General features: G+C 58.3%; 3 protein-coding genes across 19 annotated transcripts; 2 read left to right on the top strand and 1 right to left on the bottom strand.

Moving 5' to 3' along the window:
* The first annotated feature begins 27,880 nt into the window (after positions 1–27,880).
* KIF1A (kinesin family member 1A) lies at positions 27,881–97,943 on the top strand. Of its 17 annotated transcripts, none has more exons than XM_080799613.1 (48): positions 27,881–28,047; positions 35,552–35,628; positions 36,193–36,372; positions 37,048–37,113; positions 37,691–37,869; positions 38,821–38,932; positions 40,350–40,427; positions 41,143–41,208; positions 41,739–41,756; positions 47,188–47,263; positions 48,739–48,817; positions 49,577–49,719; positions 50,149–50,175; positions 51,347–51,558; positions 52,496–52,575; positions 52,887–52,962; positions 54,848–54,927; positions 55,228–55,334; positions 56,151–56,234; positions 56,740–56,920; positions 57,000–57,072; positions 57,245–57,338; positions 58,313–58,461; positions 58,763–58,941; positions 60,500–60,637; positions 61,207–61,476; positions 67,910–68,028; positions 70,199–70,284; positions 71,097–71,235; positions 71,425–71,596; positions 71,678–71,768; positions 73,099–73,217; positions 74,179–74,234; positions 74,368–74,476; positions 74,708–74,774; positions 74,867–74,951; positions 77,271–77,376; positions 86,818–86,932; positions 87,864–87,997; positions 89,022–89,083; positions 89,406–89,551; positions 89,817–90,017; positions 90,487–90,564; positions 91,286–91,410; positions 92,251–92,403; positions 92,968–93,160; positions 94,039–94,157; positions 94,462–97,943. In XM_080799613.1, exons 1-48 carry the CDS (start codon positions 27,942–27,944, stop codon positions 94,502–94,504), a joined length of 5,448 nt encoding a protein of 1,815 aa, XP_080655739.1. In that variant the 5' UTR covers positions 27,881–27,941; the 3' UTR covers positions 94,505–97,943. The 17 variants fall into 17 exon arrangements, with proteins under 17 accessions (XP_080655739.1, XP_080655752.1, XP_080655753.1 ...); XM_080799626.1 differs by lacking the exon at positions 61,207–61,476 and adding an exon at positions 79,831–79,857; XM_080799627.1 differs by lacking the exon at positions 61,207–61,476 and adding an exon at positions 85,524–85,547.
* Positions 97,944–105,080: 7,137 nt separating this feature from the next.
* Positions 105,081–111,262, top strand: LOC308340039 (aquaporin-12-like). Its single transcript, XM_080799192.1, has 3 exons — positions 105,081–105,759; positions 107,721–107,837; positions 110,943–111,262. The coding sequence occupies exons 1-3, from the start codon at positions 105,153–105,155 to the stop codon at positions 111,143–111,145; spliced, it is 927 nt and encodes a 308-aa protein (XP_080655318.1). The 5' UTR covers positions 105,081–105,152; the 3' UTR covers positions 111,146–111,262.
* Positions 111,263–129,285: 18,023 nt separating this feature from the next.
* GPR35 (G protein-coupled receptor 35) lies at positions 129,286–130,203 on the bottom strand (the record flags this gene model as incomplete). Its single annotated transcript, XM_080799418.1, has 1 exon — positions 129,286–130,203. The coding sequence occupies one exon, from the start codon at positions 130,201–130,203 to the stop codon at positions 129,286–129,288; it is 918 nt and encodes a 305-aa protein (XP_080655544.1).
* Between the last annotated feature and the right edge of the window lie 8,027 nt (positions 130,204–138,230).

The following is a 138,230-nucleotide window of genomic DNA, read 5'->3' on the forward strand; positions in this document are numbered from 1 at the left end:
GGGCCCCACATTAAAAAGGACAGGAGGACTTTAAATGGGGAACCATTTTGACAAACTGCCCTGCCGGAAAATAGTGCCTCTGTCCCTGGCCACTGCCATATTGTGGAGGGGCGCTTTTCCCCACAGCCTGGTTTCACTGGATCTCGCCTGGCATTTACATTTTGCACGGTCTGATAGGTCAACAAAAAAATCTCACTATTTCAATCTGCATTCCTTTAAAGGTGATGACCTTTGCTTGGTGAGCCATTGTTTCTCTGTAAAGTGTCCCTTCATAGTATGTGGCCATTTCTTTGGTGGTTACTTACATTTTTTGCTACTAGTTTGCATAGGCTTTTTATAGTTCTAGAAATTTCCCTCCACCTTCCTATGTTCTGAAATATTTTTTCTGTATGAGGTTGGTGTTTCAATCTTGCTTAGGATGTTTGGGCCATACAGATGCCTAGTTTTTCTGCAGTCCGTCGGGTTTCTCTAGTGCTTTCAGGTTATGGGTCCTGATTTCTCCATACCGAAATACTGAATATGTCCAATCACACTTCATTCTACTTTCCTAAAGTTTCATTTTTTTTTTTCCACAGATAAATGTTTACTCCATCAGAAATTTTTCTTGATGCTGTGTCAGGTGGTAGCTTTGTGTGTCTCTCACAGTGGCCTATACCTGTTACTATTTTCCCCACATTATTTGACATGATATCATAAACTTTTGATCTATTTCTTTCAGAATTTAGAATTTTTAGCATTTCATCACATGTTTTAAGATCTAACAGGGCAAATCTTCCTCATTTGTCTCCTTTTAAACAAATTTCCTGGCTGGTCTTGCATGTTTGCTTTTTCCATGTGAGCTTTTGGTGCTATTTTAATTAAGATGGCATCAAATGTGTACTTTTAATTTAGGGAAAACTGGACTTTTAACAATATTGCCTCTTCCTTTCCAAAAGTATGCTGTGCTTTTCCATTCCTTTACCTCTTTTCGGTGGATTTTAGTTTTTCTATTGACTTCTTTACAAATAAGAAACATGCACATTTCTTGTTGTTTCTGGATGTTTTACATTTCTTAGTGTTATTGTGCTCAGACTCCTCCATAAGAGGCTCCAGCTGGTTGCTGTCTGCTTTACGGAAACTGTTGTCCTCTCCATGATGATGCTGCTCCCTAACTGCCCCTTCCTACTGCCCCTAACTCACTGCTTTTCCCTCATCCCTAAAGTTTTCTAGGTAGACAATCACGTTATCTCCAAATAATGATAATGTTGTTTCTTCCTTTCCAATATTTTTACCTTTTTTTCTCTCATTTGTCATTGCAGTGGCTGACACCTCTCAGAGGAATGGAGGTGACCGACAGTGCAAATCACTCATTGTCACAGGAGTCCTCTTGGCATCCCTCCCTTGTGGCACATGGTCCGTTCAGGGCTCACCGCGTGCCCAGCCCTGCTGTTGGCAGCAGGTCGGTCCTGCTCTTATCCCTTCTGAGGAGCCCGTGACGGACATAGGGGGTAAATGAACTTGCCCCGGGTCGCACAGCTGATGGAGACTGGAGCCCACAAAAAGGGCAAAAGAAAGGGAATCCGAGTGTGGGTTGCAAGAACATAGGGGAGTACGGGGGTGCAGAGCTAAGATGGCTAAGATGTGAAGGATCTGGTTGTTAGCCCCGTCTTGTTGCTGGAGGGAGGGGCCCTGAATTCCACCATCATCCAGTGAAGAGTTAGAGAATAGAGAAAGAGAAAGTCTTGCAGAGGATAAGAAGGGCTAGCATGCAGATGCTAGGTGTCCTAAAGTCAGAAAAATATTAAAACTGAGAGGAGAAAATATTTGAAAAACAAGGGAGGTTAATTTTCCAGAATGAAAAAAAAAAAAAGCAACCTCAGATTATAAGCTTACAGGAAAATCCACACCTTTAGAAAGTTCTAGAAGCATCCTGGGAGAAAGAACATGGAACAAGAAGTCAGTGGACATGGGAGTTCTCAACAGCATACAAGGAGACCACGAAGTAATTTTTTTTTTTTTATGGAAGGAAATAAACTTTGTACCTAGAATTTTATATCCAGCCAAGTGGAAAGTATAATAAAGGAATCTCAGGAATCTAAGGCCTCAGAATGTTTTTCACCCCAAAACCCACATTAAAATACTTTGTATTTCCTAAACAACAGAGATGCAGGAGAATCTTTCAGAGGGATGGAAAATAAGGAAGACCAAGTTCCCCGGAATGAGTATTAATTATTTTAAATGAAAGCAAGGACCAAAGAAAAGGAAAAGTATATTCACAATAACTCAGACTGTAGTCCTAGACAGGATCAGTGCCTGGGAGTAAAGGATATGTGACCAGGCTGAAGAACTTGAATGTTACTACAAAGGGTACATAGGTTACATTAAAATGGTGTTAAATTCAGGGCAGTTGCCATAGAATAAAAATAAGAACAAGGATAAACCAGCAGAAGGATATTCACTGTACTCAATGAGAAATAGAAGTAGGATAGCAAAACTAAGTCTCAATATAACAGTAATTACTATAAATGTATGTGCATTAAATTCCAATCAAAAGGAGGAAGCCAAAAAAGAGGTACAAACTGATTAGATTTTAAAATTCTAACAATGGTAACTTAAAAGAAAAACGCTCGGGGTGCCTGGGTGCCTCAGTCGGTTAAGCATAAACCTTGGGCTCAGGTCATGATCCCAGGGTCCTTGGATTGAGCCCCATGTCCAGCTCCCTGCTCAGGAACCTGCTTCCTCTCCCTCTGTCCCTCCTCTTTCTGCTCTCTGTCAAATGAATAAATAAAATCTTAAAAGAAAAAAAAGAGAGAGAAACACTTAAAAAAAGAGATACAGAAAGTTTAGAATAAAACGTTGGCAAAAGACATACCAGGTGAATATGAACCAAAGGAAACTGGATAGACATCTTAATACATGATATTCAAATTTAAGACAAACAACAAAAACGAAAACAAAGGACACCATGTGCATGTTAATGAAATGGGCCACAGAACGAACATGCACCCCGTCAAAATCATTTCAATACCTACAAAGATGTCTCAATGCATATCATGCAGCAACTGCCAGAATGGAAAGGAGAGAGAGAGAGATTTCAACAAATGTAACTGGAGATTTTATTTCTAAAAATAATAATTTAATAGCTCAGACAGACAAAAACCTAGCAGAAATCTCCAAATCCTGATCAACATAATAATCTTAAACTCTTAAATGTATACAGAGCTCTATACCCATCAAACAGAATATAAGCTTTTGATCACATGTAGAATATTCACAGAAAGAGACCAGGTGTTAGGACCTAAAGGTGTTAGGACTTAAGGAAGTCTTGATAAGTTTCTGAGGTGAAATTCCAGCAGACTGGGCTGCTAGGTTCAATTTGTGCTTCACCCCATGCTCTAAGAAACCACCCTAAATGGACCTCGTTACTGTCACTGGTGTCCCTGCCTTCCAGCTCCCCTTTGGGCTCAGCCAAAGGGAGCACTCCCAGATCCAGGAAGGAGGGAGGAAGGAAGGAGACCCAGAGGCTGCTTGCTCTGATCCCTCCGGATAAGGGCTCAGCTGAGGCCTTGGCTCCTTCCAGGGGCTGCTCCCTCTCTCCCCCTCCCTTGCCCCTCCCCCTTAGTCAGGCCACAGTGTCACCCTAGTGTTACTCAGTCCTGTGGTTTCCCTACTCCTACCTACTCGTTTGTAAATAGTCTTTTTATCAAACACTCCTCAAATTACCCAATTGGAGTGTGCCATCTGCTTCCTGCCAGGATCCTGACTGAACACAGACTGTTCTCAGACAATAACATGATTAAATTAGAAATTGGTAACAACAAGTTATAATAAAAAATACCAAAGCAAGCAAGCAAGCAAGAAACGCTGTTAGGAAGTAAATAACATTATTAAAGAAGGCATGGGTTTGTAACCCATGAGTTTAAAAGAGATCATTAGGGACATTAAGAAATATTTAGCTCTGAATGATAATGAAACACTGTATGTCCCAATTTGTGAGACCCAGTAAGTCAGCGCTGGAGGAGGAATTCTGCAGTTTTAAATATATCTATCAGAAAATTAAATAGTTCAAAAATAAATGAGCCTAAGCACTTAGCTCAAGATGGAGCAGCATATTAGATCCAAAGAACCCGGAAGGAAGGCAATAATAGATAAGGGCAGGAGTAACTGAAATAAAGGGAAAGATGAGAAGATGAACAGAACTAAAAGTTGGTCCTTAGGAAATATTAAAAAGGGAAAAAAAAGCAAATAAATAAAGTATAGAATAAAAAGAAGAAATAATTACAGAAGCAATTAATAGAAAAATGAATATATGCTAACAATTTTAAAAGTTCGATGAAATTGATTAGTTCCTAGAAACATGTAAAATTTGGCTCCAGAATAGAGAACTTGACCAGATCAATAAATATGATGAAAATGGAAATGATAAAGTTACCCCCCCATAGTTTTATTGTTTCTACCAAAAGCTTGTAAAAACAATAAATTCTCTTTCACGTAGGTAGTTCAAGGAAATAGAAAGGGAGAAATTGTCTGGGGGCCTTTGGGGGGCGGGATGAGAGGGTGGTCTCCTTTGCAGAGTGGATATGTGTCTGTGCTCTTGTTACTTTGGGGGCATACGCCACACAGATGCTGCAGATGGGGGTGAAGCCCCCCTCCCTCACTGGGTCGCGTGAGGATTAGGGCAGCTCCTGGCAGGTGTCAGGCGCTGGGGGAGGCGGAGCCATGGGGATGCAGAGAACACTGAGGACGAGAGCTGGGGTGGAAAGGGACCCCGCTTTCACGATGGCATGACGTCACTGCACCCACCGCAGTTCCGGTGGGTGAGCTGGCCAGGGGCTTTGTCAAAGTTTCTACCCCTGGGGGGCGAATGGAGGTTGCAGGCAGCAGAGATGTCTGTCAGTCATTCACAGTGGCCCAAAAAACGACTGGGGAGGCTGACGAAGGCCGGGTTTGCCCGTGTGGCCCTGGAGCAGCGTGTGACTCGGTTCTGGGAAGTGAAGCTGGGGAGAAAGACTGTGGGGACAGTGGGGGCTGATGACCTGCAGAAGTGGGGCGGGCAGAGGGTGGGGGCTACACCCAAGGCATGATGGGAGGAGAGGCGGCAAAAGAGATGTCATCCCCGCTAGAAGAGCGGTCTGCGATGCTCTGGTCCCCTCTAGTGCTCTGACCGAGACTCCAGATGCGACTGAAAATTCACCTGTTACACCCAGAGTCAGGGTCCCTCCCTGCCCCACCCAGCGCCCCTCCCTGGTGCAAGGAGCCCCCCGGGGCTTTGTCCCTCTGCGATTAAGCGTTTGTGCTGCCAGCCTCTCGGGTGGGCGGGCAGGTGGAGATTTCACTGGAAAGGGGTCAGGGTGGGGGAAGGCCCAGCGCGGGATCCGTGGCAGGTGCGGGTGGGCGGGGGGCTCGGGGTTGAGCGCCGCCCGGTCACTCTCCCCTGCGAGGGCGCTCCGGCACTGCGCCCGGCGGAGGGGGCGCCGCGTCCGAGCCCCGTGTGGGTTCCCCCCTCTGCACCTAGCAAACCGCTGTGTCGGCGGTGATGTCACAGCTCGGCTCCGGCCCCCTCCGGCCCCAGCCCCCTCCCCGAGGCGGCCGCGACGCCCGTCCTTCTACCCGCGCGACAAACCAGCTGGCGGCTGGGGCTCTGGGCGCAGCGCGCAGCCAACCAGCGCGGCGGGAGGGGCGCGGGGCGGGCCGGGCCGGGGGCGCGCAGCCCGTCACGCGGTGCGGCCGTCACAGCGCCAGGCTCAGCCCCGGAGCAGCAGCAGCTCCGCGCTCGGGGACCCGCGCCCATGCCCGTGCCCATGCCGGGCCGCCAGTGACGCCGGGGAGGTAAGGCGGCCGCCCGCCTGGCCTCTGGCACCTGCGCTCCGCTTCCCGCACCTCCATGGACTGCGCGCGGCGTGGGGAGCTCACGCCCGGAGCCGCGTCCTTGTCGCCATCGAGGCGCCGGCGCCGCGCGCGCGGCCCCTTCCCTTCCCCGACCCTCCCCCGTCCCCGAGAACAATGGGGCAAATTCAGGGGTGTCCCCTTTTCATTCGCGTCCCGGCAGGGCCCTCGGGAAAGGTTCCCATCGCTGAGGCCTCTGCTGTGGCGGGATTGTCGCTGGGAGGGGCAGGGTCTCCGCGGGGAGGGTGCGCGCCGCCTGTGGCCTCTCGAGACGCCCCCTCCCTGGCTTCCGCGCTCTAGTCCTTTCCTGGAGAAGGGCCGCCGAGCTAGACCGGCGGGCAGGGGAGAAGGGGAGAGCGCGCGGATGAGGGCGCCGGGGAGAGCGCGGGGCAGCTGCCCGAGTCCCCGGGGTGGGGGAGGGCGGATGCTGGAGCCCGGAGCATAACAGGCGGGCGGGGCGGGCGGGGGCTGCGGCGGGAGGCCAGCTTCGTGCGCACCTCCGGGACTGCCCTTCACCATCCCCTAGCCGCGTCCTCCTCCCGAGAGACCCTAGCTCCCTTCTAGAAAGGCCTGGGAGGGGCCGTCAGCGGAGGAGGCCTGTGTCTACGCAGCCAGCGCCCGAGTAACAGGTGTGGCCCGGCGGCGGGTGGGGAGGGGGCTGCGGGGCCGCCCGACTCGGATGACAGGGACGAGTATGCCTCGAAGACCCCTGGACTCCCCTTTTAGGCTGCCGCTCACTCTCTCTCCTCCCACCCCAAACCAGCGGCGCTGGCTGTGTGCTGGGGAAAGGGTGGCGGCGGCATCCAGGAGCCGAGGGAGGGTCTGCAGTCTGCTGGGCGCTAGGTGGGCGGCGGGGGGGGGGCGGGGGGAGGACAGCGGTCCGCAGGGGCGAGGGGGAGGGGAGGGAGGGAATGCCAAGTCATGGGGCCTGCTGGGCGCGGGCGCGACGTCGCCCCGGCGCGGACCCGATGCGCGCCCTCGTTCCCAGGAATAGCGACTTCTCCTGAGAGACTGGTGCCCCCTCCCCAAAAGGCAGCCCTCTCCAGGGGGTACCCGCATTGCTGGGATTAAAGGCCTGTTAGGGCATCGCACCGGATCTTGCGGATGCGGGAGTAGGTGTGGAGAGGTCCCTGACACGTAGGGCTGCCCAGGTCCTAACCCTGGGGAGGACTCTGCAAGACCCAGAGCGCAGGCTCCCGCAGAGGGGTGCCACCGACCCGCCCTCCCTGCCCTGCTCTCGGTCTGGCTGAAGGGGCTCTGCCAGGGCAGCGGTGCCCATCTGCCTCGCCTCGGCCTGAGAAGGCAGCTGCAGGTTTGCCGGGGAGCTCTGGGGTCCAGAGTGGGGGGTTGGGGCTCTACCTGCGGCGGCCATTTTGCAGGTGTGGTTGGCCACCCGCCTTACGGGGGCTGTAGGGTGAGGGTGGTTAGGTGTAGAGCAGCTGTGGCCCCTGCAGTGGGGTGCGGTATCTGCGGTGTCTGCGGTGGAGCGTGAGGGATGCTGCTAGGGCCCGTCCGTCCGCTTTCTATTGGAGTGAAGAGCCAAGAAGGGTTGATGGTGGCAAGGAAGCGACTGGCTGTGGAGGGGGACAGTCAGCCTCTATCTGGGTGGGAAGTCTGGAGAGGGTATTGGGTTCCAGATAGGGAGCAGATGAGCAACTCTGTCCCACATTAAGGGAGGATCTGAAGACAGGTGGTGTCCTCTGGGGTGTGGTCCAGGGGACAGAGACGGGGATCAGCTTTGGAGTCAGGGCTCCCCAACCCCAAGATTCTCAGTGGGGAGGGACTGTGAGGAGGGCCTGCTGAATGTCTGCTGTGTGCCCCCTTCCCCCACGCTGGGGTGCCCCCACAGACTGACCCCCCCCCAGGGGCCTCATACGGAGCCAGCCAGATGGAGAATGAGCAGAGCTAGAATTGATCCAGACTCCTAGGACAGAGGGCCCTGCCACCCTGCCTGGTTTCCCTTCAGGCCCCCCTGATGTCACCACTGCTGACCCAGGCTAATGATGGCCTTTGAAAGTAGGGGAAGAAGGTCCTCCTGTGGGTTCTGTGGAGGGAAAGATGGGATTGGGGGAGGCACAGTGGTGGGGGGACAGAGACAGGTAGGAGGTGCTGATGGAGCAACATAGCTTCAGGAGAAGGCTCTGGGGGGTCTGGGGGGTCTGCATAGGCTCACTCAATTTGCATAGTCCATCCAAGGCAGGGGAGCGGGGTGTGGCAGGGGGAGGGGATGTTCTGATGGGGGCCTGCTACCACCTGACTGGGGACCGTGGAGGGGCTACCAGCTTTGGGAACCACACCCTGGCCTTTAAGGATCAGGACACAGCCCCCATGCCTGAGACCCCTACTTCTAAGAGTGGGGAGGGGTCCGAGCAGCCACCCCTGGGGTGGAGACTGGCGGGTCAGGGGTCATGCAGCAGCTAGTGACCCCCAGGATGAGCCCATGCTCACCCTCCTGCCCAGTCCTGAATGCTTCCTGGAGCACTGTCCCATTTAGGGTTCTTAGACCAAAGGAGTGGACCCCCCCACACCTCTACTGCCCTCCTCTCCCCATCCACACCCAGGAGCATCACACAGCTCGGTTGGGGCTGGACCACACCCTGCCCCAAACCTCTTGGCTTGGCTGGGGTGCCCAAGGCAGAGCCAGGCAGGTGGGTCTGTTCCATACCCTGTTCTGTCCCGTTAGCTGTGGGCCTCACCCCACAGGCAGGGCTGGGGAAGCAGGCAGAGGGTAAAGGTTGGGGTTGTGGGCACGTGATTCACTGCCCCCACCTGACCGAGCAGGTTTGCAGTTTAACTCCTGAACACCATGAGGATTCTGGCTTGGGACGTTACCCCAGCTCAGGGACTCAGCAAAGGGGTCATTGTACTGGGAGTGGAGGGGACACTGGAAGAGTGGAGGGCACAGCAGAGGCTGAGCCCCCTGACCCCTCTGGGTTCCTCTCCAGCCCTTCCTGTGTGCCTCTGTGGTCATGTCCCCGGCCCCAGCCAGCTTCCTCTGTGGTTTTGTAATCTGAGCCCCTTGTGAGCCCCTTGCCAGCCCCGGAGGCCTCACAAGATGCCATATCTGGGATGGATCAGGATTTACTGGCCGCCTGGGTGGCTGGGCATCCGAGAGGAGGGGCTGTTGCTCTGGAGAGCTTCTGCCCCCTGCATTTAATCTCCTAATAATCCTGGCCTGCAGTATGGTGCCCCCCCCATTCGGAAGGGGTGGGGAAGTACCGGGGTGCTTCGAGGGCCAGGCAGTCCCCCCGCCCCCAACCCAGACCTCCTGCTCTTCCTTCTCAGCCGGCCTCACAGCGGTCACCTGGGGCACACCCACACACGCAGTCTCTTACACTCAGTCTCACACACTCCCCCCCCCACACTCACAGACTCTTACCCCTCCAGTCTCACACACACTCGTACGCGTAGTCACACACGCATGCTCATATCCACTCACCCAGCCTCACCCTCTCTCACACTTACAACTAGCTTACACATACAGCCACACACCCACACACGTGCTCTCACACACACACACAACCCCCCACATACTCTTACGGTTTTACACACTGACACGCTCACACACACCTCCACGTGCACCCCCCTTACACATGTGCTCTCATTGCCTTTGTTCCCACCTCATCCTCTTTCTTCTCTGGAGCCTTCTACCCAACCTCCACAGGAAGTCCCCGCACCCCCCAGATTCCGCCACCTTGAAGGCGCCTGCAGCCCCCAAGGTGTTCCTCCAGCCCTGGTGGGCAGTGGCCTGGGGGAAGAAAGTCAACATTTATTGGCTGCAGAATTGGGAGACTTCCTGGGGTGCTCCTATGACCCCAGCCAGGCAGGTGATGGCCCCCCCACCACTTCTCAGATGTGTAGGTGAAGGCTCCCTAGACCCCAGACTTTCTGCAGCCTCAGCACCCCCTACGCCAACCCCCAACCTGCCCTCCACCCTGCTCTACCCCCCACTCCTCCACCCCACCCTCTATCCCATTCTCAACCTGCCCCCAACCTGCCCCTTACCCTACTCCTCTACCTCACCCTACTCCTGTACCCCCTCCCGCCCCTACCTACTCCTGTACCCCCTCCCACCCCTACCCTACTCCTGTACCCCACCTCACTCCTCTGCCCCATTCCTCTACCCCAACTCACTCCTCTACCTTACTCCTGTACCCCCACTTCCAGTCTGCCCCCCACCCCACCCCTTCACCTCATCGCACCCCTCCAGCCCACCCTCTACCCCTAGCCCCGACCTGCCCCCTACCCTACCTTCCAGCTTGCTCACTCCCTTACTCCTCTACTCCACACATCTCCACCCCACACTGGCACCTACCCCTGCTCCTTCACCTCCACCCACCCCCACTCCCTCCCACTCTTCCACCCCTTGACCAAATCCTCTGCCCCATCTGCCCCTTCAAATCCCCGTTCTACCCCTCCATCCCCCCTGCTCCCGCCCACCCCAGCCAGTGCAGGGCCTCACACACACAGTAGGTGCCCAGCCAAGCCAGTTGCTTTAGCCCAAGCGGTCTATTTCCCGTGGGCCCAGAGAGAGCGGTTACCACCCTGGGCATGTGCAGGTTGTCTGTATGTCTTCACATCTCCCATTCAGGGCCCAGCAGGTCCTGGAGCAGGTGCCTGTCCTGAAATGCAGTGCTAGGGATGGGGTGGGAAGGGCCCATGGACCCCTGCCGGACCCTCTCCCTGGAGTTTGGCCTTCGGCCTCTAGGAGGGAGGCTGATGGTGCCCAGGAGGAACTTGGAGGGGTGTGTCAGGAGCCCTGTCCCCACTCTTGGGTCTCAGCCCTGCCAGGAGAGTTCAGGTGGGCCTCAGTTCCCTTCCCCATCTGTCATCAGCTTGGCCGGGATGGTAAGGGGCAGGGCGGGGCCATCAGTGTCCAAGGCCTGTGGGTCTATGGGGACCAGGCTTCTGAGGGGCCGTCATGGGACTGGGGCCTGGGGTGACTCAGCTGCTCCGTGTCACCTCGTCCTCACTCTTCGCCACATGGCCGCAGGTCCCTGGTGCCCGGAGGGTGACAGGATGAGCAGGGACGTGGTCACCGGACCCAGACCTGAGGAGAGAACTTAGGGCCTGCTCTTCTTTGCGTGAGCTCTGACCTTAGACAGGACAGACCTCTGGAACATTTGATTTCCCCATCTCTCCGTCGTGCGCTCTCTTCTGCCAAGTCCCACACCCGGGAGCCTCTCCCAGCCTGTGTCCCCCTGAGCTGCCCCCTGCTGTCCACATCCCCGGGCCAGATGGCTCTGTTTCTTGGACACGGAGCTTCTCCTTTCTTGGCTTCCTGTCTTGTGCGACTTCCTGGAAATGGGGTGAGTCCTTGGCTGTGGGATGGGGTCTCAGCTCGGTCCTCGCCCTAGGTCTGTGGTGTGTCTGGCGGCACGTCTCGGTGTCGACATCCCAGCCTGAGGTCCCACGCTATATGAGCAGACATCCACCCCTTACACTTTCTGTTTTATTCCTTGATGTTAGGCACTGGTCGTCTTGTCTTGGTCTTGTTTTTTTCCTCTCGTATGTCGTGTCTCCTTGTTTATGTCCTATTTTCTGGGCAATTTCTGGGCTTCCTTTTTGAGTTCTTTTTGGGATCATGTGTTTCAGCACTTACGTGTCCATCTCTAAGAGCTCCCTCTTCCTTGTCCCTAACTGTTCCCATTTCACAGCGTCTTGTTCCTGTTTCGGAAGCACACTATCCTCTTGAAACATTCTGAGTGTTCCTAGAGGTGGTTCCTGTTCATTTGCTTGTTTCTGCTTCTGCTCTGTGGTTTATTTCGAGCTCCCTGCTGGTTCACTACAGTCTTCACCTTCGAGGCTTCTCACTCCTGGTTTATGTGGCAGGCCCTGAGGGCCCCTTCCTGCTGGGGATGCCTGTGGTGGGGGAGTGGGGGGTTGAGCACGCCACCCCTGGTTTCCCTGGGTCAGAGTGGGCTTCCAGCTGGAGCCCAGCATGGGGGTGAGGGAGCTCTGCTTTAGGTCTGGAGGGCTGGGTGCGGGGTCAACGTAGTCCCGTCCCGCTCCTCCAGGATGCGGGATGCCAACGTCCACACTGGCTCTCTCACTCTCACCACACGTCTTCTCCTGTGTCTGGGGAGCCTGGGCCTTGGGGTATGGTGGCCATGCCCTCTGTGGGGGTGGGCGGCTAGGAGCAGATGGAGGTCCCATGGGTCCGTGTGGTGGTTCTGCAGAGTCACACTGGGTCGCCTTCTATAGCCTCGCATCCTGGAATGCCTTCCCTCCACGGGCCCCACTGAGCCCACAAGCCCAGAACCCCTGGAGGGCCCCGCTATCATGCCGACCCCCTCCGGGCTGTTTCTGGGCCACCCCCCGACCCCAGCCTCCAGAAGGATTGTTAGGGGCCTGAGGTCATGGGCGAGGCCTCTCCCCTGCCCTTCACCACGGGGGGTGACCCACCAGCAAGCTCTGCCCTCTGTTTCATGGGCCTCAAGAGCTAGCCTGCAGGCTTCTCACTTGAGGGTCCCCTCCTTTCTGAGGGGCCCCGGGGCAGGCCTGGTATGGGCTCTAATGTACATCTCTTGTAAGACTAAGAAAGATGAGTTCTGTTTTTCCCCAACTCTCGAGGGAAAATCAGTGTTTCAGGAAGAGGTGCCGTGTGGGTGCTCCGTTCCAGGCGGTGCTGCTGGCCTGGGGGGTAGATGGGTGCCAGGTGAGGGATACTGGGGAGGCTGCGGTGCTTGGTGTGGGTTTGCGCCGGGGGCCAGTCCTGGGTCTCAGGCTGCCTTTGCCCATCCATGTGTCCGTAGAGGTTTGGCTTTTCCTTGAGCTTCCTGCCCACACTCCGTGTTTACGCAGAAATGTGAAGCCGTCAGTATTCACTGAGGGGCCAGCCCCATCCCCTGTGTCCCCTGTGACCTGCCCACGGGCGGGTCCTCAGCACATCTTCACTGAGTGAATGGGCTCAATGCCCTCCTTCCCCTGAGGCCCTGACTCGTGGCTCCGGGTCTCCCTCTCCCATGGTCCTTACTGTCGGTCACTTCTTCATCCACGTGCATGACCACTGTCGCCTGGCTCCCTTGTCCTCTCTGTCCTTGCTGCACGTCTCACGGTTGCAGGCTGGACCTTTTCACCCTCAGACATGGACGGCAGTCCACATAGGGCCGGCAGGGCACAGACTGTCATGGCTCAGGAGCCCTTTGAACAGCTCCTTGGGCTCTGGCATGCTCCCTGCCCCGTCCTTCTCCCTTGGTTCTGAGCCCGCGATTAGCTGACCCTCACCCCTGTGCATGCCCTCCCCAGCTCGGTGGGCAACCCTCCGCGGCACCTGCAACCACATGACTCTGCACCCCCGGGACCATTTCACACTTGCTCGAGTCCTCTCAGACTTCACACCCAGTGCTGTTGAGAGAGGCTGGCCCTTCTTGCTGCTCTCCGGTATACGGCATGTCTGACACCATGACCCCCAGTGCCCCACCTCAGACCCCCTGCCTGCAGCCCGGCTCCAGGCAGCGAGGCCTGGCCCCATCCCCTGCAAATCAGCCCCGCTGCTTGGTCCCCTCTGTGGCAAGACTTCTTGAAAGAAGTTAAGTCTTTAAAAAAGGTTATGTAATAGGACACATGAAAAGAATCTAGAATATTTCCACAAATGGCCATGTGTGCACGGTCAACTTCAGAGAGGAAGCATTTCCAGCACACTCCCCGGTCCCTGGCATTTTGAGCGATCGCTCCCCTAACCCTTACAGAAGGAGGAGGGGGCTCTGGTGTGACCCCACCTTGCAGACTTGGTGGAGGTCCACATCAAGGCCTTGGCAGTCCCTGGGGCCTCAGAGTCCCGACTTGACCTGGAGGTTCTCACCACCTGGACTTTGGCCCTCAACATGTGTGCAGAATTTCGTCATTGACCCCTGGGCTCCAGGTAGCGTCCCTTGTGTGTGTGTGTGTGAAGCCCCGTGTGGGCTGCATATTGCTGGGCAAGTGACTTTGGCTGTTTGTAAGTTTCCCAAGGACTACGGATGGCTCTGCTTCACTCACTGTCCCATCTGGATGACTGCGGTGTGACTGGGCCACACTTTGTTCAGTCTCCAATCGGTGGACAGTCAGGCTCTCCCATCTCCTCCACCTTTCCTACTCTTTCTCCTTTCTGCTGCAGATACTGTGGAGTCTGGGGATATTTCTCCTGTGATCTCGTACATGTAGAGTTGCCCAGTGGCTGGTCCCAGAGTCTACAATGTTAGCGGACATCTCCATGTTGTTTCCAAAGTGGTTGTGCTCATGAGGTTTTCCCAAGTGGACTGTGATATTCCCGTTTCCCTGTCCTTACAACATTTCATGTTGCCACGTGTTTTAATTTTGTGATCTGATGGATTTTTTAAAAAGGTTTTATTTATTTATTAGAGAGAGAGAGCAAGTGCGTGCATGCACAAGCTGGGGAAGGGGCAGGCAAAGAGGGGGAAGCAGGCTCCCTGCTGAGCACAGATCCTGAAGTGGGGCTTGATCCCAGGACCCTGAGATCATGACCTGAGCCGAAGGCAGATGCTTAACAGGCTGAGCCACCCTGGTGCCCCTGATGGATATGGTTTTGAGCCACACTTTCATCATTATCCATTGTGGTTGAGCGTCTTGTCCTGTAAATTGTCTGTTCATAACTTTTGGCTATTTTTTTTGGTGTTCTTTGTTGTTGTTGTTGTTTGATTTTTGTGTGTTCTTTGTGTGTTCTGCATATGAACCCTTGTCAGTTAGATGTGCTGCAGACATCTCCAGGGGGGGTGAACTCCTCTTCACCCATTAATGGTATCTTGATGTCTGGACTTTTCCTTTTGGTACCTTCTGTGGATTGAATCCTCGAAGGAGAATATGGAGATACCACTTTTCTTCATTTTTTTATCTTCCAAAACTGTTGTTCACATTTAGGTCTTGAGTATGCATGGAATTTGATTTGGTATAGAGGAGGAATCTAATTTTGTGTTTTTCCATATGGCTAGCCAGTTGTCTTCGTCTGTCTGGGCTGCTGTAACAGAATACCATAGACTGGGTGGCTTGTAAACAGACAGTGATTTCTCATAGTTCTGAGACTGGAAGTCCAAGATCAGGGTGCCGGCAGGGCCAGGTTCTGGCAAAAGCCTACTTCTAGGTTGCAGACAGCCAACTCTGCATTGGAGAGAGGAAGCATGCTCTCTTGGGACCTTTATAAGGGCACTAATCCCATTCATGAGGCCCACCCTCTGAGCTCATTTATGCCTGACCATATACCAGTGCCCCCATTTCCTAATCCCTTCCCACTGGGGGTAGGGTTTGGGTTAGGAATATGGTGTCCCAAAATTCAGGCCATCACCAGTTTTCTCAGCAACATAGCTTCAGTACTCCTTCCCCTTCCCACAGACCTGCAAAGCCCCCTTTGCCCACTCTCAGAAGGGCTGTGTCTGTGTAAGTCTGTTTTGGGATCCCTTCTGTTACACGGGTGGTGACTTACCTTGTCCTGGCCACCCCATCTTAGTTACTGTACCTTTATGTTAAGTCTTGATTCCAGGAGGACACGTTGTCTTCTACCCTCTTGTGTTTCTTCAAATGGGTCATTGGTATTCATAGCATCTCACTCTTCCAAAGGAATTTTTAACAACACTTTTATAAAAAATCTGGTTGAGATTTCATTTGCCCATATATTGAATTTTTTATTCATTTGAGTGAAAATAAACATTTTAAAGATATTGAAATTTTTCCATGTGTGGGTTATAGTTCATTTATTTAGGTTTTCTATATTTTTGTGAAGGCTAAACATTTCCTCACAAAAGTTATATGCATCTGTTGTGACACTTATTATGATAAAGGTACTATACACTTTGGATTATCTTTTAAATGCACCTTAAAATATTTTTTTAACTATTTATCTCTCGTGTATTCCAACATGGTTTGTTTCTAGTAACTTTGTGTTACCTTCCCACTAAGTCAAATAATTTATCTGTGGATCCTCTTGATTTCTGTGTAGATAAGCAATTAGTCTGCAAGTGATGACAGATTGGGTTTCTTCATTTCCAATCCATATTTTGTCATTGTTGTTTATTTTTCCTGCCTTATCACTCTGGCTAGCACCACTGTTCCAATGTGAAATAGAAGTGATGAAAGGCATCCTAAACTTGTTTCTGAATTTAAAGAAAGTGTTCCTAATATTTTACGATTAAGTATGATATTTGGGTAGGTTTTTAGTAGGGGCCTGTTATGAGAGTAAAGATTTCTTTTATTTCTCATTATTGCCAAGATTTTTATCATAAGCAGATTTTGAGAATTATTGAATGCCTTTTCAGCAACTATTGAGAACCTCATTTGGCTATTTCTCTTTTAATCTGATATGTGGTGAATTATATTAATAGATGTCCTATGTTAAACTGCATATATATCATCATATTGGTATTTTTAGAATAAGCCTACTGCATTAACCTTTTTATTTGCTGCTGGGCCTTCTTGCTAATGTTTTGGACTTTTATATCTATGTTCATTAGTGAGATCAATGTCCGATCTTCATTTCTCCAATTTTTTTTGTCTGATTTGATGCCAAGGTCATAATCTCTCTACCCCATCTCCATCTTTCCTGTTCTCTTAAAGAGTTTGTATAAGATTGGAATTATCTGGGTTTTCTGAGTGTATGTTAGGGCTCACTTGTGAAAAGTCTCCTGCTTTTTTTGGTAAGTAGATTCTTAAACTATTAAATCAGCTTCTTTAACTGTTGTAAAAAAACTCAAGTTCCCACTGACTAATTTTTCTCCTGGTTATAGATCATCTTTTCCTGCTTCTTGGCACGTGTAGTAATTTTTTTAAAAAGACTATTTATTTGAGAGAGAGAGTGCACACAAGGCAGGGGAGCGGCAGGGGGAGAGGGAAAAGCAGACTCCCCTGCTGAGCAGGGAGACTGACATGGGGCTCCATCCCAGGATCCTGAGATCATGACCTAAACTGAAGGCAGATGCTTAATGGACTGAGCCACCCAGGTGCCCCATTTTTTTTTTTTTAATTGGGTTCTAGACATTTCTACATTGTGGAGTGTCTAAATTATGCTTTCTTCCCAGAAAGTATGTTGGGCTTTGTTTTGGCAGGTAGTAAATTACTTGAGCTCATTTGATCCTTGAAGTCCTGATTTTAAGAGTTTCTCTGGAGCAGATGTCAGAGGGATGGTTAAGCCCACTACTGAAGTGTGATTTCTTTGGGATATCCACTGAATGTCTGGATTGGAGGATCAAGAGAACTATTATGGCACAGATAACTTTCTTATTTTATGTGAGCTTTGGGAATCACTGCGTCTTCCTTGCCTGCACTACATGGGGATGGATGCATCCTCTACAAAGTCTGAAGGCACTCCTATGCAATATCTTGACCTTTGCTACTTAGCCGCGCTTTCCTTTCCAGAACTCTGACCCACAATTTCCAGCTGCCTCAAACTACCCAAACTCTAGCCTCCATCTCCTCAACTCCTCAGAGCTGCTGAGCTATTGGCATCTTACTGTCCAAACCCTGAGGTCTGGAAATTGCCTCTGGGTGGATTTGGAGTGATTATAGGGTTTCCCTTGTATGTTTCCCTTCTCTCAGTGATCACAGTTCTGCACAGCCTGCTGTCCAGTGTCTAAAGACAGTTATTTTCATACATTTTGTCCAGGTTTGCTAGTTTATTGTTTATAGGGGGAGCTGAAGTGTGGTCCTGTAACTCCCATCATGGCTGAACATGGAAATGCCCCATGTGTTGCTAGTAGTCTTTTCATTATCATTCACTCCTAAGTTTATTTATATCTCCATCATGATTTCTTCTTTGTGTATTAATTATTTGGAAGTTTATTTTTAATTTTTTTAAACATAGGTTTTTTTAATGGTCTATTATTGATTTTTAAATATCTTTAAATTACAAGATGCATTTGGTACAGAGTCTTTGACATTTATTAGGAGTTGTTTTGTGACCTACAAAATGGTAGAACATTGTAAATGTTCCATATGTGTTAGAAAAGAATGTGTTTCTCTAATTTACAAGAAGAAGAGAGCACATGTGTTCATTAGTTCATGATTATCGTGCTCAGACCATCTACATCCTTGTTAATATGTCTGTTTGGGCTGTCAATTAGTGAGCAATATGTTAAAATTTCTGCCATGATGAATTAGTGAATTCTTTCATGTTGGATGACTCTTAATCTTGGTTTTATGTTTTCATTGTGTTGTCTCTGTGGGACCATTCTCAGTAATTTTTTCCAATACGTTTTCCAGTTCATTAATTCTTTGCTCAGCTTCATTTAATTTGCTCAGTAACATGTCTGCTAAGTTTTAAAGTTTGAATGGTCACATTTTTATTTCTGAACGTTCTACACGATTCCCCCCTCCATATTTTACAGCCTTATTTCTCATTCCTGTTTATTTCTCTCAACATTTTAGGCATGCACATTTTATGATCTGTATCTGATGATTTCAGTATCTGAAATCCTTGATACTCCAGGATTAGGATCTAATTCTAGTTCTCTTTTCTTTTCCTTTTCCCAATTCTTGCTCACAGTGAATTGCTTCTGTGGTGTTTGGGTAATATGTAATTGTGAGCTCATGTTTGACTGATCTTCATCTGTGGGGACCTGAGAAGAGGAAGCTGTTTCTAAGGAGGATTTGTATTTGTGTTTGTGATGATGTCCTATAGTTGCAAACAACTGAGACGCACTCTGAGCTGACTTCTCAAACTCGGGTTTCACTGATCATGGAGGTATTGCAAATTTGAAACACAAAGCTGCATGAAGACAGGTCTGTGGCCTCAAGTTCTCAGAAACACTGGCTTTTTCACCACATGGGGCTGAGATCATTCAGAGTAAGTCCCCTGTGTCCCTCTGATGACAGATGGCTTTCTCCTGGCGTTCCATGCTCTGGGGTTATAGCTTTAAAGGATTGAACTCTCTGTGGTGGTTTGGTTCCAGTTCCAACCTTGTGCTTGAGGCCATGCCTCAGTCCTCCATTCAGCAGGTGAGGTCCGCTTCTCCACGTTTCTGGAGTCAGCATATGTGGGCAGCTTTCTCCCTGGTGGGCATGCCTCTTGGATTCAGCTCTTCCTGCTGCTTTCTCTCCCCTTCCTCAGACATTCTCTTATTTTATTCTGAAGTTTGTTATTTATCCTAAGTTTCTCAGTGATTTCTAATGGGAGGGAGTTCCTTCCACCATGTTGTCAAAAGTGGAGGTCTCTCATTCACCTGTTTTTCTGTTGGTTTGACAAATGTTAATTTTAATGAGCAAACTGTTTTTGTCTTCACACACACTGGTGTTTATCAAACAAAATAAGGCCTTTTTATTTATTTACTTATTTACCCGAACCATTTGGTAATTTTTTATTATTTTAAGATTTTATTTATTTGAGACACAGCGAGAGAGGAAACACAAGCAGGGCGAGTGGGAAAGGGAGAAGCAGGCTTCCCGCTGAGCAGGGAGCCTGATGTGGTGCTCGATCCCAAGACTCTAGGATCGTGACCGGAGCCAAAGGCAGCCGCTTAATGACTGAGCCACCCAGGTGCCCCCCTTTGGGAATTTTTTAAAAAAAATCTTTAAATATGAACACAGTTTCGAAGAGTCAGATCTATCTACAAAACTTATTTAGGAAATCAGCAGGTTTTCCTCTCCATCCCCAGCCTCTTCCAGCTCTCTTAGCTGTTTTGTGCTATTTGATGCTTTTGGCTCTATCTTGCTAAGTAATGTGCTTATTCTGCCAGTTTTGGGGTGCCTGTTTAAGAAGTTGCATAAGTAGGATTATAAAAAGTGTACCCTCTTTTGTCTTTGGGCCATCTTTTCTCAGTGTTCTGTCTGTGAGGTTCATGCATTTATCTTCTCTCCCTCCTGAAATGGCACTAAAATATGGTAAAGGTAAGTGAAGGAGACCTAAGCCCTTCTGAAAGGGTGGAAGACAGAGAAATCACGGCAATGCGTTTGGGGAAATGAAAAGCAGAACCCTTGTTCTAACTGACGGCAGATTCAGGAAGGTGAATGCTGAGGAGGCTGGTGGGGAATTGGGAAGTGACCTGTGGTGTCCCCACAAGGCTCAGGACCTGGGTCTCCCACTGCCTCTGGCAGTGAAGGCAGGATTCTAGAGGGCCTGTCCAGAGTTCCAGACTTCTCTGCCACTCCTCCATCTCCTTCTCCCCCTTTCTATCCAGCCTGTTGATCTCCTCCATTGCCATGACTTAGTGTTCACAAGTGATGCATTCATTTTTCTTGCCTGACCCCTCTTCAGATGCACACATCCAACCACCTCCCTGAGTTTCCCATGTCTCTCCAACCCCTGGTGCTGCTGACACCAGGGTTCAGGGTCCACAGGAGACAGCCCCGCTCTGGCAGAGCCTCAGTTGCTGGCTTACATCCACTGGGCCACTCTCCAGGCAACATGCGTCCTGAGGGTCAGCCTGGTGAACCTGCAGCTTGCTGAGGGACGCTGGGTCTGAATCTACCCGAGAACCTTGTGAAGGCCCCCTGACCCCTCCAGGCTTGTGAGTCCTGCTTTAGCTGCCTCCCACAGTTTTGATATGTTATATCTGCATTAGTGTTCAGTTCAAAATATTTTCTAATGTCTGATGAGATGTTTTTCTTTGTCCCATGGGTTATTTAGAATCCTGTTGCTTAATGTCCAAGCAGTTGGGGGATTTTGTTTTGTTGTTGTTGTTTTGTTTTTTGGTATTGATGTCTAGCTCAATTCTACTGTGGTCAGAGAACATACACATTAGGATTTTAATTTTAAATTGAAATTTGTTAGAGTTTGATTTATGACTAGTGTATGACCAATTTTAGTATATCTTTATGTGCAATTTCTCTATCTATCTATCTATCTATCTATCTATCTATCTATCTATTTAGTAGGCTTCATGCCCAGAGTGGAGCCCAGCATGGGACTTGAACTCACAACCTGGAGATCAAGACCTGAGAGCTGAGATCAAGAGTCAGTCACTTAACCAGCTGAGCCACACAAGTGCCCCTTTATGTGCACTTTAAAAGAATGTGTGTGGGGGCGCCTGGATGGCTCAGTGGGTTAAAGCCTCTGCCTTCGGCTCGGGTCATGGTCTCACGGTCCTGGGATCGAGCCCTGCATCGGGCTCTCTGCTCAGCAGGGAGCCTGCTTTCCCCTCTTTCTCTGCCTGCCTCTCTGCCTACTTGTGATCTCTGTCTGTCAAATAAATAAATAAAATCTTAAAAAAAAATTTAAAAGAATGTGTATGATGTATAATTTTCCTTCTCAGTATCTGATAGAAGAAGCAAACCAAAAATTTTTATTTTCAACCTTTCTGTCTGTTTACTTAAAGGTGTCTCCTGGGGGCGCCTGGGTGGCCCAGTCAGTTAAGTGTTCTACTCTTGATTTTGGCTCAGGTCATGATCTCACTTGGTGAGATGGACCCCATGTCAGGCTCTATGCTCGGCAGGGACTCTGCTCGAGATTCTCTCTTTCCCTCTGCCCCTCCCCCCATGCAGGCATGTGTGCGCACGCACTCTCTCTCTCAAATAAATAACATCTTTTTTTAAAAAAGGTGTCTCTTGGCAACAGAATAGAATTTTTAAAAAATCTGTTTTGATGGTTATGATATTTTACCGGGAGTGTTCAGGCCATACTAATTGGGTTTTTATCTGCAGTTTTAAGTCTTCATCTTCCATTCAACCTAGGTTTTTTTTGCCGTTTTTCTGTTCTTCCTCCTTGGTTGCCTTCTATTGGATTAATAAAACGATGTACATTTTTTTCTGTTCTTGCTACTAACTTGTTAGTTACACATTTTTTCCCTGCTTTCTTGATGATTACCTTGGCAGTTGAAACATGTATCCTGGAAAGTCTAATGTAAATTGTTGCTTTTCTACTTATCTGATGATGCTGAAACCTGACCTTGTCTTATGGCTTCCATCATTGCTGTTGAGAGGTCAGTTGTCAGTCCAATTTTTGTTCCTTTAGAGGTTATCTGTCTCTTCTTTTCTGGCTGCTTTTAGGACTCTTCCTTTTTGGCACTCAGTCTTATTATGATGTGCCTTTGTGTAGCGTTCTTTGTATTTATCCTACTTTGTGTTTGCAAGGCTTCTTGAATCTGTGGGTTGATGTACTTTAGCAATTTTAGACAATGGTCATTTTCTTCTTCTTCTTCTTCTTCTTCTTCTTCTTCTTCTTCTTCTTCTTCTTCTTCTTGACAATTTTATTTATTTACTTGACAGAGGGAGACAGTGAGAGAGGGAACACAAGTAAGGGCAGTGGGAGAGGGAGAAGCAGGCTTCCCGCTGAGCAGGGAGCCTGATGTGGGGCTTGATCCCAGGTCTCTGGGATCATGACCTGAGCCAAAAGCAGACACTTCACGACTGAGCTGCCAGGCTCCCCTGGTCATTATCTTCTTAAGTATTGCTTTTCTCCTATTCCATTTCTTCTTTTAGCTTGCAGTTACTTGCACGTTAGGCCATTTTACTGTGTCCTGTATTACTCTGACTCTACTTCCTATATTTTCCATTCATTTTTTCCTGTTCCTTAATTCCTCCAGTTCATGAACACTGCTTTCAGCTGTGTCTAATTTCTTGGGTTCTTAATGTCAGTTATTGTGTTTTCAGTTCTAGAATTTTCACCAGAAATTCTTTTTCATAGTTTTAGATCTTGCAAAAGTCTCCATTTTTCCATTTATTTTCTCTGTCCTTCTCTCTTTATTTTGAATATATACATCATGGTTATTATAAAGTCCTTGTTTGATAACTCCTAGATCTGGATCATGTGTAGATATGTTTCTTTTTTTCCTTTCATGGTTTTTTTCTCCCCCCAATTTGTTTTGAATCCTATAGTCCTGTTTTTCGTGCCCTGTGACTTTTGATTTAATGTCAGGTCTTTCCTATTGAAACACAGAAGAGGCTCTGGATGGCTCACCTTTTTCTTTCCAAGCAGATAGAGTGGACAGTCATCCCTAATTCAGGCAAAGACTTAGTTGACTGAGTTAGGGAAGCATCGCAGTTTTGCTAAGCTTTGCCCTCCCTGTGGTTCTGCTTTTAGACTCTGTGCCTCTCAGGGCTTTCAAATCAGGTCCTGGTATGATTACTGGAGCCCCTCCTCCCATTGGATCTTGAATGCTAATCCTTGTCTCCTTAGCACCTGACAGTGCAGAAGACTCCTTTTTGATTTACAGAGGATTTCTGTTTGGATTTTTAAACTCCTGACCCTCATACCTTTGCACTTAAGAGGAGAACTGGCTGAGTGAAGCTCCCTACTTCTTTCTCCCGGGATTTTGACCTCTCAAGTTTGCTTCTCTTGACCAAAAACTCAGTGGGTTTCTCCATCCCTCAGCAACAGCTTCCTGCCTGGGAAGACTCCAGATTCCCAGCCTCTTGCCCCGTGCCCAGAATGCAAATGCATTTAGGGAGAAAGTGCTGTGGCGTGTTGGAATGTTGTCTCCTGTCCCGGCAGCCCCCATCTTTGGAATCTTGGCCTGCTAGTCTGAGTGGCTTCCGTAGCTCTTTGATTCACATTGTGAAATTTTACCCAGCTTCTCTAGCCAGACACGGTGGGGGGGAGCATGGCTGTGTCTGCAGCCCTTCTGCCTGGAAGGGCTCTGCTTTCCATGCTCTGCGCTCACACCCGCTGTCCCCCCGGGAGCCATAGCATAGTGTCCATGTGTTCTTGTAATCCTCTCACAGGTGAGGTTCTAGCTCTTTTTAAATATGGGAGAGCCAGTTGCTCCAGTACCAGTCTCACCCAGTTACCTGAAGTGCTGCCTTATCATCCATTAGGTATGTCTGTCTGTCCGCCTGTGGTCATGCTTCATCTTTTCTGTTGGTCTCTATTCATCTGCCATTGCTGGACTTTGGAAGTCATGACAGCTTTATAGTAAGTCTGATAGCTGGTAGGTATGTTCTTTATTCTTATTTTTCACTGGTCTCTTTGGAACTCTTGCATAATTCCACTGAAAATCCTGTTGGAATATTTTGCTTACTGGACTAGCACTGAATTAACATATCTAAATTTGGGGAGAACTGAAAATTATGCAATATTGAATTGAACATCTGCTTTCATAAATATTTTCTTTATTCCTAATTATTTCCTATTTCAGCACTGAGCATTGCTCACTCAACAGATATAGCCTCCTTTTTTTTTTGGAAGACACGAAGGCATGTTGCTAAATGCTGGAAATCTCATTTCAATTTACATTCACACCAGGAATTCATGACCTTGCTCTTGCCCTTCCCACCCCAGCTGGAATAGCCTAATACTTTTCTCCATCTGGAGTGTGGGGAGATTTTGCAGCCTAAGGAAATGCAGATTCCCAGGGAGCCACGTCCCTCCAGTCCCTTCCTGGGTGGTCGTGTTTGGATGCGAGAGGGCGAGACTGTTAAAAAAAACCCTTAACTTACAGTGTGTGGGTAAGGGTGCGTGCCGTGGCTGCAGGGGCTCTGGCGTGTGGCCGCTGTGACTGCAGCCCCCTTTTGCCCCCACCCACCTGGGCTTTGGCTCACGTCTTGCACTTGTCACCCCTCAGTGGCCGGCTGCTCTGGGGCATCCCTCTCTCCCTGCAGCCTTTGGATGGCTGTGCTTGCCCACTGGGTGGTTCTGCTCCACGTCTAGCCTGTGCTGGGGGATCCTGACCCTGGGTGGGGCCTGGGAGTTTAAAGCCTGAAGTCTGCATTGATCCCAGCCCCTGTGGGGCTCCCTCCATCTGCAAAGAGAGACAGGCCCCAGGATCTTTGTCAGGATCCTTCTGCTCTTGAGAGTCTCAAGCCCTCTCCCCTAAGCCTTTGCTTTCCTTGGATGCCTCTAGTGATGGGGGTTCACAGCTGAATGGGTACTTTGGTTCATTTTAGGTGGCAACTGGTCTTCATGTCAGGCTGAGTTCTGTTTTCTGGAGCTCCTGGCCATTTCTGGATGGCCCACAGCTCTCTGCCCTGAGCTTGTCCTCCTCCATGTTCCCAGGGGCCCTGTCCTGCAAGCCCCCAAACCCCCTTGGGTGGCCGGCTACAGCATCAGGCTGGCAGCCCGCTGGAGGCCTGTGGGAAAGGGCTTTCAGAGTGGCCAGAGCAGGGAGCTTTTGCTGGCTTTCCTCAGGGTCCCAGGCCCTGAGAGGGGGAATCGCTTTGGGGTCATCAAATGGCCTCAACCCTGTCATTTCACAGATGGGTAAACCAAGGCCCAGGGGTTAAGTCACACGGTGGAGACAAAGGCAGGAACGGGACTGGGTCTCTGGTCCCTGGCTTGCACCTCCTCCATGTGAGGTCGATGCCAGGAATGCCCCCGGCGGCTGCAGCCCGAGTTGGGAGCTGTGGGACGTGGTACTGAAATGCAGCATCTGTACACTTGCTTAGGACTGTCTGTTCCATCATTTGGATTTGCTGCGCGAACCATTTCCTTCCCTGCTCATCTGGACACCAGGTTATTGCTGGATCCAGCTGCCAGTGAGAGCCCCAGGATATAGGGTACGGGAGGACATTCTGGAGCCCTGTTCTATTTGAAAACACCCTTGACAGGTTTAAAGCCCCAGCCTATGTCAGGGTTAGGCTTTTGGGGGGATGATCTCCGTCCTATGACTGCTGTCCCCACTGCTGGTAGGAACCCACACACTGCTCGTTCCCACAGGGGGATGGAGATCGGTGTGTCCACCAGGTCCCTGGCCAGTGGGCTGGGCCAGGGTCCCACAGGGGGATGGAGGTTGGTGCACCCACCAGGTCCCTGGCCAGTGGGCTGGGCCAGGGCGCAGGAGCGCGAGTCAGAGGGTGGTGGGCTTCTGTGGCTCCCGCTGAGCGCACCTGGCACGGCCCCCAGTGCTGGGCTGCCCGACCCTCTTCATCCTGGGCCTCAGGGTCGGGATGCCAGCTCATTGTGGCGGGGAGACCACAGGGCCCCAGGTGCTCTGAAGAGGCCCAGCCTCAGAGATGCGTTTGGCAGCATTTTTCTGTGGAAACAGACGCTTAAAGGTGGTTCTGTTCCTGGGACCCCTAGAAGCTTCCCTGAGAAGGCAAGGCTGGACTCTGGCCTTGCTGGGACCTGTGCCTGTCCACCGATCCCAGCTGCTGGCCTCACAGTGGCCCCGGAGCCTTGGCGTGGAGTCAGGAGGAGAAGGACTAGGTCGGGGGCTGGGTCAGGGGCCGTGTCGTGTCTCCCTGTCAGCCACCTGCCAGACAGGGCGGCTCAGCCTTAGCCTCAGGAGACTCACCTGTGTATCATCGGGTCTTCAGCAGCTCTAGCTTTGGTGCAAACAAGATTTTTCTGTCGCTTTGTGGTTCCTCTGAATATTTGCCTGCCCACCAGGTGGGGCCGGAGGCTCTGCGTTGCCCCAGCACCATGGGACTGTCCCCCAATGCGTTACTACACTCCTGCCCACAGGGACACTTGGCCCTGCCTTGGAGCCCGGGGCAGCTCTGTGCCGCGCCTCCCTCCCTGCCCCTCTCTTGCCTCCCCAGGGTCCCCCGGGCTGCTTCCCTTCCCTGCCATCCCGTACACCCCAGCAGAGACCCCCACCATTCCCCATGCTCCAGTGGACCCCCACCCCGCCATCCCCAATGCCCCAACAGAGACCCCCACCATTCCCCACGCTCCAGCAAAGACCCCCCCCCCGCCCCCGCACTGTCCCCACTGCTCCTCAGCAGTTTGGATGTGTTTCTCTATAATCTCTGGGGTCCGTGTGAGATGCCCGTGCCATTCCCATTCTCCACCGTTTGTGGTCTGTCATTCTCTCCGGAAGCTTATGGAATCTTCCTGTTAGCCTCAGTTTGCTTGGTGTGTGACTTTCTACTGCCGGCGGGGTGAGTGGTGAGTGTTTGAGTTTGGAGACTCGTGACTGGCAGTCCTGGGAGGTTTCCTTTGAGTTCTCTCTCAGTGGCTCCTTTTCCCTGTTCCTCAAATCTTATCTCTTCCCTTTCATGGAAAATTACTCAATTCCAACCTTTTGGTTTACTTTCAAAGTTTGTGTTTTCATATTTTTAATTTCCAAAAACTCTCATATTCATTAGACAGCCCTTTTGGAAAAATAGCATTCTCCACCCATTCGTGGGCATAGCAACTTCTCTCTCTGAGAATATTAATTACAAGAAATTTAGAAAATACTTTTCTTCTCTTTCCTGCACTGTTCCTTTCTGCTTGCTCCTTTCCTGGTGGTTTCAGCGTCTGTATTTCTTGCTGGAGGGTGTGGTCCCGGCAGGTCCCCCTAGCCATGAACTTGGCACGGGGATCTCAGGGCTAGGCATCTTGGGGGTACCTCAACCCTGTCCCTTCAGCAGGTGCTCCATGCCCGCCCTCATCTGGGCCTCGGATCCCCAGGCTGGGCAGGGCTCACTTTCTCCTGCCAGGTGGTGGGGGAGGTCCAGGCCCTGGATGGCCACAGGGGAGGGTGGGGCCCTGGGGGTCTTCCCGAGTCTGCCAGGGCCTCTGAACCACAATTCCACAGACTGGTGGCCTAGAGAAGAGAGACATATTGTCTCCCAGTCTGGAGGCCAGAAGTCAGAGGTCAGGTGTGGACAGGGCGGCTTCCTTCTGGGCTTTGTCTGCTGTCACCTTAGCCATTCCTTGGCTTGTAGAAGCATCGCCCGGATCTTCGCCTCTGTCTCACCTGACACTGTCCTGGTGTGTGTCTGTCCAGTTGTTCTCTTTCGTAAGGACTCCATGTTGAGTCCGGGGTTTACCAGACTCCTGCATGACCTCATCTTTACCAGTCACATCTGCAAGGACCCCGTCTCCAAATAAGGTCACATTCTGAGGTCCTGGGGTTTAGGACTTCAACGCAGGGATTTTGAGGGGACAGAATTCAACCCACGGCAGGTTTAATGCTGGCTTTCCACCAACACCCATTTTTGGTCCCACCCGGATGCCCACTTTCAGAGGCGCCAGGAGCCTTTCTGGGTCCCACTGAGTGCATTGGCTTGTTAGGCTTGTTAGGCTCCGGATTTCCAGACTTGCTAAGCCAGGCTTCACTTGTGGTGTTTCTCATCCGTAGCCACCCCCGCCGCAGCCCCCCATCCCTCTGGATTGGCACCACATGCAGGCCTCCTTTAGTGGGATTTAGGAAGGGAGAAGTTTGCTGGCCCCCAGAAGTAGCTGTTCTGCCTTTCTGGGTATTGTTTCTAATTCATGTCTCCCTTTTTCTCAAGGTCTCCACGCTCACTCAGGCTCCTAGCACTACTAAGGGTGACCCACAAAGGCCGGCACGATGGCCGGGGCCTCGGTGAAGGTGGCGGTACGCGTCCGCCCCTTCAATTCCCGGGAGATGAGCCGAGACTCCAAGTGCATCATCCAGATGTCCGGAAGCACCACCAGTGAGTACTGGTCATGGGTGGCCGTGGGCGGCTCGTCGCTGGGGCCTGGGCACCCCCCTACCCTGGTTCCCTCATCGATGCACGGGGTGCCGATTCCCTGAGCCGGTGGCGACAGATGACCACCAGTGGGGAAGTGGCTCCTACAACAGTTCTGAAGGCTAGTGTCTAAAGTCAAGGTATTGACAGGGTCTTGCTGCCTCTAACCTTCTAGACCAGTCTCCTTTCTGCCTCCCGCGGCTCCAGCTGGTTTGGCTGTCTGGGCCTGTGGCCTGCAGTGGCCGGTGGCCTTCACAGAGGTGGAGGGCGGGTAGGCTAGGTGGGTGCTGGGCCCTCAGGAGGACACTTGCTGTCAGTACTGGGCATTGTGGATAAGTGGACGGTCACTGAAACCAGTCCTCCACGGTATGTGACCGAACTAGCATTTAAGTAACGATTTGAAACACAAAAGAGAACGGAACTCTGATACCCAGATGTAGGACCCACCCTGATCTGGTGTGATCTCACCGTGACAGCTAATTCCATCTCCAAAGACCCCGTTTCCAAAGAAGGTCACCTTCTGAGGCTCAGGATAACGTGAATTGGGGGCCCATTTCCCACCAACATGTGAGGTTCTGGATTTCATCTCGCTTCAGCTGCCCCCCACTTATACATATATATGTCAGTTCATTCCAGCCTTCTTTTCCCTTGTTTGTGACTATATGTCGTCTCGAACCTTCCTGAGGAGAGGAGGCCTGCAGTCCCCATGCTAACAGGCGGGAGTTAGGGAGGGAATGACAGTGCGGTGCCTAGGAAGGCAGGTGGGCCCTGACAGCTTCATTAGCACACAGGCTGCTGCAGGGAAACAGCACCCACTCCCTGCCTGGCCTTTGCTCCCTGGCCTTGAACTTGTGGATCCTGTTGTCCCCTCATGCAGACGAGTGGACAGATTCTCCCAACCCAAGCAGCACTCAGGCCGAGAAGTGGAGTGTGGCCAGACCCCAGGAGACCCTCCTGCCCCCCATCCACCTTTGCTTCTAACACAGAGTTTGGGGGGACTTATTTTAGTCCCATGAAAACTGAGGCAGTGTCTGGGTTGTCTCCAGCTGACTAACAGTCTGGCCCCAGGCCTGTGACTTAGAACGAGAATTCTGGGCTCAGCCAAGTGGTTTGCCCCTGGGGTCCCTCGAGCAGTGACCGTGACTGTAACTGTAGGCTCAGGGACAACAAACCGTACTGTGTGCTGGCTCTTATTTCCCCCAGAGGCTGTGGAATGGATGGCAGGCCTCACCCCCCACACACCCATACCCCACCAGCTCTCCAGGTGTGAAGGGAGAGGCTGGCCAAGGGGAGAGGCACTCAGAGTGGAGGGCAGCTGCCTCCCTAGGCCTGTTGAGGAGGTGAGGATTCAGGGGTCTCTAGAATGTCCTGGGTACCTTAGGCTCTGTGGAGTGGGGACGGGGAGGTGGTCTTTTCAGACTCCTTCATCCCGGGTGGGCAGGTTGTGGAGGTTCCACTCAGAGCTTGCTCAGGGGCCCCCGGGCACAGTGTGGCCATGTGCACCTGCGGTTTTGTCACAGTGCTTAGGAATGGTGTTGCCTCCACTGAGTCCTTGGAAGCAGACCCTGATGTGAGGATTTGGGTGCCAAAGGTTTATTGAGGAGGTGGTCCCAGGCTATGTGGGGAGAGAACGTGGATGTGGGGAGAAGCTGTGGAGGATGCTGATACATGGGTGACCGCCCCAGACAGCAGGGGTTGGGTCACTGAGACCCTCCCCCGAGGCTGGCTGCTAGTCCAGCATCTTCCCCAGCATGAGCCAAGGGTCAGTCCAGGGGCCTGGTTTCCTTATGACCTGAGCAGGTGCTCAGGGCGTGTGACTTATGCCTAAAGGTTGGAAGCTAAGGGCTGCATAGGAACTGTGAACCCTGGGAGGACCCATGACATCCTGGGTGAGAACAGTGATCCCTGGATACAAACCATGACCTCGGGTGAGAACTGTTACCCAGGTGGGAATTGTGACCCCAGGTTGGAACTGTGAGACCTAGTGAGAACCATGGCCTCTGATGGGAACTGCGACTACTGGTGGGAACTGCGACTCCTTATAGGAACTGTGACTCCTGGTGGGAACTGTGACTCCTGGTGGGAGCCGTGACCTCTGGTGGGAACTGTGACCTCTGGTGGGAACTGTGACCCCCTGGTGAGAACTGTGACCTCTGATGGGATTTGTGATCTCTGGTGGGAACTGTGACCCCTGGTGGGAATCATGACCTCTGATGGGAACTGTGACCCCTGGTGAGAACCATGACCTCTGGTGGGAACTGTTACCTGTGGTGGGAACTGTGACCCCTGGTGGGAACTGTGACTTCTGGTGAGAAGTGACCCCAGGCTGGGAACCATGACCTTTGCTGGGAGCTATGACCCTGGGTGGGCAGAGGACATGTGCCCAAGGAGCTGACAGGGTCTGCCATGTCACTGTCAGATGATCCCAGACATCAAGAATGATGGTGGGGACCCCTGTTCCCTCCTGGACCAGGCCCTGGCAGCACCACCCTCACCTCAGACAGTAGCTGAGGGTCTGGGCAGGAGCGGCTCACAGGTGACCACACCCTCTGGGAGCTGGCAGAATATAGAACAACACATAAGAGTCAGACCCATCTCCCATGGAGCTTGGGAGTGGTCTCGGATAGGGTGGGACAGGTGCCAGGGAAGCAGAAAGCTGGAGGAGATGATGGGCTGTGGGGTTGAAAGCTCTGACTGGCCTCCGGCCCGAAAGACAGAGACGCAGAGACACAGACAGACAGAGAGGAAAGAAGTGTCAGAAGAATGGATAATTGAGACAGTCACTCGGGAAGCTGTATTCATCTGGGAGAAAACAGAGCAGTGATGGTACTGGTAGAAAGTGCTAGAAGCCATGTCAGAAGTGTGGGTGAAGGCTGGGGGAGCCCAGAGGAGAGGGACGCCCTCCAGCCTTCGGTGCAGGAAAGCTTATCTGTGGAATGGGGTCAGCGGCCAGGATGGGTTTTCTTCCTGGCGACCCTGGGGCAGAGTGGGTGGGGGGTACCCCGAGCCAGGCTGAGGTGGGTGTGCACGGAGCTGTTTGGGCGGCAGCTCACAGCCACGTTGTCAGTGTAGGTGGGACCCATGAGAAGGGGGGGGATGGTGCTCCGTGTGGAGGCTATGCAAGGCCTCAGGGCCACCTCATGTTTTCAGCAGGGAGCACTTGCCCAGCAATATGGAGACGCCTGGGGAGCGGACCGCGTGGCCGCTCTGGCCATGCACTGGCCATGCACTGGCTCGTCAGGGCCCCGTGCCAGGCTGTGAGTGTCAGGGTGGGAGGCCATCCAGCCTTCCCCGCTCCACCCCCTGGGATGTTGACGCAGTTCTTGGATCTCAGATCCAGGTGCTCATAGGAGATGCCGGGTCTCTGAATGGGCCGCTCGAAGCTCCGTGCTGACACATACACATTAGAAACGTTCACTGCTAAACATCCTTTGTCCTCTTGTGTTTATCACCTGAATGAACAATGCCCTTCCCTTGAATGGGCCAGATCTCCTGGTTTTGTGAGCCAGGCAAACTGCATGGCGAATGCTTCCGTCCGCCCCTTGCCAGGCCAGCGGAGGTTACCGAGGGGTGCAGATGTCCTGTGTGTCTCCCCACGTCCCCACTGTGCAAGACAGCAGATGTGGGGATGTCTGGCAGGGTTTCCTGTCTTCTGAGTCCTTCTGGTCCCACAGAGGAAGGCTCTGGATGGGGTCTTTCTGCCCCTGCACCGCTGAGGCCCTATAGGCAAGGCTGGGCCTGCGTCTCCTGCCTCCTGTGTCCCCTATGGGCCAGCCGGCACCCCGAGGCCCTCTGCACTGGGGGGAAGTCCATTTCCCAGGGACAGACGAACTGAGACAGAAGTGATTTTGCCAAGGTGTCCATAGGTTTGGTTCCCTCTGAGACTCTGAGAGAATGTGCTCCTGACCTGTCTCCTGCTTGTGGCGGCTGCAACAGGCCGGGTCTGGCCTCTGTCCTCATGTGGGCTTTTCCCTGTGCATGTCTGTCTGTCTGTCTCTAGTGGACCCTACTTCTTATATACAGACCGCCCTGATCGGCACGATCTCATCATTACTAATCTCATCTGCCAGGACTATATTTCCAAAGAAGGTCACGTGCTGTGGTTCCCAGTGGATGTGAATTTAGGGAGGACACTCCTCACCCAGGACAGTGCCTCTGGAGCAGAGGGGACAGACCAAGGCCTCAGGGCCAGTGCATCCAGGGCCTGCCCCCAGCCCAACCAGGCTCCACAGGCCCATGCCCAGCCTGGCCTCCCTGCCTCCAGCCCTCCTCCTGGATCCTGGCAAGCTGGTCCCAGTGTGATTTCAGGCAGTGACCACCATTCTGGAACATTCCAGACCCTTCTTCTCTGCTCTAGGGGTCTTTCTCCCAAAGGCCCTTGTCAATCAGCAGCCCTGTGCACAGACCCAGGTGTTGCAAATGCCTAACTCATCTAAGCCTCCATTTGCTGTCACTATTCTAGAATGTTCTAGGCTCCAGATAGAGTGAGCCTGGGAATGGAGGGCCACAGAAGGGAGCTCGGCGTTGGCACCACTGCAGGCCTGTTCACAGTGTCCACAGAGGAGCCCTGGAGGCCAGGAGCTGGGGCACCAGCCTCAGCCCAGAGGGCGGGTGCCTGTTTCTCCTGCCAGCCCCATCCAGGGAGGACTTCACAGCCTGGAGCCATCTTCTCCCCTGGAATTGCTCGCTTAGAATTCTTCCCCTTTAGAATTGCAGTGGGTGTCCTGCTCACAGAGTCGCAGTGGTGGCTGCGTGTGTTGTCCCCATCGTCCCGCATGGATGAGGACAGTTCCCGAGGCATTTACGGGGAGACCAAGGCTCTGTGATGTGTGTCATCATGTGTGGCTGCATGGGAAGAGCAGGGTGGACATGAGGCCCCTTCAGGTCATCAGTAAACATTTGCTGGGCACGGGCCTTAAGAGGCTGCTCTCTGGGGTCCCAGGGCAGCAGGACTGAGGCTCTTAGTGCCCTTGGGTGACACGCCAGTGGGGAAGCAGGCAACGCACACATCAGCGCCTGATGGAGCCGGACCAGCAGGGACAAAGGCCGTGTCTTGCAGCATTAAGAAGGGGTGCAGTGACCAGCGTGCGGGGGCTGGGAGCCATATCTGGTGGTGAGGGAGCTGTCCCAGTCGGTCAGGAGAGGGGAGGAGGTGAGCGCTCCTGTGCATGAGGGATGCTGGCGCCCAGGGGTTGGACTCTGTTCCCTGAGAGCCCAGTAGTGTTCTGGTCTGCTGCAGCGGGCTGTCTCCCCAGTCCTGCGAGTGTGCCATGGTGGGCTGCTGGTAAACCAGCTCACCCGTGCATGGGATTACATGAACACACATGCACACACACACTCTTGCGTGTGCACACACATGTGCAGCATGCTCTCACATGCACACATGCACATACATGCACACGTATACACACAGGCATGTGCACAACTCACATGCACACATGCTCTCTCACACTCACACACACACACGCTCTCGCACACACACGTGCACACACTGACATTCTCGCACGTGCACACACTGGCTTCCGTCAGTCCTTCCTCCCTGCCTCCCTTCCCTGTCCAAGCTGGGGCCCCCACCAGCCACGTCTCCATCCCTGGCAGGTGCCTGTGCCTTGTGCGCCCTCTATTGTGCACTCTCCGGAGGGGCCCTGCCCACCCAACCCCCTGCCCGGGCCTGGGGGGAGCACGCCGCAGGAGGACCCTTCCTTCCTCCTAAGTGCCACAAAAGGAGAAACTCAAGCCCCTGAAGGGAGGGCCTTGCTCTAGCAGAGCAGCCCTGTCCCAGTGTGCCTGGTGAGAGTTTGGAGGTGAGGAGCTGGGCCCAGGTGGATCCTGGCTTCCAGTCTCACTGCGTCTGGAGCTCAGATCACATCTGTAAAGGTCCCAAGATCCCATGGGACCCCCAGGAGGGAATGGGGAGAGGTGACAGGCAGTCCTGAGTGCCGGAAGACCTCTGCCTGATGGTCCTCGTGGCTGACTCTCCTGTGGCCAGCTCCTGCCCTTTGTCCCTCTCTGTTGGCTGTCCCCAGTCACTCGGTGCTCCTTGAGCACAGCTGTGCTCTGTTCCTGGGAGCTCCCCGCCACCGCCGAAGGGAGCCTGCAGTCCAGGAGAGGTACATGGCAAACACCCCAGCACCAGGACATGGTCAGAGCGAGGTCGGCACCCAGAACTGGGCAAGGGTCACATGGGACAAAGGGGAGCAGTGGACGGGGTGGGGGGCCATCGGGGGCCTGGCCCGGGCTTGGGTTAGGAGGTGCTGTGACTGTTGTGATTGTTTCTGCGGTGCCGGCATTATCTGCTTTTGGGGTTCCAGTGGCTGCGTCCCCAGGTCCCCTCAGGAGTTGAAAGCAGGGCAGCTTTCTGTCCTCGGCCTTGTTCCTGGAGGCAGCATAAATGTGAGCCACGCTTGGCTCCAAGGACAGCAACGTGATGGTCAATCACCTGCTCCAGCTGCTTGCTTCCCAAACATGCTGGGTGATCTCCCAGAACTCCTCAAACCTGGGGTCTGGGGCCCAAAACTGAGTCATCCCTGGGGACAGGCTATAGGCAAAGCCCGTGCCGGGAGTGGGGCGCTTAGGCCGAGCAAATGGCTGCGAGGCCTGCCTGTAGGGCAGTTGCAGGTTTGGATGGTGGCCCAGCAGGCAGTGGGTGAGTGGCCTGATGGGGTTGGGGGCCTCGGTGGCTCCTGCCTGGTCCCCAGGTGCATGTGACCTGTGGCTCTGGCACATGGGAAACACTGGGGCAGGGTTCCTTGCCGGCCTAGGGCAAAGCAGCCTGGGGTGGGGGCCTGGTGGGTTCTATGGTCAGCACCAGCTGGTGGCTGATGGCACCACCATGCTTTTGTGGCTTTGTTCCTGGCTTGGAAAAAATGACATTCTGGGTGTGGTACCTCTGGCCAGTGTCACGTGCCGCTCACTGGGGGCGGGGGCAGGGGGCCATGCAGAAGATGGTGCCAGGGAAGCCCGTGAGAGCAGGCCTGCAAGGCACCAGCAGCATGGGGCAGGAGGGCCGAGCTGTGTGACCTGCGATGGAATCCCGCGGTGCACGGATGAGCCACACGGTAATGGTGGGCACACAGGGAGCAGAGCTCGACCCTGCCCACAGTCTCCAGCCTCCGTATGTGTCTTGGACGCGTGTGTGCAGAGCAGGGTGGGGGTGGGGAGCAGGGCTGGACCGAGGCGTGGAGGTGGGCTGTGGGGTCTCCCGCTGACCCAGCGTCTGCAGGAAGGAACCCATGTGGGTGCCATGAGGAGGCATGTATGGGCAGCAGGGTCCACCTGATGGAGGAAAGGGGCACACATGGCCTGTCTGCCTGGAATTGGAGCCCTGGTCCCGTCCCCCTGGTGGACTGGCTTGTCTGGGGCCAGAGGCCTCCCTGTCTTGGGGTACCTGTCTGGGGGGTATGTAACACATGCTGATGGCCTGTCCCCCTAGCAGAGGGTTAACCGCCATGTCTGTCCCCTTCTGCAGCCATCATTAACCCCAAACAGCCCAAGGAGACCCCCAAAAGCTTCAGCTTCGACTACTCCTACTGGTCACACACCTCGGTAAGCCCAGGGCTGGGGCTTGCGGGAGGTCGGGGGTGGGCCGCAGCCATGTGGATGCTTGACCTGTCCCCTGACCTCTCTGAGCTGTATGTGTCTCTAAACAAGGCTACCGCTGGGGCAGGGGAAGGAGGGACGGGTGAGAGGCCCAGGGCGGGGCGGGGAGGGGGCTACTTTCCCAAGTTGTGTGTGGAAGGTCACCCTCAATGCATGGTGACATGCGTTGTTAGGGTAACTCCCTGGGGCCTGCCTAAAGCAGTCCTGTTAGGAGAACATTCCACATGGTAGCCTGGTCCCTGGGCTCCCTGGGCCTCCCGTCAGACCCTCCCAGTCCCAAGGCTGCCGGCTATGCCTTCATTTTGAGCATTCTGGCTCCTGCTCCTGCCTCTGACCCTGGTACAGCCCATTCACTCTGCAGAAATGCCCTCTGGCCAGCGCCTTCCAGCCCCTCCCCCAGGGAGTGCACCCTGCCGGGCAGGGTTAGGGCCCCTGTGCAGGGAGTGTGCGAGGGTGGGGGTACACGGGTGCATCCGGCTTCCTACAGCAGTGCGGCCTCCTGTCTTCCAGCCTGAGGACATCAACTACGCCTCCCAGAAGCAGGTGTATCGGGACATTGGGGAGGAGATGCTGCAGCACGCTTTCGAGGGCTACAATGTGTGCATCTTCGCCTACGGGCAGACCGGGGCCGGCAAGTCCTACACCATGATGGGCAAGCAGGAGAAGGACCAGCAGGGCATCATCCCACAGGCACGCGGGGGTCAGGGAGGGCAGCATAAGGGCAAACCAGATGGGTCTGCGCCCTTCCCTGAGGCGGAAGGACCCAGCAGGGTGCCCTGGGAGAGTAGCCACAGGAGGACAGGAGCCAGGAGGGAAGGTGAACCCGGAGGGCGGAGGGCACCGCGGAGCAGCAAGGGGCAGACCTTCCCTGAAGAGGCTGGAGCCCTAGGCCCTAGTGGGGGGTGCTGTGAGGCCTGGTGGTCTGGAAAGAGAGAGATGCCTGGATGAGGGGTGGCCTTCGGGTAATTAAGGCTGAGACAGATGCCTCAGTACTGCTGGGACCCTGGCCCCCACCCCACCAGCCCCCCTGGGCAGGCCTCTGGATCTGCGCTGGTTAGCGCTTGACCTGGCCTGGGCAGGGGAGAATGCTAGGTAGTCTGTAGCATGAGAGACCCCTGCCCACTCTGTGTAGACAAGGATGGTACGCAGAGAGTGGGAAAGGATCAGATATCATCCGAGAAGACTCCAGGACTTAAGCAGAAGACAGCTGCTCTTAGGGTGCAGGCCTTCTCAGTGCATTTGAGATGGACTGTTAGGGAGCAGGAGGGGCCTGGAGAGCTCGGGCTGCCCATAGCACCTGGGGGCAGGCCTGCAGGAACAGCCCCATTGTCCCCATCGTCTGACGCTATGTCCTCGGCCCCGCAGCTCTGTGAGGACCTGTTCTCCCGAATCAACGACACGACCAATGACAACATGTCCTACTCCGTGGAGGTAGGGCTCCCCGAGTGTCTGTGACTCCAGCACGGAGGGGGAGGTGGTCCAGGCAGGGACAGCAATGCTTTTCTGGTTTAAAGCGAGTCCCCGCCCCTGGTTGGTCCCTGAGCTTGTCACTCGTTCATGCATGTAGCAACCTTGTCAGGGTACCCACTCAGGGGCGGGGACATGCTGGGCACGGAGGAGTGAGGGGTGGTCCCCTGCTCAGCGAGTGTTGGTTAAGTAGCGCTCTGTGCCAGGTGCGAGGACAGGTGTCTCTGCGCTGCATAGCCTGGTTCTGCTGTGGCCGCAGTGTCCCTGGGGTGTTCCCACTGGACGGGCCCCCAGGATGGGGGGTGGGTAGGAGGGGGAAGCCAGCTAGAGGGGATGGGCTGACAGCCCAGCTCCTGCACTCACACAGGTGCTGGGGGTCCTTTGCGTGCCTCCCCCTACCCAGCAGGCGGCCCCGTACCCCTATCTTAAAAGTCCCCGATGATGGCCCTGTATCCCCACCTTGTGGGGGTTCCCTGCTGGTGGGCCCCATGCCCCCGGCTCCCTGCCTGGGGGTCCCTGAGGGAATGTCTCTGCCCTGCAGGTCAGCTACATGGAGATTTACTGTGAGCGTGTCCGCGACCTCCTGAATCCCAAGAACAAGGGCAACCTGCGTGTGAGGGAGCACCCACTGCTGGGGCCATACGTGGAGGACCTCTCCAAGCTGGCCGTCACCTCTTACAATGACATCCAGGACCTCATGGACTCAGGGAACAAGGCCAGGTGCGTGCCAGGTGGCTGGTCCGTCCTCCCCGTGCCTGCTGCTGCACGCCCCTATGGAAGGCCTGGTCCCTGGGGCACCTGTCGGTCTATCCAAGACCTCCCCTGCTCTGCCCCACCGTGGCGGAGTGGGACCCGGGGGCCTGAGGCCACGGAGGGCACATGCCAGCCTGGGAGGGGTCTCCAGGTGGTTTGTTCCCTGGGGGGCACTGGTGTCATCTGTGGTGGCTCCCCAGGGGCCCTCCCCGTGGGCAGCTGCCCTGTCAGGCTCCATGGTCAGGAGGGCTGATCTTGCCTTTTCCGAGGGCGAATGGCTCTCCGGACAGGGCACAGGATAGGGGCTCTCAGCGAAGGGCCGAAGGGAAGGCATCGCAGGGCACAGGCCATCCGTCTCCCTGGTTTCACTGTGCTGGCGGTCTGCCCCGCAGGCATGGCCCAGTTCCCCTCTCTGCTGCCTGGGGCCTCCAGGAGGGTGAGGGGCCTCTAGCCGTTGCGGCCCCGTGAGTGCGCTGTTCTGATGAAGCCTCTCCCTGCTGGGGACTGTCGGATGGCGAGCCTGGTCCAGCGGATGTCCTGTGGTCTCCACACCTCAGCAGCATGGGGCCCAGCTCCGCAGCTCCCCACAGGCTGCCTTGGGCTCTGCCCCCTATGGCCTGCTTCTGGCCCTTCCCAGACTGGGACAGAGATGGGCGCCCCCTTTCCCTCCTGGGTGGGGCTTTTCTGTGTTATGTGAGGGTCGTCTGGGCTCTGCAGAGCCCCTGTCACAGCACCTGGCTGCTACTAGTGACCAGGTAGGTGGGGCCCTGCTCATGCCGTGTTAGGAGGCAGGGCCAGCATGTGGCTGGGCAGGGCAACCCGGGGAGCCAAGGGGAGCAGGCCCAGCTGGGTCATCAACCACTCTCACTTCCGACCACGGGATGACAGGTAACCCTGTGTGGCTTCTGTTCCCCCCAGGACCGTGGCGGCCACAAACATGAACGAAACCAGCAGCCGCTCCCACGCCGTCTTCAACATCATTTTCACCCAGAAGCGCCATGACGCAGAGACCGACATCACCACGGAGAAAGTGAGTGTGGCCTTGGCAGATGTCAGCCGTCTGGGCAGGGGGCGGGGGTCAGACCTGTCAGGTGGGACAAGGAGGCCAAGGCAACCACCGGCCCACAGGGCATGTGCTGCATTCCCCACCCTGGGCGCCAGGCCCTCACCACTGCCAGCCTGGTGGCTGGGCCTGCAAGGCCAGCTTATCTCGATGTTGGGCCCCACCTGGCATCTGCCCCGATCCGCCTCCTGCCTGGTAGTTGTGGTGGGGACAGGGGGCCCAGGAGGGCTGGCCCCAGAGCTGCACCGCAGTGGGTGCTGGCGGCCCTCAAGGGCCGGGGGCCGTGGGTGGGGTGAGTGCCTGTCACAGGGGTGACCGTGGGGCCTGACCAACGGGCGGGAGTGGGGGCCCTGGCATCCATAGGCACAAAGCTGAGGCTGTGCTGGCCGGCGCCACCCCGCCTGCAGCTCCAGATGCCTTTCCCACGTGTCTTGGCCTGTGTGGTGGCCCCAGACAGACACTTTGTCCAGACACGTGGTCTCTGTGTTCCCCAAGGGGCAGCCTGGCTGGCTCACAGCTTCTTCCTGTCCCTCGGTGGCTCTGTCCCTGGGTGTCAGGTTTTCTCCATGTCATCTCCCCTGACCCATGGTCCAGGCCTCCTCCTGGGGGTGTCCCAGTCTCCTCCTGACTGGCAGCACCCCAGGGACTATAGGGTGTCTGGGAGAAGTTAGCCCCACTTAGGCCCCAGTCATGCCAGGGCCACCTCAGCCTGGTGCCCTCCTCCCAGAGAATCACGATGGCCCAGTGGGGCCTGGGTGGGCAGAGTGTGGAGCTGCAACAAGGTGGACTGGGCTGGGGGCCACCTGCTGTGACACCCTCCCACCCCCAGCCATCCAGCATGGGCTCTGGGCACCAAGAGGGTCTCTGGCTGTTAAAGTCTGGGCAAGTCCTGTCTGCATCTGTAGTGGCCATGGATCGGGAGGGCCTGAGTTTTTCTGGAACCCATGTGGCAGCATAGCCCAGGCTGTGGCAGTGTCACCTCCTCCCCACCACCGCCCGGTCACTGGGCCAGCCAGCTGTGCCCTCATGAGGCAGCTGAGCCGCTGGGGCTCTGGAATTGGATTCAAATCCCGCCATAGACAATGAGCCCATCTGTGGAAACAGGTGACAGGACACCCTGGGGAGCTCTGTGGGGAATTCCGTTCCGACACATGAAGAGCGCCCCGTGTGCTGAGAGCAGCACAGTGGCAGCAGCGGGCATTTTAGGGGCCAGGGGTGCACAGCCTCTCAGGGATGTGGGCTTTGACCTTAGGCAGAGCCTCGGACAAGCTGTGAAGGGAGGGAAAGTGCAGCGTCAGAGACCGTCAGGCCCAGGGAAGGGCTTGGCCATGTCCCCACAGTGGCCTTGCGGCCTCTCCTGCATCTGACACAGTTGCTATTTCAGGTGAGCAAGATCAGCCTGGTGGACCTGGCCGGGAGTGAGCGGGCCGACTCCACAGGAGCCAAGGGCACGCGTCTCAAGGTAGGGGCCGGACTGGCATGTCTGTGACCCTGCGCCTCGCTTACCTGGTGGGCCGTGTCTTTGAGGCTGGCTTGCTCCAGGGTGGGCTGGGCAGGAGGTCTCGTCTTGGGGCTGGAGGGGGGTTGGGGCCACCCCCACGCAGGGCGAGCCCGGGCAGGGAAAGCCGGGGGCATGGGAGAAGGTGAGAGGAGGCCAGGAGTCAGAGGGCTGTGCCTGGCACACTGGCTAGGAGCCAACAAGGACCGAGACCCCAGCAGGAAAGCTGGGCCCTTTGCGGGCCCTCATGGTGACTTGGGCACTGCTGTGTGGCTTTTGCTCCAGAACACAGGCTGTGAGGCAGACAGTCTCTGGTCAAAGCAGTCTTCGGTGTTGGGAAGGAGAGCCTTCATGTTCCAGCCTCCCTTTGGTGCCACATTACCCAGTGGGTGGGAAGAGGCTCTGGAAATTGTACCAGCTGGGCCCCAGGGCTCATGTGAGATGTTATGAGGACCCCCAGGGAGCCTGGAAGAAGCTGGGCAAGTGTACTCCCCTGGCCCGGGTGGGCCTCTGCCTGGCTTCTTGCCAGAGCCCCCCCGTGCTCCAAGGAGCCCCGGATGAACAGTCAGGGCTTGGCGGCCTTAGCCCCTTGTCTCATGGCGTGAGGCCCCAGGGGATCACTCTGGAGCGAGAGGGTCCTGAAGCTTCCTGATGTCTTGACTGTCTTCTCCCCACGCAGGAGGGAGCCAACATCAATAAGTCCTTGACCACGCTGGGGAAGGTGATCTCTGCTCTGGCTGAAATGGTGAGCTAGCTTTGGGTTTCTAGAACTAGATGGATGGGATGGGTTGTGGCTCCCTGTTCTTCCTTCTGGAAGGATGCTGGGAGCTTGTCATACCTGTGCCAAGTGCTATCTCTATCAGGGTGCCTGGGGTTCAAGGGAAATCTTGGAGATGTGAAGGGTGTGTGTCCCTAGGCTACAGATGGTGTCAAAATTTCCCTACCAGTATTGGCCATTCACCAAGACACCTAGGCTTTTGTCCAGAGAAGGACAATTCTTACAAGGCCCAAACCTTTATCTTAAATAGTTTGGGGTGAGGGAAGAGCTGCTGGCTGACAGCAGCCTGAGAGATCGCTCTGTTGTTTGGCCTGTCAAGACCAGGGTGGCCAGCGATGGCCGGGTGGTGAGTGATGGGCCTTTCGCGGGCTCTCATGGTGACTTGGCTCACCCGGTGGGTTCCTTTGCTCTCTGGAGCGCACTAGTCCTTCCCTCCCCACACACCCTGGGTCCCCAGCCTCACTCCAGGTCCTCAGATTCTATCTTTTCTTTTCCAGGACTCTGGGCCCAATAAGGTAAGCTGCTTTCTTCAGTTCTAGGGGGAGGAGTCTTCAGCCATTGCACTGGGGGCTAGAAGCAAGGAATGCCTTTAGCCCTAGTTGTTCTGCGAAGGTCTTGGCAGTAAAAGTACCTTTTGTTTGTGCACCTAGCAGACAAACACAGTGAGCCCAACTCCGAACGAAGCTGTGTGTTAGAACAACACAGCCCCACAGGGGCCACAGCTTGATGGGGGAAGTAGATGATAAACATAGAGACAGAATTATGAATTGTTATAAATATCACAAAGGAAAAGAATGGACTGTGAGCATGACCCATATACAAGGTAGCTTTTAGTCAGTATGGCCACATAAGCTTTATAGGACAGGTAGCTTTAGGGCTAAGACCTGAGGAGTGGGGAGGAGCCACCCAGGTAGAGGGTTACTCAGCTGTGCCATGTAGTTGGAAAGCCCAGTGTGGGGTGCTGAAATGGAAAAATGTTGATTTATGTAAGGAATTGCGTGGGAAGAAATGTGAGGAACCATGTGGGGAAGCATGAGGAATTACATAAGGAAATGAGAGGAAGAGTGTGACCAACTATGTGGGGAACTGTATGAGGAAATGTGTTAGGAACTGTGAGGAAACACGGGAGGAACTAAGCAAGGATTTGAGAGGAACTAACTGTAAGAACAGTGTGAGTATTTGTGAGGAACTATGTGAATGATTTTGTGAGAAACTGTATGGGAGATGTGTGTGGAATTGTGAACAGTGTGAGGAATTACGAAGTATTGTGTAAGAAACTGTGAAAACTGAGGAACTGTGAGAGGAAGTATCTGAAATGGTGTGGGACAAATGTGGGAATTGTATGAAGAATTGTAAGGAACTACATGGGCAACTGTGAAATACTGTGCATAGGACTGTATAAGGGATGTGAGGAAGTGTGAGAAATGGGTAAAATGCACATGGTACTGTAAAGGACAGTATTGTGGACCACAGAAAATTGGAATTGTCTATGGCACTCTGTGAAGAATTGTAACTATGACAAAATGCATGTGAAAGTGTATGAAGAATTATGAGTAATTGTGTGGACTGTCTGAGGAACTGTGGAGAATGGTATGGGGAGCTAAATGGATAACTGTGTGAGGAAACCAAGGAACTATGTGGGAACTGTGAGGAACCATGTGAAGACTATGTGAGGAACTCTGAGGGAATGTGAGAGGAGGTGTATGAGATATGTGGGAATTGTGTGTGGGAACCGTGAGGAACTGTGGAACTGTGTGGAGAACTAGGCAGGAAACGTGAAGAATTGTGAGGAACTGTGGCAGTATAGGGAATAGTCGGAATGGTGTGGGAAAATATGTGGTAATTGTGTGTGTGGGGAACCTTGAGGAACTGTGTGTGGACCTGTGAGCAACAGTGAGTGACTCTGTGAGGAGCTGTGTGGGGAACTGTCTAGGGCAAGTGTGAGGTACTAGTAGGGGGAACCATGCAAGAGGTCTGGCATTGTATCAAGTATTGTGAGGAACTATGTGGAATGTGTGAGGAACCACTGAATGGAACTGAAATGGGAGAGGAAGTATGTGAAACGGTGCGGGAAACTGTGTCTGTGAATTTGGAGGAGTTCTATGTGGTACTGTATGAAAAACTGGTGACTTATGAGAGGAATTGTGAAGGATTATGTGAGGAAGTGTATAGAGAGAACTGTGTGGAATTTTATGAGAAACTCAGTGAGGAACCTGTGGGAACTATGAGGAACTATGAGATAAACTGTGTGGCAAACTGAGGTACTAGGAGGAATTGCGAAGAAATGTGTCAAGAACGGTAAGAAAATGAGAGGAAAGGAACTCTTTGAGGACCAAAAAGAAACTGTGTGGGAACAGTATGAGGCAACTTTCTGTGGAAGTGTGTGAGGAAGTGTGTAGGGAACTGTGTAAGATTGTGTGGAACTGTGAGAGGAAGTGTGTGAAACTGTATGAGGGAACTGTGGTGAATGGTATGTGGCTGTGAGGAACTGAGTGGGAAACTATGAAGAAACTATGTGGGGGAACTGTATGGGGAACAGTTTGAGGAACTGTGAAGAGTAGTTTGAGGAAATACATGAGGAACTGCATAATTCTGAGGATTTCCATGAGGAATTGTAAGGAACTGTGGGAGAAACTATGTGAGGAATTGTGAGAGGAACTCTGTGTAAAGAATCGTGAGACACTTTGCAGAACTATAACAAGTGTGTGAAACTGTGTGGGTGGACTGTGTGGGAATTGTGTGACTGACTTTTGAGGAAATTTTTGGAGAACTGTGACGAACTCTGAACTGATGGGGGGAACTTTGTGGGGATGTATGAGGAACTGGGTAGAACTGTGTGGGGAACTATGTGGAGAATTGTGAGGAAACATATGTGAACCCTGTGAGAAACTGTGGAACTGTGAGAGGAAGTATGTGAAATGGTGTGGGGAAGTATGGGGGTTGTGAGGGAACTATATGGAAAACTATGTGAGGGACAGTGCGCAGTCCCTCACACAGTTCTTCTCAGTTACTTACAGAGTTCCCCACACAGTCTCAGTGCAGTTCTTCACACTATTCCTGGCACAGTTATACACACACACTTCCCACATAGTGGGAAAAGGAATGTGAGGAACTGTGAGAAACTTTCTGGGGAAATGCATGCAGAACTGTGTAATGGACTATGTCAGGGATTTGTGTGGAAAAGTGTAAGAAAATTTGAGGGAATCTGTGTGAAAGTGTGTGGAAAATTGTGTAGGATCTGTGTGAGAATGTGTGTGTGGAACTGTGTGTGGACTGTTGGTAATTGTGAAGAACGGTATGAACTATGAGAAAGTGTGTGGAACTGGGTGAGAAACTGTGAAGAATAGTGAGGAACTGTATGTGGACTTTGTGGAACTGTGAGAGGAAAAAATTGTGTGGGGGAGCTGAGTGAGGAACTATGAGAAGATCTGAGATGAAAACCATATAAAGCACCAGGTGACTCCTGTGGAGAACTGTGAGGAATTGTGAGGAGCTATAAGGAAATAGATGTAGACTGTATGAAGAATTGTGAGGAACTCTGTGTGCACCGTGTAAGGAAACATGTGGAATGGTGTGGGGAAACTAAGTGAGTAGCTATGTGAGGAAACTGAGGAACTGTGAAGAATTGTGTGAAGAACCGTTTGAGGAACTGTGTGGGAAGTATGCGTGGAACTGTGTTAGGGGTGGTGTGAAGGATTATGTCAGGAACTAAGAGGAATTATGTGAGGATCTGAGAGGAACTATATGAGGAACCGTGTAAGGAACTGTGAGAAGAGCTGTTTGAGAAACTATGTGGAACTGTATAGAGTTGTGCAGTACTGTGTATGGAATTGGAAGAATTGTGAGGAACTGTGTGAGGAATTGTGTAAAGTCTGTGTGAGGAAATGTGGGGCAAGTGTGAGAAACTAGATGAGGAACTGAGGAACTGTTGGGAACTGTATGAATTGTGAGAAACTATGAGGAACTCTGAGAGGAAGAATGTAAAATGGTGTGGGGACAGTGTGAAAGTGCTGAGGACGTTTTCAGGAATTATGAGGGATTGTGGGATTATGGGTGGAAGTGTCAGAAGCTGCCTTGGGACCTTGTAGGGAACTCTTTAAAAAACAGAATTATGTGAGGGACTGTGGGGGGATCTATGTTAGGAGCTGTGAGAAGCCCTTTGGGGAAATGTGTGAAGAACTGTGAAAGACTATGTCAGGGACTGAAAGGAATAGTGTGGAACTATGCAAGGAACTCAGAGATCTTTGTGAGGATCTAGGTGGAACTATGCAAAGAACGATATAAGGAACCAAGAGAGAGGAACTGTGTCATGAACTGTGGGAGGCATTGTGTGACAAATGGTGCAGAATTGTGTGATGGACCTGAAACTGTGCAGGGTGCTGTGGGGAACTGCATGAGGGAGGAAGGGACTGTGAGAGAATATGTGAGGCACTGTGGGAACTGCGTGAAGTGCTGTGGGAGGGGTTGCAGTAGAAATTTCTTCAGGATTGAGTGTGAAAGGTTTTGAGGCTCAGGGCCTAGAGCAGGGAGCATGGAGGCATGAGATGATGAGGCCAGAGAAGGGCAGGGGCCTGATCCATTGTCAGGAACTAGCTGACTGTGGTTGGATGGGGAGCAGCAGAGGCATTTCCAGCACCACTCACAGTCTGATCTAATCTGGCACGTGCTGCTCAGGCCATTGCCTGGAGAATGATTGGGGAGCCCAGTGGCCTGGTGTGGCAGTCAGGAGAATGGAAGTCAGTGTCGCAAAAATCCGGGTGTGAGGTGACGGAGGCTGGGAAGGCAGAGAAGGGAGAGCAGCGGCGAGTTCTGGGAGGGGCAGGAGCACGACTAAACAACTGCTGATGGTGGATGGACAGAGCGGTGGAAATGAAGGTGACTCCTGGTCATCACGGAAGGGACTGCATGATCGTGGGGCATTTACTGTGGAAACGAGGACTATGACAGATGTGGCAGAGGATTGAGCCTCAGGAATGAAGGAATCCAAAGGCCACGTAGAAGTACAGTTTTCACCCACCAAGTCTCAACGGAGAGAAAAAGGCCGTCAGTCCTGAGGAGCTGTGAGGAGAGGGACACTCAAGCCCCACTGACAGGGAAGCCAGAGCAGCATTTCAGGAAGCCATCCTGACCTCGTGTCTCAGGAGCTTTCACAAGTTATGTTCTCTGAGAGCCAAGGGAGCACCCGTCGGAAATCGTCCTGAGGAACAATGACGGAAGAGCTTCTTCCCAGAGAAATGGCTCAGCCCTTATGGAAGCCCCTGTGTGTGTCGCCCCGGGTGGGGAGTCTGGAGGGCAGGCGCCATGTCTGCTGGCCCCTGCGGGTGCTCAACAAATACTTTTAAGCAACTGTCTACAAGAACTAGGCGACACTGGAAGCTGAGTATCCATGATCAGTGGACTCCTTCGGTCAGTCCATTAGTCGTGTCTGTAAGGAGCAATGGTTCCTAGCAGCCAGTGGAGGCTGCTTCATCCTGAGGGGAGGGGGTGGGGAGCAGGTTCTAACGAAGGGGTCTGTGCCTGGACTGCAGGGGTGGGAAGGTGAGTTTCATGTGGAGAGAGAGAGGTGAGGTGGGACCTTTTCTTTTTAGTCAGCAGAACCAACAGTGCTGCTTGAGGAGGGGCGATGGGCTCAGGTCCATTCTTCTGATAGAGTGGAGGGAAGGCAATGGTTCTGTCTGGCTGTGTGGCCCAGACGTGTGATGGGATGGGCTAGGGAGAACCTGAGGGGATGGGACAGCAAGTCTGGTTCTGGTACTGAGTGTGGGAAGCTGGGGGTAGCACCGTAGGGGGCAGGTGGGGAGAGGCCTTGAGGACTGGGCCTAGCCCTGCCCTCCACAGCAGCCTTTGGCTTTGGAGACCCACCCCACAGACCCTGGGCTTTGCCCCCTCCATCTCCCTTCCCCTCCAGCGGGCTCAGGGTTGACCTGGAATGTTCTTCCCCCACAGAACAAGAAAAAGAAGAAGACAGATTTCATTCCATACAGAGATTCTGTGCTGACCTGGCTCCTCCGAGAAAATCTGGGTGAGGACTCTTCGTGTTCACCTGTCCCTAGGGTTCTAACTTCTGCCCTGAGCGATTGTCCTGCCTTCCCTCCCAAGAAGGGGTGTCTGACCAGCAGGAGGCCTCTCACTCTTTCTGGGCCTAGGCTGAGGCAAACCTGGGGGATCCTTCTGGAGGGCCTGGGCTGGTGGCCGGCAAAGGGCTAAGGAGAGCAAGTGCAGGGAAGCAGGATGGCCCAGAGGGCCACAGAACACACACACCTATGTTGGGGCTCCTGCTTCAAGCCTGTGACACCCAGACCAAGTGCTACTCCTTGCTGGGACTCCGTGATTCCGGGGAGCCCTGCTTGCTTGCTGGGTTTTTGGTTGGTGGCATCTGTCACCCTGTCTCCCTGAGTTCTGAGCCCTTAAGACACAGATAGGGAGATGGAGCCTGAAGGATCCCAATACTGATCCCTTTCCTCCCCAAAATAACCTCGGATGTCCTCCCTGGCTATGTTCACAGCTTGGGAGACTAACGCCCAGGAAGGTAAACTGAGTCTTGGGCTGACCTGGTGAGCATAAGGCAGACCAGGTGGGCCCTACAGCCTTCCTCAACTTCATGGCCACGGTATAGGAGCCCCAGCTGGCCGACCCGGCACCCCAGAACCAGCCTGGCTGATCACTGCTCAGGCTAGTGACGGGTGCCATGTCAGGCTTCCTGGAGGCTCCCAGGGCCCCCCTGAGGGTGGGTGGGAGTGTCTTAGGAATGTGGGCCTTCACTGGGGACGTGGACCAGATGGACGCTTCTGCCAAGGGCCACACCCAGGCCCAGCTCCAGGGTAGGGCAGGGGGAATCCCCATGCAGTCCAGTCTGGCATCCGGTGTGGCATCGCACCCCAAGCCCTTCACACTGTCACCTCATAGTTCATGTGGGGGCCACACCCTGGGAACATGGCTCCCAGGACACATGTCCCTGAGGGGTGCCCAGGCTGCTGACCAGCCCGCAGCCCCTGCCCAGGGCTCCCCACATTCTGAGACTTCGAGTGATCCATCAGCCTTAGAGCTGAAGTTGAAACGTCCATTTCCTCACTCAGTGCGCTACCGGACACCAGGCTCCGTGTCGCCCTGGGCCAGGACTCGGACATGAAATATTAAAAAAAATATTCCAAATGAGAAAGATAAAAATGAAAGAAATCGTTGCATCTTGAATTGAAATGAATGTTAAATTTCTAAAGAAATTATCCTGACGTTGCAGGAAATGCCGTAAAGTCGGCCCCAGTCCCCCCTCGTTATGGGGAAGGGGCCTGGCTGTTGTGAAGTAGCCACAAATGTGAGAAAAGCACACTCTGGGAGAAAAATGACTGGGCTCCCCTCTGCAGTGGTGCAGGCCAGATCCCCTGTTCACACAGTGGACCGTGGCTTGGTTTACCCGTCTGGGCCTTGGCTTCCCCAGCTGCAAAGGTAGGAGCGGATGGGGGAAAGAGGACCCCCCATGACCTGGCCTTCTTTCCACAGGCGGGAACTCGAGGACGGCGATGGTAGCGGCCCTGAGCCCCGCAGACATCAACTACGACGAGACCCTGAGCACGCTGAGGTGTGTTCTGGAGTGAATGGGCCCTGGACCCGGCCTGGCTCCAGGAGGGCATGGATCCCTCTCTCCCTGAGTCAGAGGCACCACTTTGGGGGGTCACCTCATCTGGGGCTCCTTGAGGCTCCAGTGGCTGCTGGGGACACCTGGGTCTTCATGGGCCCGTTCCCTTCCCACCACCCGTGGGTCTGAGTGGCCCAGGACCAGGTACCAAACCAGGTCTTTAAGGAGCAAAGGCGCATGGATGTGTTCCAAGGGTCCCTCTGGCAGCAGGATGGGCAGCTTGGGCGCTGGTCCTGAAGGAGACTGCTCAGCCGACTGGGTCACATGCCACCAACTGTAAAAGGATGAAGGGGTGTGAGTCCCTATGTAGGTACTTGCACACATCGGTGACACTTAGGAGTGCACAGGCAAAACATGCACACATGTGGGCATCGTCACATTCCCCCAGCTGTCAGACTTGCCCCCTCTGCCCTGGGGAGAAGAGGTCCAGGTGTGAAGGCTCCGCCTCACAGAGAGTTACTCCCTATCCCTGCTCCTCCTGGTGACTCAGTCCCCCCAAATGTGGGGCAGGGCTAGGTGACCCCCCTGTAGGGCTCTGGCCAGTGGCCCCACTGGCTCCAGGTGGGGTGACCTGCTCTGTGTCCGGCCCCTGGGCCCCAGCTGCTGAGGTCCTCCCCACCGTGGCTCTGCCCTGGGCAGGGCTGTGGGCCCCCTTGGGCCTGCTGGCCGAGGGCATAGCCCACAGCTCCCTTGGCCGTCCAGGTATGCCGACCGGGCCAAACAGATCCGCTGTAACGCCGTCATCAACGAGGACCCGAACAACAAGCTGATCCGTGAGCTGAAGGATGAGGTGACGCGGCTGCGGGACCTGCTGTACGCCCAGGGTCTCGGGGACATCACTGACAGTGAGTGTCCGGGCCGCCTGTCCTGGGCGGGGCGGGCAGGCTGGGGTGGCCTCCCTCCTCGGGACAGCCACCCGTTGGCTGGCTGGGGCCAGTCCAGCTGCCCTCATGGCATGGACCTGAATCCCAGTCCAGCTCTGAGTCCCTGGGCAAGCCACCTTGGGGGGAGGCTGCAGTTTTGGCCTTGGCCGGGGTGGACAGCATGGTTTGGGTCTGGTGCTGGCCCAAGCAGGCCGCAGACGGTTTTCCTGGAAGCCACATCGGCGTGCCGGGGGTGCTGGGAAGGCCGCGGTCCCCGGGTGTCCGCCGAAGACCCCTGCCACCCAGCCTGGTGCCTGGCCTGCGATGGGTGGGCCTCAGGCCCTCTGGAGACAAACCTGTTCTTCTGTTTCTCTGTCTCTCCTCCCTCCCCCACGCCTCCCCTCCCCGTAGCCAACACTGTGCCCGGAGGACCCAAATGTGTGTATCCCCCTTGCTGCTCCCTGCTTCCCTGCTTCTGTCCCTGCTCCGCGGGGTGTAGGGCAGCACGGCGGGGAGGCAGCTGCCCAGCCCTCCTCTGCCATTCCCCCTTTCAGGGGCTGGGCAGTAGGTGTCTTGGTAGATGCGGGCACCCTGCCTGGTGCACCTAGGCTCCTGGCTCAGCCCATGTCTGTATGGGAAACCGAGGCCACAGGGAGGCCTAAGTGACTGAGCCCAGCCTGTCCTCCCAGAGGCCTCGGAAGCTCAGCCTGGTAGCTAGCGCCTGAGGGTGGGGAGCCCTGGGGGTCCTCAGGAGGCCGGGTCTGCCCCCCGGCTTCCAGCTCCAGATTCCCTCAGGCCCCCCACACCACAAAGCCCCTTTCCCCGGAAGAGCCGAATGAAAATGCTGCTAGGGCCTCCCAGCCTGTGTCCCTCTGGTCTTGGGTCCAGTTCCCTGCGGCATGGGCCTGCAGTTTGGGGCCTCCCTGACCCAGGGGCACAGGACACCGTCTTTCTCCCTAGCGCCCCGTGCTGTCCTACGTTTGCCGCTGCTCTGCTGCGTGCCTGCTTCTGCCGGGGGGTTGTCCTAACCCCAAGTCCCAGGCCTTGGGGGGGCATGGAACCCTGGGGCAGCCAGAGCAGGCTCTCCAGGGTGGAGGAGCAGGGGCCCTTTCGGGGTCCCACAGTGCACCTCTCCTCCAAGGTGTCCTTGGGGCCAAACAGTTAGCGCAGCATGGTCCCCGAAGCTCAGGGCCACATGGAGGGCCAGGCAGGTGATGGGTATGGGGGGGGGTCCATGGCAGAGAGGATGAGGCCAAGTGTCAGGGCCCTGGGTGCAGGAGGGCCACAGGGCAGCGACAGCCAAGGCAAGGAGACCCGGTGGGGGTGCAGAGACTGCTGGTAGGCCACCGATCTGGGCAGGGTGGGGAGGTAGAGAGGAGCTCGAGAGGGTGCTTGCCGCCTGGGTGATGGGAGGGCTCTGGGGGCTGGGTCCCCTGGTGGGGAGGCGGCGGCAGCCCCGCATGTGCTTGTCCGGCTCTGGGCCCCAGCTGCACCTGCTGCTTTCTGTTTCCTGCCTCTCTTCACCCACCTCTGGCTTTTTCCCAACTTGGTCTTTCTTTTCTCTCCCTCCCGTCTGTCTGCCCACCCTCCCCTCCCCTTCCTCCCGTAGACGTGTCCGACCTTGAGAACAATAACCGTAACCGTGGCGGGGCGGAGTTGAGTCCAGCCCCTGACAATCTCTCCACAGTGACCAACGCCCTTGTGGGCATGAGCCCCTCGTCCTCGCTCTCGGCCCTGTCCAGCCGTGCCGCCTCCGTGTCCAGCCTGCACGAGCGCATCTTGTTTGCCCCGGGCAGTGAGGAGGCCATCGAGAGGCTGAAGGTGAGGGCGTGGCCAGCGGGGGTGGGGAGGGGGCAGTGTCCCTTCCTGAGGGGCCTGGGATCCCGGAAGGGGTGTACTGACAGCGCGGGGTAGGCTTGCCTGGAGGCACAGTGGGCTGTGCGGTCGGGAGCAGAGCGAGTATGGGTCTGCCATCCAGCACCGAGAGGCTGCATGTGCTGAGAAGGGCAGATGGGTCCCAGGGGCTTCCATGCTCCCTCCCTGTGCTCTGTGCTCACACCTGTGGCCCTGCGGGGGGCTGGCTGGCTTTTAGTTGAGGGGCTTGTCATTCCTATAGCAAATGACTGTGGGATGCTGGGCTGTATGGGGCTGGGGCTGACTTAGCAGGCAGACACACAGAGGCTGGACTGCGGCTTGGTGGGGGGTGCTGGGTGTGTGGGGGACCCTCGGGCGCAGGACCCACTGGGGTGTGGGGCTGGGAAGGAAACCAGGAGCTGGGGCTGATGTTGGAAGTGCTTGTCGTCTATGTCCCGGCAGTGGCCAAGGGACATCTGTGCCTCAGAAGCAGTCTCAGTGTCCCATGTGTCTCTCTGTGTCTGAGTGTCTCTCAGTGTCCCACATGTCTGTGTCCTGTGTGTCTCTCTGTGTCCCCGCATGTCTCTCAGTGTCCTGTGTGTCTCTCCGTGGCCCCACGTGTGTCTCGGTGTCCTACATGTCTGTCAGAGTCCTTACATGTATATGTGTTTCTTTTTCTCCAGGTTTATTTTGCCTTTTTTCTTTATTGTCTGGCTGTGTCCACAGAAGACTTGTGTCTGTGGATACATTAGTTCTTCAGCCCTTGACATTTCAGGTGTTGTGCTGGCTAGACAGACCTGGGAATTGGGGCTCTGGTGCCCTGCAGACCTTTGCCTGGCAGCCGGGCCTCTGTCTGCTCCCACCCCAGACCCCCAGCTTCACTCTGCTCTGTCCCACTGCCCAGGAGACGGAGAAGATCATTGCCGAGCTCAATGAGACATGGGAGGAGAAGCTGCGGCGGACGGAAGCCATCCGGATGGAGAGGTGGGCAGTGGGGAAACTGAGGACTCTAGCACCCCAGCCCTGGGCTCCTGCTCCTGGGGGTGGCCGTGTCCCAGCGGGGGACAGGCTCGTGTCCTCTCACCAGAGACTCCCCCCGACGCCCCCATCACTGATGGCCCCATTGACCTGATCCCCGGTCAGGTGACAGTTTTCTCCAGGTGCTCATGGACCAATGGGGTGCCCCTGGGCCGAAGGGCCAGAGCCTCACCAGTTCCTGCTCAGCCGATGGGTCAGTTGGGAGTGAGGCTCCTGCAGCCTCGAGGCTCAGGCTGATCCAGACACTGTCCCTTCAGGGAAGCCCTGCTGGCCGAGATGGGCGTGGCCATGAGGGAGGACGGCGGCACCCTGGGGGTGTTCTCTCCCAAAAAGGTAGGTGCTGGTTCTAGTTCTGGGGTGCGGTCCTGACTCGGACAGGCCAGGGCTGGGACCCACCCCTGCTCAGCCAGGAGGGTGCCGCTGGTAGGACGGGGGGTGCAGACCCGCCGGAGCCTGTGCTAGCCAGGACAGTGGGCAGCACTGCCCTCTTGGAGCTCAGCCAGAGTGGGGTCTGGCTGTCCCAGCTGGGACTCTTCCTCTCCTGTCCCAGCTCGCTCTGCAGACCTGGCCCTGTCAGTGGGGCCTCACGTGGAGCCGAGCGCCAACCCCTTTGGCAGTTCAGATGGCTGTAGCATGAGCGTTTGGGTAAAAGTCTCTTTGATAATTCTAGGACCCAGGACCCCTATTCCCCCAAAGAGTGCCAGACCCTTAGAACTCTTAGGAGCCAAGTTTCAAGCTGGGAAGCCTCCAAGGAGGTGGTGACAGCCTACTCTGACCGTAGATCGAATCTCCGGGCCTGCCTGCCCTAGAGCAGCTTTGTTGTGGCTGGCTTTCCCCCGGGCATTGTTTGGGACAGAGGGCTTCTGTGTTGCCAGGACCTGAAGCCAGAGGCATGTGGAGTGCCCTCGTGCCGCTGGAGACACCGTGGGGAGGGAAGTGTGCGTGCTGGGTGATACATTCATCAGCCCAGTGGCCACTCCCTGGGTGCGGGGCTGGGCTCCTCACGCTGCTTCTGCCCCGTGAGCTCTAGGCCATGGAGCTAAGGCCCAGGGACAGGAGGGGGCCATGTGGGCAGGCTCCGCACTTGGGGCACGCTGGGGGGCAGGTGGTAGGCTGCTTCATAGCCCTTTGGGATCGGCCTGTAGTTTTCACTTGGGATGGACTGTTCCTGGGCTCTCAGCCTCTGCCCCTTCCTGGAGGGCATACCCCAGGGCTGGTGTACAGAGCTGTGGGGGCAGGTGGCCTCGGGACACCTGCACCCTGGAGGCTTGCCATTGGTGGCAGAGGCAATAGTATTCCCTCTTGATGGCCCTGGTCTGGGCACTGCCCTGGGGGCATCTGAGGATACCTCTTCCTGAGAGGGCATTCCTGGGACTCTGGCAAGCATGGCTCTCCTTGCTTAGGGGAAGGGGCAGCTGGGATGGTTGTCCCCAGTGTCTAATAACATGGGAACGGTCACAGTCCTGCAGACTGGTGGTGGGGCACTGGGGGACTTGGAGTTTGGTGTGGAGGCTGCTTGTTCTAAGGTGCCCAATGGGAAGCCAAGAAAGCTGTCCCAGCTTCCACTGGGTTGTAGGACCCTGGCCTGGGACACGGTGTGGAGTGGCATTCCTGAGTTCAGGAAATGTGGCTAGGGCCCCAGTGGGCGAAGCCTGTGGGGTTGCCCAGGAAGGGGCAGGTGACTGAGGGCAGTGCTCAGACAGGTTGGTCATCTTGGGTACGCCTGTGGATGGGAGGGAGCCTGAGCTGGGGGGCCTGAAGGGACTTCTTTCATAGCCTCTGCTCCTCAGCCTGGTGGTCAGATCCCTTCCCAGCAGCATCCTAATCCTTCTGGACTCACAGGTCCACTGGGGCTCTCAGCTCCTGGGTGCTTCAGTTTGAATGGAGTCCCATAGCTCCCTTTTAGGGTGGAGGAATGGACCCAGAGCCTGGTGCCTTGGTCCCTGCGGGACCCAGCATGCACCCTACAGACCCAAGGGCTCCCCTATAGCCCCCAGCACCTCCCTGGGCTCCCAACTCCCCCTGAGTGCCTCCTACGTAGGTTCCGAGCTCCCTGGGCCCCTCTTCAGGGAAGCCAGGGCTGGGAGGACACTGTGTCCCCATGAGGCAACTTCGGGCTGGTGGTGGTCTGGCCCCCGAGGAGAGAGAGGTCAGGTGTGTGGTCAGTGCTGGCCTCCATGCCTCCCCAGGAGAGGTGACCAGGCTCCTCTCTCCCCAGACACCACATCTGGTCAACCTGAACGAGGACCCGCTGATGTCTGAGTGCCTCCTGTACTACATCAAGGATGGGATCACCAGGTGGGGGTCGCAGGGGTCAGGCTTCCCCCAAAGAGGGGCTGCCGAGCCTGGCGTCTTCTGGAACGCTACTGTCTGCCCACACTTGTTGCTGGACACAAGGCTGAGGCCACTCTGTGCCATGGGGCTCTCCAGGCCGGGCTGCGTCTGGGGCGTCCCCTGAGGCCCTGCCCACATGCACTCTGGGCGTTTCCCAACCGAGCCCAACCAGGCTCCCCTGTTGGGGGGCAGGGGTGGGCCCGGGGGCGGTGGCCTGGATGCACTGGGTCCAGCCAGTGCTGACCGCACCCCCCTCACCTGCAGAGTGGGCCGTGAGGATGCAGAGAGACGGCAGGACATTGTCCTGAGCGGGCATTTCATCAAGGAGGAGCACTGCGTCTTCCGGAGTGACTCCCGAGGGGGCAGTGAAGGTATCTCAGCCCTGGGGAGGCGGCTCCAGGGAATAGGGGCTCAGAGTGCTGGGCTGCGGATCCAGGAGTCCCCTCCCCGCACCTGGAGTGGGCTGGGGGTCTCCCTAGGCAGGAAGATAGTAAGCTGTGGGAATGAGCCTAGATCTAGTGTGGAGAGCTACTTCTAGACCCCTCTTTCCTGTTGGGCTTGGAGCTGCCGTCTGTCCACTACCCAGCCGGCCTGCCCACCTCTGTCCCCACTGCCTGTCTTGGATGTGGCCCTCTTGGGAAGGCCCCGCTGTGTCCCTGTGCCATCACAGGTCCCACGCTCCCCCAGCACCAGGTGTGCTCCCTGGAAAGCGTCTGGCCCGCAGCCCACTGTGACCAGGACACTTCAGGGTCACTGCCTTAAACAGTGTTGGGGACGTTGGCTCTCCCAGAATGCTGTCCCCAAAGTCTGCCCTCCTCTGGGTGGGTGAACTCTAAGCTCCAGGGGGCTCTGGGACTCCTGGGGACAGGCCAGCCACTGTTTCCCATCCGTGCCCACCTGGAGACCCTGATGGCCCCCCGGTTCTCTGACTCGGGCACACGTGCCCCCTCCATCGGGCGTCTCCTTCCTCATCTGTGTGGGAGGTGCGGCCCTCCTGTGGGGCCCAAACGAGATATTGTCTGCCAGCTGTTGGACTTTGCAGCTAGCAGGGAGGGGACAGGCCTGATGGGGGCTGCACCTGGGTGGCTGGGTGAGCCGAGCCGCACGTGTGGTCAGAGAGGGCACAACCACCCGGAATGACAGTCCCTCACAGTCCTCCTCTTAGCCTTCCCTCGTCTGTCCTATAGCCGTGGTGACCCTGGAGCCCTGCGAGGGCGCAGACACTTATGTCAATGGCAAGAAAGTCACGGAGCCCAGTATCCTGCGGTCAGGTATGGCTATGCTGCAGGTCTAGTGAACACATCTGTTCTGGGGGGCCCCGGGCACACAAAAGCAGGCCCCTGTCATGCTCCAGCAGCTGGGGAGGCAGGTGGGAAGGGAAGGACCCTCGAGCCCATGCTTGCCCCTGGGGGATGGAGGAGTGTCCACAGACAGGGCACAGGGTCAGGATCGCCAGGGCAGTGGCCCCTGTTGGGTAGGGAAAGGACCGTCTGTTGGAAAAGTGCCAGGACTGTTTAGCAGACATCGCTGGCTGCTATATGGGGAGGCACGGAGGGTGTGGATTTGGGGATACAGCGAGGTCCTGGGCCACGGGTCAGGTGGCTGGTGGGTCCAGAGTGGGGACCTGGGGTGGCTTCTGGTGGCCCCCCTGGGGTGAGCCAACCGGAGGAAGCGCGTGTGCCCCGCTATCCCCTCCTCCTCCCTGCCCCCATCCCTGGAAGCCACCCCCAGGGCACAGCCCCCCGCCACATTGCCGGCCTGGCTGCTGTCCCCCAGGAAACCGCATCATCATGGGAAAGAGCCACGTGTTCCGGTTCAACCACCCTGAGCAGGCGAGGCAGGAGCGGGAGCGCACGCCCTGTGCGGAGACGCCCGCCGAGCCTGTGGACTGGGCCTTTGCGCAGCGAGAGCTGCTGGAGAAGCAGGGCATTGACATGAAGCAGGAGATGGAGCAGAGGTGAGGCCCAAGCCAGGGTCCCTGTGCCCATCCTGCCGCTCATCCCACTGTATTCGCTCACCCCAGCCCGCTCTTGCAGACTCCAGGAGCTAGAGGACCAGTACCGCCGGGAGCGGGAGGAGGCCACGTACCTGCTAGAGCAGCAGAGGCTGGTGAGGGCGGCCGCTGGGCCCTGGGCCAGGGGCAGGGTGAGGAGACGGGGTCCCCGCTCAGCCAGCCGTCATTGTGGTGCAGGCCCTGGGGCCCACAGAGGGAGGCTCAGGCGGGAGGGCGGGGACGGGGTCCGGTCCCCGCGTGGGTCCACAGGCCTTCTCCCGTGGCCAGGACTACGAGAGCAAGCTGGAGGCCCTGCAGAGGCAGATGGACTCCAGGTACTACCCCGAGGTGAACGAGGAGGAGGAGGAGCCCGAGGATGAAGGTGAGAGGCTCTCAGTGGATGGGGCGTGGGCCTTGGACAGGGGAGGTGTCTTGGACAAGAGGAGCCCCCACGCTGCTCCACACCTTCGCCCTGGGGCCCCTGGCCCAACCTGGGGAGAGACCTCCTTGTCGCTGGGAGGTGCCCATGGCAGCAGGATTGGGGAGCAGGGGCTGGGCTGCGGCAGGGAGGCAGCTGGGCCCTGGCACGCAGGCCTGTCTTGGCAGGAACAGCCTGGATGGTGGGGAGGTGGTGCGGGCAGGGTGTGGCTTCTGCTCTCCCATCCTGCCAGCATGAGGCTGGTGCTGCTCCTCACTTCAGGACCCCCTTTCTGAGCGTTAACTCAGGTGGCCCACCTGCTGACCTCAGCTGCTGTGGGCACGAGGGGGGCCGCCGGCAGGGCAGAAGGGGCGGAAACAGACCCGGGGTTCATGTCCAGCTTGGCCCGTGGTCAGCTGGTCAGTACCTTTGTGCAGACATGACCTTGGCATGCCCTTGTGTGGAGCCATTTATCTGATGAGGCTCCTTCCCTTGGGGCAGGGGCACTGGGTGAGAGGGGCCGAGCCTGGGAGCCCAGACAGGCCCATCCCGGTGTCCCCGTGTCCTTCCTCCTGTGGGCCTGGGGGGCAGAGGCATGTGAGCGGGACAGGGCATGAGGCTGAGCCCCGGTTGGCCCTCCTGCCGTCCTCCCGCAGGCCCCTGCCCCTGCCGGGGGCCCCCCATGTCTGTAAGGGCGTTGCCACGGCCCTCTCTGAGCTTGACGGCCTCTCCGAGTGCTCTGGCTCTGGGTGGCCTCTCTGGGGCCCATTGGGCCTTTCAGGCCATTCCCTGGGGCAGAACTTTCCACCGGTTTCCTTCTTTCTGAGTGCCCGGAACAGTCAGTGTGACACTGGGGGTCCAGACACAGAGCCCCGGGCCGTGGCCAGAGTGGGGTGTCACGGCCTTTCTGCAACAATTGCATACACCTCTCCCCACAGTCCAGTGGACCGAGAGAGAGTGTGAGCTGGCGCTTTGGGCCTTCCGCAAGTGGAAGTGGTACCAGTTCACGTCACTGCGGGACCTGCTGTGGGGCAACGCCATCTTCCTCAAGGAGGCCAATGCCATCAGTGTCGAGCTCAAGAAGAAGGTGGGCTCCTGCCCCACTGCCCGCTCGCCGTGGCCACACGCACACAGGGGGGACCCAGTGCTGGGCATCCCTGCCCCGCTGGGGGAGGGCACAGCTGTCACCCCTGACCTGGGGCCCTGAGAGTGGGGGGGCAGGGAGAGGGAGGCCCAGGGACAGACCCGGGCTGGCGTGTGGCCTCAGCTTTCTCTCCGGCTGCCATTCAAAAGGCTCCAGTGCAGCCTAGAGGTGGGAAGGAAGCGCTCTGGGGCCTGGCCTCCATCCACTGAAGGGCTGACGGCCGCCATCATCCCCCATGTTACAGGTCCAGTTCCAATTCGTCCTCCTCACGGACACACTCTACTCCCCGCTGCCACCGGATCTGCTGCCCCCCGAGGCCGCCAAAGACCGGGAGACTCGCCCCTTCCCCCGCACCATTGTGGCCGTGGAGGTCCAGGACCAGAAGAATGGGGCCACCCACTACTGGACGCTGGAGAAGCTCAGGTGTGGGGGGGCATGCCCTCTGAGCTCCTATGTCGAGGGGGGTGTTTCTCCTGCTGCAGTGGCTTTTACAATCTGAAGGAAAAGTGCAGTTATAGAAGCTGCATTCTCCCTTTGCTGACGCAGTGGTGAGGTTCGGTGGGCTTTCGTGGAGGAAACGGGGGATGAGGCTCGCGGTGCTGCAGTGGGGGCTGCATAGGGCCAGCACGGTCAAACCAGGCCCCAAGAGGTGGGTGGGGAGTCTCCAGAGCAAAGCTGGGCTCTCAGAAGAGCTCAGCAGGGTGCCTCTCCACCTCAGGGCCCAAGGGATCCCAGGCAGGACGACAGAGGGGCTCGGAGGTACCTGGAGGGGTCAGATGGGGAGTGCAGCTGTCGCTGTGAGAGGCGTCTTTCACTGCCCCACCTCCATGCTCCCCACGTGCTCGCTGTAATGTGTGACTCGATCTGGAGAGAGACTGAGTGAGACAGAGGTCAATGCCATCAGAGGAAAGTCTGATGCTGCTGTGGTCCCCTGGGCGTGGGGGCTCCGCACAGAGGCAGGCTGTGCCGGTGGGAGGGCTCCGGGAGTCAGGAGGGAGAAGGAGCAGAGTTGGGCGAGGCCTCGGCGGGCAGGGCCATCCATGGGAACTGGCCACTTGGAACTATCCTGGTGGGCTCTGGGCACAGGGCTGCCCAGGCTGCCATGTGCCTGACCGTCGGGAGATTTCGGGCAAGGGTGATGCTCTGGTGTGTGAGAGAGGTAAGGGTGTGTGGGTTGGTTTGTGTGTGACAGGTTGGCTCACCCATGAGTTGTCCACGGCCTGACCCAGCTGGCGGGCCCCAGGGATGTCACGATGTCGTCAACTACGGAGAACAGAAGATGTCATTAATCCATGCTCTCAGTCCTCCCCAGACCCAACCCCACACACCCCACCACACTCACACTCGCACACCTTCCTCTCTGGTATGGCTTGTTCACACGCGGACACATGCAGGGACATGTGTTCCCCTGACTCGTGCGAGCCAGGGCCCATGCTTACGGCCCCTTTCTACCGTCCCTGGGGCCATGTTGGGACTCATGTGAGGATGAGCACCACGTTCCTGTCACTCCTGAGTTCTAGGGGGAAATGACTGCATTCTCTTTCTTCTACAATGTGTTGGTTTTTCTGGGGATAATCATTTTAAAAATATTTTCTATGACTACATCCGATCGCCAATCTGCCCTTTGTTCCCTTGGGTTCTAAGGGCCTGGCGACACGATCCCCTACCCCAAGCTGCCCTACCTGGGCTTTGGCAGGCCTTCTCGGTCCCCTTGCCTCCCGTTCCAGGCCCGGTCTGCCTACTCACGTCGTCTCGCTGTCCCTGGGTCAGCGTCGAGGCCATTTAGTGGTGCCTCGCTTGCTCACGTGGAATTTGCTCACGGTTGACTGAGTTTGAGGAGTGAGGAGGCTCCGTCAGCAAATCACACTGAGCCTCAGGCTGCTGCCAGAGCTGGGCGGAGCCTGCTGGCCCGGCGGGAGGCATGGCCTGCCCCACGCTCCACCCATGGTGATGTCTGTTACCCCCCCCCCCAACCCGCCAGGCAGCGCCTGGACCTGATGCGGGAAATGTACGACCGGGCAGCGGAGGTGCCCTCCAGTGTCATCGAGGACTGTGACAACGTGGTGACTGGCGGAGACCCCTTCTACGACCGTTTTCCCTGGTTCCGGCTGGTGGGCAGGTGGGCGCCTCCTTCCCTCCCTGGGCTGAGAGAGAGAGAGAGAGAGAGAGAAGGTGGGGCAGGGAATGGGCCTCCTCCCAAGGCCAAGACCCCTGGCTGGGGGACCCCAGCAAGAGGCCCTTTTCCACCCTGACTCCCCTGTCCTCGTCCTTCCTGGGTCTGAGGCACCTCCCCAGCCATTCTTGTCCACAGGCCAGTGGGCCCTGTAATTTGGGAGACCAGGAGGGGAGGGGGTCTCGACATTGCCACCAGGGGCTATGGCCGCCAGGTTGCACGTGTCCACGGGTGTGAATGTGAGTCACCCGGTCCTCACACAACCTCAGCCACACCTGGCCAGGATCATGCCAGCGGGTGCTTTCCAGAACTTTCCGTAGCCTTCCACTGACCATACGTGCGGTTTCTCTCCAAGCCTGGGGACGGGGTGCACTTTGGTTCTCTTGTCTTTGAAGCAACATTCCTGATGGTTTGTGTGTTTGGTTTTAAACAGAAGCCCCCCCCCACCCCGCCCCCCGTCCGTCCCTGCGAGTAGCTGGTGTTAACTTCTCTCTGTCTTGTCGTACTAACCTCAGTTCAGTCATCTCTGGCTGCAACAGCTACCCTCTTCTCAACACATGCATGAGCGAGCGCATGGCTGCTCTCACCCCCTCCCCCACCTTCTCGAGCCCCGACTCCGACGCCACCGAGCCTGCCGAGGAGCAGAGCGTGGGGGAGGAGGAGGAGGAGGAGGAGGAGGAGGAGGAGGAGGAGGACCTGGAGGACGACGTCTTTCCGGAGCACGCGCTGTGCGACGGCCGGGACCCGTTTTACGACCGGCCCCCCCTGTTCAGTTTAGTAGGAAGGTTGGTGAGGTCGAGGACGGCATGCTGGGAAGGAACCAGCTCTTTTACGCAGGAGCACTGCTGCGGGCACAATTCGACCGCCGCCAGGGCAGCTCCCCAGATCCCCAGGCCGAGGCAGGCCGCGGGGCTGGCCTCCCCAAGCAGAGTGCGTGAGGGAGCGAGAGGGCTCCTGGCCATCCTGGAGTATGCCCAGCGGGGACAGTTAGGGTCCCAGTCACGGAAGGCGCCATGCACCCAGAGCACGGCCCTCCGGCTCCAAGCGGGTGGAGCTCCTCCAGCAGACAGGCTGTAGAACCCTGGGAGGGAGTCCGTGGGGGCATCTGGGAGAGTGAGGGTTTGCATCTCGGCACGTACCTCCTCCTGAGGCGGCTTCACTCCCCTCAGCCTCCTTCTGCTGTTGCCCCAGAGGGGGTGGCTCCCAGTTTGCTCTCCCTGCCACTCCCTCTGGGAGAAGAAGCAGAAGCTGGAGGAGACGGTCCTGGAGGGCAGGAAGGAAGAGCTGGCGCTCAGGCAGGGGCCCAGTGGACCCTGCCTCTCCCTGAGCCTTTCTCCGTCCAAAGGTGAGGACAGTTCGTTCCTCCTCACCTCCAGGCTATCCTGGTGAGACTCGGCACACAGGGCCCACGCTTCTTGGGAAGTGCCCTTTGCAGAGACGGCCCGTTACAGTTTCTGGACAGAAGAGGGAAGCCAAGGTCAGGAGATGGAGCAGAGGCCCCGGGGCACCCCAGACCTTGCCGGCAGATTGGGCAGATGCAGCTGCCATTAATGATTTTATGATCGTGGAATGGGAGCAAAACAGGTGAAGGAAAACTCTAGAAACCCAGCTGCAGTGGTAGGATGTTTGGCTCACGGGACAACTGCATTTAGATTTGACAAACGTATGAAAAGCGTAAGATGGTTTCAACGGTGACCTTCTCTGAGTCTGAGATCGTTTCCTTGGGCTAAGCCAGTGAGAGCCTTTGCAGGTCTTGACCTTGGAGCACCAGGCCTGGAAACTAAAGGCTGAGGCTGGCCCCAGATTAGGAGGTTCACACCGGGAGCTCTTGGGTGCAGACCCCGGAACGAAAGCCCCCCCCCCCGCGACTTCTCTTGGAAGGAAGCAGGCTCCCGCGGGTGCATGTCAGATTTATTCTGACCGGTTTTCTGTGGCAGTGACATGCTGGCCTCCTGGATGCAAATGTGGGCTCTCTCCCTCGGAGATGCCCCGCATCTGGGCCTCTCTGAGCCCGACAGGGGGCTGAAGCCCCGGGGGCCAGCTCCACGCAGGCCTCTAGAAAGCCATGGATTGTGGGCCCGGGAGTCGCTCCGCTGTCAGATAGGCGTGGGCTCAGGGCGCAGGGGAGCGAGGGCACCGGGAGAAACGGGGTGTGGGCTCTGCAGTCTCAGCCAGAAAGAGCTGGGTCCTTCCAACGTTTTCCCCCCTCTGTGGATCTGAGATGTTACAAAACAAGCAAACCAAACGAAAGTCATCAGTGAGAGGCCAGCCCCCCACGGCGGGTGGTCTGTGAGGGGCTTCATTTGGAAACGTCCCCATCTTTTCGGTTTGGCAAGAATTGGCTTCTCCCGCGCGGCAGCTGTGCAGGCCAGGCCCTGAGAAGGACCCCATCTTTGGTTCCCTTTAATCCTTCTGGTAGCTGCTGGCTCTCTCGCCAAAGCTTAAGCAGAATTGGGGTGCCCACTCTTGTCTCCCTTCGGAAAGGCTTTCCTGGCCCCAGCATGCGTCTCTGCACCTCACCAGCCTCGTGGTTAGCCCCGCCTCCTCCCCTCCCGCCACACGCAGCCCTGGCTCTGTGCTCTGCCGCCTCCTCTCTCTCCGGGCGGGTTTCAGCCTGCTTCAAGGTGCCCTCCCCCCGTGGATGAGACCCCCCTCCAGCGTGGGCCTCCCACATCTGAACCCTGGGCCCCTCGCCCGTGGCCAGGGTTAGTCCCCCAGTGGCCTCTCCCTCTGGTGGTCTGGGGTGCCAGGTGAAGTGGGGAGGTGGGATGGGCTGACCCAGGCAGAGGAAGGGGGTCTGGGGACTCTGGTCCACCCCCCACCACTGATAATCCTCCTGGCCAGGAGCACTGCTTACAGAAGCTGGGCCGGGAGCTGCAGGGAGGAGGGTGAGGGGCTGGCTGCCAGGGGTGGAGGGTGCAGGGAAGGAGGGCAGGGGAGTGGGAGGGGGACAACCCAAGGGAAGCATTCCAGACTCTGTGGAACAATGCTGGCCTGTTTTGGGTCCACACTGTGCCCCCTGGACTGGCGTGGCCAGTCCCTCAGCTCCCAGCTCAGAGCCTTGTGCACAGGGCCGATCAGCCCGAACTGTCACCGGTGAGGCTATGAGCTCCTCTGTGTGCAGTGGGTGCACTCTGGCTGGCAGGGGCCCTCCGGGCAGCACTGGGCAGTTCTGGCTCTTGGTGGCTGAGGCTGATGTCAGACTTTCTGGTACTTACGGGGCAGCGCAGGGGAGGCCAGCGTCTGGGCTGTGGGCCCCATTTCCTCATGTCCTGGCTTCTATGGGTCAGGCTGAGCTCTGCCTGGACTGTGGGGTCTTTCAGGCTGCCGGCCCTGGGGATGGTGGCTGTTGGGCCCCCGAGGTCCCTTCTGGGTGATGTGCTCACCACCGTCTCATGATTAGATCCTGGGGATTCGGGGGAGGGGGGCGGGAAGGAGAGCGGGCACAGCATCCGGCACCAGATGCTCTCTTGCCTTCTGGGGGTGTCCCCTCCGCCGCGTGTGCCCCAGGGGAGCGTGTGCACACGCATTCACTCATTGCTCCTTCAGAGCCAGGGAACAGGGTCGGCCATGGACCCCAGGGGTCTTTTTCATTGTGTAACCCCCCACTTCCCACCACAGGGTCCCTCAAGGCCCTAGTCCTGGGAGGCCCTGCCTCTGGGAGCAGAGCACACAAGGATGTGTCTTGTGTAAGGATCTGAACTCAGGCTTTGCCTTGCTCAGTGTCATGAGGGCTCGGATTTTCCTTCTCACCTGACAGAAGGAAATCCTAAAAGATCAGGAAAGAACTGATCTCCTAATTAGCAGGTGGGCACTGCACCCGCCGGAGCCAGAGAGCAGCCAGGCTGTGGGTTTAAACCCTAGCCCCTGGTGCCTTCCTCTCTGTTCTTGAGCCTGATGTGCAGATCTGCAGAGGGGCACTAACGCCCTCGTGCACCAGCTCTGATGCACACCTGGGAGAGGAAGGTGCAGGCACCTGAACTAAGATGCAGTGGGGGTCAGGGCAGCCCCACGTCCGCTGCCAGGATGTGAGGAGTGGGCGTCTGGGAAGTGACGGGTGACGGTATAGGCAGGCTGGTGCCCCCGGGGTGCGTGGCCCTGTTGCCTGGGGTCAGCCCCGAGCCAGCTCAGGGTGCAGTGAACAGCTAGGACTCCATCACGGCTTTTTCATCCACGATTTGGGTCTTGGGGTCACGAGTGGCCCAGCCCCCATCTGGTTTGTGGGAACCTCAGATCTGCACAGTGATGCAGGTTCTTGGGCCCACGCTTGGCAACAGGACAGAAAGAGTCCATTCGGGATGAGCACAGCAGGTTTTGTGACGCAAGGTCTCAAGGAGAGAACCGGGTCAGGGCTGCCCTGCCCCCGCCCTGACCTGGACTGGGCCCTGCCCTCTACCTCTGTCTCTCTCTGGCCTGGCCTTGGGGAGGGACGGGGAGGAGCATCAGGAAGTGGGTGGACATGGACCCTATGAGCTCAGAGAGGGGTAGGGGTTACCTCTGGGGTGCTGTGGTTCGAGGTCTGGATAACCCCTGGGCCTTGCCTGCCCAGATCCAACCCCTGAGGTATCAGCCCCTGAGCCTTCTAGGAAGGCATCCCAGGCCAGGGGCTCTGTGGCGGCCTGACTCTGGCTCACCTGGCTGGGGACTCTGCATGGCCCAGGAGGCTGTCCTGATTAAAGACCCTCATGCCAGTCACGGTGCCCTCACCTGCCCCCAGTGGGAGGTGTCCCCCTGCTTCTGAGGGCCCTCCTGCTGGTTCTCTGCAGACTATAGATGGGGATGGACATCCATCTATGCCTGGGAAGCCCTGGGAGTCTCCTCAGCACCTCCCTGCCTCCTGACGTGGGGCCTCCCATGGTGGGCCCTGCCCTGGGCACGAGGCCTGCAGCTCGGGGTTGTCCTGCTCGGTCCCGTTAGCTCTCAATGTGGTGGATGGCCAGGTGGGGCCCCAAGGGGGCAGAGCAGGATCCAGACCTGTTCCTCGGCCAGGATGCCAGGGGCTCAGGGAGGGCAGGCCACCATCGTGTCCGTGCCGAGGTGGGTGCTGGCCAGCCCCGGCCAGTCCCTGTCAGTGGGGTGCCCTAGGCTGCTGCAGCAAGGGGCTTCTGCTCCCTGGGCCTTGGGCTCCTCTGTGAGTGGGGCCAGCACTGGCTTCTGCCAGCCGTGCCCATGCCTTGTCTTGGTGGGTGGTCAGGGGCAGGAGAGCCCCCACCCTGATCATCCATCAACACTGCTGCCGTTTGGTGAGTTCCCAGAAAGGACGGTGTGTTCCCTTGGAGCAGTCCTTCTCTGGGGTGTTCCCAGAGAGGACTCTTCGCCGGGGAAGAGAGGGGCTCTGGGAAGCCATCGGGCGCAGACACTCAGGGTGACACTGAGCCCCTGAAGCAGCACGGCCATTCCCTCTCACCGGCGCCTATCTCGGTCTGGGGGTGCCCAGCAAGTAAGAGACCGTTGGCAGAGACAGACCTACTGCTGAGTCAGACAAACAGATGGCTGTAAGGGGTTACACGATGGGGGTGCTGGGATCAGAGAGCACCTGGGGTGTCCTGGGACGGGGGGTGCTGAGTGGCGGGCTCAGCCAGCACCGAGGGTGTGTGGAAGTCTGGTTGGAGATCTGAGCCTTCTCTGGCTGCTGTGGGGGCCTCGGGGGAAGCACAGGTGTAGCCGGCCCTTGGCGGGGACGTTTGGGGTGGAACAACAGCCAAGTGGTGCCCAGCTTTCTAACCCTCTGGGTGGAGGTCTCACAATGGAGTGGGGCACCAGGGCCTGGAATTAGGGCCCTTGGGGAATGGCCTCCCCATGCCTAGAGCTGTAGAGAGTCCTTTGGGAGCTCAGGTGTAGGGCGAGGCCAGGGGCTCAGCCTGGGTGGTGTCTGGGCTCTGAGCAAGCCAAGAGGGGCAGTGGGTGGGGTGACATTTCTCTCCCTTCTCCTCCCAGCATCCACCTGGCCTGCGCACTGTGGCCTTCCCTCCCCCACCTCCCCTTCACCTCCCCTTCCCACTGTTGCTCTTGCTTCTGTACCTCCTTGGTTCTCCCTGACTGAGGCCGTGGGCCTCCCTCCCCCACCTCTGGTCCTCCTTCCCTTCTGTGTCCAAATCCTTTCCATCCTTGCCCAAGCTGGACCTCTGCCCTGGGACCCCCCAGCCGCCCCAAGATCCTCCTGGGAGCTCGGGGCTGTTGAAGGCCGTGCCCCAACCCGTCACCCTGTGGCTTGGACGGGAGGGCAGGTTGGGGATAGGTCCTGTGGTGAAGGATGAGCAGAGCGGCGGGTTCTTGCCAGGGTTGTGCTCACTGGGCCCACCTGTCCTGTGCCTGGAGTCCCCCTGGGCAGGGTGCCCCTGACCAGGGAGGAGCTGTGCTCCACACCAGCCTGCACACCTGGCCCAATGGTCCAGGTCTTCCAGGATTCTCACAGTCCTCTTGGCTATCTGAGTGACCTCTGCACATGGACTAGCTCAGGGAGCTGGGCAGACTCCTGGGTGACACGGCCACTACCCAACCGGTCCTGCCACTCGCCGGGGGCACAGCTGAGCCGGTTGGATGGGAAGGGCCTCGGGTACTCTGTGAGTGGCTGATGGGGACTCACCGGGCAGTGCCGGGCAGTCTAGGGGGTCCCCAGGGCTCTGCTCAGCCCACTTCCCTGGCACGGAGATGGGGGTGGTGTCCCGTTGGCCGACTCTGTGAGCTCCTGCCCGCTGTGTTTCTGGAAGGGTCTGAGAAGGAATTGAGCTCTGTTCTGCCATGGGAGCCCTCTGTGGGGTGCTGAGGCCAGGGGTCACTGGGAAAGGGGCGGGAGGCAGAGGGACTGTGGGCATCATTGCCAGTGTGAGGGTCATAGCTCGGCGTGGCTGGGTCCCCAGGTCCTCCTCCTCCTTGAAGCAGGCTGAAACCTCCCTCCTCAGCTCTCAGACAGCGGGTATGGCCCTGCGGGCTCAGCCCTGTGCCAGCCCCACTCGCACTTCCTCTCTGCCTGCCCCGCGCACGCCCTCCTCCTCCTCTGTCCCTGTGCCTCCTCCTGTCTCCTGCGCAGCCCTCGGACTGCCCCCCTGCCTCACCCCACCCAGCACAGCCCCCGCCTGCCCTGCCTGCCCGTTGCCCTGGCTGCTTGGCTCCTCGCTCTGCTTCGCCGTGTTGTGTCGTGAGCCCGGGCCGTGCTGCCGCCAGCGCTGCTCCCAGCCCACACCGGGAAGGCCCTGACCTTGGCCTCTGCTCCCCCAGGGCCTTCGTGTACCTGAGCAACTTGCTGTACCCCGTGCCCCTGGTGCACCGTGTGGCCGTCGTCAGTGAGAAGGGAGAGGTGAAGGGCTTCCTTCGCGTGGCCGTCCAGGCCACCTCAGGTGCGTGTGGGGCAGCCCTGGGTGGGAGGTCCCCGTGGGCACCACACCGTGGCCAGCATGCCGCTGGCCTCCTCTGTTTGTCCTGCCCCCCGGCTAGCATGCAGGCTGCCGGTGCCCAGGAGGACCTCCGGGATCAGCTCCTGCTGCCCAGCTCCAGGTTCCGTCCTTTCGGACTCTCCTGGGTCAGGTCTGACAGGTCAGGGGCGGGGTGCTGATACTGTGCAGGCTGACCCCGCTGTACCTCAGGGGCCCCCTCTCTCCCATCGGGTAGCCCCAGGTGGACCCAGGCCTCAGCGTGGGGCAGAGTGCTGCTCTGTCCTAGCTCCCTGCAGTGTCTGAGCCCAGCACAGGCGTGCAGACCCTGGACCACTGCCACCTCCACAGCAGCAGCTCTCAGAGCCTCTTTCCAGGCTCCCCACTGGGTCCGTCCTTCAGACCCCTTGGCCTCTCGGGAGCTGGCCTTTCCGCCCAGAGGCCATGGACCCTCCACAGTAGGCTGCAGGCCAAATCTCCTGGCTGCAGAGGCAGGTACCTCCTGCTGCTGAGCCCTCCCCGCCTGGCAGGATCCCAGGACCCCGAGCCACAGAGTGAATGCCTTTGAGCCTGGGTGTGCTTCCCTGTAAGTGCCATCCCACGGGAAGCTTCCCACCCAACAGATGTATTGAAAGACCATTCTAGAACATAGCTGTGAACACGCTTATCTGAGTAGAAGCCGCAGGCCGAGGGCCTGTGCTCACTCTCTAACGGCCTTTACGGTCTTCGTGGCCCTCGGGCCCCTCGGTCCACCCCCCGTGGTCTCGCCCTGTGGCCTTGCTCTGCCCCCTCCCCATGGCCTTGGCAGCCTGGATGCCCTGGGGAGTCCGATGGCAAAGCGTCTCCAGGACAAGATGGGGCCGGGCCGCTCAGAGCATGAGCCCCCCACCTGCACAGTCCCGTGCCACCCATCCCCACCTGGATGACCCAGCCACTAAAGGGGGCTCTGGTTGTACTTTTGGGACCCTTTTGCCAAATTCTCACTGGCCCACAGTTTCCAGGTGCTCTTCACAGTGTGTCCCAGTCATGTCACTGCCTTGCCAAGACCTCTGGGACCCTGAGTAGGGGGAGGACAGAAACAGGGATACTCAGGACATCCAGGGCCACCCTCATTCCTCACAGGGAACCCTGTCCCTATAATCCTGGGGGGGCTCTGCCCCTTGGCTCTTAGCCCTCTGCAACCAGGCTGAGCCCCAGTGAAGTTGGTCTCACAGAGCAGCCTGCTTTATGGGCCGGTGCTGTCTGTTTGGACACACGGGACTCTCCCTGTCTAACGCTATGGAGGACAAGCAGCAACTTCAAAAAGCTCCAGTGCTCACAGAAGTCCTGCCTGGCCTGCGAGGGTCTGCTTTTTGGACCCTCGAACGCCAAGCTCTGCTGTGCTCAGGTCCTAGACCAGCCCAGGGCCCCTGGGCAGCTGGGGTTGAGAGCACAGCAGGACTTGTCCCCCACTGGAGGCCCCAGAAGAGGAGGTTGGAGCCCCTGGAGGGTCCGAGAGGCCTCCCAGGGTGGGGTTTAGCCAGAGTGGCTGGAGTCGGGGTTGGGGAGGGGATGGAAGCCAGGTGTCCCTGGGGCAGCAGGACAAGGGCTGGGAAACAATGGGAAATCCAGGACTCTGTGAAGGGAGGGGAGTGGGGGGCATGTGGAGAGCAGGTATGGGAGCTGAGTGAGGGGTGCGTGGGGGCTCTTGAGGGCCCAGATGGAGGACAGTGCGGGCCTGTAAGGGTGGTGGCAGAGGGACAGTTGTGATTCTGGGGGTGAAGCCAGGAGGGCCCCGTGGTGTGGGCTCAGCTGGAGCATCTAAGTCTGCAGTGGGTGGTGGCGGCCGGGACTCAGTAGAGGGGCGGGGGTCATAGCTTGGTTTTGAGAATGTGGAGTCTATAGCCCCAACAGGGTCGGCCGTGCTGAGGAGGCGGCTCCCTCTTGGGCCCGGAGGCACACAGGCTGGCGGGCATGTGCCCGGGATGGCACCCTGGGTTTTCTGGAACCGTGGTTGGCAGCACTGGGTGACCCCCGTCCTGGGTCAGAGCCCGTCCCAGTTCCTATGCCTTGCCCCTGCCTGGTGGCTCTGACTGACTTTGCCAAGCCCTCCTGGGGACCAGCAGGGCCCTGACCGTGCACTCGGTTCCCATTGCAGCTGACGAGGAGGCCCCTGACTATGGCTCTGGCGTCCGGCAGTCAGGGACGGCCAGAATCTCCTTTGACGACCAGCACTTTGAAAAGGTAGGCGCAAAGGTTGGCCTGGCCTTCCAACACCAATGACCCTCTTTCTGCCTGACCCCCGAAGGCCCAGGCATGCCTGCACTGCTCAGGACCTGCCTGGCAGGCCCTGGGTCCTCCTCAGCCTGGTTTCTCTCTTCCCAGGCCCCGGCCTCGGGGCCTCTCTTGCTGTCTGACTTGTCCTGGCCCATGGGGTCCGTCTGTCTCCTCACCTTGGCCTCCCCTGGGTCTGTGCCTGCTTTCCCCACCGGCCTTTGGCTATATGGGCCACCACACGCCAAGATGCCCCCATTGACCCGCCCTGACCCGGCTTGCTGTCCCGGACACTGTTTCCATCTTTGCCCTCCCCTGACACTGCAGCAAGAGCTAGAGCGGCCCCTCCACACAGTCCTAGGCTGGCCCTGCTCTGGCGCCAAAGGACAGGAACTGCCCCCTGCCGGGTCCTCACTCAAAGAAGACGGTGCTTTCTGGCTGTGCTCCCCGTTCTGCTCTCAGGCCCAGAGTAGAGGAGGGGAGGGTCCTGCCTGGCGCCCCCAGACTGGGCTTCACTCACAGGAGGCTCTTCCCCTCTCCATCTTAAGGTTTTTTCCCAACCCATCCCCACCAGCTGCCCGGCACTCCACCTGAACCATTCCCGACCTTCCCCTCTGCAGCCGACACAAACTGAGGCTGAGGGAGGTGGGCACCCATCTAGGCAGGGGCAGGTTTAGATCACAGGTCTGCGAAGGCCCTGGCCTGGCTCTGGGGTCCTCAGTGAGCTGTCGTGGCCTCACCCTGAGCTGGTTCCCTCTGACTCTCGCCCCCAACCCACCCAGTTCCAGTCTGAATCCTGCCCAGTGGTGGGGATGTCCCGCTCAGGGACCTCCCAGGAAGAGCTGCGCATTGTGGAAGGTCAGGGCCAGGGTGCGGATGCCGGGCCCTCGGCCGACGAGGTCAACAATAACACCTGCTCAGGTAGGAGGCCACCCCACCCACCATGGTCCAGAGGGCCCACCGCCTCTTGACTCAGCCCCCACTGCCAGGGTTCCCCAGGGAGGCCGTAGGACGTTCCCGGGACAGCAGCCGTGTGGGCTCCTCGCCGGATCCCGGGCTTTAAGCCCTGCGGAGGTCCCGCCACATCGCTCTGCCCTCCGCCCCACACAGCCGTGTCTCCAGAAGGCCTCCTCCTGGACAGCCCCGAGAAGGCCCCCCTGGACGGGCCACTGGACACCGCCCTGGACCATCTGCGCCTGGGCAACACCTTCACCTTCCGTGTGACCGTCCTGCAGGCGTCCAGCATCTCTGCTGAATACGCCGACATCTTCTGCCAGTTCAAGTGAGCCCCATGCCCCGTGCCTGCTGCAGGTCCCCACCCCGTGGGCCCTGTGCCTAGCCAGCGTCTCCTCTCCTTTTACAGCTTCATCCATCGCCACGATGAGGCCTTCTCCACAGAGCCCCTCAAGAACACAGGGAGGGGCCCCCCACTTGGCTTCTACCATGTCCAAAACGTACGTCCTGAGGGCCCCCTCTCCCCTCCACCGCAGCTGACCCAAAGCTGAGCCCGGCAGCAGTCACTGTGCGTCATACCTTGTCCTGGTCATGAGCTGGACAGGGCCCGGGTGTGAGGGCACAGGGACTCAGGTGCCAGGCGGGGGCATGTGCTGTCACTGGGCAGTGGGGGCCTCAGTGGGCTTAAGCCTGGGGCTGGGGACCCCTTGGGCAGGTATGAACACGAGGTGTCTAGGGTACCCAGCGTGACGCTGGCTGGTGTGGGGAAGAAGCAGAGAGACAGAGCACACAGAGGGCCCCGGGGTGCTTGGGCACAGTCTGGAGAGGTCAGGGAAGTCCTAGGCAGGACGTGTCCCCAGCCTGGCAGTCAGGAGAGCAGGGGCTTCTGAGTGGAGTCGCTCCGTGAGGCCAGAGAACAGGGCTCGCCGGCCGCTGGCCATCACCTGGCCATAATGGTGGCCATCAAGGGGTGAGGCCTCACATGCCCGCCGAGGAGTGTGAAACGGACCGTGGCCAGTACAGCTTGTGGGTGTGTGGCCCAAGTGGTCCCGGGCCCACACTCGGAAGGGCCCCCCAGACCAGCCCGTCCTGAGCCTCGGGTTCTCAGCCAGGGAAGCAAAGTCAGGCGTGAAGGTGTGCACACTTGGTGGGCTCATTTCCTGGGCGCCCTGAACAGAGCCCATTTACTGGGCAAACTTAACAAAGCCACGGCGCCTCCACGCGGGAGGCCGGAAGCCTGAGATCAAAGCCTGGGTAGGGTCGTTCTGTGGAGACCGTGAGGGAGACTCTGTGCCAGGTCTCTGCTGGGCAGGCAGACGCCCTCTTCTCCCTGTCCTCCCGTGGTCATGCCTTTGTGTCTGTCTGTGTGTCCTGATATACCCTTTCCATGAGGACACAGCTGCATTGGCTTAGGGCCCCCCAGTGCCCTTGTTCTAACTTGGGATTACCTCTACAAAGATCCTATCTCTGAATACAGATCTGGGCGTCAGAACTGCAACATAGGAATGGGGGTGGGGGGAATACAATTTAACCCATACCCCTGGATGAGCAGGCAAGGGCCCAGGAAGGGTTCCTGCAGGCCACAGAGGTGCCCTCTGCCCTCTGTCCCCTCTTGAGCTCCGTGTTCTGAAAGGGCACTCTGGGGAGGTTGGCCTTTGGCAGGGCTGGAAGGACGAGGGAGGAGCATCACCCCCTTGTGGGCAGAGGTCGGGCCCAGCCAGGGTCTCCCGTCTGGCTCTCCAGGGAGGCCGAGCTATTAACTTCTGCGACCCTCCTTCCCCTCCCCTGTGGCATGGCCTCACCCTCCCACCTGCCCTCCTCACCTGCCAGATCGCGGTGGAGGTGACCAAGTCCTTCATCGAGTACATCAAGAGCCAGCCCATCGTGTTCGAGGTCTTTGGTCACTACCAGCAGCACCCGTTCCCACCCCTCTGCAAGGACGTGCTCAGGTCAGCACCCCTGGTTGGGGTGGGTCGGAGGGCCCTTCTCAAGGGTGCAGGCCCTCTCCCCTCCTTACCAGTGAAGCTGCCCTGACCCAGGCAGGCCTCCCGATGCCCACCTTCCCCATCGACAGGGCAGCTGGTCACCCAAGGTCAGCAGGATCCAGGGGAAATGAGAGACGTCCCTCCAGGACTGAGCAGCGAGGTTCTTAAAGAGGACTGCTGTCTAGACCTTGCCCTCACGGCTGTGGGCTGTGTATTGGGGCCAGAGAAGCAGGGGCTGGGTGGGGGAATGGCCAGGGAGGCGCATGAGGCCGACCACTCCTGTCGCCTGCAGAGAAAGCCACCCCGGGCCCAGCTATTCCGGGCTCCTGGAGTCACTGGACCCCAGACAGCATGAGGGAACATCCTTCCATCTCCCTCATCTCCTGTGACCTCCCCTGGGCTCTGTGGGTGGGCCAGGTGTCCCTTCTGCTGTTCCCACCCCCCACCTGGTGCGGGGAGAACTGCAGACAGGCTTCTGGGGCTAGGGGAGCCTCTTGCCACTCCCATTGCCCTCTCTGCTGTCCTGTGGGACCCGGAGCTATGCAGGGGGTCCAGAGTGTTGGAGAAAGAGAAAGGCCGTGAGGGGTGCTGGTTCCCAGGCATCTGGCCCCACAAGGCTCATCTGTCCTTGGGGTGCTGAGGGAGGCTCTGTCCTGGAAGCCCTGAACGGAGAACCAGAGTCCAATCTCGCCCAGTTCTCACGGGCTCGGTCTGGGGTCCCCACAGGCCTCCTCCCCCATCCAGGCTGGTGAAGGCCTGAGCCTGGGGCCTTTCCTGGGACCTGGGAGGCAGGGAGGCAGACGGGGGCCTGGAGCAGGCAGCGCTTTGAGCTCCTGCTGCCACTCCTGCCCTTGGCTCCAGCTCTGACTTGGGGGCCTGGAGACCTGCCCACAGCTGCTTCACCCCGGCGCCTCTCTCTCCACAGCCCCCTGAGGCCCTCACGCCGCCACTTCCCGAGGGTCATGCCGCTGTCCAAGCCAGGTACCCAGGGCTCTCCTGCGTCCACCCCTGGGGGAGCGAGGGGCTCGTGCTGCCCCGATGCGTCCCCGCACCTCGCCGGGACATGGCAGGCCAGGTTTCCCACCCGTGGTGCCTCTCTCCTGTCACCCCCCAGTGCCTGCCACCAAGCTCAGCACGCTGGCGCGGCCCTGCCCCGGGCCCTGTCACTGCAAGTATGACCTCCTGGTCTACTTTGAGATCTGCGAGCTGGAGGCCAATGGCGAGTGAGTACCCTCACCGGCTATGGCCAGGCTGCCTGGGCCATAGCCTCGGGCTGGTGTGCGTGGCTGTCCTTGCCTGGCTGACTCTGTCCTTCCTGGACTGGACCTCCTCTTCTCGGCCAGAGGCGGGAGCTGCTTTTCCTGTTCCCACCCTTCAGCTCCTCCGGGAGCAAGGGTATGTGTGGGGGAGTGTGGGGGGGTGGGGGGTTTGCCTCACGCATCTCTCTTTTGCAGTTATATTCCTGCAGTCGTGGACCACCGTGGCGGGATGCCATGCATGGGGACCTTCCTGCTTCACCAGGTGCGAGGTGCTCCCTGCCCCTGCCCGCCTGTGCTCCCCGCCCTGGGGGCCCCAGGCCATCTGAGCATGTCCTCTCTCCTGGCACTGGGCAGGGCATCCAGAGACGGATTACCGTGACCCTGCTGCATGAGACAGGCAGCCACATCCGCTGGAAGGAAGTTCGAGAGCTGGTCGTGGGTGAGTGAGATGGGTGTGGGCTGCCTTAGGGGCTGGGGCTGGGTTGGCAAGAAGACCCCTGTCCAGGCCAGATGCCTGAGCTCTAACCACAGCTCTGCCCCGAGGCTGTGTGACTTTGGCCAAGTTGCTGAACCTCTCTGTGCCTCAGTCCCTCCCCTAGAGAGGAAAGCTCAGGCCAGGGTGATTTTGCCCCATTTCTGTGGAGTCCCCTGCGGTCAGCCACGCTGGTGCAGATGGCAGAGCTAGGCCCTCCCACAGACCTGCAGGCATGAGGCTGAGGGCACGCACCCTCTGAAGCCTGTAGAGGGGCGCCGGTCCTTGCCTCTTCCTGTTGTCAGTGGTGTGGGGACTGCCTGGCCCTCCTCGGCTTAGGGACCCGTCAGGTGGCCTGTTCTTGGGAGGACCTGGATCACGGCTCACCCCCTCCAGTGTGACCACGGCTCAGCTAAGTACATCCGCCAAGACCTTGGCTCCAAATAATGTCATGTTCTCAGGTCCTGGGGGTCAGCACAACGCATCCTTTGTGGTGGTGGTGGGGGACACACAGGGAGAGGACACACAGTTCAACTCACAGTGGTTGCCACGGACCTCGGACATTTTCCTTCAAGGACGTCACACTCTGAGCTCTTTGGTCTGTTGGAAAAGTTTCTTTTGCCAAGCTGTGAAGAGTTTGTTTTCCAGTTTCCCTTCAAGGGCTCAGACGATTGTCCGTCCTTCCCCTCCCCTGGAGCTGATGGGTCCCTCCAGAAGCCCCTTCCTGGGCCTTTCTGTGGTCAGGAGGGCTGCCGCTGGAGGGTGCTGTCCTGGGTCTCATGGGGGGCCCTGAGGGCGCGGTCGCAGGGATGCCACTGCCAGAAGCCATATGCTGGGCCCCAAGGTGCAGGACTGTGAGCTTCTGGGGGCCCAAGACAAATGCTTTTATTTTAGCCATTTGGTATCTGTGTTCACACAAATCCTAAAAGGCTGGAGAGAGCTAGTAAATCCTCCTTTGAGATGTTTAGGGCAAGTTTAGGGAATCAACCTAAAGAATGAGATGCAGCACATACCCCGCCGGTGCCCAGGCCTCGTGCAGATGGGAGGGCTCGCCCCATGTGCAGGCAGAGGAGGGGTGCTGCTGAGAGGAGGGGGGAAAACCGTGAACACCAAGGCCCCGGGTCGTGGGCTCTGGGCGCTGTCTCTCTGGGCCTCCTAAACGAGACAGACCTGGGAAGGGGCGTCTCTGCCTGACAGGGGCCCCCAGGCATCACGCTTGCCAGTGGGCGCCTGACCACACAAATGGGCAGAGAGCTGCTGAGGTCGTGCCCTAGGGGCCGAGGAGGTCGGGGGCCAGCCCTGGAACGAGCTTTTTGGCTCCAGCCAAGCCACAGGGCACTCCACCTCCCACTATGCGGGACACACCCTGGGAGCACTTTTGGGGGACCCCACACCTGCCTCCTCCCAGAACCCAAATGCTGCAAGGAGATTCCAGGAGGTGGGGCAGGCAACTCCAGCATACATGGCCACAGACTCCTGGCCAAGGCCTGGGCTCCGCCTCACCCATGCGTACAGGGGACAGAAGGCCAGTCTTCCTGCATGGCTTAATGGAGAAAATTCAGTGTCTGTTTCTTCCTTGAAGAAGCGGAGTATTCTGGTATCTAACACTACTCGGGCAAGAAACGACACACAAAGCCACCAGCAGGATTCTTGACACAGCCATCGTGGCGCCTTCCCCAGACAGGACCGCCATCCCAGGGGGCGTCTTAGGGGGCTCAGCAGGAAGTGTGTCCTGCAGAGAGATTAACAACCCAGATGGTCCTTCCTTCCCTCCTTCCCTTTCCTTTCCTTCCATCCATCCATTCATCCATCCCTCCCTCCCTCCCTTCCTTCCTTCCCTCTTTCCTTCATTCTCTCCTTCCCTTCCTTTCCTCTTTCTTCCTTCCCTCCTTCATTCTCCCTTCCTTCTAGTATAAAGAGAAGAAGGAACATATTTTCTTATCTTGCTAAGATTTCCTTTCCCAACAAGGGCCTGTGCATTCTAGGCTGAGTGGTTAGAACCTATCAGTTGGGTGCGAGAGAGACCGACATTGAGAGACAGAGTTATTTATGGCTGATAAACTAGAAACTGAGATTGCAGGAGGACGGAGGGTAGGGTGGTACGCTCAGTGCCGGCGCCTGGGATTGGCAGGGACGCTGCCGTGGCCTCGCTGTCTGGTGCTCCTGTGGGCCCATGGGGAGTCGGTTCCCTGACGTGGCCTCAAGGTACTGGAGTGCCGGTCCAGGCAGGGACCCAGCATTCACCTGTCCTCCTGGGAGGTGACTGTACTGTGGCCTTTCCTGTAGGTCGAATCCGAAACACACCAGAAACTGATGAATCCCTGATCGACCCCAACATCTTGTCTCTCAACATCCTGTCCTCTGATTATATCCACCCGGCCCAGGATGACCGGTGAGTGCCCTCAGGGCAACAGTGGGTTCTGTTCCCAGCTCCCTGGAGACAGGGTCCAGGTCAGACCTGGGGTGTGTCCTCAGCCCGCCACAACTGCAGTGGACCTGCCTGTGTGAGGTCTTGGGCCTGTCCAGCCACAGAACTTTTGGGCCTTCCTTTCTGACACCTGCAGAACGGGTGCCGGGAGGGGAGGCTTGGCCTCCGAGTCCCTTGGTGTGTGTGTCTGCACGTTGTCCCATCACAGCTCACACATTCGTCCAGCCTGTTCATTTGGTCACCTGGCAGAGGGGCAGTGGGTGTTGAGGATGGCTGAGCTGGGTTCTGTCCTCAGGAGTTTCAGGGGGTGAGGGGGGACACCGGGGATGCTGGGCAGACAAGCAGGCCCGAACACCCCCCGCCACACTGCTGTGGGTGGTCTGGGCCTCGGGCTGGGGGTTCCGGTGGCCGTTCCAGGGTGCACAGGTCAGTGGTTCAGCCTCCGGGCACGGCTTGGCACCTGCTCCTTGTCACTGGGCTGCTCCTTTCCCAGCTTGCGGTTAATGGCCAAGACCTGGCAGCCAGGGCAGCCCCAGCTCCCCCTGTATGTGAGGGGGGCAGGTGGGGTGTGCCAGAGCCCCGGGGATGCACTCGTTCACCTCCAAAACACCAGCCTTGCTGGGCTTGGCTGGGGGTGTGAGGGGTGGCATCTAGGGACTGACGGGGGGGTGGGTAGCTCGTAGCTGTCGAGACCTGTCCTCTTGGTGGGGATGTGGGCTTGGCTGTGTCTGAGATGCCGCTCTCTAGGGGCTTGGGGAAATGACGAGAATGTTCCAGCATCCCAGATGGCTCTCCCATGGGCAGACCTGGCCTGCAGGCAGACGCTGAGAGCTGACCCCGGGAGCTCGCGCTCTGGCTGTCTTCACGGGTTCCTGTGGCAGTGTGTACAGGAAAAAATGTCTTTGAGGGCTGGGAGTGCTTGGAGGGGACCGGGGATTCTTCACTTGCCAGGAACGCTAGGACCCATGAGGGTAAATGTCCTGGGGCGTCAGGTCCTGCCCTTCTGACTCCTGAGCCCCAGTGGAACCTGGCTTTGTTGTGGACACCCTGGGGAGTGGGCTGTAAGGGAAGCATCCCCCCGTGCAGGCAACTGGGGGGGCCAGCAGTCAGAGACCCCCAGAGGGGCAGCTGTGACCCTGGTTCCAGCCCTGCCCAGAAACCTTCCCGAGGGAAGTCACCTGCACTCTTGTCCTGGGGTGCAGAACGCTGGGAGGTGTCGCTATGATGAGTGGGTTGGGGGTCCTGCCTGGCAGAGTGGGAAGCTGGGGGGCACCGTGGGGCAAGCTGGCTCGGGGGCTCCTCTGACCACGAGAATGCAATCCCATGAGGGCTGCCTGCACTGATGTGGGAGCTAGGACCCCAGAGCAGAGGGCAGCCCTGGAGGGCTCTGCCTGCTGAGTGAGCTCAGCATTCCCTCTGCCTCAGACCCTTCCTTTGGCCTGGCAACTTCGAGATTCTTGGGTCAGAAAGGGAGTGGGGAGCAAAACCCAAGAGGGCAGGGTTAAGTATTTTCCTTCCAAGCCTCCTGCCCCATGTGGTCTCCCTACATGGAGGACCATGTCTCTGAGGCTTCCCTCTGTCCTTCCAGCCCAGCTGCTGGGGAGGCCCTTGCGAGCCTCAGCTCTAGGCTGAGTCTCGGTAGTTAAGGGAGCTCTGGCTCCCGGCTGGACCTCAGGGCCTTAGCTAAGCAGGTCCAGCCTTGCTCCTAGAGGCCTGAGGCCCCATTACTGACAGAGCTTTGGTTCTGCTCCCTGGGGACCATGGTAAGTGAGGCTGGCTGACAGGCAGCTCTGGGGACAGTCGGACCTGTGTCTGAGGTCAGGGCTGCCCTGGGTCAAATGTAGAGGAAGGCCCATCTGTGGGCTGGGACCATAGACCTTGCCCAGAGCTGCTTTGGCCTCAGGCTTGGCTCCTGCCCATGATGGTACGGCCCCAGGACTGCTCTGACCCCCCAGTCTTCCCCCAGGAAAATCTTGGGGACTGTCCCCACCTGGGGGCCGCAGGCAGATGCCATTCGGAGGCTCGCTGGGCCAAGCCGGCAGGTTCCCCTTTCCTGGGACCTTTCTCTTCCTGGACCCTGGCTGATGTCCTCGGAGCCCTGTAATGGGCCACTGGAGTGGGCCCTTCTCCCCTGAGAGGCGCTGAGGCTCAGAGACCCCCGAGGCTTGGGCTGAGGGGTGCGAGCTGTCAACCCGCTTTGCCACGGCCTCAGCCTCCTCCCGCTCCAAGGCCCTGTGCTTCTCGGCCTCCCCAGCTCAGACTGGGCCTGTCACCACGGACAGCTTCTCTCTGCGCTGCCCCTCCCCTTGCTGCCGCTGTTCCGCTGCCCTGCCGTCCCGCCTCCCCGCAGCCCTGCCCCACCGCCCCGCTGCCCTGCCCCGCCGGCCTCACTAACCTGTAATTGTTTGTGTTTTGCAGGCAGTTTCTTGATTCGGACATGCCTAGGTATCATTTGTGCCCCTTGGTTTTATTTTGGCCTCTTTCCTTCCCCAGCCCCACACCCTGACATTTATTTTCAGCTTTTTGGATTTCTTCTACACTTGCTCCCCTTTCCCTCCTGTTTCTCCATCTTCTTTAGTTTTATTTCCTTGGAATCCTTTTTTGATTTTCTTTGTTGCTTCCTCTCCTCACCCCACCCCTCCCTCCTGGCTGAGTTCCTTCTGCCCGTCCTCTTGATTTTGGCTGCTTCAGTAGTTTCCTGCCCCTCCGGAGACCCTGGCCGGCCTCCTGCTCCTGCCCCCAGCCTTGCCCGCCCCCGTGCTGACCCCGCCTCCGCCGGAGCCGGAGCAGGCGCCCCCGCATGCAGGCTGGCCAGCACCAGCCCCACCCCTTGTAAGGTGAAAGAGAAAAGAGGGAGAGAGGGGCTGTGGTGGGCCCAGGACGGGAGGGCAGATGAGAACCAGCCCTGCCAGGGACCTCCACGCTCCACACCTTCCAGCCCTGAGCATCAGCCCCTCACCTGGCCGGGCTGGGGGCTCCAGCTGCGCTCTTGGCCTTGGCTGCCACACACCCTGGATGGCAGGGGGTGGGCAGTAAAGTAAGTTGTGAAGGGCCCAGCCGGTCTCTGTCCGAACCCCCCGAGGCAGGGGCTCCTGGGCAGGGGGCTGCTTCCCCGACTTGAGTGAGGTCCCTGAGCAGGCCCACTGGGTGCAAGGATCAGTGAGGCCCTGGGGGCAGATAGCCTCAAAGTCCCTAATCAAGACCGTCCGTGAGACTCGAGTCTGTTCTGAGCAGAGGGTCAAGGTCATGTCCTTCTGGGTCCCGTGGATAGTGGTCAGAGCGCTGTGAGGGTGGTCCTGCAGGTCAGCTGTTTTGAAAGATGAAGTGAGCATTCAGAAGGCTTCCAGCAAATGTGTGAGCCTTTCAGCTGCCTGGGCGGGGTGGGGGGGGGTGCCTGTTCCTTCTGTGGGAGGAGCCCCAGGATGGGGTGGGGGGCACCACAGGCCTGTCTGAGTCACGGCTGTGAGGGTCACTGTGAACGGGCCCTGGGCCCCACGGGCTGTGGCTCTTGCTGGTGTGACCCCGAAAGCATGCGCACACGTGTATCTGTGTGGTGGACACGTGTTTCCAGAGGCTGCTGCTCGCCCTCCCTGGGGTCCCTGTCAAGGGAACACATGTGGCAGTGGCTGCTTCTGAACAGAGGGCACAGACGTGCAGGCCCAGAGCAGGGAGGGGGCCCGGTAGGGTCCGGGGCCGGCCAAGGCGGTCGTCCTGCTCTCAGAAAGCTCTGGGCCCGGAGCCCCTTGCTCGGACGCATCTGTTGGACAGGACCCACGTCAAGAGCTGTTTCCTTGATGAGTAGAAGGTTCCAGGCCCCTCGGTGTGATTTTTTGGCGGGGGTGGGGGGGTGGGGGGGTGGGATGTGTATGTTCTGTTCAAGTTTGCATTTGCACAGCCAGCTCTGTAGAATAGAGGGGTGCTCATTGGTCCTCGACCCCCCAACTCCATACCTGCAACTTATGCCTCCAGGAAGCTCCTGGGTAAAGTGGGGACAATACTGCACAGCCAGGAGGAGGTACCAAGGAAGGAATGGGCACTGATTTTCCTTTTCAGCCCCCCAACTTCATGAGGCCCTCACCCCTGCACCTGAGCAGAGTCCAGACCCCCAGTTCCAGATGAGGGCTCATCGGCCCCAGTGGGCTTGGCCTGAAAGAGGAGGTCCAGGGCATGAGGGGCAGTGGGGTCAGAGCCCCTGCCTCCTTCACAGGGCCCAGCCCTGTGGGGCAGGAGCCACTGTGGGGGTGGTCCTGGGAATGAGCGGACAGTGGGGTGTGGTCCAGGGAGGGTCTCGCCCTAGATGTGTGGACTGGGGCAGCCTGGTTTTGCCCTTGGCTGGCAGTGCCCTTGGCTGTCTATGTGAGTGTGGACAGGTGGCAGAAACTTCTGAACCTCGTTTTCCTTCCCCCCTCAGAAAGGGGATAATTTAACCCCTGCTTGAAGTTGCTGTGGCAGAAATGAGATGACGAAAATCTATTAGCTGGGAGGCTTCCACACAACTGTGTAAACGTGGGTCACGTGGTCATTCTCCCCCTCATCCCCTCACCTGTCAGTCCTTCACCCCTCACCTCTGACCACTTACCCTCATTCCCTCACCCCCTCACCCCCTTACCCCTTATCCCCTCATCCCTCATCCCCTTAGCCCCTCACTCCTAGCCCCTCACCCTCATCCCCTCACCCGCTCATCCTCTTACCTAGCCACTTACCCCTTACCCCTTCATTCCCACACCTCCTGACCCCTCACCCTTTTATCCCCGGATCTCCTCACCCCACATCCCTCCTCTTCACCCCTCATCCCTGCACCCCATTCCTTTATCCCTTCACCCTTCATCCCCTTTTCCCCCTTATCCCCTCACCCCTAACCACTCATCTCACCCCTTCCTTCCCTCATCCCCTCAGAACTCACACTTCATTCCCTCATCCCCTCATTTCCTAACCCCCATCCCCACCCCTTCACCCCTTCATCCCCTACCCCTTTCATTCCCTCACCCATTAACCCCTTATCCCCTCACCCCTCCACCCCCTCACTCCCTCATCCCCTCAGTCCCTTCATGCTTCCACCTCTCACCCCCATCCCCTCATTCCTTTATCCCCTCACCCCCATCCTTTCACCACTTCACCGCTTCATCCCCTGCCCCCTTCATTCCCTCACCCCTTTGCTTCCCACCCGCTCCTTCCCTCACTCCCTCACCCCTTCACCTCCTCACCTCCTCAGTCCCTCAATCCTCTTACTTCTCCATTCCCTTCGGGTCTGAGGACTCTCCAGCTGCACAGTGCATGAGGCTGCTAAGCCATGCACAGGGCTGCAGTGGGCACAGCAGAATCCCATTCCCCTGCTCTTAGCTGTGGGGTCCTACTGAGCACAGGGTTTAATTTTCAGATTCTCCACAAACCTGTTTGCATCAGCGTGCCCCCCTTGCCTGCCCGTTAACCCACCGTGGCTGTGATGCTCGTCCCAAGTGCTGGGTACGAGTCACCACACAGTTGTCGGAAGGTGCATCAATGGGCTGTGTGCAGCTGGCATCCCGTGAGGAACAACCAGGCGCCGCCGTTGGGTGGGTGAGGCGGGGGATGACCCTATGCCTGCCCCAGGCAGCTGCTGCCCCACCTGAGCTCCTCGGGGATACGGTGGGCACACAGTCCGTTACATCAGTCCAGGCCAACGCGGGGGCTCCCATGTCACCCTCCAAGGGGACATGAAACACCCACCACTGTTGTGGTGGCCGGGACGGCCACTGAAGCTTGCTGGGCAAGAATCAGCACGGAAAAAACATTTCACAGCCTATGACATATTCTTTGTCAACAGAACTTTGTAACGTGTTTTCAGGTTTCCCCCTGTGGGTCCTCACTTGTCTGAGGATTGAACTCTAAGTCCCGGACATGAGTTGGGGGTGGTCCTGTTTCTGGCCCCCCGCTGCCCAAGCCCTGTGGCTGGGGGCGTCAACCCAGACCCCCTGCCCACCCACCCCTGCTGGTCAGAGGGAGATGTTGGCTGGCAGCTCCTGCAGGGGACTAGGAGGAGGGGAGCCTCCGTCCTGCACCCTGCAGTCCACCGCAGAAAGAGTTGTGCGAGTGGGCATTCTTCTTCCAGAGGGAGGGTCCTGCGGGAACTCCTAGGGCTCTGCCCTTGGGGAAGTGGAGCCCTGCCTGCTGCTGGGTGTCCTGGAGAAGGGCTCAGGCCTGGGAGCTGTGGGCAGGGCCTCCCTGGGTCAGGGACACTCGGGTCCCGGCCTGACGTGGGTCTGGATCCGAAGGGTCAGCAGGGTGGGGCCAAGACTGTGGTGAGGCGCCAGAGTGAGCCCAGGTGCTCTGCTCACAAGGCGACCCTGTCCCCGTGTTTCCACCTCAGTGGGTCTGGGGTGGGGTCTAGGAATCCACAGTGCTTCTGACCCAGGGACCCCTCGTCTGGCCGGCACATTTCTCCTGAGAGTGTATCTACGGGACTGGCTGGGTGTCCATTGGGGGTAGAGGGAGGGGTGCTCCCTTCCTGGGGTGACTTGATGCCCAGAGAGGTCCCGAGAGTCCTGTGTCTGCTCCCAAGTGGGAGTCCTGGTGTAGTAGCCCTGACTCCGTCTGACTGTCTCGGTGATGGGGGACAGCGATCCCTGGTCCGCACACTCCAGGGCTGTGAAGGTCCCACACAGGCAAGCTGGCTCTCGGCCACCCCTCCCCGCCCCAAGCATTCCTGCTGGTGTCCAGTGAGACCTCCCTCTGCAGAGGCCCAGGAGCTCGGGAGTGCTGCTGATGACCCTTCCTGTCTGGGGCTCCAGGGTCTGAACCCCCTGACTGTGCAGATGCATGGCCGGCTGTAGGCCAGGGGCTGGTCTGCAGGAGGGCTGCCTGGGGTTGAAGGCTGACCAGGGCTTTGAGAACAGCCTGTGGGCAGCGTCATGGCTGTGCCAGGTCAGACCCCAGCCATCTTGGCGCCTGGTGAACAGCATAGTGGAAGGCGCCCTCTTCAGCTGTGTACATGGGCCCAAGGGGGCCCCCACCCACTGCCGGGCCCCGCCTCAACACACGAGACCCAGAGGTTCGGGTTTTCAGCGAGGTTTTGGGTTTCAGCAAGAGCCACATCCCAACTTGACTGAGGGCCTCTTGGCCAAGAGCATCTCCGAGGGGCCTTGGTGAGTGAGCCTCGTGTGGAGGTGCGCTCGTTTCTCCTTACGGCCCCGGCCAGTTGTGGCAGAGTCCATCTGGTCCTGGGGTGAGGGCCACTACTGGGCCCTAGGGTTTTGGCCACCCTCACTGGGCTGGCTCTGGTTCCGTTGGTGTGTCCCACCCAAGGGTGAGGGGCTCCCAACGAGATGGGGGTCCAGCTCTTGGTGTCTGAGTAGGAGCCTGCCCTGGGAGGGCCAGTTCTTCCCGAAGGACAAATAGAGAGTGCACGTCAATGTAGGAGAGCCCTGCTGGTCCTCAGAGCACCGGCAGTGGGTCAGAAACCAGCAGCATCCTTTAATGACATTAAGGAAGGTGGACAGAGGGGATGGCAGTGAGGGTTTGGGGCTGGCTGGCCGCCCCGGGTAGGGGGCCCTCAGGCTGGCCTTTCCCAGTGTGTGGTTAGGGCCTCTTGGAGGCTCGAGGACTAGTAACAAGAATTAGTAAGAATAGTACCATCTGGGCCCTGCCCTCAGCACCTCGGACAAGCTTCAACCCACAGGACATCTCCAAGAGGCAGGGATGGTAACTTCCAGTGGTTGGTCCAGGAAGCAGTGTACAGAGGTGTCTGGTGATAGCCAGAGGTCACACAGCTGTGCCACGGCATTTGTCCGGTCTGGGCTGGATTGGACCTCTGGCTCTCCCCGCGGGCCTGGCCCACAGGGACTAGGGCGCTTGGGGGCCCCTGGGACGGAGTCCCTAAAGGGGTCGGTCACGGGTCCATGGGTACCCGCCTGGTCCTGCTGGGCACAGACTCAAAGCTCTGGCTGCAGATGCGGGGGCTGGGGGTCGGAGAGGGCCCCAGACGCTGCCCCGTGAGCCGCCCGGGCAGCTGGCGGATATGGCGCACTCCCCCGCTCACTGTGGGTTAGCTTGTACCCGGCCACGTGACGGGGCTCGTTCTGACGTGTCCATCTCTTCTGTGTGTACGTGTGTGTCCTGGCTGCCTCCACCTTTAGCATTTCATTCGGAAATGACACTAGGTACAGCTCACTTTTCTCTTCCGCACTCGCTTGGTCTGTCCTCTTCTGCTTTTCAATTTCCTTTCTCCCCGTGCTCTCCGCCAGTCTGGTCACCCTGCTGTCCTCACGGCCCTTCCTCTGGATCGTTGTCTTGGTGATGTGTGTGTGTGTGTGTGTGTGTGTGACAGCGGCCCTGCCCCATCCCGCTGCTTCGCCTCATGCCCCTGGAGTGTGCCCTGGAGAGCCAGGAGGCCGCGGGCACGGGCTGCACGCTGGCGTGGCCTTGCCCCTTCTGGTGGCCGTCTGTACTCCCAGGCCGGGCCAGGCTCTCCAGGGGGGCGTCTGGCTGCGCTGGGGCGTGTGCCGCTGTCTGTCCGTAGTCTGTGCTGAATTGTGTCTCAGCTGTGTCTTTGAGGATGCTTGGATGGAAACGGGGCGTGGCTGGGTGCTGAGTGGTGCTGGCCGGGGCTTGCCGAGTGGCCCCACTCTGGACTGAGGCAAATTTCCTGCCTCACAGAGGATCCTCAGACGGGCACCCTGCCTAAATAAGAGTCTAGGAGCTCTGCCATCGGGCAGTTGACAAGGACAGCCTGCTCCAGAGTGGAGGCCACTGAAGACTAATGTCCTGGCCTCCTAGGGACGGCTTATGCTGCCCTCAGAGGGCATTCTGGGCCACGGGCGTCTGCTCTGCTCACTTTCTTCTGGGATTAGAGATGGGGATGGGGGAAGAGCCCACTGCCTGCTCAGTGCTAAATGGAGAGGAGCCTGGCTGTGGGGGGTGTGTGGCGATGCCATCTGCCATGGGCCACCCAGGCTTCCACGCCAAGCATCCTCCCCCAAGGGGAGGAGGTGGGCCACAGGGTTTTGGCCAACCCGGGCAGGTTGACCCCTCCTTACTAAGACAGGGCAGGAGGGGGCGGTCCCCATTCTGCCCTCTCTCCATCTCTCACCCCTCTGTCTGCCTACACCTCCCCTCTTCTCACTACCTCTCTTCCCCTTTGTTGCCATGTCCCAGCCCACGTGCCTCCCTCCCTCCCTCCCTTCTCTGCCCTTTCTGGCCCCCACTCCCATTCCTGCCTTAGCGCCAGCGCTGTGGGCTGCCCCGCCTGTCCATGCACAGGGGAAAACCCCTCCAGCCCGAGTAAGGAGGAGCCTGTTCTCCACACCGCCCGGGCTGCTCTCCCTGTGGCAGCCCTCACGTCTCTGTCTATGTCTGTTCATCTGCATGTCCCCAGCCCACAAGCCCAGCCTGTGGGCCGCCATGTTTTACCTTGTCTCCACTTCCTTCCAGGACTTTCTACCAGTTCGAGGCTGCGTGGGACAGCTCCATGCACAACTCTCTCCTGCTCAACCGGGTCACCCCATACCGAGAGAAGATCTACATGACTGTCTCAGCTTACATCGAGGTGAGAGATTCCTGAAGCTGCCGTCCCCCCAGCCGGAGCTGCTCGCCAAGGGGCAGGGAGGGTGCTCAGTGGCCCTGGACAGACCCAGATACCCCTATGTCTTCTTGGAGGACTTGTCAAGTCCTTGTTCAATTCCCTTATTTTCCACGGCACCTCCCGCTCATCGCAGGGTGCGGCTTTGCCCTGGGGCTGCAGGATGGCTCCTTCCAGGCTCCACGTGGGCTGGAAACGAGTGCCCCCAGAGTCTTGGGCTGTACCCTCCCTGTGAAGCACAGAGGTGGTGGGGCGGGAGGGGGGAGGCCAAGAGCAGGGGCATTGCCAGGTGGGGGCACTACTGAGGAATAAGGAGGCTCGGGGGAGGTAAAGGCACCCCCTCCCCTCTGGGCCTGAAACTCCAACTGATTTGAGGACCCACTTGCCTGCCTCTTGGGATGCTGGTTTGTTGGGGAGACACTGCCAGTCTGGCCCGGTAAGGCCCCGGTGCACACGGGCTTTGTCGGAGTGCTGTTGAGCTTTGGGAAAACAGAAGAGCCAGCTGTATGAGACGCAGCCTGTCGGCGCCTGGGGAAGTCACGGAGAGGAGAATGTGGGTGCGGAGCTGGGATCTGCTTTGACCCTCACAGGCGTTTCGGGAGTATGTCACCTGATCCCATGGCCAGGTGGCTGGGGCCTGTGTCTAGGATCCTCAGGGTCCCCAGCACCAACACCCAGCCACCTGCAGCCTGGGGAGGTGGGATCCTGGCTTTCTCCCAGGAGTCAGCTGGGGGGAGCAGAGACCTCCTGGGTCTGGCGCCATGCCAGGGGACCATGGAGGTCTGAGGCTGCCGACTGGTGGCTTGTGCGCCCCCCAAAGATAGTTAGAGGGGGTCTGGTACCTGGGTCCTCTGGGGGTGCTCCTGTGCCTGAGCCACTGCCCTGTGCCCCATGGCAGATGGAGAACTGCACCCAGCCAGCGGTCATCACCAAGGACTTCTGCATGGTCTTCTACTCTCGGGACGCCAAGCTGCCTGCTTCACGCTCCATCCGCAACCTGTTTGGCAGTGGGAGCCTGCGGGCCTCGGAGAGGTGAGCCTGCGGTGGAAGCGGTGGGGGGTTGCACAGGGAGCGGCTGGGAGAGGCGAGCCTGCAGTGGGGGTGGCGGGGGGCTGCACGGGGAGCGGCTGGGAGAGGCGAGCCTGCAGTGGGGGTGGGGGGCTGCACGGGGAGTGGCTGGGAGAGGCGAGCCTACAGTGGGGGCGGCGGGGGCTGGGGTGCTGCTGTGTGGACTCTGCATGGGGAGCGGCTGGGTGTGCCCGGCAGAGGCTCGAGTGACTGGCCGGCTGCAGGCCATCCCAGATGAAAAGGTAGACCAGCCACTTTCCCAACCGTTCCCCTGCCCTGGGACCCTTTCGTGGGTGGTCCTGGGGCCCAACTCCACCCCCATGGCTGGGAGACCTCCTCCCAAGGGACCTTGGGGATCATGCCAGCAGGATGGGGGGTTGGGTTGGGAAAAGGGCACTCTGGACAGAACCTCTTGCCTCCTGGAGGCTGGCAGCACCCAAGGGATTAGAATATCAGGCCTGGGACCAGCCATCCCCTCTTGCCCTCTGACCAGTCCCTGCATTCCTGGGGTATGGGTGTGATGGACAGGAACGCCAAGGCAGTGAGGAGGGGGCTTGGGCTTTGTCCCAGAAGCGGAGACCACCACAGGTGCTAGGCCTCCTGTGCTCACCTCCTTCCCACGCTGTCTTGTGGGCCCCAGTGTGCAGGACATCCAGGGCACAGACAGGAGGGTGGAGTGTGGGGTTCAGGACATAGTGGCCTCAGGCTGGCTATGACCCAGGCATCCGGGGGTCACCCGGGGGGGATGGGATACTGCCTGCCGGCTGGGCCTGCCTCCACGACAAGGTTGGCAGTGTGCACTCAACAAAATGGGGCCTGGAGCGGTCTGGGATGTGGACTCCCCAACAAACCAGTCCATATGGGCTGCAGCCCAGGGACCCCATGCAAGGCCACCCAGCAGGGCATGCAGTTCGACTTGTCCCCAGTGTGCTTTGGACAGGCCCTTGATGGGCCTGGTGTCCACACGTCCTCTCTCTGCTCCCCGCAGCAACCGTGTGACGGGCGTCTATGAGCTCAGCCTGTGCCACGTGGCCGATGCAGGCAGCCCAGGTAGGCCTCTGCCCTGCTCTCTCTGACAGGGGTGGGGGCACTTTGTCAGGGAGTTGGGATTCTCTGGGATCACTCAGATCACCTCAGCTAAGTTGCCATTTTGGGGGCCCTCTCTTTTGAGACTCAAGTGCTCACATTTGAACTTGTGGGGTTGTCCCAAGAGGCCAGAGGACAGTGAAGGGAGAGGCAGCACTGAGGGCTGGATGACTTCTGTGGGCAAGGCGCTCCCAGGGGGACCAGCCTCCCTCTGTGGATAAGTCCCCATAAGCCCAAGGCCTAGAGCCAGAGCGGGAATGTGGCCAGCCCAGGGTCCCCTTTCTAGGGATGCAGCGGCGGCGAAGGCGAGTGCTGGATACATCTGTGGCCTACGTTCGGGGTGAGGAGAACCTGGCGGGCTGGCGGCCCCGGAGCGACAGCCTCATCCTGGACCACCAGTGGGAGCTGGAGAAGCTGAGCCTGCTGCAGGAGGTGAGCTTGTGTGCCATGGGCATGGACAGCCCAGGCCGCAGGTGCATGTGGGAAGCAGGGTGCTGGGAGGGTGCTGTGGCAGGGGTGGACTGTCCCTCCACTAACTGTGAGCACAGACACGGGGGATGCGGATGCTGAACAGAGGGTGGCCGGGTGGCTGGGCCGAGTCCCATCAGCAGCACAGCCTGTGGGGAGACAGTGGGTGGGCTCTTGGGTCCACATGACCCTGGGGTGCAGCAGTTGATCCATGTCCCGCCTCCTGCAGGTGGAGAAGACCAGGCATTACCTGCTGCTGCGGGAGAAGCTGGAGACAACCCAGAGACCCGGCCCCGAGGCGCCATCCCCTGCCTCCAGTGAGGACTCCGGGTCCCACGTCTCATCCAGTCCCTCCTCCCCACTCTCTGCTGAGGGCCGGCCGTCCCCTGTGGAGGCTCCCAACGAGAGGCAGCGGGAGCTGGCTGTCAAGGTAGCTCAGGCAGCACTGCCCTGACTGTGGTCCCTGCAGGGCTCTGGGGACTGAGCCTTGTCCTATTAGGGCAGGAGCTGGGACACGGAGGGTCCATAGAGGCCCCTTGCCTGCTCCTCACTCCACATATGTTGGAATTTGGCAGCCTTTTACAGCTTCCTCCCCCAAGCAGTGATCTGCTTCCTTGAATACCTTTGCTGACGGGGAGCTCACCCCCTCTCTCCAGAGTTGGCTCTTTGGGCAGCTTGATGGGCCACTGGGAAGACCTCTTAGGCTGGACAATGCTGTCCCCCCATCTTTGCCCTGGGCCCGGGGCCTGCTCCCAGAGGCTTCCCTGGCTCACCCATCACCTTGGAGGCTGGAGCCACTGTGTCCAGGCCTTCAGCCAGTTCTCCGCATCCAGGGGCCATGCTGCGGTCGAGCCAGGTCCGGGGCACCACCCCCAACTGGACATTTGCTCTTGTTACAGTGTTTACGCCTCCTCACGCACACTTTCAACAGAGAGTACACCCATAGCCACGTCTGCGTCAGCGCCAGTGAGAGCAAGGTAGGCAGCAAGGGGCTGTCCGCAGGGCTTTCGTCTCCAAGAACAGTTCTCACCCCCGTCCAGAGAAGAATATAAGGGTTTTCTTAGAAACATACTCTCACAGCCTGAAGGAACACCTCCTAACCAAGGGCCTGGTGTGTGGGGTCCGTGGAGCCCTGGGGCCTTCAGGGCGAACCAGGGCCAGGCCCACCCAGGACCCTCCCTGCTGCCTCCAGCCTGGCCCTCAGCTGCCTCTGTCCTGGGTGCTCAGGCCCCAGCCCTGGAGCTGTCTTCCCCTACCAGAGGGCCACTCATGCCGCCCCGCCCACCCTGGCACAGAGCCCACCATGCACGGCCCCCTTGCAGCCTGGCCTTCCTGCTTTGCACTAGCCTCACCCTCTGCCTGGAAAGACCTCTCCCTGAGGCTTCTGGACTGCCCATCCTACAGTCGGGGCTCCAACACTGCACATCGGCAGAGCCTTCTCTGACCCCGCTGTGGTCCCTGCTCCCTCCTTGGAGCGCGGCTGTTACAAGTCCCTCTTGAGGCCAGACAGAGCCCATAGCCCGGGGAAGGGCAGGCCAGGGCCTCGTGGGGCTGGGAGAGGTTTGAGGGAGGCTGGCCTGCCATTGGAGTGGGGGGTGCCCTAAATGGAGGTAAAACATGAGCCGAGATGCAGGAATTAGCCACTGTGGGGGCGTCCACACCCTGTCTGCCCCACGAAAGGCTCGCTGTCCTCCACAGCTCTCCGAGATGTCTGTCACCCTGCTCCGGGACCCGTCCATGTCACCTCTGGGTGCGGCCACGCTCACACCCTCCTCCACCTGCCCCTCTCTGGTTGAAGGGCGATATGGAGCCTCGGAGCTGAGGTGAGTGCAGACCCCGAAGAAGTTGGCAGCACCACGAACCCACTGAGGACGGTGTGGCTGCCACTCTGGTGCAGAGCATGGGGACGGGGTGGGGCAACAGTGACCCGGAGGGCTGCACACAGCTGGGTAGGGTAGGGGAGGGAGGGGTCCACCCTGTGCCTTGGCCGGCACAGCCCCTAGCTGCTCTCTAGTTGTCTGACTCTCCCGAGGACGTTTTCGGCTGAAGCACTGATTTCCAGTGTCGTGGGGACTAATGCCGGGAATGGATCAAATGGCACAAAACCAAAAACCCTTTTCAGGGGAATGGGCTCACACAATACTCAGTAGGATAGAAGGTGAGCCCCGTGGCAGTGGCCGCAATGCCCGGCCATCTGCCCCGCCCCCCAGCCATGCTAGCACCGCCCACACCTGAGCCCTTACATTTTAGATCCCTCAAGGTGTCCACATTTCGTCCAAGCCCTCTGGGCCTCCCCGGAGACGGGCCTCCCTGGCCATGGGTCAGGCTTTTTGGACCCGACAGGCCCCAGTGCAGAAGGCCCCTGAAGACATGACAGCCCGGGCTCCGAGGGCCAGCTGGGGAGAGGGGCCACTTTCACAAGGGCGGGGGACAGAAGGTGCCGTGGGACGGGGGCGGGGCACCCTGGCGCAGCCCTGGAATCCAGTGGCCTGGGCCCTCCAGCCCCAGCTGTGGGTGCGGCTGGGTGCACAGATCCTGAGAGGTACTTACGGCAGGCTGAGGGGGTGACCAGGGGGTGGGAGGAAGCCCGAGCCAAGATGGTGGCCCGGCCTGGCCAGGGCGTCTCCTTGCAAGAAGGCAGAGGCTTGGCTTTGTTTTTCCAGGACCCCTCAGCCCTGCTCCCGGCCGGCCAGCCCAGAACCCGAGCCTGTGCCAGAGGCAGATTCAAAGAAGCTTCCCTCCCCGGCTCGGGCAACAGAAGCAGACAAGGAGCCCCAGCGCCTGCTGGTTCCCGACATCCAGGAGATCCGGGTCAGGTATGTGGGGGGCCCCCAAATGGGGGTGCTTCTGAGGCCCCACCCAGCCAGCTCTGTCTCCACAGCTCCATGCGAGGGAGACAGGCTAGGCTCCCCGACCGTGGGCAGGGGCAGAGAAAGAGCAGACAGCACAGGGAGGAGGCTGGACCAGGGCCAGGCCCGGGGCAGGGGACCCAACGGGTGCCCCTGCAGAACCACGGTTTCCATGCATCTGTGCATCACTAGTCTGACACCTGTGCAGCCCCAAGAAGGCCACGCTGTATGGGTCACGCTCACGTGACAGGGAATGACTGCTCGGGGCAGTGTCCGTTCTGTTTCATTTTCTCTGTTGTATAGATGGGGAAACTGAGGCTCAGAACTGGTGGTTCTGGTCTCTGACCTCCCAGGTTGGGGTTCTGCCAGGCATGTCCTAACACTTCGGCCCTGGCTGTTCTTGGGGGTCCCTGTCTGACCTTCGCAGTGGCCAGTACTGCCAGGGGCCTGGTGGTGGGTGGGGGCCCGCGTGGAGACCCCCCGCCCCCGGGGCCAGGAGCACAGGAGCCAGCAGCTGTCCCTGCCCTGCAGCCCCATTGTGTCGAAGAAGGGCTACCTGCACTTCCTGGAGCCGCACACGGCAGGCTGGGCTAAGCGCTTTGTGGTTGTACGACGTCCCTATGCCTACCTATACAACAGCGACAAGGACTCCGTGGAGAGGTTTGTGCTCAACCTGTCCACCGCCCAGGTGGAGTACAGTGAGGACCAGCAGGCCATGCTCAAGGTGCGGCCCGGGATGGGGGTCTGGGCAGGCCGAGGCCTGCAAGCCGCCAGCGGGGCTCGGGGAGGGGGGCTGGGCCTAGTTCCCGGTGGGCCCAATTCCGGCTTGCTGCCAGACCACGGCCCTAGTGTTCTGTCTCGCACAGCATCCTTCTGCCTCTCATGTTGGGGGTCCCCTCTGCCCACCCGTGGGGCTCCTCATCCCATGACAACCAGCCGCGATGGGCTGTGGTCCTGTGGGGGCAGGGGAGCAGGCATTGACCCACTCCCATTCAGGAGAAGCCAGTACCCAGTCCCCTTCTCCTGGGGCCACCCAGCCCCATGGGGCAGGTCATGTAGTGGGCCTGGGAGTCTGACTCTCCGAGTCAGCAGTGGCGCTGGATGTGTGTGCCAGAGACCTCAACCCCTTCCGCTGGCAGCCTCAGTGCCCGCTGGCTGATCTTTGATTCCCTGTGGTGGGGTTTGGGGACACAATCTCAGCCTGCCTCCCCACATTGTCCCCCACCACAAGGGCTCAGCCTTTAGCAGAAGAGGCCAGGCCCAGCAGCTGAGCCATGTCAAGGGGAAGGAACCTCGTTTGTGGGGGGTCGACACGTCTTCGGGGGGCACAGAGCAGTGGCAAGTTTGCCCTGGGGCGTGCGAGAGACAGGGTGTCCTGACCACAGACCCTTCTGCGAGGGGGCCGCACCTGTCTGCATCCGAATGGGCTGTGCAGGCCACGGAGACTGGGGCAGCCTTCCCAGCTCTCTCCCGGGGGTCTTCTGTCCCGTGTCCTGCCCCCTCCCCGAGCTGCTCCAGCCGGGCCCCAGGGAGCATGACCCTGCGCGCTGACCGGGATGGTGGGGAGGCCTCACGCCTTTTCACGGCCTCCCGCCTTCGCAGACGCCCAACACGTTCGCCGTGTGCACGGAGCACCGCGGCATCCTGCTGCAGGCCAACAGTGACAAGGACATGCACGACTGGCTATACGCCTTCAACCCTCTCCTGGCCGGCACCATACGGTATGGGCTCTCTCGGCAGTGCTTGCCCTGCTTCTTGGGCCTGGGAGCAGGTTTTGAGGACCTTAATGCTTGTTTGGCTGTTGCTGCTGGTAAAGTGTTGTCCTGGGGGGCTGTCCTTGTGTGGCTGGAAACACAACACACAGGCTCAGGGGAGCCCCGCTCCCCTACACCCGGGCCTTCCAGAAGGCGGGTGGGCTGAGTCCCAGGGACAGGAGCCGGTCTCCGGGTGAGGGGAAGCAGAGGGGATGTCAGCCACGTGGAAGCTGGCATCCTGACCGTGGCATGTCTCCCGACCCTCCCGCAGGTCCAAGCTCTCCAGAAGGCGGTCTGCCCAGATGAGGGTGTGAGCCGGAGCCCTCCCGGACAGCCACAGGCCGGCCCCCCCAGCCCTCATCACCACCCGTCATGTCACCACGCCCAGCCTGCCCCTACCAGCCAGCCAGCGAGTCCCCTCTTGGGGACCGCGTCGGGCCCCGTGAGCGCCACCTCTGGCCCGGGGACCTGCACCATACGACCTGTCCTGCTCCCAGCAGAGGCCATGTTTGTTCTTTGGTCTTTCCGAGCGTGCCCTGGGTGGGAAGAGCTGGGAGGTGCTGGAAAGGCAGAGGGCACAAGCCACAGGGGCATCGCTGCCGTTCTAATATTTTTTTAAGCATAGACAGACTTATAATTAATATACATTAGTTAGTGACATTGAAACAGTCCACTCAGAAATTAACTATAAGACTGTGTTCTATTTATAAGTATTTATTTCTAATGCCTTCACATAGACCTGTAGGATTCAGATGGACCCTGTCCCCCGCTTGCTCCCACTCACATCCCCCAGGGCTCATAGGGAAGGCCATGGTGAACGGGTGTCCGCACAGGCAGGCCAGGCGCCTCCTGGTTGTCACCATGGGGCACGCCTGGCCAGGCCCGAGCGGGGGCTTCTCCCCAGGCGCATGGTGGGGCAGGGCTTCATCCCGGGTGGGGGGAGTGTGAGTGTCAGGGGACTTGGTGCCTGGATCCCAAGCTGTGCGGAGGGGGGTGTGCAGTCTTCCAGCTGGAGGTGGCATCCTATCACCGGGACAACAGCCTCAGAGATGCAGCTTCTCCCTGGAAGCATGTGGAGCAGGGGGAGACCGGGCAAATGGGCCCCTGGGCTGTGGGGCTCTCCCGGCCGGGACTGCAGCTGGCATCGTGTGTCCTGGCCACCGGGGTGCAGGTGGCTGGGGTTCAAGGTGGTCCAGGCAGTGAGGGGCTTCGGGTGCCGCTTCTGCAGCTGTGGTGAGAAATGGGGTGAGCTCCAGGTCGTTCCTGGGAAGAAAGTGTGTGACCTCCCCCTTTGCCCCAAGAGAAGAGTTTCTGAGAGTCTTGGGGTCAGGTGAGGGCAGCCGGCCGGCCACTGTCCTCAGGGAGATGCTCTTGTCCTGCACACAGGGGCTGTCCTCGCACTGTTGGGAGCTCTTGTTCCAAGATCTACTTCCTTCTCTGTGCAGACGCCACGCCCGAGACCCAGCCCCCATAGGGCAAGGATCGGCCCCAGGCTGAGAGTCTGGTCAGGCATCACACCCAGACCAGAAACCCGTCAAAGAGACCTCGGGGCCCGGGGGTCTTCAATGACCTGTTCCCACACCCAGTTGGCCTCCTTCCAACTCAAGGAAGAACAGCAACCAAACCACAAAACCTCTGTCCCTGCCATGGCCCCCTGAGAGCAGGTTTCATTCAGAGTTCAAGGGGTTCCAGGCCCAAGTTCGCGGCCGGCCGGTCTGTCTACACTGTTCTCTGCTGTCTTTACAGGCCCTGCGGGGCATGGCTCACAGACCCCTCACCTCTTCACCCAGTTTGGATTACTGTGTCACACCTGGTCAGGGGTTCTAAAGCCCGCCCCATCCAGCCCGGGCCGTCCCCGACAGACACCCAGGTGACATGTGGACCCTGTCCCCATTCTGTACACTGAGGCCGGGAGGGTGTACAGTTGCATTCCTCCAGGGATGTGTGGGGTTGGCTCCCATACCAGGTGAGAAGGTTCCAGTCGGGGGCGCTCCTTGGGGAAAGTTATTCAGGCCCCTTCAGCGCCGCCTCGGACGTGGGACTAGGCTGGTGGGCACCCGACCTGAGCGGCCACTGGCAGCAGGGTGTGGCCTGCCAGCCGCCCCAGCCGCCTCAGCCACCCCAGCCCGGCCAGAAGCAGAGAGGCCAGCGTGCCTTCTCCACCCCCAGCCCCAGGCAGTGTCTCAGTGGCCCCTTTTGCTCTCCGCTCCCCCCACCCCCAGTGCTTGGGAGGCACCCCTGGAGTAGCAGCTACTTCACTAAGACGCAAGTCCTGGGAGGCCACATCTGCAAGGCACAGGGCTCCGTAGCCTTCCTTGCAGGCCCTGGATGCGTGCTCCCATCCCAGACTGAAATCACACGTCATCCAGAAACCAGATGTTCCCAGGCCGAGACACAGAGAGCAGGGGTGCGGCATGGTCCAGAGCAGCACTTTTTCTGGCTTTTACGAGGGCCTGGAGGACAGGGAGGAGGACCACAGAGGGCAGGGGCTGTGCTAAGGTGAGCTGGTTCCCAGGAGCCCCGCGTGCCCGCAGGGAGCCGAGAGGTGCCGGTCCCTGGCCACAGCCCACTCAGGTCAGCCAGCCTGCAGCCGTGGCCTTGGAGGGTCTGAGGTGCTTGCACCCAGGATGCAGGTGTCTGAGGCCAGCCAACCTGCAGAGCACCTGCCTCGTGGGGCGGGCTGAAGGAAGGGGGCCTGCGTGAGGGTTTCTGGGAACCACCCTAAATTCGGGAGCCTCCACAGCCATGGAGGTTCTTCAAGGACTGATTAATTTTGGCCTGATGCCCCTTGGTAGTTGCTGGGAGCCCCGGCACTGTTGTCACAGCCAGACCCTTGGAGTGCTGGGGAGAGAAATACGAGTCAGAAAAGCTGGTCTCTTCACGTCTGCCCTTGCCAGAAGCTACCCACATGTCATGTTAGGGGGCCAAGCATTTAGCAAACTGGGATGTGGTCTTCACCTCTGTGACCTGGGGCGCTGATCTGGGGGCCCCTGAGGATCTGCCCATTGTGGGGTGCAGAGAGGAAGGTCAGACCTGACAATTTCCCACTAAGTGGGGAGAGAAGAAAGATCCAGAAAGCCATGTCTCTGGGAGGTTTTTTGTTTTACAGCTTGATGCCACTCATTTTGGTTTGAGGGACAGCCATCCTCCCCGAGAGAAGCTCTCTGCCTCCTCCAGGGGAGGGTGAGCCCAGGAAGGGGGGGCGCTGGGCTCCAGTGTGTCCAGGCCAGTCCCCGGGGAGGTGGGGAGCTGAGAGGCTTCTGAGTTCGTTCCGAGTCATCACTCTTTCGGTGCCCATGTCCCATTCACCCATCGCACGCACACACACATGCTCCCGGGCCCCGGGGGGCTGCAGTGAGGGGCCCTCCCTGAGGGGCAGGTGTGGCGAACACCCGGGGAGAGTTCCTGAATGCTGCCGGTCCAGGTGTGAGCGGGGTCATGCTGCTGGTCCTCTGTCAGCTCCCTCCCACGCAGGACTCCAGAAGGCGCCCTCCTCTTATCCCCAGGATCAGCAGAGGCTGTGGCTTCCTGCGGGCCTGCGCTTCCTGCCGCTCGCCGTCCCCTCAGCTTCCCGTAGCTTGTACATATGTGGTTGTGGCACACCCTGGGCCCCCGCGCTGTAACCACCATCCCGATGTAACGACTCTAGTTCCCTGACGTCCTAAACCCGAGTGTTAGGCTCTAGGCTCCTGTACTGTGTGTGTGCACTTAAGATTCTGTCCAATTAAGAAATAAATGTGGCTCCTTATGCAACACCAGACCTGCAGGCCTCCACAGTGGCTTTATTTGTGTATGAAATCTGTTGGATGAGGCTGGAAATGGCCGCTGGGGCCAGATGTCCAGCATTGCCCAGAGACAGCACCCACTGCCCACGGTGGGGAGGCAGGGTGGAGGGGTGCCAAGAGCCCAAGGGGTGTGAGGGACAAGATGATGGTTATCATGAGAGCGCCCACCTCTGTCCCTTGGCCACTGGCCATACCCACCCATGTCGCACCAGGTAGCCCCAAGCTTTCCGTGTGGTCAGCCTTACCCCATACCCGAACCAGACGAAGGTATTACAAGGAGATGAAACTACAGGCCATTAGGCTGCATCCACGTATAAAACAAGTATTTTCAAATCTTTCACCAAATGGAAGCTAATGATGTGTAAAAAGGATAATACTGTCGTGACCAAGCGGAGTTTGTCCTGGGAAGGCAAGGTTGGTTCAAAAATGAATCCGGTGAGTCACCATATTAAACAAACAAAAAATCACTCTCTCTGTGGATACAGAACAAGCAGCTGACAAAATTTAATTCCCACGACTAACTACGCCTTTAGCCAATAAGGTCGTAGAAAAGACCAATGGGACGATAAAAATTACGTACGTGATCAATCAGAAGAAATGAAAAGTAAGGGCACAAAGAGCAATTGAACAAGAAGAACATAAATACTCGGATAAGAGACTTCCGTGTAAATGGGTCCTTAGCGATGGCAACTGGAAATGGACCGAACATCCTGCTTCAGTCGGGAGAGACAACAGCGGTGTTTCAATAGAGAGATGTTCCACCAAGAACTGCTGACTGGAAATCCGAGGTATTTGGACAATGTCTACCTCGTCATGGTACCACGCAGTACGGGGCAACTGAACGAGAACAGCTGATGTCGATTGGGTTTCTGGATGAGCCAAGGAGGACCCCAGGGGGCTGCGATCAAGCACCAAGATCCAGGGTGTGGGGGGCATTTGTGAGGACCCCAGGGCCCCTTGCGTGCAACTCTGGCAAGGTTGTTCTGATCTCGGGGTGAAGGTGTTCACGTTGAGGACGCTCAGTCGCAAATGCGGGTGGGCACACAGGGAAGAGGGGCAACCGCGAGTGGGCGTTTAAACTGCAAATTTCAGAGCTTGTGAGGACCGGCAGCGAGCCTTCGGTCTGTCGAGGCCATCTTTGCTGATCTAAAGTGCTCTCCTGAGACCCGGGCACAGTCCTGCACGGTGAGGCAACTGACGGCAGTGGTGGCAACACCCAAGACGGAGCTTCTTCCTTCCTTCCTGACACCTGCATTCCCTTACAGTGTGCTCGCCACAGGGGACCTGGGCTTCATGCCTGCGTGGACATCCGCTCTCGCTGGCGAAGCCGCCTCTTCCGAGAACCCACCTGCGGGAAGGTAGCTCTCAACTCAGTTGGACTTTCGTTCTGTCCTCTCCCCTCTGCCTGGAACAACCGTGTGATCAATCAACTTGTCTGGAGACTGTTACTTATTGGTTCATCAGGAGACATTATTCTGTGTGCTATTGGCTTGGAAACTACCATCACTCTACATTATAATTCCCACGGTGGGCCTGTGTTAAATAAATTATTGGCAAAGACAGGGATACGTCTTTGAGCATAAATTTGCCTCAAAACATCCAGAACATGGTAAAATTCATGTGAAAATGACTTCAGTTCTTCAACAAATAAACTGTAGGATAAGAGTAAAGGGAATCCGAGGAAGAGACATCCAAGAGGCTCCTTATAGATTCTGTTTTTCCTAAATGTCGAAAACATTAGGTCATCAACTCAGACTGTAGAGATCTTAGCAGCCACCATGCCTCATCCTAACGGAAAAAGCTGAATAAAACCAGAAGCAAGTTTTCTCACACCCATCAGAGAACTGAGGTCACCAGGCCGAACGTCACCCAGAATCTAGAGCAAGGAGCGCAGACAGCCCCATCTGAGAGCTGCTTGTGGGTGCAGAAGCCGCTGGGGCCGGGGTGCATGGGAACACCGGGATGGCGGCATTGACTCGGCATTGCTGGAGGCCGAGTGTGGCCCAGCTGGAGGTGAAGAACTCCTGGGGCTCAGGCTTAGGGGGCCCTCACACTCCCGTGGCTTTTATCAGAAGGAGCCCATGAAATTCTCACTGAGGAGAGAAGAAAAATCCCCTCATGTCTCTATCAGGAGGAACAGAAGAGTAGTCCTTTTAGAATATGCCCAGAGCTTTCTCCATGACAAAGTCTTGGGGGTTGGGGGTCAGGCTAGTAATAGAGGGGAGCTTCCTCATAGTTCCCTGACATCCTAAACCCGAGTGTTAGGCTCTAGGCTCCTGTACTGTGTGTGTGCACTTAAGACTCTGTCCGATTAAGAAATAAATGTGGCTCTGTCAAAGAACATCTGTCAAAATCGTACAGCTGACATCATACTTACTGGTGACAAACTGGAGGTTTCACCCCTTTGACTGAGCAGGGCAAGGAGGTCCTCTCACCAGTCCCATTTGACACTGTCCTAGAAATTCGAGGTGCAATAAGACAAGAGAAGAAGGGGCACGCAGATTGAGAAGGAAGAGAGAAACTGTCTTTTTTTGCAGATGACAAGATCATCTGAAGAAAATCCTAAAGAATTGACCCAAAAACTCCTGGAACTAAGCAGAGATCATAGCAAGGTCACAGAACTCAGAGACAATACACGAAAGTCACACGCTTTCCTATAAACCAGCAATGAACAACTGGAATTCAAAATTAGAAAAACAAAACAGCATGGGCGCCTCAGGGTCTCAGTGGGTTAAGCCTCTGCCTTCCGCTCAGGTCATGATCCCAGGGTCCTGGGATCGAGCCCTGCATCGGGCTCACTGCTCAGCAGGGAGCCTGCTTCCCTCTCTCTCTGCCTGCCTCTCTGCCAACTTGTGACCTCTATTATCTGTCAAATAAATAAATAAAATCTTAAAAAAAAAAAAAACCACAGCGTTACAGTGGTACCAACAGAGAGAGAGCATGTGCATTTGAGCACGTAGGCGGTAAAGCTCAAACAGAAAGCACACAGGATCTGTACGTAGGACACTACAAAATTCTGACACAAGGCATCAAAGAAGACCTAAATAGGGGCGCCTGGGTGGCTCGGTGGGTTAAGCCTCTGCCTTCAGCTCAGGTCATGATCTCAGGGTCCTGGGATTGAGCCCCGCATCGGGCTCTCTGCTCAGCAGGGAGCCTGCTTCCCTCTCTCTCTGCCTGCCTCTCTGCCTACTTGTGATCTCTGCCTGTCAAATAAATAAATAAATTAAATAAATAAATAAATAAATAAATAAAGAAGACCTAAATAAATGGGGAGCATTCTGTGTTTCTGGACTGGAAGTCTCAGGATGGCGAAGATGTTAACTTTTCCCAATTGGATCCATAGACTCAATGCGTTCCCAATCAAAATCCCAGTGAACTATTTGGATATTGACCAATTGATCCTAAAATTGATAGGAAAAGGCAAAAAAAAAAAAAAAAAAGACTTGGAATAGCCTGCCCCGTACCTAAGAACAACATAGCAGGACTCCTGTTACGTGACTGCAAGCCTTATGATAAGCTCTCAAAAATCAGGACAGCGCGGGTTTGGTGAAAGAACAGACCGATAGATGTAGTGGAATAGACCCGCCCAGACAGAGTCAGCCCAAGTTGACAAAGGAGCAATGGCAGCTCCATGGGGGGAGGACCATCTTTGTAACAACGGGCCGGAGCCATGGGGCGCCTAAGTGCAAAAAACAAACAAAACCATCTTATACTTTCACAGAAGTTAAGAATTTAAGTCAAAATAGACTTTAGACCTAACTGTGAAACACAGACTGTAAAACTTCTAGAAGTATTTCTCAAAAGACATCATTAAGAAAATGGAATTGGAGGGCACCTGGGGGGGCTCAGTTGGTGAAGCTTCTGCCTTCAGCTCAGGTCATGATCCCCGGGGTCCTGGGATCAACCCCGCATCGAGCTCCCAGCTCAGTGGGGAGCCTGCCTCCCCCTCCCCCTCCCTCTCACTCTTGCTCTCTCTCTCAAATAAATAAAATCTTTAAAAAAAAAAAAAGAAAATGGAATTGGATGAATTGTGTGAAACAATTACAGGACAAGGGGCTTTATCCAGAGTGTATACGGAATACGTGAAAAATCATTAGAACTCAATCAGAAAAAGTTGGATAAAATACAGAGGAGCAGAATGCGGCCATATTCAGTCGCCGTGGGGGAGATGCAGCCGGGGGCCACAGGGAGAAATGAGCAGTGGGCAGAAGCCATGCTTCAGGCGTCACAGCCCGACTGCTGAAGATACTGTGCGTTACCCGCACCCCCACCCCGGGCTCCTGGGCCACCGCCACCTTGGGGAGCTAAGCCATCCCCTGCCCTTGGCCCGAGCACTCTGGCCCTGTGTCTGAAGACTCGTGCGTGAGTGCTCTCGACAGCTTGCTTCATGGTAGTCAGAAACCAAGAACACCTGAAGTTGGTCACCAGGAAAGTGGATGGACGAGCTACGGTTCGTTCACAAAACGGACCTCCATCCAGCAGTTAGAAGGAACGAGCGCGGCCCACAGGCCCACACAAGGCCGCCAGACTCAGCAGCGTGACCGTGGCGTGAGACGGCCTGTGATAACGCGGTGACAACAGACATCCAAGGAGCGGGCGCCCGGGCTAGCGGTGGGCTCAGCAGGAGGCCTGGGTGTGGATGGTCCCTCTCCGCAATGGCCTTGGTTTTCTGGCTCTGTCCCTCTGTTGCACGGTGCGGAAGGGCGCTCCTAGGGCCCGCTTTATCTAAGTTTTCATTGAAAGTTACAAAGTACGTGGAATTATGAAATCAGTTCCCTTGATCACCCAGCATGAGGCACTGCCGAGCTCTAGCTGGGAGGCTCAAGTGTTCTCAGAGACATAGTTGTTGTGTCTGAAACCACATCCCTGTGTTCTCACTGGGCTGGGCCCCACCTGCTGGGGGGTGGAAGGGGGGTGACTGTGTGCTCTCTGAGGGAGCCCCCGCTTCTCTGCTCCCAGACTCCAGGTCTCCATAGCTTGCCCCTACCTCTGAGAGGGCCAGTGGAGGAGGATGGGATGGATCTCCCGCTCCCCACACCCCCCACCCCTTACCCTGCCCCCCCCGCCGATGGGCTGGAGTCTGGATGGTTGTCTGCCTTCCAGGAGGAGCAGCAGGTGGATTTCCTCTTGGGGTTAAACTTGCCCTTGTCCCCCAGGGCCCAGACACCTTCCCAACCTCTGGGAACGTTCTGGACCTTGAGATCATGCTTCAAACCCTCTCTCCTGGACCTCAGTCTCCCACCTGCACAAAGCGGAGGGAGAGCCCTGAGGGCTGGAATGGTACAAACCAAGGGACAATCAGGGAGGCAGAGGGACAGGAGAGGTGAAAGATGGTTCTTCTGGAAAAGATGGAGCTCCCCTTAGGCTTCCTTGTAAACGTGCCCAGCCTGCTCCCAGTGGCCTGGGATCCAGAGCCCGAGCACTGCTCGTATCACAGGGGCCGGCTGGGCCATCCTGCAAGGCTGCAGATGATAGGACCACTGGGGCACGGCCGGGACTTTTGCCGCAGTCCCCCAGCTCTCAGGCCCCCTCAGGGGTCAGGAGCTCTCAGGAACCCCTCTTCTTGGTGACGTCCTACTCTGCACCTTCTCCAGCAGCTGTGCTCAGCTGACTCCTTGGAAGGAAAGGCAGAGGATTTTGATGGGTGCTCCCACCTTCTCCTGAGGGGCAGGGGGACAACAAGATGGGGAAGGGGTGCAGGGCAGAAATCAGGGTCTGCTGCCGGCCGTGGGAGTCCTCCCGGTGGCACAGGTGAGGGTAGGAGGGGCAGAGGTGTCTCCTGTGCCCCTGGTGGTGTCTAGACAGTGGGGTCTTTGCCGTGCAGAGCCCAGCCACTGTGTTCAGAGCCCACGTCCATGGCTCTACCCGGCCAACTGCAGGCCTCAGACATTGGGACACGGGGGGAGAGGGATGAGGCACCCGTTCCCCACAGCTGATCTCCGCACCTCACTGCACCCACCGCCTCAGGCTGGCCCCCTGTGGCCCTTGGCGGTGCTGCACCAAGCGGCTCTCTCCCCTCCCCTCCCCTCCGCTCCCTTTCCTTCCCCTCCCTCCCCTGGCAGTGCCACACCTCTCCCAGGCCTCTTTCCCTCTCTCCTCCCAGTCCCACCCCAGCCTGGCAGCCCCTTCCCCTTGCAAGTCCCCCCCCCACACCCCCACACCCATTCCCGGAGTGGCCTCTGTGCTGTCCTCAGCCATTTCCCTGGGCCCATATGACCCCTCCACCAGGGCTTGGCCACCCTTGACGACCCAGTGTAGCTGCTTGATGTCTGCTCTTCCCTGAGGGGCTCAATGGCCAACTGCAGTCACTGTGGTGTGCCACAGACCTCCAGGCCCTGAGACCACGACCCCTAGGCTTGTGTCCCTGAAGCCCGGTCAGTGTTGGGGACAGTCTCTGACGGTGTCTCTGCCCTCAAGAGCCATGCCCCACAGGGTGTCCCCAGGAGATCTGTGCACAGGGAATCAGTGCTCACGGAGGGAACAGGGAACGGGTCTTTTTTTCCAAGGTCATCGCATTTGTGCGTCTGTCAGGAGACACTTGAGCTGCTCACCAGCCAGGCTTTCTTACAGATGCATTTTTATTTGTCTATACTGCCAGTCAGAACAACTAACGTGTGTGGTGTGGTGGGGCCGCTTCTGCAGGTTCAGCCCCCCGAGGCGTCGCCAGCAGCCAGGCTGGACCACCCAGGGCTCCCTCCCTCCCTCGAATGGGAAGGCCCGGCCCGGCAGACAGCTGCCCACAGCATGGGCAGAGCCAGAGATCCTCACCTGCCGGGGAGGGGGGAGTTGTGGGGGACAGAGCGCAGGTGCGGGGAGCTACCCAGCTGCGTCCCGGGAGTCAAGAGCCCCGGGGCTGAGTCATGGAGCTCCAGTGGTGGCTTTGAAGCTCTGGCCCATGTCCAGCCCCTGCAGCTGGGCGGGCAGGGGCCTGGTGTGTCTCTTGCCCCAGGGAGGACGCCTGGCCATGGGGCGTCCGCTGTGGAAGTTCCTGGTCCGGCTCCCAGGCCAGCAGCAGGTGCAGCGGGAGGTAGGGGCACAGGTGTGGCATTCGCAGGGCTGTCCGCCCAGGTGGCGTCTCCCACAGCTGCCCCGTCCTTGGGGCTGGGGCTGGGCCGGGCCCGGACACGTCAGCTCAGGTGTCCCGCTCGGCCCTGCTCCTCAGGGAGCCCTCAGGCCAATGGCCGGTCTCAATGTGTCCCTCTCCTTCTTCTTCGCCACCTTCGCCCTCTGCCAGGCAGCCAGGAGGCTGTCCAAGGCCCTGCTCCCGGTGGGCGCCTACGCCAGCTTCGCCCGGGAGGCGGTGGGCGCTGCCCAGCTGGGGGCCTGCTGCCTGGAGATGCGGGTGTTGGTGGAGCTGGGCCCCTGGGCAGGAGGCTTCGGCCCCGACCTGCTGCTGACGCTGCTCTTCCTGCTCCTGCTGGTGCATTGGGCAACCTGCGATGGGGCAGCAGCCAACCCCACCGTGTCCCTGCAGGAGCTGCTCCTGGCTGAGGCCTCTGTGCCCTGCACCCTGCTGGCGTTGGCGGCCCAGGGGCTGGGCATGCAGACGGCCCGAGTGCTGACCTGGCGCTATTGGGCCTGGGAGCTCAGCGACCTGCATGTCCTCCAGAGCCTCATGGATGCGCACTGCAGCTCAGCACTTCGCACGTCTGTGCCCCATGGCACGCTGGTGGAAGGCGCCTGTGCCTTCTTCTTCCACCTGAGCCTCCTCCGCTTCCGGAACAGTCTGCCTGTCTACAGAGTGCCCCTCACGGCCCTGCTGGTCACCTTCATGGCCTACACAGGTGAGACCTGGCTGCGCTCCCAGGGACATGTCAGAACCTCTGCACCCATGTGGACACCCAGGACAGAGGCGGCAGCTGAGGGGGACCCCTGGCCCCCAGGGACTGTGGACAGCCCTCTCCTGGGAACTCGGTGGTGGCAGAATGGGGGCCAGTGGGACTGGACACAGTGCACTGGGGTGGGACCCTCGGCCCTGGTCAGCGCCTTCCTTCCCAGCTGGGCCGCTCCATGCTCCAAAATGTTCCTGTCCATGTCAGGAGGTCTGCAGTCAGGGCAGGTGGGTTGCCCGTGCCATTTCTTTAAGGCCCAACCCACCCTCTGGTCTGGAAGCTCTGGAGTCCTCTGCCACCCTTTCCAAGAGTCCCAGGTCCTGCTGTTTCTTCCTCCCCTCTCCAACCCTTCCCAAGTGGCTCCAAATGTCTCCAGAGAGGGCAGCCTCCTCCCATCATCCCCCCATCCTCCCATCCCCTATCCATCCTCCCATCATACCCCATCCTCTTCCCAGCCTCCTCCCATCCTCCCATCCTCCCATCCTCCTCCCATTCTCTCCCATCCTCTCCCCATCCTTCCATCCTCCCATCCATCCTCCGAACCTCCTCCCATCATCCCCATCCTCCCATCCCCCATCCTCCCATCTTCCTCCCATCCTCCCATCCTCCTCCCATCCTTCCATCCTCCCATCTTCCTATCCTCCCATCCTCTTCCCATCCTCCGATCCTCCCATTCTCCATGCCTATGCCTGGGCCCTGGGCCTCTGGACCAAGCTCTCCTGGGGTCGTTCAGCCACCATGGACACCATCTGTCCTTCCCACCTCGATGGAGAAGTGGAGAACTGAGCTCAGCTGCAGGATGTCCAGGCTGCTGACCTCACGTAGCAGCTATCCCTGGACATGGGGATAGAGCTGGGCCAGATCTTAAAGTGCCAGGTTGGGGCTGTTGTTAAATCCCCAGGGGACTCCACCATAGTTCTATCTGTGGGATCTGCTCCACTAGGAGGGCTCTCCAGGCATGGATGCCTCCTCCACCCCAGAGGACTGGTGTGCTGGGAGGGACAGGGGGCCGGGTGTGGGCTCCCTGGGAAGGGTGTGCTGTGGGACGTGCTGCAGGTCACTCCGTGGGTGCCTCACGCTTGCTCAGGCCTAGGGCTACAACTGGAAGCCCACGTGTGCATTTGGGGCAGGCTAGGCCCAGTAGGGAAGAAACTAGCACTGAGGGCTGACTTCCTGAGACACTGTCCATGTTCTGGCACAGGACAGACACTGTGTGCCCAGGAAGGTGCCGCTAGAGCCCACGTACAGGTGACGAAACTGAGGCACAGGTGAGCAGAGACTTGCCAGCAAGGCTCTGTGTCCAGCCTGCCTGGGCTCCAGCCCTGGGGAGACACGGGGAGCTCCTGATTCAGCCCTGCAGCCATCTAGGACACCGCACCCAGAGCCTGGTCTCCACCACCAGCTTCAGGCCCTACACGGCCCACTCGAGGCTGCTGCTCCTTGGCAGTGGTCTACCCGGTCCAGGGCGAAGGGACGCTTGTGCTCTCTCCATGTCTCCTCGTCCTCTCCATCCCTCCTCCCTTCTCTTGTTTCCTCTCTGGGCTCAGCCCTTCACTACTGTTTCTCCGTTTCTGCCCTTGTCTGTCTCCCCATCTCACCATCTTTGTCTCTCTCTCTCCATCTCTGTCTCTGTCCCCCTTTCTCTCAAGGACAACCTCCCAGGCGGGTGGCAGGGAAAGTAGTGGAGAGGGGAGTTCATCGGGGGCAAGTGGTTGGGATGGGTTAGACGTTTGTGGAAAGACTCTTGTCCTGGCTGCTCCCTGATCCTGTGGAGTTGGCCTTGGCTGACGGCCCTCCCACTTGTGTCCCCATCAGCACAAGGGTCAGGATGTGCTGAGCTCCAGGCCCTGGGCACAGGGCTCCATCCCAAGGAGAGGCGGCTCCACAAGGAACATCTGTGTTTCCTTCCACAGCCGGGCCTTTCACTTCTGCCTTCTTCAACCCCGCCCTGGCTGCCTCAGTCACCTTCCAGTGCTCAGGGCCCACCCTGCTGGAGTATGCCCAGGTGTACTGGCTGGGTCCTCTGACAGGTAAGGGTCACTGCGGACAGTTGGCAAGGCCATCCGTGGATGGTGGCTTGGGAGGACACTCGAAGCATTCCTGGTGGACATGCCTGTGGTCCGGCTCACGGGTGGGGAGTTGATTCAGGGATGGCCGGCTCTGGGGTCCCCGATGTAGGTGAGGGAGATGGGGGGATCCTTCTCAGTTCCTGTTAGGGACATCAGGGGTGGGGCCGAGTGGCCCGTCTTGGTTTAGATGTGGTCATGAGGGGCTGGAACCAGGGAGGATGGGGGTGGGGCAGGGAGGGCAGCCTCATGGATGCGCCTGGGGGCATCTCACAGCCCCTGAGCTGGGGCACCTGTGGCGGGAGCTACCAGAGCCCATCCAGGCCACCCTGGCCCTGGGGTCTGCCAGCACCTGGTCTTAGCCCCTGGGCTCCCCGCTCACTCCCCATACTTAGTGGATGGGTTTGTGGGGTCCATGGAGCTCTGGAAGGTTCCTCCACTTCCCTCTCAGGGAGCACAGCCCCGGCCTCCCCAGGGGCTCCCAGGCAGCCAGCGGTCCCTGGAGTGATGAGAAAGCTGGGGTTATGATTGGTAACTTCACGGTCCACTTGAGCGAGGTCTGAGACATAGCAGTCTCCCCCTGGGCTGCACATCACCCCAGAGGTCCCCGAGTGCTGCCTGACTCACCCCAGTGTCTCTATATTGCGGGTAGGAGGCATGCGCTCTCCACCCTCCCTGCCGGGGCGCCGCAAAGGTCTCTGCGCACACTGGATGAGAACGCGGGGGGTCTGAGAGTCCCACACAGCCTGCCCCCCACAGCTCTGTGGGCCTGGGGCCTCCTGGGGTCCCAAGGCTTGTTCCCCCGGTCAGGGACGTCCCCATCTCTCGTGCTCAGTCACGAATTCAACAGCAGGGTCCATGTGGCCCGAGGGGCGTGTACGACTCAGAAATTCCTGGACAGCTCCTTCTTGGGGGACATTTTCCATTTCTGGTCGTGGGTGACTCCTCCGTGGTGGAGCACGGCTCCGGGGGCCCTGAGAAGTGGTCCTGGTCGCAATCTTGGAGACCTCAGTGTCGGAAATACGTGTCTCTCTGACCCAGCTTGATGACGTGTCGGGCCATGGATTAAAGTCAGGGTGGGGGTCCCTTTCCTGCATGTGAAGGCCTGAGGCCTCTGCATTTGTCTCCTGGCATCCGTAGCCCCAAAGCACTCGGCACGCAGTCCAGGGGAGCACTCAGACACGTGGGTGTGGAGTCCTGCTCACTCGAAGGGCCAACGGGGCCCCTCCCTGACCTCCTGGTCTCTGGCGGTGGCCATCAGTCCCCTGTCCTGTGGCTGCACCTCTCCCCTCTCTGCCTGTCCTCACGTGGCATCCACTGTGAGTCTGTCTCTGCGGCTCCCTCTGGTAGGACGCCAACCACACTGGGTTCGGTCCACGCTTCTCCAGTGTAACCTCATCAGTTCAACTGCTTAAGGATACAAAGATGCTTCTTCTTCTTCTTCTTTTTTTTTTTTTTAAAGATTTTATTTATTTATTTGGCAGAGAGATAGAGAGATCACAAGTAGTCAGAGAGAGAGAGGGAAGCAGGCTCCCTGCCGAGTAGAGAGCCTGACGTGGGCCTCCATCCAAGAACCCTGGGGTAATTATCCGAGCCGAAGCCAGAGGCTTTAACCCACTGAGCCACCCAGGCGCCCCAAGATGCTGTTTTAAATAAGGTCACATTTGGAGGCTTGGGGAAGGACATGAATTCGGGGGGGACGCCATTCAACCCAGTAGAGCCTCAGACTCCATAACTGCCGCTGTGAAGTCCAAAGCCACGAGGGTTTCCTCTGGAGGCCTCGTGGGGGGAGCGGGGAGGAGGCTGGGAGGGCAGCACCCTCCGTGCACCTGCCCACTTTGTCCTGTCTGGGGAGGGGACTCCCCTGCTGGGGTGCTCCTGCTGCCCCAAGGCCACAGCTTCTCTCTGCCTCCCTCCAGGGTTGGGATGGGAACTGCCATAGGAACAGGGCTCCAGGCCACTGAGCTTGTCACACACCGTACAGCATGCCCTACAGGTCAGCATGGGGCGCGTCCACATCCGGGGTACCTGGGCTGCGCCCTGCTGGAACTTGGGGGTTCTGTGGAACGAAGTGGGCTGCCTTCCAGCCTTCTGCATTGCCAGCTGGGGATTCTGCTCCCTGGGTCCCACTCATGTGTTTGTTGTCCCCTTGCTTTTCAACCTCCCCTGTGGCGTTGGTCTTTCCCCGCTGGTGGGCTGACGCCCTTTACTGAATCCCTGCCCATTTGGAGCAGCTGGGCCACTGGTGATGAGGCACGGGAAGTGGGGGTGGCTTCCTGGGCCGTGACTCTCCATGGACATGTGTGCCCAGGGGACCCTGAGCTCATCACTCACCTCCCTGGGCTGTCCCTCCTCCGTAGCAGGGGTGGTCCCAGCATCCCACTGAAGGTAAGAGAGGCGCGGCGAGTGAAGCATGGACGTGTGCGGGCCCAGGACCATTCTTGGGAGCCACGGTGGCTGGGCGTCCATGGAGCCTGGTCCTGGCCAGGCTACCCCTGACCTTCTTGGGGCCCACACACCACAGTTTGTGTCCTTAACGGGTTCACATGAAACTTCAAATGTACTCCCCTCTCCTGCCATGGCCAATACCTTGCCCATGACCGGGGCGGCCATTCGGGAATCCAGGATTCTCTGTCTGCAAGTTCTGGGAAGAACCTGGGAACCAGGGGCCAGGCCCTGCTCCTGCCCTCAGCCCCCCTGCTTTTCCCCTCCTTGGTCCTCAACTCCACTCTTGCTCACACCCCCAAAACAGCCATCCCCACGGATGACAGGTCACTCTCAGGAGGCAGTCCTGGGAGGAAGGAGGTCAAGCAGGCCGTGCATGTGGCTCAGGACATTGGTGCAGGGAATGCTGGGTCCGGGTCCCCAGAGGGTGGTCTGGAAGGACACGGGCTCCTGATGGGCCGTCCCCTCTGCTGGGGAAGAGCCAGAGCAGGCCAGGACTCCCAGATAGAGACATGCAGGCTGGCCGAGGTCCCGATCTGTAGGATCCCCTGTCACATGGACAGTCTGGCAGGGAGGCCCCAGTGAGCCTCCCAGGCCGGTGGTCTGACCCTCGGTTTCTTGCAGGGATGGTGCTGGCGGTCCTGCTGCACCATGGCCGCCTTCCTCGCCTTTTCCAGAGGAACCTGTTGTATAGTCAGAAGAACAAGTACCGGACTCCTAGAGGGAAGCTGGCCCCAGGGCCAAGAGACACCCCGATGCCTGCAGGGGGGTGCAGAAGCCGGGAGACCACACATGAGGTGGGGCGGCAGCTACCAGGCTCCGGCTGAACCAGCATAGTTGACAGTGGCCCTGGTGGGACCCTGGGGCCCCTCTGAGCTGAGGGGCCCCAGACCCGCACCCCCTCCTCCCTGGAAACCGTTTGTCAATAAACCGTTCATGAAACCAGCCTGTCTCCCTAGTCTGACAGAGGCTTCTGGAAGGGCAAGCAGGGGTGAGACCAGTCCACAAGGGAGCCTGGGTTGAGTCACCTCCATGTCCCACAGGATGTCTCTTGCCTCTTTTTTTTTCAGAATTAGAACCAAAGGTAAAACCCGGGAGGGTAGGCAAGAGGTCCGGGGTGCGTCCACCAGGGCCTGGGAAGACCCGAGGGGAGAAGTTCGCACAGAAGGTGCTGGCTGTCCTGGACACACCCCAGATCCCACTGCCGGGGGAGGCTGGAGCAGCCTCCTCCTGCTGAGGCTGCAGGCGAGTGGCCTGGACACCCAGCAGCACCCCACCCTCGCAGCAGCTCGGCCGTAGCTCTGCAAAGCCAGGCAGAGCCCTGCCCATGACAGGGGCTCCTTGCTAGGCTGAGAAGAGCCATCTCCTCTCTCAAAGACCAGAGCTAACCTGGAAATTTCCACCCCAAAAGGAGAACGTCCTCCTCAGCTAGGGGTTCCTGGAGCCCCATTCCAAAAGTGAAGCTGGCAGGGTCTCTAGCCCAAGGCTTCGCCCACATCTCAGGCCAAGAAGGGTGAGAGACAGAAAACAGGAAGGTCCTGGGTGAGCTTTTCTCTCGTGAGGAGGCCATGTCTTCCGACACCAGCTTCCCAGGGGATGGGAGAGAAAGAACCTCCCACTGGCCACATCCTGTGGCTGCCCCTTCACCCCCTTTAAATCCTCTCCCCACCCACATCAGTCTGGGCCCCAGACTCCCCTGACCCTCCTCTGAGTGACCGCCCTGGGAGGGGTCAGTAAGCCCCCTGGGCTGATCCTGACCACCAGCCCAGTGTAGCTTCTGCAGGGCTTGATGGGGCTGCATGGAGGCTTCTAGAAGAAGGACCATGAGCACACAGGCATGGTGCTGGGATGGGGACCAACCAGCTCCCCTCCAAGGGGATCTGTGTGGGATAGGGGGCTGGGGGGGCCACAGCAAATGTCGCAGCCCCAGGAAGGAGGAGAGGCTCCTCAGGGTACCTGAGACCAGAGGCCAATGGCACTTCCGTCCCCATAGAACGTCCTTGCAGTCTCGGCACAAATACTTTCAGGTCAGAAGCTTCTGGTGCTCCCTCAGCAAATTCAACCAGTAAATTAGTACAAGACAAGTGAATGTGCAGACATCGCAATAAAGTATATCAGCAAATTATTAGAATTCTTGGAGTTCAGGATCTTTATTTTGGAAAGCATTGTAAAGCGAACTCCACAAGCTTGGAAGCATACATTAAATTTAAGGAATACTGCATTTGATGGAAAAGAACACAGTTTTTAATATGAAGCTTTGATGAACTGACAACTTAAAAATTACCGGGAAAAAAAAAAGTTTAACAGGAAGGATGCAAGAGTGGTTCAATATTGGGCCGTTCGTTCTTTAATATAATTCACCCTATTAATCGACTGAGGAATGAAATCCTACAGTTATCTGCACTGACACTTAAAAGGCATCTGGGAAAAGAAAACATCCATTCCCTGTTCAAAAAGGAAGTGACAGATCATGTCTTGGTTAGACACAGCACATACGCCCAACGCGACACCTCGCTCGGTGGGAACAGACCGCGGATGTTCTGGCTGAGTCAGAAACACTGCCAGGCGTCCACATCCCATTGAGGGTCGGCGCCCGGGACACAAGCTGATGCAACTGGATGAGAGGGAACAATGAGAGGAGTCGCATTCCTGTTGGCAGATCACACAATAGTGACACAGGAAACAGACGAGGCAAAATCTGACACGGGCTGTAAGAGATAGCTTGTTAATGTCGCAGAAGCCAACACTAACAGGAGAAAGACATCCAGTAGGCTTCACACAGCCAGCAATGAGCAGAAAAGTAACAATGACAGCAAAGCTATAAAGTGCTTAGAAATTCATTTAATAAGGAAGGCACAAAGCCTGGGTCCAAAGAAAATTTTTTAAAATTTCTGAAAGACTTGAAAATAGGGAAACTCATTCTTTATTCTAAGATATCCCAGATATCCAGGATATCCCAACATCCTAAAGATGTCCGTTCTTCCCAAGTTAATATATACATGTTAATAAAACAATGATAATAAAGTTATTAGCATAAAATTATATAATATAGAATTATAAATATATAATAGTAATACTGTGAATTGTGTAAGACTGATGAATCACAGACCTGTACCCCTGAAACAAATAATACATTGTATGTTAATAAAAAAATAAATATCTTATTCCCAGGAAATAAATGGAAAAAAATATAATAAATAATAAAGCCAAAGTTGTTTTTATGCGAAACACCAGTTCTTTTCCATCAAATGCAGTGTTACTTACCTGTGAAAACTTGAAAACAGAGTAAAGTTCTTTCTAAACTTGGGAGTAGGGGAGATCTTTCCAACCAGGACAGAAAATCCAGAAACAATGAAAAGCATCGATTCCTCTAACGATACCCTAATAAAAAGGAGACTGGTGTAGGGCGCCACATCGTAACAAAGTCAAATGACAAATGGCAAACCAGGAAAACACAGTTTGCAACCTTTGTCACAGACAAAGGGCAAAAATTAACGTACAAAGAACTCTAAAATATATTTTCAAAGGGGCACCTGGGTGGCTCAGTGGGTTAAGCCTCTGCCTTCGGCTCAGGTCATGATCTCAGGGTCCTGGGATCGAGCCCCGCATCGGGCTCTCTGCTCCGCAGGGAGCCTGCTCCCAAGCACCCCCCCCGCCCCCACCTGCCTCTCTGCCTACTTGTGATCTCTGCCTCTCTGTCAAATAAATAAATAAAGTCTTTTAAAAAATTATTTTCAAAAACAGAAAGAAAATAAAAAAGCAAAACATGAACAGAGGGTTCACAGAAAAAGGTTCATGGGTGGACTTGGACACAGGGCTGCAGGCTCGTGATCGCTCACGGTGGAAGGAACGCAGGCAGTATCGGGTACCAGTTCTCCCTTCCAGGCGGCTACAGATATAAAGCACCGAAGTTTCTCTGCATGGAGACGTCAGGCCTCCCGGAGCACGCATGGTGGGCCTTGCAAGGAGAGGCGAGAAGCTGCAGAGCAGCCTGGAGTCTGGCAGAAGGACACAGCATCTGAATTCTGACAAAATCTTGTCCTCACCCTGGTCATCATTTAGGAGCTGCAGGACCTGACCCACCCCTTCCCCGGAGCCCAGCCTGGGAGCAGGTCTGGGCTGTTGAGGGAGGGGCAGGCTGCCTCTCTGTAGTGGAAGCTGGTCCCCAGCAGCTAAGAGAGGCCCAGAGGACCCCTGAGCATCCTTGAGGGGACAAACCAAAGCCCAGGTGGCCCTCAGTGCCTCCTGGCCCAAACTGGGAGTATGGTCCCAGCCTAGCCCCCAGAGCTGGCATCTTGCCCACCAACCCTGTGGGGGCTGTGGCTTTCATGCAGGCCCTGAAGCCGCTGGGGCAGCCCCAGGACCTGTAGGCAGCTCTGGGCTGGACCCTGCAGGGCACAGTGGCACCAGCCCCGGGCCTGCCCCGGTGGACAGCCAGGTGGGCAGCTCCGGCCTGGGTGCATGTTAGCACCTGAGGGTCACAGTGGCAGGGCCTCCCCAGCGCCAGCCCCTAGTGCTGAGTGCAGGCCACATCCCCCGCCACAGAAACCTTTCCTTGTCCACAGGGGCAGACCCTCACGTTGAGTGTGAGCGCACACCGGCCCTCCCCACAAATGCCGGGTCTCCCCACATTTCAGACAACCGACGTTTCACCTGCCTGTTCCAATCCTCTATCAGACCATTACTCTAAGAAGTACGTTCTTTGGTCTGAAAAGATGAACTTGGCAGCGCACATCGGTGTAGAACCTGCTCTCCTGCTGTCTTACTGAGCCCTGACCATCCAGCCCTTGGTAAGCAGAGCCCAGTCCAGGGTCAGGGCCTATTCTGGGCAGGACCCCCTGCAGCCTCCTGGGGCCACCAGGCACCGATCTGCTTGTCAGCTCTGTGCCTGCAGTGCACCCCTCAGGGAACCCCACAGCCGTCTGTGGTCTTGGGCTGCCTCATTGACAGACGTTGTGGGGATGTTGTGAGGCTCAAGGGTGCGAGGGGAGGGGGTCCTTTCCGCGAGGTGGCAAAGCTCCCACATGCCCTCAGCTCACCGGCCAGGGACTGGGTCACTCAAGTGTGCTGAGATTCGCACTTGCAGTTCCAATCACCTTTGGACCCTGGAAGGGAGCTCTTCGATGGGCACCAACACATCCTACTTGGACAAGGCCCGTAAACACCATAGATGTTTGCACGCAGTCGCTTCTTTAACAGACCGGTTTTCCATCATTCACTTGTCTGATCATATGGCCAGGTCATCGGCCACCACCCATGAGTCAGTAAAAACCCAAATAGAGAGGCCAACAGTGTGCAATTCTATTCATGGACTGACTCAATTTTACCTTCCTTGGTCAGAGTGGTGGCCCCAGATGCAGCCCGATCCCCTTGGAACTGCTGTCCGCACACCAGGCAGCCCTTTGCTGGCCGAGAGCTGCTCACGGGGCCTGTGCACGCACTGCAGGGGAACCTCGCCACTCCTCAGGGGCTCCCTGCTCGCACATACGTGTACCTGTTGGCATTCCCACAGTAGCACGCACCTGTCCAGATATGCAAGTTAAATGTCCACCTGGTGGACTCCTCTGGTCACTGGGATCCCACTACAGTGTTTCTGGGGCGTCACACAGGATGTTATGGGCATTTCGGGTTTCAAGATTCTGTCCTTTGGTCATTCTCCATCTCAATCACAACCCAGTAGCCTGTCTCTCAAACGGAAATTTTCTGGTCCGGTATCCCAGTGGTCGCCACTGGGCGGCGCTCACTGCCCTTGGCCGTAGTCGGTGGTCCTCCACCCAGGGCTGACCAGGAGAAATCTGTCCTTCTGCACTCCAGCTTCTAACGGGGCATTCATTGATGACAGCGGCCATTCTCTTTTGGCCCACCAGGTGTCCTATATGCTTTCAAAAGAATGACGTCCATGGGCTTGGGCCATCTTACTGGCCCCCACCAAGCACACCCAATAAGGGTTGGCACAAGGGGGCATCGACATGCCTTCTGATTTTCCAGTATCCACGACGCATCTGTCCCCACCACATGCTCGGGGCAGCAGACACAAGCCGGTCACATCAACACTGCAGTACTAGGGGTGCCTGGGTGGCTCAGTGGGTTAAGCCTCTGCCTTTGGCTCAGGTCATGATCTCAGGGTCTTGGGATTGAGCCCCACATCGGGCTCTCTGCTCAGCGGGGAGCCTACTTTCCCCTCTCTCCCTGCCTGCCTGCCTACTTGTGATCTCTGTCTCTCTGTGGGGAGTGAGTATTTTGTTGTTGCTAACACACGTAATCAAACAATCCAGAAACACAGCCAGATTTTTAGCCTCTAAAATAAATCCAATTTTTTTTCTTTTTCAGTTTTATTGCTGTTATTAAGTGTACGATGTCCCAGAGACCTGATAAGATGATAATTCCAAGGTGGTGTTTTATAAATGTGTGTTCTACACGCGTGAATCTTAGTGAATAGTCTCCACCTTCGGTGGTTTCCAGACGACACTAGAACCTGCTCTCACTGCTGTTCCGTGGTCTCTCCCACTGATCCAGAATCTGTGATACGCGGTCCCCACGTAAAGCACGTCTGGTTGTCTCTCATTTGGACTCACTGCTGTAGCGAAAGGACTGTGATGGCTCGAGCAGAGGCTGGACAGAATTGGAATTCTGGGGACAGCGGTGTGCACATGGGGCGCCCTGTCCCTTCCCACAGTCCTGGGCCCAAGGACGGTATCTGGGGGTGTCCGGCCCTCAAGGCCGCGGACAGGAACTTGGATGTGGACTGATGGGTGCGTTTGCTCCAGTCAGGAGACTGACAGTTTCAACCAACTAAATTTCAGTGAAAAAGCTGGGGAAACGCTGTCAGAGTGGGTCATCCTGGCACCTTAGCCTTCCTGGCATGAGCGTGTGTGCAGCTGTGGGAGGCCTGCCCCATGGCCTGGCCGCCTCCTCCTTTTGCCCCAGGATCCAGCTCCTGGTGAGGCTTGTCCTCCATGGGCAGCCCGCCTCCACCCTTGTTTCTGGGGGATCTCTTTCCCCGTCCCACTCTAACAGGACCCAGTGCCCCAGAGCACACTTCGGGGATTCCCACAGGAATGAAGGGGCCCTGAGGGTGTCCAATGGGGACCTGAGGTCCGCCACGACCCCGAGGGCACAAGTGGGCTCACTCTCCTCCAGCGCACTTCCCCTAGCCTCCTGTGGGGACACAGTCCCAACCTCACCAGGGAAGTGCCCCAGGCCGCCCTGAACAGAGGTCACAGGTCAAACCCGTTCCTCTTCAGCCAGGCCCACCTCAGACAAATTGTGAAGGCCACCAAGTTTTCCAGGACCCCCGACCCCCTTCCCTGCTCTCAGGTCTGGTGCTTGCATCAGTAAACCATCTTCCTGGTCTTCAGCTGCAGCCTCCACATGGGTGGCTGTTTTATCCACGGAACCCCGCTGCATATTGTGGGCGGCCACCCCTCCCTCTCAGCTTTTCCTGTCCAGCGCACTGTGGCAGCACTGTCACAGGGCCCTCCAGACCCCGCCACACTTCCCCAAGTCTGAGGCAGAGCTGTCCCGGCATTTTAGCCCGGAGATGGTGAGCAGCTGGCCATCTTCTTGGACGGACCTCAGAGTCACAGACAGAGGGACGAGAGCCTGCAGTGCCTGGACCCACACGGCCTCCCAGGAAGCTCAGAGGCTGTTCCTCAGAGTCACTCAAAGGGAGAGCACGGGCAGGATGGGCCTGCCCTGTCCTCTGCTCATGTTAGCTGTTGGATGATTCCTCAAAACCCTGTGGGATGGCTAAAGGAATGCCCACGAAGGCCCCCTCATTGTCCATGGCTTGGGAGTCACCCAGGAGTCCTGGCCTCGTCCCACAGACGGTGCTATGGCTCAGACTCCCAGGGCTGGACCAGGAAGAGGGCAGCTCCTCAGCCCTGTGATCTAGGGCTCAGGGCGGAGTTGGGGGTTGGGGGGAGATGCCTGGGACAGGCACCAACACCAGGCTTCAAAGGCACACATGTAAGCTTTAAATATCTAGACAAGCATGTGAGTCTCCACCTGTGGTCATGTCTGATGTGGGAAACAAAGGCAGAAGAAAAATTGTTAAATTTCCTTACTACCTACAGCCCACTGACAAGTCCTTGAAATGGGCAGAGTGACCTTCCCCTGGGAGCTCAGCTGCCTCCATGTGGACACCTTCCTAAGGGCACAGGCAATCGTAGCCTGACCCCCAGGATCCTGTGAGTGTACTTTAACTATAGAAATTCCTTTGGAAACTTCTTTTATCACTACCCCCCCAAGGTACATCTTGGCCATCACCCCCAAGCATACGACCCACCGATTACATCTGGAGGGTCTCATGAATGAGTTTTTACTAAACGGTAATAAATGACCTTTCCCAGCAATAGTTAACTCCCTCAGGATCCTGGAAACCTCGTTGCCAAAATACCTGGGAGGCTTACGCTCTCCCTAACCCCCTCCCAACTTTACAGTATATAATGGGCCCCTCCTCAGGACCCAGCTCTTCCTGCCCACGGGTCCTGTCCCCAAGCTTTAATAAAACCACCTTTTCGCACCAAAGACATCTCAAGATTTCTTTCTTGGCCATAGGCTTCAAACTCTAATGTCTTTCCTACATCTGTGTCCTAGTGTTAGGTGTGACCTTGGATCTGAGAGTCCTCAGACTGCAAGTAAGACCATTGAGGCAGAGAGGAAACAGGCTGGTAACCACGCCCCCTGAATCTGCAGTCCTGCTGCCGGGTGCAAGGACCACATTCCTGACTGCTGGACCAAGGGCCATCCTGCACAGGCTCACTGGGCTCCTGGGCAGAGGCCAACAGACAGTGGCAGGCAGGCTTCCAGAGGCTGCTGGGGGCTGAGAAGGGGCAGCTAGGGAGTAAGAATTGGAGGAGAGAGGGGTGTGGAAAGAAGTAGGAACCTCCTTGGTTAGCGTGTCCGGCGGCCAGCAGGGGGAGCTCGCCTCACCAGTACAGTTTGTCCTTTGCAGACCAGCAGATGACAATGCAAACTGACCAGAAAGAACACTAATAAAGGAAGAAAATAGTTTTATTCAAGCCCAGATTAGAACAGCTGCCCGGGAAACATGACCTTCACAGGGAAGAAAGGGTTCCAGAGAATGAACAATTTTTACAAAGTTTATATACCTTTTTACATAAGGAGCCACAAATCAATAGGTCAGAGGTACATTCTTGTAAAAGTTCAAAAAGATTATAGCTTAACATATAGGCAGGAATCATGAGTTTTAAGGTCGAGGAATGCAGGGAGTAGCAACATTGATCCCTATGTTAAGGACGAGATAGTTTTCCTTTAGGCCACTCATTTACAAAGCGAGTGTACAAAGTATGCTTGGCGAGCCATAAACCAGGTTTTTGGTTTAAACAAAGTTATCTTGAGGCACCCGGGGGGCTCAGTTGGTGAAGAGTCTGCTCATACCTGGGGGTGGGGGGTGGGGGCATGTCCCTGAGAAGAGACAGGAAGCAGCAGGCCACCTGGTTAGTCCCCCCCCCCCCCCCCCCCGCCTTCTCCAGAGAACGCTTCCCTGAGGGCAGACGGTCCCATCTGCCTCCTCACTGCCTGGGTCCCTTGCTTCCTCCCCGCTGTCACACCTCTCCGCGCCTGCACAGGGTCACCCTAATTCCTGGAAGCCCCCGCTTGCCCTCCTTAGCCCTGCTACTGCACAGTGCTGCACTGAGGCTTCCCGTGGCTGGCGGTCATCATGGTCCCACACTCCCGTGATGGCCTGGACACTCCATCCTGGTGCCGCAAACCGCACAGTCCCAGCCCCCACCACAGCCACCCTGGTCCCCCACTGATGTCCTGGCCCTGCTGTCCAGTCCCCCACCTGCAGCACAGCCACAGGCCTCACTCCTCTGATGCAAACTCCCCTGCTCCCCCTTCAGAACACCCACCAAGGCCTGCATCTTCCCTGCAAGGCCCTCCGTGACCCACCCTGGCCCACTGCTCAGTCTCTCCTCTCCCTCACCTCCGTGGATCCCTGTGAGGCTCCGGGTGCCTAGACCATGAGGTCCTGTGGCAGCATGGCAGGGCCTGTGTACATTGCTGGGGGACAGGTCAGCCCCGGAGCTCCTTGTGCCTTGAGCTGGAAAGCGATGCCCAAGTTGTTCAGGAGACTCTGGCAAGTTCGCCTGTCCCCCAGGCGGCCCTCCAGCCTGCTGTGTCCTAACACTGTCTCCAGGCTGGGAGGTCCTGGGTGTCAAAGGGATTGGCTCTGCAAGCCAGACTCCAGGGGGCTGTTCCTCAGGGGAAGGGGCCCTAACGGAGGTGCTGGAGAAGGAGCTAAACCCATGTGCCTCCCACGTGTGTGTCGGCAGCCAGAGCCCCAAGAAGCAGGAGCCCCACTTCTCTGGACCACTGCATGCACCTCCCCAGAGTGGGACCTGGGCTCCCTGGGTGAAGGGCAGCCCTGGCTTGGGGCGGGCGTGGGGGGGCTGGGCTGCACTGGTGGGTTCAGAGCTGGAGACCGCCTCGCCAAGCCAGGACAGCCCCACTGCCCCAAATCTGCTTGGACCCATGGAGGCGGGAGGATCGGGCTGCCAGGGGTCACTCCTGCTGGTAGTCCTAAGAGGACGGAGGGGCCGGGGACTCTGGCTGCGCTCATGGCACCGCAAGAAACTCCACACTTGGGCCACGGATGGGACAGCTGCTGGAGTGATGGCCAAGGGCTGTGGTGCCACTGTCAGCCTTGGCCACACAGATGGCCTCTCTGGGCCTGCCAACTGACCATCCTTGACCGAACAAGTGTGTGTTGGGGGTTGGGGGCAGGTGAGCGTTTGTGGGAGGTCAGGGAGGCGGGTGGGGAGGCTTGTGGGCCTGGGTCTCCGGGTGGTAGAAGGCCAGGGCACTGGTGGCCTGGCAGAACGGGACTGACCCCTCTGCTGCTCCTGGGCCCTACTGCTCTGTCTCAGAGTCCGTCTCCCTCAGCTGGGAGCCGGTGGCCCTGCAGGTCTCAGGTGCAGCCTGGGATGCAGCCCAGAGGCCCTGCTGCTCTCATTCTGCCTGTGTGGCCGGAGACGGATTGGCCCTGCCAGGCAGATGGCTCTGAGGAGGCTGGGGCAGGTGGCAGGGGTGGGTGGGAGAGGGGAGAGGAGGAGGGTGGGGGGGAAGGGGACAGGGGTCTGGGTCTCCCAATCTCCCTCTAGTCCCCTGAGGCTCTCAGGAGCGTCCACGTCTGCATCCTCGGGCCCAGTCTGGGGACCCCAGTCTCCAACATGAGCCCCTGGGGGCTGTCTCTTGCCTTGGCTTTTCAGTGGAAGTGTCTGTGCTGATCCTGTAGCTCCATTCCCAGCCAGGCCCTCGGGCTCCAGCCGGATGGGCACATCCTGACGGCCACAGCATTGTGGGGAGAGCCCCTCCCGTCCCCTGCTAACAGAGGGGGCCACCAGGCCTCTCAGCTCAGCCTGTGGGCATCCCTGGGCCTGGCCCAGAGCGGGAGGATGGGGCTGTGGAGTGGCGGCTGCAGCTGGTACTGGGAGGTGTGATGTGTGTAGCAGAACAAGCGGCCCTGAGAAGCACCCCAAAGGTAGTGACAAGACCTCTTCGACATGCTTCTGGAAAACAACTGAACATTTATTACAAAGGAATGTCTTTAAACTTAATTAGCATCTGTATCTCTGTAAATGTGCATCCCACAGCCCTAGGATCCAGGGGTTTCTGTCTGCAGTGGTGTTACAGGCCTGAAGAGAGACCTTGGAACTTTGATAGATTTTGGTGTCTAATCGTGATCTACAAGTGACACAGAAAAATGTGTGTTTTTTTAAACACCCTTCTCAGTACTTGCCAAGGAATGCTACCTGGGTGCTCAGAGGGTCCTTTCCTTCCTGAGCACCCGCAGGGGTGGAGCACAGAGGTTGGAGGTCAGCCTAGCATAGGTCAGGGTCATTCTGGAGCTTGAGGGCTGGGGTTGGGGAGGGGCGCACGCTGCAAAGGAAGCAGCCCAAGGGCCCAAGCCAGCAGAGCAGGGAGAACAAAGATCTGGGGGTGATCCTTAAATTCCTTGCTTAAATTCTACTTGCCGAGCAATAGTCCCCACCCCCAGGCCTCATGAATTTGAAGCAGTACTGTGAGCAGGGAGGCTGCTTCTTGTGGGTGCCATGGTAGGGGAGGGGAGTGTTTCCTTGTGGGGGGCCTGTGCTGCCTGCTGCAGGGCCGTGTGTGGCCCCCCCATAGGGCTCTCCTTAGCTGCCCCACTGCTGACACCCAGGTCAGGGTGGTCACCTGCAGGAGGGCCCTGTGTCCATCCCCGTAAAGGCAAGGCCATGTGGGAGGTCCCCCACACAAGTCAGCGACGTGCTGGATGGTGGGGCAGGCTGCACTTGTCTGCTTGGTTGCAAGCTCGGCCACAAAGGCCACGTGCACTGGGAGGACACAGAGCATGAGGGTGGCCAGGTTGGCAGCCATGATGTGGAGGGCTCTGGGATGCGGTCGGCCCCCTGGGGCGGTGCCCACAAAGCCGAGGCTGAAGGTGAGCAGTGAGGTGGAGACCCAAGGCAGGGAGAAGGCAAAGGTCTTGATGGCCCGGATGTGTCCCTGCCCGAAGTGGAAGTTCTCATCTGCAGGCGGCAGGGACGCGACCAGAGCCACCATCCCAGAGACCAGCAGCCAGAGGCCAGGCTGGTGAAGGCGGCCCGGTGGGGGCTGTGCCAGGCCCGAGCCTGCAGGGGGAGCACGAGATGGTGTTGCAGTCCAAGGCATGGCCAAAGGGAGGCCCATACTCCGGTAGGGGTTGACGTGGTAGAAGCCCCGTGGGACCCCACACAGAGGGCCCTCGCAGTCCCCCAGCTCCTGGCCCAGCGTGGGCAGGACTCTGGGTGGGCTCAACAGCCGCAGGAAGTCGGTCGCTGCTGGGTTGGCCATGTAGACGCAGGTCTCCATCCACCTGCGCTGGCAGCTGCAGAACGCCCAGAGTCCGAGCCCACTGAAGGGCAGCCCCGGCGCCGGAAGAGCAGATGGAGACCCTGGTAACCTGGGACGGCACGCGCCCAGCTGTGTCTGCTCTGCACCCATCGGAGCTGTTCCCTGACAGGCGGTGGGAAGCTAGTGACCAGCTTCACCTGGGGGCAGGGAGGGAAACATCGCTGTGGCTGGTCCCCTCCTCTTTGGCCTCCCCCCTCTCTCTCCCCCCCCCCACCACTTCCAGTAACAGCCCCAGGGGCTCCTTGTCTTGATCCCAAGAGGCTCCACTGAGGCCACCTCCCCTGCCCCACCCAGAGGGACCGGATGCCAGGATGAGGACAGTGGCCCCTGCCACAGAAGGGGGCTCCGTGGGGGCTCTTCTCTGGGCTTCTCCACCAGCTCAGCCCAAGACCTTTGTGACTTTACTGTCCCCTCTACTCCCCAACATCTTGTGGCCCTGTCTGAGGACCATCAGCCCATGGCCCATGGAGCGGGGCCCCCACACTCCTCTGGCAGGGGCCACAGGCCAGTCTACAGAGGGGGAGGACCCCCCAGCCCATCAGGAGAGCAGTGGGATCACCAGGCTGAGCCTGTCTTCTCTCCTGACTCTGTTGGTCTGCGTGTCTCCCTCACCCCAGCCACCCCACTCGGCCCTCCCGCTCTCACTGTCCACCCTCCTCCTTGGGGCCCTCCTTTCCCCTCCCTCCCACCAAAGGCTCTCCCCCAACCCCCATCTCCCCCATCTTTTGTTCTTTCTCCTCCCCCTCCTCTCTACCTCTGTCCCCCACTGTCCCCCCACTGTCTCTCCCTCTCTCTTCCCCAGCTCTATCTCTGTCCCTCCCACTGTCCCCATCTCTGACCTGCCAGCTCTATCTCTGTCCCCCCACTGTCTCCCCATCTCTGTCCCCCAGCTCTACCTCTGTCCCTCACTCCTTGCCCCCCAACTATTTTACCTCAGACAGACACTAACTGTCCCCCCAGCCCTTGCCCTACGCCTGCTTGTTCTTGGAGCGCAGTGCAGTCCTCGAGTGGGAAGCATGGGGCTCAATGCAGACCAGCTCAGGGCCCTGCTCCTGGGAGCCCTTTGCCCAGCTTCCACTGGCCAGCAAGGAGAGGACAGGCCAGGGCTCACAGAGGGGACAGCAGGGGGCCACAGGCTTGGGGGGTACTCACCTGTCTGGGAGGTCTGGAGCCTTGGGGAGCTGGGCTGGGCCACTGTCTGCACAGCCGGACTGGAGCCCAAAGCCATTATCACAGGCTCTGTGCTCTCTGTGCACAGGTATGGTCATGTGTCTGAGGGCATCTGGCAGGGGGGCACCCCTGCTCGGAGCCCCCTGCTCTGGTCCCTGTGTGCCTGGCTCCCGCTGTGTCTGCCTACCATCTGTGACACCCTGCACCACGTTGCTTCCTGCCCACAGCCCTGGGCCACCTCTGCAGCCATCTAGAGCCTGGGGCTGGAGAGCGAGTGTACTTCCAGCCTGCAGGGACCGGCCTCCCACACGGGGCGGAGAAGGGCCTGCCTACGGCTTCCAGGAGGCCGGTTTGGGCCAGGTGGTGCCCCCCACCTCTGCACATCCATGGTTGGCACTGGCTGGGGAGACCCTGGACAGGATGCCTGCCTCCTTCGGGACTGGAGAACCCAGAGACCCTCGGCTGCAACCCCCTCCCCCACAGCCAAGGAGAGCTGCCGCTCAGGGTTCCAGGCACCCACCCCGACAGGGTGGCAGGCTGTAGTGGATGCCGTGGGGTGCTGCCAGGGGCCCCCATAATGACCAGGGCACATGCTGCCCGCCCTTCCCGCCAGAGTTCACAGCCCAGCCCAGAACCCCTCTGGACTTGCCCTCAGCAAATGACACAGGGCATCAGAGACCGTGCGTCAGTGGTAACCTGTGTCCTCGGCTGCGTCATCTCAGTGCAGAGCCCCCATGGGTATGGAAGCTGCTCCCTCGGCCCTCCCCGCTCTGCTAACACCATTGAAGGTAGGATTCCCAATCACACTCCTCCGGAAACCCCTGCATGCAAGCCTCCCTCTCAGAGACTTCTGGAAGCCACCCCAATGCAGGGGTGTGTGCCTGCCCGAGCACCAGGATGGCCCTGCCCTTGGCCGCGCCGGCAGCCCCAGGGAGAGGATCCAGGCCTGGGGCTGCAGAGGGTCTGCCGACCACCTGCGGGAGGAAGGGCATCAGAGGAAATTGAGTCCTGCCCCCGGCTCGGGAGAGCCTGGAAGGAAGCAGAGGCATGTGGGGGAGCCCCTCTTCCCGTGAATCGGGGACACCTCACAGTGGAACAACACAGCCTGTGAAGCCATGACGGGGGTGAGCTGAGGGCAGGTGCTGGGAGGACACTGGGAGGGACGGCCCACCACACAGATGCGGCGATGGGCGCCAGCGCATCAGGCATCTTGTGTGTGGCAGGGACTCTGAAAGGGTGGCGAGGACACCCCCGCTCTGAGAGGTGTGTGGTCCCAGTCCTGTGGCGGTGGGGGGGTGTCTCTTGGTTGTCAGTGTCATTTCCACTCTTCTGTGTATCCTTCCGGGGAGGCAGGAGCTGGAAGACCCCTTCACTGCCAGCGCATGAGATGGAGAGGCTGCTTCCCCCAGCGGGTTTCATGTGGTCAGACTTGAGGGGCCGCTATCTGGATGGTCACTTGGGGAATGTGGGCAGTAGTTTCCTGAAGCACTGGCCTTCTGGTCGGATGGACAATGTATTCCGCTGCCCCCCTCCCTGGGGCCCCTGGGGTGCCCAAACCCTGCCATGCCCCTACACAGGGGGAGCTGGAGCCTGGGCAGCAGCCCCACGCCTGCACCCACTCCCCAAGACCCTGCAGACCCCCCTTGCTGTGGTACTGCCTCTGGTTGATACACCCTGGCCCCGTAGAAGATAGATATGTGTTCTTAGGGAAGGTTTCTCTGGTGCACAGCAGCGGGTGGGTCCCCGATAACAGGAGGCCAAGCTCAGCTCTGCCCATGGGTTGCCAGCCTCCTCCCTCAGACTACCTTCTCCTGAGGCCATCTGCACCCAGGCTCCAACCCCCAGCAGGAACAGAGAGCCTTCATGGAGAAGCAAGCTGCCCCAGAGGAAAGAGCCACAGACAAGGGACATTGGCAGGATGACACACAGACTATTAGGAATCAGGTGACACGGCCCCCCCAGGAGCACCTTCCTTCTGTGTGCAAATTCCTGGACACGTACAGCTGTGTCTTGCCCAGCTCTCTGGTTGGACACACCCCGGTCCTGGGCCGTTCTCTGGGTCCCTCCCTATCATGGCTCTGCTCTCCACAGCCATCCTGATCTGTCTGCTGCTCGGAGACCACAGATGCCACCACCTCCTGCTTCATCTGCTGGAGGTGAAGGCACCTCCCTTCACTTGTTGCTTACACTTCCTCTGGCTGCTGCCAGGCCCTCACCAGCCTGTACCCTCCAGACCCTCTCCCAGGTGACTATGGCGTGAGACAGAACAGTGTCCCTAGCCAGATAAAATACCCTAGATATAAGCCTAGCAGAAGGAGAACGAACTGGTGTCCTCCCGCATTCTGGGCCCTATACTCCTGTTGATGCAGCCTCAAAGTGAGCCTGCTTTCAGATTCCCGTTGCTTGTTAATTAATGGTGAGCCCAGTCCTGACCAGTGTGCCCAGCTGCCCCGTAAGCCATCTGGGCCAGAGTGGAGGGTGTTAGGGCAAAGGTCTTCCACGTGGTCTGACCCAGCCCAGAAGCCTCTCAGAGTGTGTGGACCATGATTAGTGTCCAGAAGTCAGTGCTTTGGATGTTTAACATCTGTGATTTTTGCCTTGGCTCCTTTTCTTGCTCCTTTGGGAATTTTGTGAAAGTCCAGCTGCCTGCACTTGCTGGGAGTCAGGAGCGGCCTGAGGGACAGAGGGCGCACCCATCCCCTTCCCCAGCCACAGATGAGGGCCAGCAAGAGGGAGCCACGGGGGCCCCCCTCAGGAGGCTGGTGTCCTGGGAGCATAGCCAGCTGACTCCGCCACCCAGCAGCTCCAGCCCCACCACCAGGAGACCCCGAAGAGGTCTCCTCCCAGCGTCCCCGCCCTCCAGAGGACAGCCCTGGTGAGCCTACAGCACGGGAGAACACCTGGGAACTGGGCCAGTCTCAGCCCCGGCCCGTGCAGCTTGCACTGCTCCCTGGGCCCAGAGTGAGGTTCAGAGTTCTTAACACAAGGCTCAGGAAGCTTCTGTCATGGGGCCTGTCAGCCTTTGGTCTAAAATTCTGTTCCTCTATGGGGGCTCCCCACTGGCCCCTGGGCGTCCCCCTCCTAGGGCCTACAATGCTGAGCCGGGAGCAGGGGGGTGGAGCTGAGTCCCAGACCTTATTCTGCCTCTCTCCCTGGATCCCCAAATCTGGCCAAGGATGGCCCTGGATGTCTACACCTGGTCCTGGCTCGCTGCTCAGCCCAGTGGTCATTCCACCCTACAGTGAGAAAACTTCTCTGGACCCGGTGGTCCCTTGGAAAAGAACACTGGAGGGTCAGGGCAGTAGAGCTCGGGGCCTGGGAATTGTCCGCCTGGCCACGCCCCTGGAAGGGCGGGCTTGTGATGAGGGGCCTGGTGCCGGATGTGGATGTGGAGGGTACCGCTGGAGGTCAAGGGTGGGGAGCACTGGATGGGGTGAGGGGTGTGGGGAGTCCTGGGAAGCCCGGGATGAGGTTGGGGACATGGGGCTGGGGGTGCAGGATGGGGGCAGGAGAGGGAGGTGGTCTGGCTGTGGGGGGTCCGCCCAGCAGCCTCGTCCTTGCTCACTCCTCCCTGCTTCCACATGGCTGCGTCCCCCCGGCCCTGCTCACCCGACAAGCCTGGCCATCTTTACTCCTTCTCAGGACAGAATGCTGCCTGGCCCGGCCCTGGTGCACGTCGGGGGGGCAGGGTCGGCACTCCCTACCTGAGGTGACAAAGGGCAGGGGTCCCCAACGGCGGGGGGACATCTGAGCCCCAGCATAGGACAGCCGTGGATTGAGCTGCGTGGGTCCCTGAGCGCCCCATCTCCGAGCAGAGGTCCCCTGAGCGTGGACTTCCCTGAGCAGGGACCACTCCCCGCGGGGCCCCTGAGGGACTGCCTCAGCTGCAGGGGCCCAAAGCCAGGACATGGCTGCCATTCGGGCTCCGAGCACACAGACGGAAGAACAGGATAGGGAGGCTCTTTGGTGCCCAGGGAGGCAGGTGGGCTGGGGTTCAAAGCCAAGCCCCTCAGGCCAGCACCACAGGGGGCCCCTAGAAGGCCCCAGCAGTTCCAGCCTGAGTGGGGGTGTCCAGGCCCATGCAGGGAGGCCAAGGAGGGGTTAGGGTATAGCTCACACCGGCCTGGGCACCCCCATCCCTGCCTGAGGACTTCCAGGTCCTGCAGCCCCCAGGCAGGGTCCTCCAGCTTCCCTGAAGGAAGCATGAAGGGAGTGTGCCCCCTCGATAGACCTTGGCCCCTTCCCCACTGTCCCCCAGCCCACCACCAGCCCATTGCATCTGTGCAGCCCCTACAGGGGGTTGAGCAGTCCTGATTCTTCCTTGGCAGGAGGAAAGCAGGCTGTGGGCCTTTAGCATGGCCCTTCCAGGAGCTGCCCATAGCCCCCAGGAGACCTGCAGATGGCCTGGAGTGGGCCGGGGGGTGGGAAGCAGGTGGGGGGCCCCAAGGAGAGCCCCTGGATGGAGAGTCCTTGAGAGCCATCTAGAAAGACACCCCAGCCTCCCACCATGAGAGTGTGGGGGACACGTGCCCTGCACGTACACAGCCTTGACAGTCCAGGCCCAGCCCTGGGGGACAGCAGAAGGCTGCCCACTGAGGCCTCACAGCACAGAGCAAGCATGCACTCCAATACCTCAGGGGTACCAGACTCTGGACACTCCAGTGTTGGCGCTGTCCAAAGTTGGCCTCACTCAGCCTTCAGGCCTCCTGCTCTGGTCCTGAGCCTCTTCCATCCCAGGGGTTGGGGTGACTCTGCCTCAGGGTCCGTGCCCGCACCCTCTCCACCCTGCCAGGCTCCTGGAGCATGCCCAACAGCCACAGCGAGTTCAGGGATGCCCCAGCAGGCAGGGCCTCCCAGAGAGCCTGGGACCTGGCCCATGTGTCCATGACTTGTTCTAGGCAAGGGTCACAGAGAGGGAGTTCTCGTTCCTGTGGACCTTGGCAATGGGCATCGAGGCCAGTGAAGACGCCTCCTGGAACTCCTTCGCCATGAAGTAGTAGCAGATGGCGTCCAGACAACAGTTGGCATCCGAGAGCTTGCTTGTGATGATGAGTGCATAGCAGATGGCAGAGGTGTTCAAGCTCATGGTCACGACCACCATTAGCACCACGTGAATGGGTAGGAAGCAGACCACGAACACGGCCAGGTTTGCCCAGACCATGCGGGTGGCCCTCCGGGTCGCCTCTGCCTGGTCCGGGCTGGCGGTTGGCCTCTGGCCCAGGGCAGCGACCACACGCAGGGAGCAGAAGACCAGCACGGCCAGCGGCAGGAAGAAGCCCAGCAGGGAGAAGAACATGGTGTTGGAGCTTTGCCGGGACGCATTCGAGAAGCAGAAGCCACCCTCCTGCACGCCCAGGGCCCAGCGCAGCCCCAGCGAGCTGGCCACCAGTACCCAGAGCGCCATGCACACGGCCGCAGCCTGGCGCGGGGAGCGGAGTGCCCGGGCACGCAGCGGGTGCCGCACGGCCACATAGCGGTCCACGGCGATGGCCGTGACCAGGCTGATGCTCATGTACCTGTTGGCCAGGTAGACGCCCTGGGAGAGCTGGCAGAAGGGCGTGTCTGTGGTCCTCTCCTTCAGGGAGTGTAGGAAGAAGGGCATGGCGCAGAGCAGGCAGAAGTCGGCCGCTGCCAGGTTGACCATGTAGATGTGGGTCTCAGTCCACCGCCGCATACGGCCGCAGAACACCCAGAGCGCCAGGCCGTTGAGCAGCAGCCCCAGACCCAGCAGCAGCCCCGTGTAGGTGGAGAGGACTGTCTTGACCAAGGGGGGCCAGGTGAGCTCTTTGGAGACACAGGTGTTGTTGCTCATGGTCCCGCTGCTGAGGGCGAGAAGCAGGGGATAAGGATGGCAGGCAGGGAAGGGGGGCGCGGGGCTGGCAGGGCCCCACCCACCTCCAGCCCACATCCAGGAGCCAGACTCGCCTTCCCCAAGAAAATCATAGAAATCATCAGGAGCTGCGTGTCACCCTCCAGGCCAGACCCAAATCCCCACGCACTGGATTGAGAGGGAAAACCAAAGCTCTCAGAGGCTGGGTCGGGGAGGGGGGCTTGTGGCGGGGGGCAGGGTCACACATCCAGGTGGCCCAGAGATGGAACCAGATCTCCTCCCCTCTCCCCAGCCCTCCTGGCCTGTGACTTGTCTGCTGCTGGGCAGAAAGGAAGGTGGGGGGAGCTCACAGTGGTCATTGTGCCAGCGCTCAGGTCCCGAGGGCCCCTCACAACGCTGAGAGGGCCCCCTCTGCCCCTCCCTGTACCTGGCCACAGGAGGTGCTGATTTGTGAGCCACCCTCACACCCCCGCTGTCTCCCACCCAGCTGCTCCTGTCGGCAGAGGGCCAGGCGGCAGGGCTGTGGCTCAGGACGGCTCCCCCGGAAAGCCCAGGACTCTGGTCTCCCTCCCATGCTGCTGCCCTACATCCTCTTCCTGGGGCACAGCCCCCACGGGCCCCAGGCACAACCCTCTCGTTGAGGCCCCGCCTACCCCAGTCCTATCAGCCAGGGTCCCACTTGGAAGGGCCCCTTGAGTCCTCTGTGGTCAGAGCCTTGATGGCAGCCCTGCCCCTTCTGGCCCAGACCAGCGGGTTGGAGCAGGCTTCTGCGCAGCCCTGGGCATGCATCCCTGTCACCATTAAGGCCACCATAAGGCCTCACCCTCCAGCTTCTGCGCAGCCCTGGGCATGCATCCCTGTCACCGTTAAGGCCCCCATAAGACCTCACCCTCCACCAACCTGTGCAGTCCCCTCACTCCCCAGACATGCTCCAGGACACAGCCCCAGAGTCAGGGTGGACTTGGTCAGGGCTCTGACACCCACGGCATGGCCCATGATCTAGGAACAGGACTCTGGATTCACCCCAAGCTGGGCAGGCCTCAGGCACTCCAGCAGAATGGGGCACTGGTGTCACACACGTGGGATCACGGGGCACCTGCATGGGTGGCATATGTGCTCAGTGTCTGGCACAGGGAACACTCCCACCAAGCCCCCCCCAACCTTGGTTCCTTTGGCTGGGGGGCTGGGGAGACAGGGTGGGAGTGGCCGCCCCTTCCCCTATGAGTACCACGCCCTCTGGGGGCTCCCTGCTCTCCAGGAGTGGTATGGAAGGGAGGGTTCCTGGGTGGGCTCTGCGTCCCTGCCTCCTCCCTGCACAGGAAAGAGAGAAATATCCAGAACCATTAGGTTCATTAGTGCCTGGGACTGGGTGGGTGAGAAGGGAGCTCATTTCCTCACTGCAGTCCCCTGGGGACCTCCAGGTCACAGTCCATTAGGGAAGCAGGAGCACAGATTTCAGCCAGAAACAGAAATATTCTGCCAAATTATCCCATTTCATCCCTTTTGAATTTGAAAATGGCACAGTTGCCAGCAATTAAAGATGTATGAACTGTTCACCGCATGTGAGGACTCCACACATTGCTAATGATACTCTCTTCTTTTTTTTTTCTTAAAGGATTCTGGTTTTCTCTCTGTTCTGACTCCCAGATTCAGAGGCCCCTCAGACCACAAGCCAGCCAGGCTCCACTGACCCCCAATGCCTACTGGAACCATCCACTGAAACAGGGTCCTTCCTCCTTGCCTGCCCCACCCTCACAACTGCAGCTCACCCAGAAACACAGGTGACCTGCCAGGCGGGCTGTGGTCAGGTCCCCCCACAGCCCAGGATCCTCAGAAGCTGCTGGTAACATGCCGTGATTGTGCGGAATCTGGGTCCTTCCATGCTGTGGGCCCTGCTCTGCCCACCTGCTCTGGGTCCAGGGCCAGTCCCTTGCACCTTGGCCAGCAGTGCCAGCGGCCGTGGGCTGGGTGTCCCGTCGCACACACCTGGGAGTGTGGCTTGCACGCAAGCCTCAGTGTGTCCCAGGGAGAGGATGCTAACTTGGCAAGGTGTTGAGGGCACACACTGAGAGTGGGGAGAGTTGCCCAGCTTCTGAGGCTCTCACTGTAAAAGCTCAGGAAATCTCGTCCCAGGGTCCAACGCAAATGGCCTGGGGCCCCAGAAGCCATCCGAGTCAGCATATGCCCCTGCCTGGGTCTGACCCTGACATCGGGATCTGTGCCCAAGGCAGGGACCCAGCGCATCTTCTGCTCAGATGCGCAGGCTTGTCACCTCCAGTAGACACTCTGCGGCCACCGCCCTAGTGTCTGGGGCCCCATGGGCACAGGGCAAGTGCTCGGTAGCCAGGGGCTCTGAGTTTTCTGCAGGGGGAGGCCAGGGGGTGGGTAGCACCTCCAAGGCCCCACTTCCTTCCTGAGGCTGAGCTCAGTCAGCTTCCCCACCTGCGTGGAAAGGCGCCCTCGGTTCTGTGCTGACAGAACTTTGCAATGACCTGAAAGTAGCCCGTGGTGGCATTTGGGAGACTGGAGTGCCCCGCGGCCTCCGCCAGCCCTCCCTGCTGTCTGGGGGGGGTGCCATGGAGTAGGAAGTCGGGCAGAGGGTGGGGTGCGGACCCCAGGTGCCTGAGCGCTGTAGGGGCTTCTGGAGCCGGGACCACACACAGGAAATCCTCCAGGATCCAGGCTGGTTGTGTGTGAGTGAGATGGATGCGTGGCCAGACATACCCCTATAGCAGCAATACGGCCCTCAGACACTTTCTCTTCTGGTTTCTCAGATCCTGGTCACAGCCCACAAAGTGGGTTTCAGAGTCTCAAACGAGGTAGGAGTCTTGGGCTGCCTCGGGTAGTTTCTGGGAAAGGAAGTGGGAGCCAGCACTGCCTTCCTAGACAGAGAACCAGCATGTTGGGTGAGAGGGAGTGTCCTGGAAACAGCCAGGAGAGCAAGGCCAGCCAGTCCTCCCTGCCCGAGCTCTGCAGAGTAAGCAGCTGGCCCAGGGCTGGGCCCCCAGGGGCTGCAGGGTGGTGTTCCCTGCCTCCAGGGCCAGCATCCCAGCAGGAGGGCCACCTGTGCACCGCCCGCCTCTCCCGTGGACACCCCCCTGACTCCCCTGGACATGGGACTTCCCGCTGCTCTGCTCCTCCCTCCCCTCCCCCGGGTGTCCCTCCTCAAGTCACCTCTTCAGAAGCCAGATCTCCAGACCAGGCCTCCCCCCTGCCCCCTGCTCCTCCAGGCCTTCTGGCCCTGCCCTCACTTAGCCCCAGGCACCTGTGGGCCTCCGTGTGGGCCCTGCAGTCCACCCCAGCATCTCTCCCCCGGCACAGGCTGTGAGGGGCAAGGGAATGCTCCCATTACCCCTGCCCCTTCCCAGAGGTAGGAACAGAGACCCAGAGGAGGGTGGGGCTGGGCGGCGCCCCCCCCCCCACAGACCCCACCACCAGAATTCCCTGCCCAGAGGCTCCTGAAGAGGGGTCTTGTCTCCACCCTCCCCCACCACAGTGGCCCTAGGCCCATCCCTCCAGGACCAGCCTGACCGGGGTCCCAGCATGGCTCCTCCCTTTCTCCCTGCCTCTCTGTCCGCCCCTGGCATCCTCAGCCATTTTGAGCACCCCACTCGGTCCGGTTTTCTAGAAAGTATTTCTCATGGATTAAAGTAGCAGGCTGTGTACTTTGTTCTAGCTCGTGGCAGGGACCTTCTGCTCTCAGCCACATCAGTGTGTCAGTGCAGGGCACAAAGGCCCCCTGAAGCATGCTGACCAGTTGGAGGTGGCCTGGAGGGGAGCACGGGGTGGGCTGGGGTCTCTGTGTGGACTGTGAGGCGGGCTCCCTCCCAGGGGCAGGGGCCCCCTGCACCCCCGGGGTTCACAAGGCCTGAGAGCACAGGGCTGGCTCCAGATTGCAGCCCAGGTCCATTCTCTTGCTAGTGGCAGCCTTGAACCACCAACACGGGCCCAGCAGAGCAGGACTTGCAAGCACCCCCCCCCCACCCCGTGGAGCCCCTGGGAGCCTCCCCCAGTCTGCCCTCCCTCCTGGCCACCACCTGTGGGACTCCCAGCTCCCTCCCCTGCTTCGCACCTGCAGAGCCCACGTGCTCCCCCTTCTTCCTGGTCCTTCACCCCTCTGGACACTTCGGGCTACTCCGCTGATGACAAAATGCGCATCCTTGCCGTGTGCAGCTGGGCCTTCTAGGGAAGTGAACATGACCGCTGAGTCACTGCACAGAGCTCCGGGCTGCGGCCCAGGGGCGGGCCCAGGAAACGCTGCAGCCTCTGGGCACTCCTGCCCTCCCCAAGCTCCCCTTACTCCCCTCGCCTGCTGAGAACGATGCCCCGCCCACCTGGGTCAAATGAGGAATCAAAGTGCCAAGGAAGAGGGCAAAGGGCCCTGAGGATACCGGTCAGTGCAGCCTTGACCCACCCAGGGTCAACTCCCCAAGCTAAAAGGTGCATCTGCTCTGACCTCACTGCTCCCCCTTTGTGCCCACCCTTGGGGCCCCCGCCTGGGCGCCACAGGGGACATGGCAGGGGGACGCAGGCCACCCATGTAGGTGCGCCCTCATGCAGAATGGGGCATGCGCTCCCAGCGGCTCCCTATTCCTGGGGGTTCACAGAAGGCAGACTAGGACAGGAGGCTTCTTGGAGGAGGTGGCACTTGAGCTGGGCCTGAATGGTGGGAGGAGGTGGAGATGGAAGGGCTTTCTGGAAGGTGGAAGGGTGCCCATGGGGCAGGGAAAGAGCATGCTAGCCTGGAGGAGGAGGAAGGGAGGCAGCTTCTCTCCCACAGCCTGAAGCCCACAGCAGGCAGGGGAGGTGGCCGGCCGCCTGCTCCGAGACATGACCCTTTCTGCAGGTGGAGGGGAAGACTGAGCGGAGACCCCCAGTGCTGGGCAGGCCACTTTCGGAGCCTGACTGGTGGCTGGGTAGAGGCCGGTCTTTCACGACCTCCCCTCCCTGCCACATTGGAGCCTGAAGCAAAAGAATGCCAGTCCTACCGCCCGCCCTTAGCACAGGGCCAGTTCATGTTCACGTTTATGGAGGGTTGGTGCCCTTGATTCCGTGTAGTCAAACATAGCATCAAAGCCCAATCAGTCCCCATGACTGGATGCTGGCAGCCTCTGAGATGTTCGGCCTGAGGCCAGGGCCGCCCTTGCCACACCCTGGCGCCAGCCCTGGCCCAGGCACCTGGTGTCTGGAAACTGTGAGGCCTCTGGAACCTGGGCTCAGCCACAAGTCTAGACTATCTGCAGAGCTGAGCAGAGAGAGGACCCGAGCTTCTGTCATCTCCCCACCATGGACACTTTCTGTTCTCCTCTTCCCAGAAACCTGGTCTGGGAAACCTCTTCCCCTCCCACCAGTCTGGCCAGATGAGGGTGCCACAGGGGGAAACAGGGGATGGGGAAACTTGTGGGGGATGGGGTGCTGGGGACACCATGGGGTGGGAGGGATCATGGGTGGGGTCAGTCCCACCTGCCATCTATCTCCCAAGTCCCCCTCCCCTCCTCAGCAGGGGGGCCCTGGCCACCCTCCTGCTCGTCCTCACAGACCCTCCACCCCCAACCAACATCCTCTTGCCGCGCAAGCTCCTCCTCACTCTTGGCAGACTAGTGTCCCTCTCACGCACAGGAAACACTCTGGAACTCCTCCCCAGAACGGAACTGCTGCTGGCCTGCCCCTAGGTCATGCCCCGGCACTGTCCCCCATTAGGAGGGCTTCTTCTCTCCAGTGTCCCCTGGCCCTGCGGTCTTCCCTTAGCTTTCAGACCCAGCTCAACTCCCCAGAGGGAGAGGACAGTCACACCTTCCTGGCTATGTTGCCCCCCAGGCCTCTCCCCTCTGGCATCTACCCTGTACCCCAGGAAATGGCTGGGGTGCATGGAAGGCAAGGATAAGTTGCCCCCAGCCTCCAGCCAAAGCCCCAGGCCTAGGCCTGTGGGGAACAGCTTCCGAGGGGGGCACTGGAGGATGGCTGCCCTGTTTCCAGAAGCTGGCACGCACATCTGTGGTGGCAGGAAGAGCCTTGCGGTCTGACACTCAGCTCTGACACTCCTTGGCCTCTGGACCTCTCATGCTATCTGTGACCTGAGAGTTGTACACACCAGGGCCCGACACAGAGGCCACGGGTCTAGGACAGCTCTCTGGAGCCCTGGAGTCCTGGGGTGGGCAGCCCTGGCTCTAGTCATCCAGTGCTCCTGGTCTTGCTCTCTGCGCTTCCCCTCAGCACCCCCTCAGAAATCTTCCCCCTGAAGCCCCTTGTTCCCTCTTCACCCTGCACCCAGGAGGGCACTGCTGGGCCACCTGGGACCCCACAGTGCCAGACAGAGGGTCTGGTCAAGCCAGGCACCCAGACGGCACATCCATAGTCCTTTCCGGATGGAGATTGGCCCAAGCAAGGTCGGGGGGGAGGGCTTTGCCAGAAGGGAAAAGCCACCATAGGACAAGGGACACTGGGCAACTTGGGGATATGAGGGCATCCTGAGGGGTCCTGAGAGGGTTCTGAGGTCCTAAGTGTTCCTGAGGGGGTACTGAGGGGCCCTGAGGTGGTCCTGGGGTCCTGAGGGGGTCTTGAGGAGGTCCTGAGGAGGTCCTGAGGGGTCCCCAGGTTCTGAGGAGGTCCTGGAGTCCTGAAGGGTCCTGAGATCCTGAGGGGTTCCCAGGTGCTGAGGCAGCCTGAGGTCCTGAGGTCTTGTAACTTTGGCTGGGTTGCTCCTGCTCCCACTGCTAGCATCCTTTGTCACATCACAGGGGTGGCCGGCATGGGAACAAGAGGATCTGAGGGGCCAATGGGGGGTTGCTATCCTGCCCCTCCCGCTCCCAATGCCACAGCCTCGAAGACTCACACAGGCTTAGCATGGGAGTGCCCTGGGCATTGCCCTTCCCTGTCCTTCCTTGCATCTACCCCATCCCCTTCACCAGCAGCAGGGCGCAGCCTCCCGTAGCCTCTGCCCTCAGACACTTGGGACTAGGCTCCGGCAGCTGTCCACCCCCTCACCTCCCTCCCCCTCTGCTTGTGCTCAGCTGCGCCTTTCCCCCTAACTGGAAGATGCCTCAGGGCTCTAGACACCTGCAAGTGACAGAAGTGTCCCCATCTGGCACATCCCATGCCCCATAGCTGCATCCAGAAGGGCAGGCTGCTGCTCTGGGGAGAGGGCAGCAGATGCTGGCCCCACAGCTGACCCCAGGGCCCCCAGCTGCCCTGGGATGGCTCACTCACCCCTGCACAGCTGCTGCTGCCCTCCTCAGGGCTGGCTCCTCAAGGGGCTGTCCTCCGGCCTCTGCTGCTGCTCGGAGCCCCCTGGGACCCTGCCAGACAGGGGTGGTGGGGTGGGGCCGTGCTGCTCCAGCTGCTTTTCACACTGTTGCTGACCCCCTGAACTCACTCCCTTACTCTGACAGACCTCCTTCCCCTTTCTCTGCCCAAGGCGCTCTGTGGCTGCGAGGCTGGCCACAGGTCCCATGCCAGGTCCCCCGCCTGCTCTCATGCCTGGGGATGCTGCCTTCCAGCACCACCCTACCTCCATCCCCAGGGAGGCAGACATGGTGGTCCTGGAGCCCAGAGCCCGCCCGGGAGCTGTCCCCACTCACTGCGCCCACCCTCCCCAGGAGGCCTCCTCTTCCAGGTGGTCCTCCCAGCTCAAGCACCTGCCTGCCAATACTTGCAGGGCTGGGCCCAGGCTGAGAGTGTGATGGGTGGAGAGCATGAGCTCACTCCACCTGGAAGTCACCGTGAATTTCCACAGCTGACGTGGAGGGAGCCCGAGAAGGGCAATCTCCCCGGAAAGGGCATGTGTCTTCAGGAGGGGTCCCACCGCCCACCTCCCAGGGCAGCTGGCCTCCTGCCTGGGCTCCTCTGAGCCAGTCTGTGGGCACAGGGCCCAAGGAGAGGCTTGCTTTTCCAGCACCCACAGAGATGCCCAGACAGGGGTCCTCAGCTTCCCCAGACCAACACTGCTGAGTACTTCCTGCTCGTCTCTGTCATTCCCCCTACCGCTCCCCCGGACCACTTCCTCTGGAACT

The sequence above is a fragment of the Martes martes genome (assembly GCF_963455335.1).
Source record: "Martes martes genome assembly, chromosome: 3".
NCBI classification, from domain to species: Eukaryota; Metazoa; Chordata; class Mammalia; order Carnivora; family Mustelidae; genus Martes; species Martes martes.

What these genes read in the sequence shown, in the direction of transcription:
- KIF1A (XM_080799613.1), top strand. Translation starts at nt 27,942, where the DNA reads ATGGCCGGGGCCTCGGTGAAGGTGGCGGTACGCGTCCGCCCCTTCAAT. An exon ending in ACGACCAGCACTTTGAAAAG is followed by an intron (nt 70,285 to 71,096) that starts GTAGGCGCAAAG and finishes CAACCCACCCAG; the next exon opens with TTCCAGTCTGAATCCTGCCC. An exon ending in CATGCCGCTGTCCAAGCCAG is followed by an intron (nt 74,235 to 74,367) that starts GTACCCAGGGCT and finishes GTCACCCCCCAG; the next exon opens with TGCCTGCCACCAAGCTCAGC.
- LOC308340039 (XM_080799192.1), top strand. Translation starts at nt 105,153, where the DNA reads ATGGCCGGTCTCAATGTGTCCCTCTCCTTCTTCTTCGCCACCTTCGCC. An exon ending in CACCTTCATGGCCTACACAG is followed by an intron (nt 105,760 to 107,720) that starts GTGAGACCTGGC and finishes TTCCTTCCACAG; the next exon opens with CCGGGCCTTTCACTTCTGCC. An exon ending in CTGGCTGGGTCCTCTGACAG is followed by an intron (nt 107,838 to 110,942) that starts GTAAGGGTCACT and finishes GGTTTCTTGCAG; the next exon opens with GGATGGTGCTGGCGGTCCTG.